Source organism: Mustela erminea, chromosome 15, assembly GCF_009829155.1.
Source record: "Mustela erminea isolate mMusErm1 chromosome 15, mMusErm1.Pri, whole genome shotgun sequence".
In the NCBI taxonomy this organism is placed as follows: Eukaryota; Metazoa; Chordata; class Mammalia; order Carnivora; family Mustelidae; genus Mustela; species Mustela erminea.
In genome coordinates, this window is record NC_045628.1 from 20,001 (window position 1) to 133,778 (window position 113,778).

At 45.8% G+C, this 113,778-nt stretch overlaps 4 protein-coding genes and 1 long non-coding RNA gene across 15 annotated transcripts; 2 read left to right on the plus strand and 3 right to left on the minus strand.

The window, feature by feature from the left end:
* The first annotated feature begins 24,309 nt into the window (after positions 1–24,309).
* LOC116574567 (translation initiation factor IF-2-like) lies at positions 24,310–32,712 on the plus strand. The gene is made up of 5 exons (XM_032315366.1): positions 24,310–24,336; positions 25,315–25,325; positions 29,561–29,641; positions 29,836–31,095; positions 32,670–32,712. The coding sequence occupies exons 1-5, from the start codon at positions 24,310–24,312 to the stop codon at positions 32,698–32,700; spliced, it is 1,410 nt and encodes a 469-aa protein (XP_032171257.1). The 3' UTR covers positions 32,701–32,712.
* A 1,750-nt stretch (positions 32,713–34,462) lies between these two features.
* On the plus strand, positions 34,463–44,019 carry CHAMP1 (chromosome alignment maintaining phosphoprotein 1). Its single transcript, XM_032314225.1, has 2 exons — positions 34,463–35,392; positions 40,499–44,019. The coding sequence occupies exon 2, from the start codon at positions 40,553–40,555 to the stop codon at positions 42,995–42,997; it is 2,445 nt and encodes an 814-aa protein (XP_032170116.1). The 5' UTR covers positions 34,463–35,392; positions 40,499–40,552; the 3' UTR covers positions 42,998–44,019.
* LOC116573902 lies at positions 36,492–40,501 on the minus strand. 3 transcript variants are annotated; one of them, XR_004279054.1, is made up of 4 exons: positions 40,128–40,501; positions 39,054–39,538; positions 38,316–38,467; positions 36,492–36,530 (listed from the first exon to the last, which is right to left on the minus strand). It is a non-coding gene; the product is annotated as an uncharacterized LOC116573902 (long non-coding RNA). The 3 variants fall into 3 exon arrangements; XR_004279055.1 differs by having other exon boundaries at positions 39,054–39,115; positions 39,441–40,501; XR_004279053.1 differs by having other exon boundaries at positions 39,054–40,501.
* A 7,567-nt stretch (positions 44,020–51,586) lies between the features above and the next one.
* On the minus strand, positions 51,587–71,111 carry UPF3A (UPF3A regulator of nonsense mediated mRNA decay). 4 transcript variants are annotated; one of them, XM_032314254.1, is made up of 10 exons: positions 70,843–71,108; positions 70,136–70,242; positions 68,888–68,994; positions 64,799–64,897; positions 64,564–64,674; positions 61,334–61,389; positions 61,098–61,244; positions 56,622–56,770; positions 55,157–55,454; positions 51,587–52,731 (listed from the first exon to the last, which is right to left on the minus strand). In XM_032314254.1, exons 1-10 carry the CDS (start codon positions 71,047–71,049, stop codon positions 52,579–52,581), a joined length of 1,434 nt encoding a protein of 477 aa, XP_032170145.1. In that variant the 5' UTR covers positions 71,050–71,108; the 3' UTR covers positions 51,587–52,578. The 4 variants fall into 4 exon arrangements, 3 of the variants coding, with proteins under 3 accessions (XP_032170145.1, XP_032170144.1, XP_032170146.1); XM_032314253.1 differs by having other exon boundaries at positions 61,086–61,244; positions 70,843–71,107; XM_032314255.1 differs by having other exon boundaries at positions 52,628–52,731; positions 55,342–55,454; positions 61,086–61,244; positions 70,843–71,109.
* A 434-nt stretch (positions 71,112–71,545) lies between these two features.
* On the minus strand, positions 71,546–109,461 carry CDC16 (cell division cycle 16). 6 transcript variants are annotated; one of them, XM_032314244.1, is made up of 19 exons: positions 109,438–109,461; positions 106,919–106,973; positions 106,711–106,808; positions 105,305–105,343; positions 104,822–104,962; positions 102,949–103,108; positions 101,933–102,024; positions 101,319–101,452; positions 100,153–100,232; positions 98,525–98,574; positions 97,509–97,582; positions 96,743–96,868; positions 90,235–90,387; positions 88,641–88,704; positions 86,170–86,231; positions 85,013–85,148; positions 83,215–83,305; positions 79,580–80,045; positions 71,546–72,086 (listed from the first exon to the last, which is right to left on the minus strand). In XM_032314244.1, the coding sequence occupies exons 1-18, from the start codon at positions 109,438–109,440 to the stop codon at positions 79,786–79,788; spliced, it is 1,818 nt and encodes a 605-aa protein (XP_032170135.1). In that variant the 5' UTR covers positions 109,441–109,461; the 3' UTR covers positions 71,546–72,086; positions 79,580–79,785. The 6 variants fall into 6 exon arrangements, with proteins under 6 accessions (XP_032170135.1, XP_032170134.1, XP_032170133.1 ...); XM_032314243.1 differs by lacking the exon at positions 109,438–109,461 and adding an exon at positions 108,031–108,165 and having other exon boundaries at positions 71,546–71,880; XM_032314242.1 differs by lacking the exon at positions 109,438–109,461 and adding an exon at positions 108,031–108,165.
* Between the last annotated feature and the right edge of the window lie 4,317 nt (positions 109,462–113,778).

Genomic DNA, 113,778 nt, shown 5'->3' on the forward strand with positions numbered 1-113,778 from the left:
AACCCTAACCCTAACCCTAACCCGTACCCTAACCCTAACCCGTACCCTAACCCGTACCCTAACCCTTAACCCTAACCCGTACCCTAACCCGTACCCTAACCCTCTAACCCTAACCCGTACCCTAGCCCGTACCCTAACCCTAACCCTGAAAGAGCTGTTGCTACATAATGTTCCTAAGCCCTACTTGGGAGTATTTACTCTACAATAATTATTCACTCTATGCCTGGAATTCAAATTATATTGAATTCTTATAGTATTTTTTATTTTATGTTTTCAGTGTTCCAAGATTCTTTGTTTATGCACCACACCCAGTGTTCCATGTAATACGTGCCCTCCTTAATACCCATCACCAGGCTCCCCTAAACCCCCACCACTTCCCTTCCAAAACCTTCGGTTTGTTTCTCAGAGTCCACAGTCTCGCATGCTTCATCTCCCCCTCCGTTTTCCCCCAATTCACTTTTCCTTTCCTTCTCCTAAGGGCCACCATGTTATTCCTTATCCTCCACAAGTGAGTGAAACCACATAATTGACTCACTCTTCTTGACTTATTCCACTCAGCTTAATGTCCTCCAGTCCCATCCATGTTGATACAAAAGTTGGGTATTCATCCTTTCTGATGGAGGCATAACATTCCCTTGTATATGTGGACCATATCTTCTTTATCCATCAATCTGTTGAAAGCATCTCAGCTTTTTCCACAGATTCGCGACTGTGGCCATTGTTGCTATGAACATTGGGGTATGGATGGCCCTTCTGTTCACTACATCTGTATCTTTGGGGTAAATACCCAGTAGCACAATTGCAAGGTCACAGGGTAGCTCTATTTTTAATTTCTTAAGGAATCTGAACACTTATTTCCAAAGTGACTGCACAGACTTGCATTCCCACCAACAGTGTAAGAGGGTTCCCCTTTCTCCGCATCCTCTCCAACACTTGTTTACTGTCTTGTTAATTTTGGCCATTCTAATTGGTATAAAGTGGTATCCCAAAGTGGCTTTGATTTGAATCTCCCTGATGGCTAATGTGTCTGTTAGCCATTTGTAGATCTTCTTTGGAGAAGTGTCTGTTCATGTCTTCTGCCCATTTTTTGATGTGATTATCTGTTGAATTCTTCTACTTTGCCTGTTAAACCTAGCCCATGAGAGCCATGGTCCCTTTCTGTCCAGTCTCAGCACCTATGCATTCAAGAGTGTAAGTAGAGACAGATGCCACTTCATATCCAGAAAGATAATACTGTTACTGGTTTAGTATGAGATAGTCACAGAGTGTGAGATAGGCTTCAGAGCAGGTTTGTTATACATCCTGGATATCTAATTCGGTGGTCTTCACCTGGATCCATTTGGCTAATAGTTTCCCTGTGGATGGGTTTGCTTCCAAGCACATACATGGAAGATACAAATGTGGATGGGCTCAGTGCAGGACAGGAAGAAGACCAAGTACAGACCAGGGTACAATCCCTCCCCTGATGGAGTAAATGCCATGAGTGCGGGTACAGGAGGCAGAAGCAATGTGAAACACCAAGGTCGCCAGCTGAAGGCAAGAGCACAGATCAAGGCCTCTCGAGATACGGGGCTTGGAGGCGGCTCTGAGCTAACTCTGGGAAGAAGAGGAGGTAAAGAGTGATAAGGAGAAAGTATCTGCCCCTGCACTGGTCCATGCCAGCTGCCCACCACTCCTGGCCACATCAGTCTACACAGATGGCACAGCCTGGTCTCAGGATGGGCTGGCTCAAGTCCTGCAACCATCAGTGGGACAGCTGGCTTCAGGGCTCAGGGACATGCTGAGGGAATTGAGAAGGAAGGCTTCCCCTCTAAGGTCATCCCCTCCTTGAACAGACAGCCCTACAGGACTGCTAAAAACCCACTAACAGGTTCAAAAGACGTGGCATGGTTGAACCAGGGTGATGAGAAATTGAAAACAATATTCGTTTTTTAACTTCAGAGCTGTAAGCTCAGGAAGTGGGGAGAGCATCCCTGAGGAAGACTGAGGGGAGGGCAGGCCAGGCTGAAAAGGGAGATGGCTCTCTTGATTGGGGACCTGCAGCCCCCTTTCAGGGCAAGGTATTATCCTCACCTCACAGGGGATCCATGGAAGTGTTCCATCAGGGTACTGACAAGGGCTGCCTCTTTAGAAGGCTACCCTGGCATCAGGTTTCACAGAGCAGAAGAGGAGGACCAAATGGAGGGAAAGCAATACCCCGAAGGTCATGGACAAGAGGGCAAGAGTAGAGGCTCATGACCATGAAGATGATGAAAAGTAGGAGGCAACAGCATGGGAGCCCGCCGGCACGAAACTACCATGGGCACAGTGTCCACAGCTACAGTGACTGGGTGTCTTCGGGCCAGGCATGACTGACCTCGTGAGCTCCAGATTAGTCCTGACCACAACCCCGGGAAGTATGCACCACCACATCCGTCCTCTCCCCGTGTTGCTCGTAGGAATCACAGTCCCCAGATCCCAGTCAGCTTTCATGGAAGTCAAATAGTGGCTCTCCCCACACACTGCCCTTCTAGTGGCACTCTAGTGTGACCCTTGTGCCTGGCCAGGGACTGCTGTCTACCTGACTCCACACAACTCAATAGACAGGAGGGTGTCCCTGAATTCCACAGGACATGATGAGACAGATCCACACGCACTGCTACCCCACCCACCACCAACACCCAGTGGGTCACTCAGGACCTCAGCTATTGTCATGAAGCTCACCATGCCCTGTTTCAGTCACTTTCAACAGAAAGCCTAGTTCTAATCCCCCACAATACCATACATCCTGGTTGCTGACCTGGGGCCATGCCATGAACTCACATGGCACCTTTCAGTTAGAGAAGGGCACCCCTGCACCTCATATAAAATGCTTCTAATGAAGTACACATCCATCAGGACTAAATTGTGAACAGTGATGCACAGCCTGCATGGTAGTCAGTACTTCTAATGAGGGTTAACCCCCACCCCGACTCCAGTCTCACAAAACCTCCCTCTGTCCCCACAGAACTCATGCTCTTCCCTCAGAAAAAAAAAAAAAAAAAAAAAAAAACCAGGAAACAAACATTTAATCTGAATGCTCCCTTCACCTTCTAGTTCAGATCTTGTCCAATCACAATGATATGAAACTGGCCATCATTCACAAAAAGAAAATGGGACTGTCAAAAATATGGGGAGATTGAACAACATGCTACTAAACAACCAACTGTCAAAGAAGAAATCAAGAAATTTTAGAGGTACCCTGAGACAAAAAGGAGAACCTACAAAAACTTATGGGATGCAATAAAAGTAGTTCTAAGGGGGAAATTCAGAAATTCAGATCCTTGTCAATCCAGAAGAAGGCTCTCCAATACACATCCATGGGAAAAAAGGAGGGGGGAGAAAAGCAAATCCCCAAATCAGTAGGAATAAGGAAATAACAAAAGGAATGTGGAAATAATTCAATGGAGACTAAAAAGACAAAAGATCAATGAAATAAGAGCTGGGAGCCTGGGTGACTCAGTGGGTTAAGCCTCTGCCTTTGGCTCAGGTCATGATCTCGAGTTCCTGGGATCGAGCCCTGCATAGGGCTCTCTGCTCAGCAGGGAGCCTGCTTCCCTTCCTCCCTCTCTGCCTGCCTCTCTGCCTATTTGTGATCTCTGTCTGTCAAATAAATAAATAAATAAAATCTTTCTAAAAAAAAATAACGATGTATTATACCTTGCCTAATTGAATTTAAATTTTAAAAAATGAGGAACTTTTAAAAAAGGAATGAAAGATGATCCATGATGATGAATTCCACAAAAATACAAAGGATCATCCGAATACTATGAGCAAGTAGAGGCCAACACACGGGAAAACCTAGAAGAAATGCATAAGTCCCTACCAACAACCTAGAATGACAGAACCATGAAAGGGAAAAAATCTGAACAGACTGATCACTAGTAAAAAAAAGATTGATTTGATAATCAAAAACCTCCCAAGAAACAGATGTCCAAGACCGAAAAGTTTCACTGAGGAGTTCAGCCAGACTGTAGAAGAATTAATGCAAATCCTTCCCAAACTCTTTAAAAAATAGGAGAGGAGGGCATCCGTTCAAACTCATTTTAGGAACTAAGCACTATCCTGCTACCAAAACAATTCAAGAAAAGGATTCAATAAACATACAGGAAAAGGAAATGCCAATATCCCTCATGAACATAGATGTCAAAATCCTCAAGAAATTAATCAGCAAACTGAATTCAACAATACATCAGGAGAATCCCACAACATGATCCACTGGGATTTATCCCAGTGATGCAAGGACGATTCCACATCTGCACATCGACCAATGGGATACACCACCTCAACAAAATAAAAGATAAAATCATATGATTGTTACAATAGATGCAGAAAGAACTTCTCACAAATCTGGGTATTGGGGAACATACCTCAACACAATAAAGGCTCTATATGTTGCATGGAGCACTGGGTGTGGTACATAAACAATGAATTCTGGAACACTGAAAAGAAATTTTTAAAATAAATATTTTTTAAAAGGCCCTATATGAAAGGCCCATAGCTGACACCATGCTCAAGAGTGAAAAGCTGAAAACTTTTCCACGAAGACCAAGAACAAGACAAAGATCGCCACTTTCATTCAACACAGCACTGAAAGTCTTAGACAAAACATTTAGACCAAAAAAATATATGAAATCCAAATAGGAAAAGAAAACCGTCACTATTTGCAAATGACACGATACTATAAAAAGAAATCCCTAATGATTCCACCAAAAAAACTGTTAGAGAAAACAAATTCAGTAAAGCTGCAGGATACAAAGTTGACATACAGAGACCTGTTGCATTTCTTCTTTTAAAAGATTTTATTTATTTGACAGAGGAAGTATGAGCACAAACAGGGGGAGCAACAGAGGGAGAGAGAAAAGCAGGCTCCCCACTGAGCAGGGAGCCCAATAAGGGGCTCCATCCCAGGACCCCAGAATCATGCCCTGACCTGAAGGCAATTCTTCAGCAACGGAACCACCCAGGTGCCCCAACTTGTGTTGTTTCTATATACTGAAGACAAACTTTCACAAAGAGAAACTAAGAAAGCAATGCCATTTACTATTGCATGGAGAAAAAATATCTAGGAATAAGAGTAAGCAAGAATAAGAAAGACCTGGTACACTGAACACATGGTGGAAAATAAAGGAAGTGCATGTGTGCGTTGGGATGGGGAGGAATGCATGGGTCAAAGGAATGGAAGAAGATGACACAGATAAACAGAAGCGTATGCCATGCTCATTAACTGGACATTAACATGTTCATCATAGCCAAAGCAATATAGAGATGTGAAGGAATCCCTATCCGAATCCCAATGACATTATACAAAGAAATAGAAGACAGTTCTAAAATTCATATGGATTCACAAAAGATGCCAAATACCCAAAGCAATCTGGGGAAAGAAAGCTGCAGTCGCCGCACTCCCAGATTTCAAACTAGAATACAATGTTATAATCATCAAAACCGTATGGTACTGGCATGAACACACAGACACAGAATAGAATAGAACAAAATAGAAAGCTCAGAAACTAACCCACATGTATATAGTCTTAACTTACTATACAGGAGCAGAAAATGTACAATGCGGAGAGGACTGTCTCTACAGTGAACGATACTGAGAAAACTGGACACTAAATGCAGAAGAATGTAACTAGATCACAACACCGCACACAGAAATTTGGAACGGATGAATGACTTGAACATAAGACCTGAATCCATAAACCTCCAAGAAGAAAACACAGGTAGTAAGTTTCTTCACATTGGTTTTGGCAAAGTCTTCAGATCAGACACCAAAAGCAAAGGCAACAAAGGCAAAAATAAACAAGTGGAACAACATCAAACTGAAATCTTCTTCTTCACGGCAAAAGAAACCATCAAAACCTTAAAAGGCAACCTACCCAATGACAGAATCATCTGTAAATCATACATGTGAGAAGAGGCTAATATCCAAAATACACAAAACACACATACAAATCTAAACAAAAACTAAATTAAAAATGGGAAGAATAGGGGCGCCTGGGTGGCTCAGTGGTTAAGCCGCTGCCTTCGGCTTGGGTCATGATCCCAGGGTCCTGGGATCGAGCCCCGCATCGGGCTCTCTGCTCAGTGGGGAGCCTGCTTCTTCCTCTCTCTCTCTGCCTGCCTCTCTGCCTACTTGTGATCGCTGTCTGTCAAATAAATAAATAAAATCTTTTTTAAAAAATGGGAAGAATATGTGACTAGATACTTTCCAATGATAACGTACATGTGGCCAACAGACACAGAAAAAGTTGTTCAGCATCACTAATCGTCATCAGGGAACTGTAAGTCAAAACAGGAGTCAGCTGTCACAACTTTTGGAACGGCAATTATCCCAGAGACAGATACCAGGTGTGGTCAAGCATGTGTAGATGAGGGACCCAATGGGCTGTTGGTGGAAATGTACATTGGTGCAGCCACAATGGCAAACAGTAGGGAGGTTCCTGAAAATAATAAACGCAACTACCATGAGACCCAGTAATTGCTCTATCAAATATTTTTTGGAGGACACAAAAACACTCCCTCAAAAAGAGAGATGCACTCCCAAGTTCACTGGAGCATCGTTCACAATAACCAGACATGGAAACAAACCTTGAGAGCATTATGCTAAGGAACGTAGATACAGAATGACAAACCAGATGCTCTCATGTCCAGTCCACACGGACACAAAAACATAATGAACACATACATACTAAAAACAAATTGGTGGTTTCCAGATTCAGGGAAGTTGGGGGCAGGAAACAGATGAAGGTGGTCAGAGGCGCAATGTTTGAGTGATAAAATCTGCAAGTCATGGAACGTTCTGTGTCACTGGGAGACTAAAGCTAACCCTGCAGGAGGGGTACAGGTTCCCCTGTTCTTTGAAAGTACATTTTTCCTAGGAGACCTTTCAAAGCAGAAATTGTGTAAAGAAGGAATTACCATTAAATTGTACAGAAAAATTAGTGAGTATGATCGGACTCTAAAAATTTCTTCTCCTTGGCCTTTCTTCGGCCTCAGGACACAAATTCCTAATGGATACCCAAGATAAATGGAGATAAAGCACAATGGATGCTCACAGACACAATTCAAAACAGTGGTGGCTGGATACGGAGAGCAGTGCCCAGGAAGGAGCTGGTTGGGTTCACGCTGCCTCTGTAGGGGTTCCCCACAAAACAGATGCTGAACGCAATGTCCACTCTTTGACCTTTTTCATAAGAGGGAAATCCTCTTCAGATTTCTTCCTGCTACTGAAGCTGGGTGAAAATGTAGATCTTTCAAAAGAGTCAAGTGTCTTACCATGAACTTTGAAAAAGTGGGGGAGACTTGTACTTGAAAGTTGCTGATGGGGTAGAAGTTCAGAGTTCTCCCAGACACGAACATCGGCAGGTCCACTGTGAAAGGCTCCTTCCTCGGCATGTGGAACACAGACTCCCTCCTACTCCCAGAAACCTCCTCCTTCCCCTCACTTGGGGCAACCAACAAGAGCTGGGAGTTCTCTCAATTCTTCCTTTCTCCCATTCCCAATATCCAGGCCATCAGCAAATCCTGTGAACTTCGTCTTCAAAATGTACCCAGAATAGGATTAACTACTCCTTCCAAGGCCACCTGTCTGGTCCACACTAGAACCTATCTCTTGCCTGAGTTCCTAGAAAAGCTTCATTATTGACCTCCCTTGTCTATCCCCAACACTGTGTTATCTATTCTCAACACTGTAGCCAGGATGGCCCAGTGAAACAAGGTCCCATGGGATCAAAGCCCCATAATGGTTTTCTATCACCCTACTGTCACCTCCCGGAGGTCACGTCCTAAGCTGTCTCCTGTGGCCACAGGGCCTTCTTGCTGCTCCTGGACATACCTGGTATGCTCCTGTCCCAGGGCTTTTGCACATGCTTTTCCTTCCATTTAGAAGGCTCTTGATGCGATATCAGTCACCTTCTTTAGATCTTGATTCAAGTATCACCTTCCTAGTGAAATACCACCTTCCCCCATGTGAACATTGACCACCACCCCACCTCCCTTTCATCACCCCGGCCCTGCCTCCTGCTTTGTATTTCCAGAGCAGTTATCACAGTCACCAGTCCATCTTGGCAAGGGAGAAACAGAGGCCTACATGGATGGTTTCACTTCTGACTCACTCCAATTTCCTCCTCCAGAGCCCTGGGGGAAAAGGTGACCAGAGCTCCTGCACAGTCAGGATGCCTGGGCCAAGGAGTCCACCTAACGCACCCTCCACACACCATCAGGGAAATAAGCCATAAGGGGAATCCACTTGCACACGAAACCTGAAAGCAGACACCTTCCTCGATTACAGGTGAGCACACACACTTCCTCCCCTTGCCTGATGAGCTCACCTGAGAAAGCTGAGCAGAAAAGCATCCCAGGGCCCCAATCTCCCTCTGGTCCACGTCCTGGGAAACAGACAGCTCTCCTCCCTACACCGGCTACCTGTGACGGACGTCCGGCGCCCCCCTGTGGTCAGGCAGAACGCTGCACCTATCCCTCTTTCCTGGGATGTCGTCACAAACCAGACTTTGGTGCACAGTTTTCAGGAAGGACCCTGCAGCAGCAGCAGCAGCAGGCTGCCCAGGTTTGGCCTCAGTCTTGCACATCAGGCCCCAAGCGGAACTAGAGTTTCCTGGAGTCTGGTGTGCTGTGTGGCCTTAGAACCTAATAACGGGAGCTGAGATTTCAGTTCCAAATGAAAACTGGCCTCTTCCACATAGCACAGGAAAGTGGAGGATTTCTCAGGGGTGTGGCTTTGGAAGAAGTTCTTCTGCTGGTTGAATTCATAGACACCAGGCAGAGGACACCTGCTGCACCTCGTCCAAGAAAGCAAGGGGTACCCAGGCAGGATCAATAAGGTTACCTGAGGACTACTTCCCACCAACCACCCTGCTGAGCCGAGGGCATGAGAACCAAAGAGAAAGTAGCTTTCGTGGTACATCTGCAGCAGTAGGGCTGGCCAGGAAGCAGAGCCCTGTCCCTGGAGCAGGTTGGCCTGCCCTCAACAGTGATGGTCCACCACCATGGCCTCACAATCTCCCAGATATCTGATCTGACAATGCTTCCAGGCTCAGACCTGCTCACATGATGAGTCATAAGATCCAGAGACTGCGTTTCACCCCGGCTCAATGCTACTCACGAAGAAGCAAACTCCAGCCTCAGGAATGTATTCATCATTAGCTCTGGAATTCCCTGGGTTTGTCTACATTGGCCCACCCAGGTGTCCCATCCGATCATTCCTCAAGTGCCCTAGGGTTTCAAGCCACTTTCAAGCTGCCCTTATAAAGGCAGGAACTGGTCCGAGTAGAAAGACCAGCCAAGTGACTCTGCGTGCTGAAAACTTGGACAACATCCTCCCTGTACATCACCACTTCCAAGTCCAAGCTTCAAACCTTTGTTCACTGTGCACTGAGGACCGTGTCAGCATGAACACTGCTCTGTCAAATCTCTTATCTCCCATTTCTTCAAATCAGAAACCAGGCTCCAGTCACCACTTCCTTTTCCCTTCAGAGAAGTAAGGAAAAGGATAGAATAAAACACTACATGTGGGGGCACCTGGGTGTCCCAGTGGGTTAAGCCTCTGCCTTCAGCTTAGGTCATATCTCAGCATCCTGGGATCGAGCCCCGCATCAGGCTCTCTGCTCAGCAGGGAACCTGCTTCCCCTCTCTCTGCCTACTGCTCTGCCTGCTTGTGATGTCTCTCCCTCTGGGTCAAATAAAATCTTTTAAAAAACACACACGCGCGCAAGATGGCGGAGAAGTAACAGGCTGAGACGACATCAGGTAGCAGGAGACCAGCTGGATACCTTGTCAAACCATTGCGAACACCTACAAACCCAACAGGAGATCAAAGAGAAGAAAAGCAACAATTCTGGAAACAGAAAATCGACCACTTTCTGAAAGGAAGGACCTGCGGAGAAGCGAATCCAAAGCACAGGAAGATAGACCGCGGTGGGAGGGGCCGGCTCCCGGCAAGCGGCGGAACAAGGGAGCACAAAATCGGGACTTTTAAAAGTCCGCTCCACTGAGGGACATCGCTCCAGAGGCTTAACCGGGGTGAAGCCCACGCGGGGTCAGCATGGCCCCAGGTCCCGCGGGGTCACAGAAGGATCGGGATGTCTGAGCGTCACAGAGCTCGCAGGTATTAGAGCGGGGAAGCCGGCTACAGAGACAGAGCCGACAGTGAGCTCTCAACTCGGGGTTACCTTGGACCGGTCGCAGGCTGGGTGAGCTCGGAGCATGGCTGGAGACCAGGGAGACGGGAGTGATTGAGCGCTTTTCTCTGGGGGCGCACTGAGGAGTGGGGCCCCGGGCTCTCGGCTCCTCCAGGCTGGAGACCGGGAGGCCGCCATCTTCGTCCCCGTCCTCTGGAACTCTACGGAAAGCGTTCAGGGAACAAAAGCTCCTGAAAGCGAACCCGAGTGAAAGACTTAGCCTGGCCCTGGCTAAGGGCGGTGCAATTCTGCCTCGGGCAAAGACACTTGAGAATCACTGCAACAGCCCCCCACCCCAGAAGATCAACAAGAAATCCAGCCAAGACCAAGTTCCCTTACCAAGGAGAACAGCAGAATTCCAGAGGAGGAGAAAGCAAAGCACAGAATTCATGGCTTTCTCCCCATGATTCTTTAGTCTTGCAGTTAATTAATATTTTTAATTTTTTTTTCTTCTGCTATTTTTTTAACTTTTACCCTTTCCTCTTTTAACGTTTTTTAACTAGTTTATCTTAACAATACCTTTCATTAAAAAAAGATAATCATAATCTTTTTTTTAAAGATTTTATTTATTTATTTGACAGAGATCACAAGTAGGCAGAGAAAAAGAGGAGGAAGCAGGTTCCCTGCCAAGCAGAGAGCCCAATGCAGGACTCGATCCCAGGACCCTGGGATCATGACCTGAGCCAAAGGCAGAGGCTTTAACCCACTGAGTCACCCAGGCGCCCCAATCATAATCTTTTTGAACCTTTGTTATTATAGTCATATTTTATCCTTCATTGTATCTAACTTTATTTTTTTTTTCACATAGGATTTTTTCTTCTAAAAAAATTTGGGGTACAACTTCTTCTAATAGATCAAAATATACCCTAAATCTAGCTCCAGGCCTGTTCTAGTCTCCAGCCCAAGCAAATTCTCTCCACTTTCTTTTTCTTTATTCTCCCAACCAACTTACTATATCAACTCCTTTTTTAGAAATTAAAAAAAAATTTTTTCACCTTTATGGGCATGTTCCAACCCTTCATTGTGTTTACCCTTAAATATGTTCTTCATTCTTTAAAATTTGGGGAGGTAGTTTCTTCTAAGAGACCAAGATACTCCCAAAATTAAATGGGTGACCCTGTTCTAGTCACCAGTCTAATACATATATATTTTTAATCCAGCTTCCAGGCCCCCAACTGTGGACACTCCTGCAGGATCCTGACCGGCTATGACCACCAACCGCAGGGCATGAGGCACAGTGCTAAAGTTGGGGGACTACTCTGAAGTTTGTTGCCACCACACCTGTGCCTGGGGGAACAGGCCTCTGGGGCTGTTTCCACTACACCGGTGCCTGGGGCGGGAGACAGGAACCTGGAGGACCCACCTGCATGATCCTTAAAGGCATTACCACCATCTCCAAGGGACACAGGACACAATGCTGAAGTTGGGGGATGGCTCTGAGGCTTGGTGCTGCCACACTTGTGCCTGAACAGGGAGATCCTGCTGAGGTGGAGGTGCTGCTCAAGGTCCATTACCTGCACTGTGTCAGGGACCGGGGTGCAACCCACTGACGTGGGGACTGTGTGCCATCCTGACATGCAGTCTTCCAGGGGAACACTGGGAAACCTGAAATGTCCACAACTATCCCACAAAACCAGGGGTGAGTGGGCGTCCTAGAGTTCAAGGATCTGGGGGGTATGGCTAATTAACGGATATAGGGCTGAAGGGACTTTCAAGGGAAAAAGGAGAACTCATCTGAGTTCCCAGGATTAGCTCATTCCATGCCCCCTTCCAGTACCCCCACTTCCCACGTGGAGCTCAACCTACCACCCGGGTGCCCACCCCAGCCCCCAGCGTGTTCTCACCCACCAGGGAACCCCCACAGGCAATCTCGCTTTCTCCTGCCTCACTGCTGTATCCAGGGGCATCTGGGGGCCCACCCACAGAGAGGTAGCTCCACCCCCACACGGTGACTGGTCAGGGAGGGTGGTGCCCCAAGCCCATTGGTGGCTACACCTGCCTGCATCCAAGCACCAGAACTTATACCGGTGCCTCCCTGTAACTGCAGGTGGTCCTGGAGGCCCTTCCCACCTGTACAGCTGGCTGCAGCTGGCTGGGCTGCACAGGCATTGGTGGAGTTTGGGGCGGGGCCCCCACAAACAGGGCCCCTTACCCGGATTCCTCTAGCCTTGCCACTTCCCTTCCTGCGCCAACACTTCCTGAGGAGTTGTGCCTGGCTCCTGACAAGGTCAGCTGTTCTCAGACCTTCTGAGGCTTGGGCTTCAGGAAATGCAGTGGTTTCCCACATTTCCAAGGCAATCTTAAGACCCAAATAGTAATGCTCCAAGTGGGAAGAACTTCATTTTCTGGTCTCACCCATGGAGTGGATAGTGCTTCTTAGACCTTCAAAGCGCCCTTCTAGGATGAGCCCATTTGTGATGGAATATATATTCCCAATTAAGACTCTTCAGAGTGTAGGGATAGAGGAACATTCCTCAATTTCATAAAAAACACCTATGAAAAGTCCATGGCACATGTCATTCTCAATGGGGAAAAGCGGAGAGCTTTTCCCTTAAGCTCAGGAACACAACAAAGATGCCCCATTCTTGCCATTATTTTTCAACATAGTACTAGAAGTTCTAGCATCAGCAATCATAAAACAACAAGAAATAGAAAGCATTCAAACTGACAAAAGAAGTCAAACCCTCTCTCTTCACAGATGACATGACACTATATGTAGAAAACCCAGAAGACTCCACCCCCATATTACTAGAACTCATACAGCATTCAGTCATGTGGCAGAATACAAAATCAATGCACAGAAATCAGTTGCTTTTCTATACACTAACAATGTAACTGTAGAAAGAGAAATTAGGGCATCGATTCCATTTACAACAGCGCCAAAAACCGTAAGATACCTAAGAATAAACCTAACCAAAGAGGTAAAGGCTATATACTCTAGAAACTACAGAACACTTATGAAAGTAATTGAGGAAGACACAAAGAGATGGAAAAATGTTCCATGTTCATGGGATGGAAGAATAAACATTGTTAAAATATCTATGCTGCCCAGGGCAATCTACACGTTCAATGTCATTCCTAGCAAAATACCATTGGCATTTTTCAAAGAGCTGGAACAAACAGGAACCAGAAAAGACTCCACATAACAAGGGAAAGGTTGAAAAAGAAAACCAAATCTGGGATCATCACATCATGAAGCCCGACTTCAAGCTGTATTACAAAGCCGTGAGCATCAAGACAGCATGGTATTGGCACAAAAACAGACATATAAATCTATGGGACAGACTAGAGAACCCAAAAATGGATCCTCAGCTCTATGGTCAACCCATCTTTGGCAAATCAGGAATGAATATCCAGTGGAAAAAGAACAGTCTCTTAAACAAACGGTGTTGGGAAAATTGGACATCCACGTGCAGAAGAATGAAACTGGACCATTCTTTTACACCATACACAAAGATAAACTCAAAATGGATGAAAGACCACAATGTGAGACAGGAATCTATCAAAATCCTAGAGGAGAACATAGGCAGTAACCTCTTTGACCTCAGCCACAGCAACTTCTTTAAAGACACGTCTCTAAGGGCACCTGGGTGGCTCAGTCATTAAACGTCTGCCTTCAGCTCAGGTCATGATCCCAGATTCCTGGGATCAAGCCCCACATCAGATTCCCTGTTCAGCAGGAGGCCTGCTTCTCCCTTTCCCACTCCCCTTGCTTGTGTTCCCTCTCTCCCTGTGTCTTTCTTTGTCTGATAAATAAATAAAAATCTTAAAAAGAAAAAGACATGTCTCTAAAGTCAAGAGAAATAAAAAAAGAAATAAATTTTGGGGACATCATCAAGATGAAAAGCTTCTGCACAACAAAGGAAACAGTCAAAAAAACTAAGAGACAACCCATGGAATGGGAGAAGATATTTGCAAATGGCATTACAGATAAAGGGCTCGTATCCAAGATCTATAAAGAACTTATCAAACTCAACACCCAAAAAAACAAATAATGAAGTCAAGAAATGGACAGAAGACATGAACAGACACTTCTCCAAAGAAGACATACAAATGGCCAAAAGACACATGAAAAAGTGCTCCACATCACTAGCCATCAGGGAAATTCAAGTCAAAACCACAATGAGGTGCCACCACATTCTAACACCAGTTAGAATGGCAAAAATTAACAAGACAGGAAACAACAAATGTTGGCAAGACTGTGGAGAAAGGGGAACCCTCTTACACTCCTGGTGGGAGTGTCAGCTGGTACAGCGACCTTGGAAAACAGTATGGAGGTATCTCAGACATTAAAAATAGAGCTACCCTACAACTGACCAATTGCACTACTGGGTATTTACCTGAAACATACAGATGTAGTGAAAAGAAGGGACATGTGCACCCCAATGTTCATAGCAGCGATGTCCACAACAGCCAAACTGTGGAAGGAGTCGAGATGCCCTTCAACAGACGAACGGATAAAGAATATGTGGTCCATATATACGATGGAATATCACCCCGCCATCAGAAAGGATGAATACCCACCATTTGCATCAACATGGGTAGAACTGGAGGGGATTAAGTCCAGAACTGGAGTGAAGTAAGTCAACCAGAGAAAGACAACTATCATACAGTTTTACTCATACGAGGAACATAAGGAATAACATGGAGGACCATAGGGGAAGGGAGGGAAAACTGAGTGGGAAGAAATCAGAGAGGGAGACAAACATGAGAGACTCTGGATTCTAGAAACCAAACTGAGGCTTACAGAAGGGAGGGGAATGGGGTACCACGGTGATGGGTATTAAGAAGGACACGTGTTGTGATGAGCTCTGGGTGTTATACACAACTAATGAATCATTGAACACTACATTGAAATCTAATGTACTATATGTGGCTAACTGAGCATAATAAATAAATAAATGTGCTTTCTACATGAAAAACAAATAACAATGTGAACAGAAGTTCAGATTGTAAGATGAAATGTTCTCAAGATCTGTTTCACAGCACTGTAAACACACTTAACACTGCCGACTTTATACTGAAAATGCTTAAAATGGCAAAATCAATGTTCAATTCTTTATAATTTTTTAAAAGTACATTCTGTATGATTCCATTTTTATATTTTACTCATTTATTTTAAAGAGAGAGTGTATGGCATGAGAGTGGTGGGACAGGCAGGAGGAGGAAGAGAGAATCATGAGCCCAAACTGCACTGAACACACACCCTACACTGGGCTCGATCCTACATCCTGAGCCAAAATCAAGACTCCGTGGCTTAACTGAGCCACCATCCACCTCCACAGGCACTGGCGTTGTTTACTCCGCTGCTATCTCCACCACCGCTGTGTTGAACTCTGTTGAAAATACATCTATGAGGGGCACCTGCGTGTCTCAGTGGGTTAAAGCCTCTGCCTTCAGCTCAGGTCATGGTCCCAGAGTCCTGGGATCAAGCCCCATATCGGGCTTTCAGCTCAGCAGGGAGCCTAATTCTCCCCCACCTGCCCTGCCCCTCTACCTACTTGTGATCTGTCTATCAAATAAATTAATTAATCTTTTAAAAAATACATCTATGAAAAACTGTGCCAGAGCTTCCAGGGGTGAGTCGGAGTATAAGCACTGCCAGGTGATGGGTGCACCTGTGGCCTAGGAAAGGTGCTGCTCACCATTCTCCCAGACAGGGGTGTCCATCACCCTTCTCTCCAGGGGAACTGCAGGAGACTCCCTGTCCTCAGGCACCTTGAGGTCCACCTAACCCAGGAATTCACCTTCTCTAGCAGAGGACAGATGGGGCTTCCTTCTCTGGCTAAGAATATGAACCTTGATCCTACGAAAGGAGAGCTCTGCTGGGACTCCTGGCCTGGTAAGGAAGCTGTGCCCACTGTGTAAGTGACAGAGCCAGCGCAACTGGACATGGAGGGAATGAGTGCCTTAAATCAGCCTTGTGTGGGGCAGTGTGGGAGCAGCAGCCCCTACTTCTTGGGTAGCAGTGATGCGTGCAAAAGGAGGGAGGCAGGTATGGAGGCTTCTAAGCCACACCACAGTCTCACCCTTAGTCCTGAAACCGGCAGGAAGAGAGCGCTGAAGACAGAGGCTTCAGAGGGATTCCCATCCAGGGTAAAGGGGCCCGCTGGAGGGCACTGAAGCTGCCAGCCCCGCTGACCACAGGCCATTGGCACAGGATCACCCTGGCACTTCCTTAGCATGTTGTCCATGTTCGTGTGTGGATAGTGATTGACCCACTGGTGCACTTCCAGAGTCAGACTAGAAAACTTCCAGTGCCTACTCATGGGTCAGAGGACCCCACGCCCAGAGAAGCAGAAGATATCCCTCTTTCTCCAGAGCTGGAGAAGGCAGCCACCACCCTGGGGCAGGACCCGGTCCAGGCATATGTTCTTTCTGAAGCTCCCACTTTCGGTGGGCATTGCTGCACCTGAGAAAGGCCCCCTCAGCCCCAGAGTCAGGAGCCGTAAGGGGCTGTGTCCCATTCTGGCCCAGGACCATGACTAGAAACAATCCTGTCTTTGAGATGTTCTTCAGGAGCCAGAGAAAGGACTGGTCCCTCCCCCTTCCCAAGTCCAGGACGCCCAGGACCCTGCGAGAGCTCTTCATTCAAGGAGGCATGGAGAGCGTGAGTGTCTTGTCAGCCTAGCAAGTGAAAGAACCAAACCCCAGTTCTCAGGTTCTAACAGAAGCAGAATTTCAATGTACTGCTTGGGAGCAGCCACCTCCCCTCTTACATGGCCTTGAGGAACCCCAGGGAAAGTCTTCCTTGCTCTCCTGCCCTCAGAGTGAGGAGATGACCCATGTTCCAGGGTCCCACCCTGTCCCACTGATGAGGAAGAGCCACACATAGGGACCTGGTGTCAGGAGTGTGGTCTCCAAGGGGCTTGACAGCTGTGTAGAAGGGCTGAATGGCTTTGGGAGGAGGGGTGCTCACTGGCAACACTGTGCACCATCCCCCGCAGCACTCTGCAATCCAGACTCTGTGCCCACAATAGGTCAATCACCAGCATCCCATATGTTCCTGCCACAGGAGTGATTGATCATTCGGGATTACTGCATTACACAGAGGCAGAGAGTGAGGCCCAGAGAGGGGAAGCAAATGACTCCAGTCACAGGGCTGCTCAGCAGAGGGGCTGGAAGGCCAGCCCTCCCGAGCCACCATTAGCCCACCCAGGGATTCCCTGAGCCCAGGGCGAGCTCTCCCCTGCCTGCCCAGCCACACACTGGCCCCTGAGCTGGATGATGGGCTGTTCTTGGCTCTGAGGGTGTTGCTGACCAACTAAGAGAGGGAGTCCAACTGGCAGGACAGGCTGTAGCTATAGGACAGAGTGACAGTCTGAGCTAGCACAAGCCACACTCTGGTTTCCCTCCCAGAGCCTGCCTGGGAGCTGGAGTATGGGTGCCCTAGGGGCCAGCACACAACAGGGTCTGTGCAGACCAGGGAGCCATGGCCCCCAGGGACAGTCCATTCAGCCCTCTCCCTGCTCCTGTGCCACATAACCTCTCCTCACTGTGGGACTCCAGGACCTAAAATCAGGCCCCATAGGGCTGGCGCGGCTCCAACTTGTAATGAGTTTAAAGCCTCCTGGAGCAGCAGGTTTCCTGGGGCTGGAGGGAGGTCTGGCTGCAGACGAGGACTGGGCTGGGGGAAATGCGGGCCTCATGGAAGGTGACAGAGGGGGCAGGGGCCGAGTCCTGGGGCCACGGCTCATGTCTAAAAAGGGCTGAAATCCATGCGCGTCCACAGGGTCCCTCATTACGGTAACAACACCCTCACACTTGGGCATCCTGGTGGTGACCCCTCCTGCCTGCCCTCCTTCCCACCCCTCTGACTCTAGCCGGGGCTGAATCCAGGGACAGGCTAGAGCTCTGTCCCAGGGCACAGCCGGGAAGACAAGCAGAAGGAGGAGAGGAGAACTGGAAGGGGCGGACTGATCTTACCCTGCCCTGACTAGGCCTCCACTGATGTCGCCAAGTCCTCGTGCTCAACCCCGCATTTAGCTGGACCCTGTAATGGAGTCTGAATTCCAGACCAGCTGGGTGGGGGGAATTCAGTGACTTTCGCCTCCCCAGATGTCCATGTGACCTTGCCTTGCACCCTGAGGCTTGCTTCCCAGGGTAGGCACGGTTCCGGTGCTCAGCAGACTTCGGGGCCACAGAGCACCTGGCAGTGATGAGGGAACATGGGGGACCAGTCGGGGACAGCGCCATGGTGGGTCCGCATCCACCACAAGGCTGGGTCAGGGGACAGGTGCTGTGTGCAGGTCTCCTGGGCACACCTGGCCCTCTCGGAATGGAGGTCTGTGTGCCTGGTGCACCTTTCCTCCACCTCCACCTACCCCTGGAGCAACAGCCAGGTTCAAGCATTTCCATGTCCAACCCTCAGGGACAGTTGGGAACCGGGGCTCAAGAGAGGCAGCGACTGGCCCAGGACAAAAATCGGGTACAGAGTCCAAGGAGCAGAGCTTCCCTCCAGTCCTAGGCAATCCCTGACCCTCCCATGAGGTTTGCTTTGAGGGTGAGAGCCCCTCAGATCCTTGGGGAGAGCTACCCACCCCATCCCATGTGGGGACATGATCTTGGGCATCCCCAGACAGCTAGAGACATATGTGTTTGAGCGCGCGCATGCACACACACACACACACACACCACTCTGCCCAGCTAGGGGTCAGAGGGTGAGACACCCTGGGAAAATGGTGGGTAACAAGGGAGAAAGAAGAAACAGTTTGGAGACAGCTGGGCCATGGGGTCGGGGGCATCAGGGCTCCTGGCAAGGACCGAGATCCAAAGCATGGGGAGGGGAGACAGGACAGGCTGATGGCCAAGGGGAGACAGGACAGGCTGATTGCCAGGGCACTGGGTGGGGACAGGGTCTGAGGCCTGGTGTCCATCACCACCCTGGACTACTGGAAGTAGGAAGAGGTACCCCCCAGTGTGGACAGGGCTACAACACCTAAGGCCTCCCCTTCCTCTTCTATCAGTGGGGCCATAGAGACAGGGTGTCCCTAGTCTCCCACAGGCTTGTAGAAGAGCCTGTTGGCCTTGAATCTCTCTCCCTGACCCACTGTGCTCCCCGTCTTGGGAAAATGCTTTCTACTCCCTCGAGGTCCTTCTGAGCAGAAGACAGCCTGGGGGCTCGGGGGGCTGACCTTGTGGGCTTGCAGAATGTGGCAGAGCACTAGACCCCTGGCCCGGGGACCCAGGTCAGGACCTTCCTTGTGGCAGCCTCAGGGTCCCCATTGGGAAGAGGTTCCAGAGTCAGAGCTCTGCTCAGGGTGAGAAGGCCTTACTTAGCAAGGAACCAAGCACCAGCCCAGGAGAGGGAAACAGGGACAAGGGAGACTTCGGAGGTTTCTCCCCTCAGCCCTGGAGCCCACAGATCCTGCTCCTGGGAGACACCCACGAACAGAGACAGACGCAGACACAGAGACAAAGACAAAGACAGAGACAGACACTGAACCCAGGAGAGAGGGAACCAGGAGAAGTCCCAGACTTTCCTCCAACGGCTGGGAAATGGCAGCCAAACATTTTGTCCCCTTCTCAGTCCCACGGGCCATCCACCCTGGGAGGACGGATTCGGGAATGCCCGGGGTCCCCTGTGGGGGCTGGCCAGCACATGGGCACAGACGAGGCCCTTGGACCTCCACCTAATGGGAGCCCCGGGAAGCCTGTGTCACCAAGGTCAGAAGCCATGCACTGCAACCTTGCCACGGGGGATGGGACACAGGCAGGAGGAGGGTGGCTTTGCCTGGATCCAGAGCAGATCCAGGCCCCTCTGGGCCGTGTTCCATGCCCCCGCCCAGCCCCTGGCTCACCCGTGCCCGGCCAAGTGTGTGCACCAGCCTCCTGGGAGAGCGGGGATGGAACGTATGCAGGGGTCCTACCCCTGATGGCATCCCTAGAAGGAGAAGCCAGGACACCCCCAGTGTGCAGACGGGGAGACTGGAGAGGCCCTGACAGCCACAGGGTGTGTGCGGGCTCACAGTCCTGGGCAGGAACAGGAGCCCGGTCTGAACTCAGCTCTGGGCCCTCCCAGTGGGGACAACTGCTGCACCCAGGCCTCCCAGGGGCTGTGGGGAGGCTGTGTGGGGGTCACTGGATGGACAGGGCACGGGGTGGAGGGGGTGCCTTGAGCAGCTGGGGGAGGGGCGCCCTCAGGGAGCTCTGGTGGGAGCAGGAAGTCCGGTAAGGAGCCCCCAGGCAGTGGTGACCTCACTTCCCTGACGACGGAGCCCAACGGACTTGGAACCCACGTATCCAGGTACCCACATTCCAGAGAAAACCCCCCTGCCCAGCTCATTTCTGGGCAGATCCTGAAGGAAGCGCCATGTTCTGCTGCTGCCTACCGAAGCCCAGAGGATGCAGGCAGAGGAGAGCTCGCCCGCCAAACACGTCCCCCCACTGGGCAGGTCGTGTCAGGCTTCCCCGACGACTCTGGCCCTTTGGCAAAAAGAATCAAAAGGTGACACCGGGAGGCTCAGAGTCAGACAGCCCCACACCTTCTGACTGACCCGTGTAGGCCTAGGTCTCCTGCCCGTGTGTGTGTGTGTGTGTGTGTGTGTGTGTGTGTGTGTGTGTGTGTAAAGAGAGCTCATCGGGGGTGGAGACGCGAGCAGGAGCAGGCTGATGAGGTGTCAGATGCCTGGTGGGCAGGTCATGTTCACACCCCAGGTTAAGGCTGGCTAGGTGGGACGGAGTGTGGGGGCTGCACCCTTCTGCCCAGGGCTGATCCTGAGACCCTGCAGGGACGGGTCACTGACCCAGGTGCGGGGCTGTGCACGCACAGGTCTGCGTGGGATCTGGGAGAAGCAGGGGCACTGGGCAGGAGCACGGTGGGTACAGCCGGGCAGGGCTCTGACGCCTCTTGCACACTCCCCGTCTCTGCCTTGGCAGGCCACGGACGAACTAGGAAGGAGGAGGGAAGACACGCACTCCTCCCCGAACCCGGAGTCCCCGGTCCTGGGAACGCCCTCGCTACCTCCCAGACCACTGCCCGCGGTACTCCACTGGATTGTGCTCCTGGACACAGTGCCCACGGAGGCCAAGTCCAAGGGTGAGAAGGCTGGGGTGGGGTGCCTGTGGCTGTGTGGGGAGGGGTCGCTGCTGGGCCCCACAGGGAGAAGCCCCCACAGGCTGGTGTGGGGCCAGGAGCCACGACTTGGCTCGGAGCACCCAGGGGGTGGACTGCAGTCGGGGAGACGTCTCCGGGAGGGTTCCTTCGTGGCTGCGGCTTCTCCGGGAGGCCCTGGGCTCTGCTCTGTCTCTGCAAAGCCACAGGCAGAGGCAGGCCCGCGGGTGACCTTCTCTCCTCTCCCAGCTTCTCCAGCCAAGGAGCTAGACCCACTCCCAACTTCAGCAACTCCGGAGGGGCACATGGTGTCTGGAGTCACTTCGGCGGGAGACCGGGAGCCCACAGGTGCCCGGGCGCCTGCCCACGGAGATGCTGATGCTGTCCGGGGAGAGCTGGCTCCTGCTCCTGCCCCCACCCCTGCTCCTGCCGCTCCCCCTGACCCTGCGCCTGCCCCTGCCCCTGCCCCTGCCCCTGCCCCTGCCCCTGCCAGAGCGACTCCCACTTCCCCTGCCCCTGCCTGTGCTCCTGTTCTGGCCCTTGACCCAGATCCTCCCTTGGGCCCACCCCTTCCCCGACCCCTCCCTGGGCCCCTGTTCCTGCCCCAGACCCAGCTCCAGCCCTTGACCTCGCCCAGGCCATCACCCCTGCCCTTGCCCCAGGTCCTGCCCCTGCCCCTTCCCCTTCCCCCACCCCTATCCCTTCTCCTTTCCCTGCCAGGGCCACTGCCCGGGCACCTGCCCCTGCACCTGCCCCAGACCCAGGTCCTAACCCTGTTCCTGCCCTTTCCCTTGCCCCTTCCCATGCCCCTGCCAGGACGGCCTCCCTTTCCCCTGCCTGTGCCCCTGTTCCTGCCCCAGACCCAGCTCCTGCCCTTGACCCTGCACCGGCCATCACCCCTGCACTTGCCCCAGCTCCTGCCCGTGCCCCTTCCCCTGCTCCTAACCCTTCTCCTTTCCCTGAAAAGGCCACAGCCCCTGCACCTGCCCCGGCACGTGCCCCAGACCCAGGTCCTGCCCCTGCACCTGCCCCTACACCTGCCCCAGACCCAAGTCCTAACCCTGTTCTTGCCCCTGACCCTGACCCTGACCCTGACCCTGACCCTGCCCCTGACCCTGCCCCTGCCAGGAAGGCCTCCACTTTCCCTGCCTGTGCCCCTGTTCCTGCCCCAGACCCACGCCCTGTCCCTGCGTCTTCCCCTTCAACTGCCGCCATCCCTTCCCCTGGCCCTGCCAGGAACACTGCCCCTTCCCCTGGCCCTGCCTAGGCCCCTGTTCCCGCCCCAGACCCAGCCCCTGCCCTTGATCCTGAACCAGTCATCACCAATGCACTTGCCCCAGTTCCTGCCCCTTCCCCTGCCCCTGCCCCTGCGTCTGCCCCTGCCCCGGCCCCTGTCCTTTCTCCTTTCCCTGCCAGGGCCACTTCCCCTGCACCTGCCCCAGACCCAGGTCCTACCCCTGGTCTTGCCCCTGCCCCTGCCCCTGCCAGGAAGGCCTCCACTTTCCCTGCCTGCGCCCCTGTTCCTGCCCCAGACCCAGCCCCTGCGACTTCACCTTCAACTGCCACCATCCCTTCCCCTGCCCCTGCCAGGACCACTGCCCCTTCCCCTGGCCCTGCCTAGGCCCCTGTTCCCGCCCCAGACCCAGTCCCTCTCATTTGCTCCTGCTCCTTTCCCTGACCTTGCCTGTGCTCCTGTTCCTGCCTCTGACCCAGCTCCTGCTCTGGATCCTGCACTGGCCACTACTGCTGACCCTGTCCCCGCCCCTAGCCCAACCCCTGCCCCAACACCTTCTCCTGCGGGACTCCCAGACCCGCATCCAGAGCCCATAACTCTGCGGGGAGATCTCCCCAGAATAATGCCGTCAGTTCCATCCCCTGACCCCGACATCCCCCCAGAATGTTTCATCCCCTCCCCTTGTGTTCTTCCTCTCCTGTACGGAGTCACCGTTCTCGTCGCCGTCCATCTCCTGTATGCCGTGTATTATTTATTTTAAATAAAAGTTCTTGTTTTCCCTTGACCACGTCATGAGCATGAAGTGCATTCCCAACGCTGTGCCACAAAAAAAAAAAAAAAAAAATCAGAAACAAAACAAAACAAAAACAGATAATCATGTCAAAAAATGGGCAGACGACATGAACAGACACTTCTCCAAAGAAGACATACAAATGGCTAACAGACACATGAAAAATAGTTCATCATCATTAGCCATCAGGGAGAGTCAAATCAAAACCACGTTGAGATATCACCCCATCTGCTTTTAAAGCTTTTCCTTCCATGCAGGGCAATGGAGGTCCTTCCTATTTGCTAGATGGGAAGCTGCCCAATTGTTCAATAAAACCAATGTGATCTTTTAAATTATTCAGTTCTATGTTTTTATTAATAGGTTTCACAGTATTTTTTTTTCACAATTGGGTTTGAATAGACCTCTTCTAACAGAATTCCAAATAATAGATGTAGACACTGTCAAGACCTGTGAAGGAGAAGAAGCTAACTCCCCTCTCCTAAAGTGTGTGAGCTCCACACAGTGTCTGCCTGCTCACAAAGACACACCATACACACATGGGAGAGAGTAATTTCATGGTGGGGAAGCATGACCAACACCACCTCAGCCAGATGACCATGTTAACACAGACAGTGACAAGTGTTCCCTTGTTATACAGTGATGACAGAGCACTTCACCTCTATGATCTGCTCCTTCAAAACCTACAACCCCATCTAACCATGAGAAAAACAAGTAAATCCCAATGATATGGACAAACTGCCTGATCAGTCCTCCTCAACATGGCCAAAGTCAGTGAAACAAGACAAGTCTGAGGGACTGTCCCTGCCAAGAAACGCCTAAAGAGACGTGATGTCAAGTGGTGCCCTGCATGGGATCCTGCCTGGGAGCTGGTGTCGTGGCCGGCACGATAAATCGATCAGGAACGTGAGGGTAAGAGGACGGTGAAAAGAAATGAAGAGACAAAGAGACGGGGCAGGAGGAGCACCAAGAAGGACGTCCAACAGCGCCGAGTTCATTCAAGGCAGCAAGGCGCTGTATGGCCAACAGAAACAACTACGAGAAGGTAACTATTCTTAACTGATTACGAAAGAGCTTGCAACACGCACAGAAAATCCTTCAAGCTTTCCCATTATGTATCTCCCAAGCACCAATAGCAGACCTTCTAGAGCCAGATGTACTGACTTCAAGGCCACTCAAGGCATAGTTCATGTAAGCACAGCTCAGTCTTACAACGGTGTAGTTTATGGCCTGTGCAAGGGCAGCAAGGACCAGCCAAGAATGTCTGACCCCGGCCAAACCGTCTCTAGCTGACTAGCAAACGTGTGGGAAGTCACGTGGGCGAGCACCCAACACAGAGCACAAACCCTTTCTCAGTGCTACTCGACTTTATCGACCTTAGCCTTTTGTTCGGCTATTCAGCCTTTAAAGGACGCACAAGTCAGGGCCTGGTTTGGTCCTCGTCTCAAGCCTTATCGTGGCCTCCCACAAGCTGGAAAATGTAGAACAGAAGGAACCTGAGATAAGTATGGACTTTAGTAAATAATAACATACCAATATTTGCTCATTAATTGTGACGATTCTGATGAAAAATAGAGAGGGTGGGAGTGATGGCACGGCCGGGTGACGGACATGGGGAAGGTACATGCTATGGCAGGTGCTGTGAATTGTGGAGCTGATGAATCCCAGACCTGCATCCCTGAAACAAATAATACATTATATGTTAATTTTAAAAAAAGATTCGTCCATGTTAAGAAAATAGAAAGAGAGTAGAAATTAAAGGTCAAGTAAGAGAATCTTATTGCATCGGACAGGGAGCCTAGAAGAAATGGGTAATTTCCTAATAAAAATGCACATTAACAAAATGGACCCTGAAATAAGGAAAAAACAAACAGACCAATTAACCATCCAGGGGCCTCTCCCTCCTGCTGGTTCTCTCCTCACTGTTCTGGGGTTTTCCTCTCCTGGGACAGAGAAGGAACTGGGACAGAACCATTCCAGAGTTCCCCTGAGGCCTGACCCCACTGTCTTGTCTTGCCCCCAGTGGCCTGCCCAGTGAGAGCACAGTGCATGGGGAGTCTCAGATTGTCAATCCTGATGCGTAAGCCTGCACTTTTTGAATGGCAAGGGACTGGACACACTTACCAAAGTAAAATAAATCAGTATTTTTTAATGGTAAAAATACATTAATACTTGCAAGAGACAAGTTAAGAGTGGGTTTGGACCTGGCAGGCCCAGGGGCTCGCAGTCTCAGTGTGAGCTGGACCCCCTCCAGCCCTCCATCCTGCTAAGGGCTCTGGGGAGGCCCCATTCCCAGGCACAGTCTCTCTCACGGCATCTGGGGCCTCCCACAACTCCAGGCTGATATCCACTCACCATCCATTCTACTGGGAAGGGCTTCCCTCTCTTGGGTTCCATGAAAAGTCAGGCTTTAAGTGTTTTGGGCCTGGCTTGAGTCACACTCCATCCTTGAAGCCATCAGAGCCTCCAGAGGAAAGAGCACAAGGTTGGGTAGACTTGGATCATATGTCTATCTTTGAGGTGAGTGGAATGCGGGGTCTGCCCTCTGGAACTGTTTGGATGGGAGGCAGGCAAGAGGTGGCTTCCAAAGCGAAGCTGAGATGCTGCATTTGGACATGAGAACAGATGCTGGGCTAGAAAAGCAGTAGATTCCACATCACTGGTGGGTGACTCCACAGCTGTGGCATCTGAAGCCCAAGGAAGGAAGGGGTGCATTTAGGGTCAGGGGCTGTAGCTGCCCATCCAGTACTCTTCCTGTCCTCCCACAATGGCAAGACACTCTTCCAACTGCTGAAAAAGCAGGTTTGCTGTTGGTGGGAAACTCAAGGCTCCTTCCCTGGGCATTGGGTCCCCGCATCTCAGAGACTGGAAGGCACACAGACCTCATTCATGTCCCTGGGAGGAGGGAGCACAGGAGTCACACCCGCCACCCCCGTCCCGCCAACATTAATCACCCATCCCCAAAGAACACACTGGCTCATTTTCCAGTTTCTTCTCTCTCCTTTACAGAGTAGAGACCAAATGTGAGGATAGTAAGGAAATTATTGCTCAGTGAAGCCATGGAAGACTCAAGATCGTTCCACAGCATGAAATCCACACTTGGCAGGCCTTCTAGGGTCATGCATGTGGCTGTCCAAGACCATGCAGCCTCAGCCAGAAACTGCCCACTGGGAGACACAGATTCTCCTATATCCTTAATTCCCAGCAAACATGCACATCAAATATTTCCATTATAACCAGAGGCCAAAGGACTGCAGGGCCAGTGTGCTGTGTGACTGTTGTAGCCACAGGCCACATTCAAAGTTTGGAGGGTTATTACTCTCTTGGAATGCTGGGAGGCTATGAAGGAGGAGCTGCTGGTCTCAACCACACAGACACTGGGAATGGAAACATCCCTAGGAGCTGTCTACAATGCCCATGGACCTTTTAAACTGTCAAGAGCACAGTCAGCTCAGTGAATGATCATGGGGTTATCAGGACCTAAACTGGAGGACCAGAGATCCTGCCTGGATGGTCACAGGCCAAAGACAGTCTTGAGACCTAACTGCCTACTGCTATTGCTTGGCTGGGACAAAGGATCCAGCTGGCGCCGGGAGGGGACCACCAGCCCACAAGAGGGCTGTGCATGGGGGCGGTAGGCCACTGTAGCCAGTCATATGTAAGCCCGTATGTGTCTACTGAGTGCCCATGTGGGTCAGGGCCATGTTGAAACCTGGGGCTGCCCAGGCAGAGTGGGGCCAGTGGCATCCTTCCCAGGTGAGAGGGTAGAAGAACCTTGTATGACCTCTAAGGCTTTCCACACTCTTGACTGCAGTTGAGTTGGATCTGAAACAGTCAGTGACCAGGCAGACACCTCACACTTCTCCTGTTAATACCCAGGAGTGAGGGGCTGAAGACCCATGCTCCAACTCAATATCTGATGCACATGTGACCCTGGGTGAGTCCTGCCCAACCAGGAGGGCCAGAGAGATGGGGAGAGGGTGGAGAAAGCCAGTTATGCTAACCCTCCCCCTGACTCTCATCTCCAGCCTGGCCCTGACCCTAACCCATAAACCACAAAATCTTAACCCTAAATCTTAACATTTTGTTTACACATTCACCACATAAAGGACATTTGCATAGTTCCTACATTTTGGTTTTTGTTAACATTGCTAGGGGTTAGGGGTTCCAGGTTCAGGGCTTGGGTTTGGATTTGGGCTTCAGGGTTCAGGTTTAGGGTTGGCATTAGGGGTTTCGGTTTGCAGTTCAAAATTCATGGCTAGAGGTTTAGATTGGGGTTTGGGTTCAGAGTTCAGAATTCAGGTTAAGGGTTGGGGTAAAGGTTAGAGGTTACAAATTTTCTTCGGTTTGTCATCACAGATAAAAAATTTCTTCCTAAAGTCTAAATCTGAAATCTATTTCCTCTGGGTGCCATAAGCAGGTTCAGAATTAGGGTCCCATTAAGTCCCTACCAAAAGTGTCCTGATGCTCACCTGCCAGGTGCACAGAGGCTGCCTCTTCTCTCAAACACACCTGTTGCAGAGAGGGATGCGCCAATGCTAAACCCAGGATCACTGTGTGATTCATGGAGGTGTGGAACCCAAACCAGGAATCGTGGAATATGAAACAGGAAACAGATAATTCAGGGACTCTATTCTTCCACAATAACAAAGACCAAGTTTAGCTCCCAAAGAATCTGATAATGTTTCTCAGGAAGGACTATGGTAGTATTGATGAAAAATGAAGAAACCCTTTTAAAAACTTTTAAAAAGAAAGAAAAAGTTTTATTTGACCCCAAGTTAGGACAGCTGCCAAGCATATACAATCTTCACAAAGAAGAGTGTGCTGGGGGGCGGGGGTATTTGGTGTGGGGTTACCTATGTTTTTTACAGTTACAGATCATCATGACCAAGGACATTCCAGACAGTTTTACCTTTACGTTATGCTTTTAGTATATGCCAGATTGTGTGACTTTAATTTTATGGGAACCAGGGAAGTTTCTTTTTCTTATCTTGCGCTCAGAATGCTCCTTTTTGGTTGGTTGTTTTGTTTGTCTGATGAAGCAGATGTACCATGTGTGCTCAGGGTAGAAATAGAGCCCATGCTTTGAAGTTCCACTAGGTCATTGCGACCTTGGTAAATGTAAGTGTAGCTTCTCTGGTAGTCCAAGAACAAGGCCCACAAACATTTAAAAGGAAAATTTCCTTTATCATTAATCACTACTTGTACCAAAAGAGGGTCACCTCCCCCCCCCACACCTCGCCTTAAACTAAGAATCACAGGAGGATACTTCTTTTGTTGTCAAAAATAAAATTTTACTGGGTGCCTGGGTGGCTCAGTGGGTTAAGCAACTGCCTTCAGCTTAGGTCATGATCCTGGACTCCCAGGATCAACCCCATATCGTGCTCTCAGCTCCGTGGGGAGTCTGACCCTCTCATGCTCTCTCTCTCTCGCTCACTCCAATAAAGAACGAGAAAAGAAAAGAAAATAAATAAAATTTTATTACTAATAATTAGATACCAGTATACAGTGTGTGGGGGTGTCACCAACATTTTCAATATGCAAATCCATACAATGCAGGTCATGTTGTAACACAGCCTCACTGGAGTACCAACTACAAGGAGGGCTAAGAGAAGTAATAAAAGTATATTTACCCTTACACTCGGGAAAAGCACGTTTATGGGCATTTTAGGAGGACACCTATCCGTAAGACCTAACATCTCACCATAAGGCATTCGTCCAGGACAACAGCCTGCTGGCCTCTGTAACCATTTACCTACAGGCTTGTAGTACACAGTCCCATCACCAGAGAGAGGCACACTTCTCAGCAACACAGCAGGACGGGCCCACCCCAGGGAACCCACCCTTACAGGTACAGGTACCTTGGAAATTCCAGCCGTCGGAACTAAGTCACAGAAACCATGCCCCAACTTCCTAAGAAAGACCCGCATCCCACCAGCCGGATGCTGCAGATCACGGAGCAACTCCAGAGTGGACCCCAATCTGTCCTGTTCCCAGGGTTCCAGGGGGCACCACATTCTCCCAGGACGCCATCCTTAGGACAAGACTTTTATTCCTCCCGTCAGTCCTGCGTGCAGGCTCCAGGGGAGCCCGACAGCCAACACGGTCTGGAGCGCTCAGTCTCCCGCCGGCCCTGGCAGGCCTCTCCCTCGCTCCTCTACCGACTGCGAAGTATCTGGCCGTACCCGCCCCAAAGGCATCCCCTTCAGCTGTGCGAGGACGCGCGGCGAAACGCAGGAGACCCCAGCCCCTCCCCTTCTCCGTTCCAGGCCGGTTTCCACCCCGTTCCTGCTCAGCGACGGTCGCCGCACAATACGTGACGCTAACCCTGACCCGGACGCCTCCGTTCCGTCAGTCCAGCCTCCGGGGCTGCCCCCTGCTCCCGCCGGCCCCAGGAAAGGGTTGGGGGCGTTCCGGCTCCTCGCCCTGCGATCGCAACCCAGCAGCAGCGGAGTACTGAGCGACCCTGGCGGCCTCCGGGGATTTAAACGGGGTCTCCAGCCGCGGTCTTCCCGGCGGTGGCGCTCGGGCGCGCTCCCCGCAGCCCGGCCGTCCGCGGAGCCACCGCACGGTCACCGGGCTCCGCGGACGGCGCCGCGGGCCACGACGACCCAGGAGCAGCGCCGGTGCCTGCCCCACGCTCCGCCTTCCCCGCGCCTCCAAGTCGGCGCAGCCCCCGTCCCGACGCATCCCGGGACCGCTCCGCCGGACGGAGCCCCGAGGGCACAGCCAGGCAGCCGCCCCTCGCCCGCGGGCCTCGGGGAGCGAGACCGGAGGCCTCCAACGGGAAACGGCCTCCCCGAGCTCACGCCCGCCCGCGGCCAGGTCCCAGGGCCGCTCCCGCCGCCGCCGCCCAGACCTTCGGAACGACGCGTCTCCCCGGCGGCCGCGGCACCCCGGGAGCAGCAAGCGTGCGGCCCGGCGCCCGGACGAGTCCCGCGGCCGGAGGACGACCCGGGGCCCCCGGCGTCGGGACACGCTCCCCCCGCCCCGGCCGGGAAGCCCCGCTTCCCGCGCAGCATCGCCTCAGCGGGCCGAGCCGCACCCGCGCTCCGGTCCCCGCAGGCCTCGGCCCCGCGGCACCTTCCGCCCTTTCCATTCCGAGGACGGCGGCGGCCTCCGCGGGGAGAACGAACACCCCGAGGCCTTCCCGGGACTGCGTCGGCTCACGGACAGCGAGGCCAGGCCGCGGCGCACGGCCGCAGCGGGACGACGCGGGACCCGAGCGGCGGCCCACACGCACGGGCGCCGGCAAGCGGGCGCCACCCGCTCCGCGCACGGAGCCCCGAAGGGCCCAGCGGCCCAGCCTGAAGACGGAGCGGGGCGGCCTCCCCGCTGCGTCGCCGCTCGTTCCCGGAGCCGTCGGGGTCGGGAGCGCTTCCCTCGGCGCGGCCGGACGCGAGCCCTGCGAGCCCCGCGAGCCCTGCGACCCGCGACTCAGCCCCGCTCGGCGCCCAGGTACCTCCGCGTGCGGGGGGGGGGGGAACCGGTCACGTCACTTCCGTAGGCGGGGCGGGCCGCTCGACGCGCGGGCGTCCTTCCGGCAAAGCGGCGCCCGGCGATCAGCAACCGGATTGGGCCGCGCCGGAGGGCGCGGGACGCAAACCCGCTTCCCATCAGCCCCCGCCGGCCCGTCCGGCGGCCGCGCGCACGCCCGCGCGCCCGCTGCCCGCGCCCGCGCCTGCGCCTGCGCCGCGCAGCCATTGGGGAGGCCGCCGTGCCGCCGGGCCTCGCGGAGCAGCCGGGGACCGCGAGCGCGGCTCCCGCCGTCCTTCCCGAGTGTGGACGCCGCCGCGGCCCACCGGTGAGGAGCGGGGCGCGCGGGCGGGCCGGGGCGTCGCGCGGGCCGGGGCGTCCCGCAGGCCCGGGTGTGCGGAGGCCCGCCCCGGGCGCGCACCGAGGAGCAGGCCTGCGCCGGGTCCGCCGCGGGGTGGGCCTCGGGGCGGGGGGCGAGCCGCGCGTCGTCGGCGGGAGGCGGGAAGCGCCGTGCGGGGCGCCGCTGGGAGGTCGGAGCTGGCTGCGCGAGGGAGGCGCTCGTTCCGCCTCCGTCCGGGACGGGGTTCCCGCTGCCCCGCGTCGGCGCGCGCTTTTGTCATTGTTGCTGCTCAGAAACGGGCCGGGCAGCCCGGAGGAGACCCGACCCCCCGGAGCCGGCCCGGGGCTGGCGTCCGGGTTACGGGAAGAGCTGCGGCCGGCTTGCAGACGGGTCTTCTCCGCCGAAGGCCTCCGATGGCCCGTGCGCACCGCGCAGGGCGCGCCCCAGCCGTGGAGCCCGGGAAGTAACGGCGGAGCGGGGCGCGGCGCCCACGGGGGCTGCGAGCGGACGCAGACCGCAGGTGTTGGCGGGGCGCGGGGCTGGCGGCCGCGAAGAACGCTGCAGGAAAGGGGGTCGCGCTTCCTCCGACTTCTGCAGAGTTCGTGGGATCCAGCGGCTCCGCCCCTGGGCTTCGACTGCGGAGGGCTGAGAGCAGGGACTCGGAGCGTTCGTTGTACGCCGGTGTGAGCGGCAGCTGTGTTCGGAAGAGCGAGGGAGGGAGCCCTCCGAATGCGCGTCCACGGATGGGCGGGAAGGAAACTGGTGCACCGTGGGCTGGGGTTCATCCTTAAAAAGGAAAAGGATTCGGGCGCCTGGGTGGTGGCTCCGTTGGCTACTGCCTTCGGCTCAGGTCGTGATCCCAGAGTCCGGGCATCGAGTCTCGCATCGGGCTGCCAGCTCCGCAGCGGGGAAGGACCTTCTCCCCTCTCGTGCTCTCTCTCTCAAATAAATAAAATCATTAAAAAAGGAAAAAAAAAAAAGGAATACAATTCTAATGCATGCTGTGGTATAGACGTTGGACGTGAAGTAAGCCAGAACACAGGACAAGTGTGTGATGCCATTCACTGGCACAGAACGGAATAGAGATTACCAGGGGACAGTGGGAGTACGGGAATGGGGCGTTCTTGTTTAATGGGTACAGAATTTCTGTTTCTGGTGATGAGAAGTTCCGGAAATGGGTAATGGGGTTAGTTGTACAGCATTGTGATGTACTATACCACTCAATTGTGCATTGGAAAATTGTTAGAATGGTAAACTTTGAATTTTACCATAATTTTTTTTTAAGATTTTATTTATTTATTTGACAGAGAGACACACAGTGAGAGAGGGAGCACAAGTCTTAAAAGAGGGACGGGGTCAAAACCAGAGACAATAAGAAGACCTGTGTTTATGAGGATCACAGGGAATTGTTCTGGCTGTGAAATTATTCAGTTCCATTGTGTGATGCTGGCTATGTGACACTGCATTTGTGGAAACCCATAGGCTTGTGCAACAGATAGAATGATCCCCTAACTGAATTCTGCACTGCAGTGAATAGTAATATATCAGTATTTCTTCATCAGTTGTAACAAATGTACTAATACAGGATGTTAATAACGGGAAAAATCATGTGCAGAGGAGGAAAGAAGGTAAATAAAGGTACAGACGTTTCCTTTCAATATTTTCTTTAACCTAAAACTAAAAAATAAAGCTTACTAATTTTTAATTAAGTTTTAGTGGTAAAGAGCAATGCTAGTGGGTATATACTAGTCGAACCCAGTTAGCCTTAAACATGCTATCCATACTGAGTTTTGTTTTTAAAAGCTAGAGCATCAAAGTTTTTAATGAAGACCAGGTGTTAGACTTTAAGGAAGCTACTGAATAGGAGATAGGTGTGATGTGGTGATGGACTGGCAAACCACTTAGAACTTTTTTTAGGGACAGCATATAGTCTGTAGAGGCAGAAGGTAGGATCAGAGAAACTGTTCTTAGTCTGGACTGTGTAGAGTTTACTTTTATATTTAGGCTTAGGAGCTCTGAAATTTAGTTGGGGGTGGGGAATGGTAGGATCTTAAAGCTGGGAGGAATCTCAGTGTCTAGCCTCTACCCAGGAGCCGAATTCTGGACTCATTGTTACAGCGTGTCCATGGGAAAGACCTCATGATGTTTCAGCAGAGATCCAGAATCAGGAAATCAGGATCTTCTGTGGCTTCCTCTGACCTAACTCTTGTGATCTCAGGCCCACTTTTCTCCATCAGCATCAGTTTTCTCAATTGTAAAGTGAAGAGTTTGGACTTGAGTCCCTTGAGGATTCTTTCAGTCCTGTACTGGCCATTGCCTTATAATTACAGAGGGCTCCTACCTGGCAAAGCAGCTCATTCTAGTCCATGATTGAGTAGTTTGTAAAACTTTATCTTGAGCTAGAATCTGTTTTCTTGCTAGTTTCCACTTGTTGCTCCCAGGACACATTACATATTATCCACAATTCTTCCAATTTTGAAGTTGATCAGTTTCTTTACTCACAAAAGACATGTTTTTAAAGACTGGCTGCCATCCTGGCTACTTTCTTTTGCATGTTGCTTAGTGTTATGAACTCAAAGTGTCCTTCCTGCCCAGATCTGGAGACAGTGGATCCGTTGGGACATTCTTTCCCGTGTAGACTGTGGAGTGCAGTTTTCTGTGGATTCATCTTCTTGATTTTGCCCATTATACTGCCTTGTCAAGGTCTTATAGATTCCAGTGCATTAGTTTAGTCAAGATAAAGTAGAAAGAACATAGATAATCTGGTCCTCGGTCAGAAGCTGATTATTTGCTTCACCCTGATCACTCTACTTAATGTCTAGGTCTGCATTTCCTCAGCTATGAATGAAGTTTTGAAGTAGGTGATCCCTGAAGTCTTTCTGCCTCAAATCCCAGTGATTTGAAAACTAGATGGTAGCTCAGGTCTCTCTGAGTTTTAAAATCCTGTGAATTTAAGGTCAGGTCTCCAGTCTTCATGATGGGATGTTTTAGAGGTAATGAGCAGGTACTTTCTGAGCATATACCGTGTGCCAGGGATGTGCAGGGGTTGCAGGGATGAATGGGTAGTCCCTGCCCTCTAAGAGCCGGACTCTTAGAGTACCAAAGAGTGATGGCTGCACGGGGGGGGTGTGCACACAAAGAGGGTTGGGGACAGGGGGGACGGAAGAGGGACGGCACAGAGAGCAGAGCGTGTGGGCCATTTTTTAAGAAGTAATTCTGCCTGAAGGATGGAGAGACTTGCCTGAGGGCTGGGTGGCAAGATGGGGAGCGTAAAGAGGAGGAAATGCCTGTGTGAAGGTCCAGAGGCTTGGTTTGTAGTGGAATTGTAGGTGGATCAGTATTTAGAGAATGTGGTCCGGTCACGGCCAGACAGATGGTGAAGAGCTCCATATGCTGTGATATTGGGGATACTTTGAGGAATTGTGGGTAGGCAAATGCCATCAGGTTTTTGTGTTTGGGACGTGGCTAGAAACTGTGGAGTGGATTGCCAGGAAGGGAGATGGAGGCGGGGAGAGCACAGCTATCAGAATGACCACAGGCTGAGGAATGTGCCGGAACCTACCAGCAGAAGTGTGTTGTGAGCTGTTACCTAGCTTGCTTGTGGCCAGTTTTCTTCCTTTCTCTTCAAATTAAAAACTTACCCAGACCCTGATACTTCTCTTTGAAACCCACGTGTGAAGAGACTTGAGTCCTTGAGTCGTCACTGAAGCACCCGTCTCCTTCCTTGTCGCTCGAAGCCTTTTCCTTTGCCCTTTAGTCCTGTTGGTTCTCTTGTCCCTTCCTCGCTGCCTGGTACTTTGCTGCCCTGCAGTGTGGTGTGGATAATGGACAGAACATGAGCTGTTCCTGTAGTCTGTGGTCACAGCAGCAGTCTGTCAGCTGAAGTGAAATAGTGGGTTTGAGAGTGCTGCGGTTCTAGACAAGGACGTTAATTCCATAGTAGGTTTTAAAGTAGAGTTAGATGTGCTTGGTATCATGGGTAGGATCCGTGGTCATCTTTGGTGGTATTTCATTAAAGCAAGTGGATTGGATCCCTGCCGCTGTCGGGGGGAGCAGAACAATGAGAGAAATAGGCAGAATTCTTCTGCAGGCTACAGATTAGCACGGTGTAGTTTTGGTTACACTTCCTTTATTTATTTATTTATTTATTTATTTATTTTTTCCAGGTCCGACTCATCCTTGTCCTTCATGTACTACAGGCTGTTTTCTGTAGTTCACTCAGAAGCCATGTAGACTTGCCTGCCCTTGGAAGACATACTTTTAAGACTTCTAGGAAGATAAGCTGGTAAGTCTGCCAGAGAAAAGCCTGCAGATCTTTATCTCTTTCCTGCTCTGGATGTACTTGTCCTGGATTTAGTGTTATTCTTTTTTTTTTTTTTTTTTTTTTTAAGATTTTTATTTATTTATTTGACAGAGAGAGATCACAAGTAGGCAGAGAGGCAGCAGAGAGAGAAGGGGAAGCAGGCTCCCTCCTGAGCAGAGACCCCGATGTGGGGCTTGATCCCAGGAACCTGAGACCATGACCTGAGCCAGAGGCAGAGGCCTAACCCACTGAGCCACCCAGGCGCCCCTATAGTGTTACTCTAACAATTTTCCATATGTTTTTGTTTGCCTTTTAACATTTAGGAGAATATTTTTAAGATGTGAACATTTTTTTAAAGTGCTTATACTCAAGGAAGATGCATGCACTCCTACATAGTAGTACGTGAATGTGTACTAGATACGCACATAGATAATAGAGTTTGGGGTTTGAGAAGTGGATTTTGTACAATTCCTGTTTTTGTTTTTGTTTTAAGTAAGAGGTTATTAGGGTATGATAATGAGGCCTGGGAGCAGGCAGGTTTGGGTAGGCCGGCCAGAAGAGGTGATGGTACGAAGAGGAAATAGGCAGGGACAGGTGGAAGAGATGGGAGCACTGAAGTCTGAGGAGTCGTGGGGTTTCACACAGACCAGAGGGAACAGGGTGGTTGAGAACTGACTGAGTGGCACTGGATGAAGGGGTGGGAAAGCTGATGATTCAACAAACAGTAATTAAGAACAAAAGGGGTCCGTCCGATCTGAGAAGCTGGCGTAGCTGGAGGCTGCAGGAGGCAAAAGCAGCAGGAATTAGCCCAAGTGATATTCATCAAAGATAGAGTAATTTACAGGAGCAGCTGTAAAATGTAGGGTTAGTGTAGAATTTCCAGAGAGGCAAGAAGCAGATACAGCCAATGGAAAGTAGAAATAGGGAGAAACGGGGTAGAGCTTTGCCTGTAGAAAGGCACCGGAACACTTGGGCAGCCGTTGGGATAGAGGGTGTGGTGAAGAGGAGACCAGCTCTCGACTTGTTGCACTTCTAGAGAGGTCAACTTTTCATTGGGTAAGTTTGCCAGAAACACTTTTTAAAAACCTTCCTGATGATCGAATAGTGTGCCCAGTAATTTCTGTGGGAATAAAAGAAAATGCTTTACTCTTACAGTTCATAATCTGATTCCTATATTGTGCTTACTGGGCTTATTGATGACCCTCTGTTTTATGAGTTAGTATCGGTAAAAAGTTGATGAGTTAACATACAGGAAATGAAAAAAGTTGTTTTGTTGATGGGACTTTAAATCAGGCAAGGTGAGGAAAGAGGTCACTAAGTAAAAATACTTTCTCCTACTGTACACCAATTTGTTTCTTTCTTTTTAAGATTTTATTTATTTGGCAGAGAGAGAGGACAAACAGGGGGAACAGCAGGGAGAAGCAGACTCCTGCTGAACAGAGAGCCCAACCTGGACCCTGGGATCATGACCTGAGCCGAAGGCAGCCACTTAAGTGGCTCGACTGAGCCACTTAAGTGCCCTTATACCCCACTTTCTTGAGAAGGTGGGGAAAGTCTCCATAATTAGCAGTTCATTTAAGCTTAAGAAACTCAAACCATGAAAGTACAAAGCCTCGCTTCCTGTAGTGAGTAGGCCTTGAGTATATTTCAGATGAGATACTGCGTGTTGGTCAGCCCGAACTTTACCATGGTCATTGTGGAATATTTACTTACCAGAAAGTAAAGTATTTGTTAGATGCTACCCTTGTGGTTTCTAGTTTAATAATCATAGCTGACACTGAGGGCTCACCACCAGATACTGTTCTAAATATGCTACAGAACCATTGGAGAGTCCAGGAAACTGAAGCATAGAAAGATTCAGCAACTTAACAAAGCCATCGAGTGAAACAGGACTCACTCAAACCCAGCAAGCATGAGGTCTTAACCTCTGTGTTATAATATATTTGATGTAGGGCATATTGTAATATAATGATGTGCTTTAATATCTGATGTCCACCTTATTTAATAGGAACATCCCTCGACTGTTCATTATGGCCACTTATGGCTAGATGGGGTTATTGAGATATTGCAGCCTTTTCTTTTAACATTCTTCTAGTTCTATGAGACATTGGGCCTGAGGGGCATCATTAACCTACATGTTCTTTCTACACCTTTTCCTCACTATGTTTGTTAGTTGAAGATTCTTTTCAGAGATTTTTCTTCGGTACTAAGTGATCATGTTCTTTTTTTAGTCTATATAACCCTAAAAACAATCTTCTAAAAGCCAGGATGGTTGCAGGGTAATTCAGAAGGGTCTACTACTTTCTGAAAAGCACTTGTTTCCTCAACTGTCTTCTCACCTTTTTAAATTTAGACCGCACCCCCAAAATGCAAATGAAACACCAGTGATATGGGCGATAGAAAACAGTGTCAATAATAACATTTTAAAAACAAGTTATCGGGCGCCTGGGTGGCTCAGTGGGTTAAGCCTCTGCCTTCGGCTCAGGTCATGATCTCGGGGTCCTGGGATCGAGTCCCGCATCGGGCTCTCTGCTCAGCGGGGAGCCTGTTTCCTCCTCTCTCTCTCTCTGCCTGCCTCTCTGCCTACTTGTGATCTCTCTCTGTCAAATAAATAAATAAAATCTTTAAAAAAAAAAAAACAAGTTATCAAAATTAGAAATGTTAAATTTTTTAAGTTAATATTTTTGAAATTATTAAAGCGGGAGCCGCTGAATATAGATAAGTGTCTCTAGTCTTTACTGTATTTTGAGGAGCAGTAATGTGGAAGGAACACGTTTTAACCTTGTAATTACTATTAGCACAGAAAACAGTGTCTGCTCTTGGTGGTAGCTGATACTTTTGGTAAAGGATAGGACATAATTTAATGAGGAAGGACTTTGTGATTCATTCACTTGGATAAACTCACTGTGTATGTTACAGAATCTCCTTTAGCACTTGTTGAGTTTTCATGTTGAGGGGAGCATACCAGATGGAACCGGTAGAGAATCAAAGGGAGTCCGAGGTGCCTGGCTGGCTCAGTTGGAAGAGTGTGAGCCCCATGTCGGGGATAGAGATTGCCTAAAAAAAATTTAAAAATAGAACAGAGTCCAGAATGGATTCCTAAACACAAAATTTAGTAATGCTAAAGGGAACATTACAGATCAGTGAGAAAAAAAGTTGCAGAGACAACTGAACTATCCATTTGGAGTGGAAAAAAATAGGCTGAATCCCTGTCTCTTTTTACCAGATAGAGTAAAAATACAAATATAAAGAGGTACCTGGGCAGCTCAGTCGGTTAAGCGTCGGACTCTTGGTTTCAGCTCAGGGCATGATCCCAAGGCTGTGAGACTGAGCTCCAAGTGGAGCTCTGCCACCCAGGGCATGGAGCCTGTTTAAGGATCTCTCTCCCTCTGCCCCTCCCCCCAAAAAAGTATAGATATAAAAAGAATGAAATCCTCAAAATCATAGGAAAAAAATATTGACTGCTTTAAAAATGGAGCGGGAAAGCATAATAAATAAGCATAATAAATAACCGTCATAAGGAAAATACCTTTTAAGTTTCTAATTTTTATATAAACTAGCTGTGTGTGGGAAAAAAGCACATATATATGTACACATACATACCATAAAGTCAAGAGACATGATAAACTAGGAAAATACTTACAGTAAAGGGATAATTTCTTTTATGCAGACTATTTACAGATAAGTAAATGGACAAGGCACATCCTACAAAAGAAATACACACGGCTAATAAATAAGGGAAAATGTTCACTCTAATTAAAGAAAAGCACCTTAAAATAATGCTGCAACTCCAGCTTTTACTTAGAAGTTTAATAATGCTCAGTATTGATGAGGGAGTTGGGGAATTGTCCCTGGTATATACACTGTTGCTTGGTATGTACTTCTTGAGAGTTTTATGAAATGTGTCGATTTTAAATTAAATCAATTTGAACCAGGTAATTCACTTCTAGGAATTTTCCTTCAGAAATACCCCCAATTCAAGATACGCAAGGAAATTTAGTGCTTATTCTGTATATAAGTAGAAACATACAAACTTGGCCTACTTTGGTTTCTAGAATCTCTGAGACCTTCTCCTCGCCCTGGAGCCTCAGGAGCCTGGTCTTCTTTCTCCAGAGCCACTTTCTCTTCCTGAAATGAAAGCAGTGTGTTTAATATCTCATTCGTGTAGGATGTGTTTGTGCAAGATTGTGTATGCATAGAACAAGTGATAGTGTGTAAATATGTTGTTCTGCATAAATGACTACATTTTTAACTATGAGCTCCTGTACTTTCCACCACCCTGGAAGACTTGCTAACCCTAACCCTAACTTCTAATACTGGCAGGCAGGCTCCTGCCTCAAGGGTGTCATCCATCCGAATTGCCCTTTGCCAGACAAACTGCCTTTACATCATTCCGGATCTAGGCTTGAGCGTCTTTCCTTGAGAGCCATCTGTGCACATGTGGCTAAGCACCATAGTATAAGACCTCTCTTTAAACCCATGTGCCTAGAAAAACAGGGCACAGAAAATAGTTCATTTATTAAATGAATAAATAAAATACTTGATGTTAGGATGGATAAAACATTACAAAATGTGTTGATATTTTTAAAAAGTCATATTTTCATGTTTTAGTTTTAGTTTAACAAATGCTCTCTGAAGTGGAGCTAGTTCCTTGCTCAGCCTTAAATTGCCTACCGTTAATTTCGGTGTTGGCTAAGCTTTATATGCTGACAGCTACCTTGTTGATTCTGGGGTTCAGAGTCAAGATGTAAGGCACATGGTAGGTGATTCTGGGGTCAGGCTTGGGTCACCGTTACAACCTGGGTGAGGCATCTCTCTGAACCTGTTTCTTCATCTACAAATAAAAATAATACTGAGTCATGGTTTTAGGAGGATTACATGAGGTGATACCTCTAAAAGTCACAGTTCCTGGATCTCAGTTAAAGGTTAGTTCCATGTTTCCTTTCTCTTCAAAATCTTTATTGAGGTATCTGATAAATACACATGCCATTCCAGACTTAAAATTATGCAATTACAGAAGGGATAGAGAACAGCGTTTTTTTTCAAAGTTGTGTTCCCTGAAAATAATTTATTTCTGCTTTATTGCAGTACTGTTGAAAGGTTTTACAGAATATAATCGCGTGTGTTGTGACAGAAAGAGAAATGGAAGTATTCCAGGAAATCCGTAAACCACCATCACGCTTGGAGTGCGACCACTGCAGTTTCCGAGGCGCAGATTATGAAAATGTGCAGATCCACATGGGCACCGCCCATCCAGAATTTTGTGATGAAATGGATGCTGGTGGGTTGGGTAAAATGATATTTTACCAGAAAAGTGCAAAGCTGTTCCACTGCCATAAGTGCTTCTTCACCAGCAAGATGTACTCCAATGTGTACTATCACATCACCTCTAAACATGCAGGCCCAGAGAAGTGGAATGAGAAACCAAAAAATCAGCTAAACAAAGAAACAGATCCTGGGAAAAGCCCTCCTCTTTCGGAACACCAGAAAACACCCTCTAATTCAGAACTCCCAAAACCCATACCTGCCCTTTCCATAGAAACACAGAAACTTGGCCCAATTTTATCTCCAGAATCCCCAAAACCTACACCTCTCACTTCCCTGGAGCCTCAGAAGCCTGGCGCTGTTGTTTCTCCTGAGCCACAGACACCTTCTCTTCCTTCTCCTGAGCCTCCAAAATCTTCCTCTGTTTCTTCTCCTGAACTTCCAAAATCAGTCCCTGTTGTTTCTGAGTCTCAGAAACCAGTCCGTATTCCTTCTCCAGAACCACAGAAACTTGCCCCTATATCTCCTGAGCCAGTAAAGGCCTCTCTTACTAAACCCCAGAAACACTCCCATTTCCCAGAAACACTGGGCCCACCTTCAGGCTCATCTCCAGAGTCACCAGTTTTGGCTGCTTCCCCTGACCCTTGGGGTCCATCCCCAACTGCATCTCCAGAGTCTCGGAAACAAGCCCGGACTATCTCCCCTGAGCCAAGGAAGCCATCCCCATCGGAGTCTCCGGAACCTTGGAAGCCATTCCCTGCTGTCTCTCCAGAACCCAGAAGACCAGCCCCAGCTGTGTCACCAGGTTCTTGGAAGCCAGGGCCACCTGGATCCCCAAGGTCTTGGAAATCCAGTCCTTCAGCATCATCAGGACCTTGGAAGCCAGCTAAACCTGCTCCATCTGTGTCTCCTGGTCCTTGGAAGCCGATTCCTTCTATCTCACCTGGACCATGGAAACCAGCTTCCTCTGTGTCCCCCGCATCCTGGAAGTCTTCGTCAGTCTCGCCGGGCTCCTGGAAGTCTCCCCCTGGGTCTCCTGAGTCGTGGAAATCTGGCCCTCCAGAACTCCGAAAAACAGCTCCCACCCTGTCACCTGAACATTGGAAGGCAGTTCCCTCGGTGTCCCCTGAGCTTCGCAAAGCAGGACCGCCCTTGTCTCCTGAGCTTCGCAAACCAGGCCCACCATTGTCCCCAGAGATCCGCAGTCCAGCGGGATCTCCAGAGCTCAGAAAGCCTTCAGGGTCTCCAGAGCTTTGGAAGCTTTCTCCTGATCAGCGAAAAACCTCCCCTGCTTCACTTGATTTTCCCGAGTCCCAGAAAAGTTCCCGTGGTGGTTCCCCTGACCTCTGGAAGTCTTCCTTCTTTATTGAACCTCGGAAACCTTCTGGACCATCTGAGTCCCCTAAGGCAACCTCCGATATATGGAAACCTGTTCTCTCTCTTGATACCGAACCTAGAAAACCCACCCTGTTTTCTGAGCCCAGCAAAACAGCCCCTCCAGCATCTCCTGAACCACGAAAACGTGCTCTTTTTCCCGAGCCCCGGAAACACACCCTTTTCCCTGAACTTCCCAAATCTGCTCTCTTCTCAGAATCTCAGAAGGGAGTGGAGCTTGGTGATGAACTACAGACGGATGCCATAGATGATCAAAAGTGTGATATTTTGGTTCAGGAAGAACTACTAGCTACACCTAAGAAACTCTTAGATTCTGACACCTTATTTCCTTCCTCAAAGAAGCTCAAGAGGGACAACCAAGAGAACTCAGATGCTGAGCTGAGCAGCAGTGAGTATATAAAAGCAGATTTAGATGTGCTAGACAGCAAGGGCCAAGAATCAAGCAGTGATCAAGAACAGGTTGATGTAGAATCTATTGATTTTAGTAAAGAGAACAAAATGGACATGACTAGTCCAGAGCAGTCCAAAAATGTCTTACAATTTACTGAAGAGAAAGAGGCTTTTATCTCTGAGGAAGAGATTGCAAAGTATATGAAGCGTGGAAAAGGAAAGTATTACTGCAAAATTTGTTGCTGTCGAGCTATGAAAAAAGGTGCAGTTTTGCACCATTTGGTTAATAAGCATAATGTTCATAGCCCTTACAAATGTACAATTTGTGGAAAGGCTTTCCTTTTGGAATCTCTCCTTAAAAATCATGTAGCAGCCCACGGGCAGAGTTTACTTAAATGTCCACGTTGTAATTTTGAATCCAATTTCCCAAGAGGCTTTAAGAAACATTTAACTCACTGTCAAAGCCGGCATAATGAGGAGGCAAATAAAAAGCTGATGGAAGCCCTTGAACAGCCACTGGAGGAGCAGCCGATTTGATTTTTACACATGGTGTGGGTATGTGGTCAACAGTTTTGTTTGTTGAAACTGTGTAAAGCATAGTTAGATAGCATAGTTGGATCAGTAGTTGTTGATGTGTATGCTGTACTGTGTTTAATTGTCTCAGTAGTGCTACAGAGAATGAACATTTTGGGTTTGTTTTTTTTTCATGTCTCTGTGGCTATCTTGTAAGTCAATAAATTTGTAACTTTATTCCAATGGATAAAATTTCTCTAATTTCTTTTGAATATATTTGAATCATATGAAGATGTCGGAGGCCCACTTACCAAAAGCAAGTTGTACTCAATTTAAAACATCTAGTCAAAGTGTATCTTTTTGTGAAACTAACTTCAGACAGTGGAAATTATTAGTTGGAATGTTTGAGAATTAGGCATGAAAAATTTGAGAAATTTTTTTCTCTTCAATATATTTTCAGATCTTAAGTTCCTTTTTGATCATATAAAGTTAGTTTATAAATCTTGAGCAGTTCTAGATGTTTATTAGCTTTTATGTCATGGAAAATTGGAGTCTCAGGGTTGCTGATTTTCTGCTAAAAGAGATATTGAGTAAGTTTAAAAATATTTGTAGCTTTCTCTAGGAAACTGGGAAAGATGAGTGTGACTTAGGTCCTGTCCTTAGTTGTTTTCTTCTGAGTCTTCCATTCTGCACCGCCTTCCCCCGTGCCACCCCACTCCCGGGTCTGTCTCTTTGCTTCCCTGTGAGCTCACACCAACAGATGATCCTTAACTGCCAAACGTGTCGGAACTGCACTTCCTGCTCCTGGGCCTAACACGCCTTCTAGGTGGGGTTCAGACCTAGTAATGAGTAGGACCTGAGAGTCTTCCAGATTCACAGTAGAAACTTTTGTAAGGAGACATTTCTGTTTGAGAGTATGTCGATTGTATGTTTTCCACAGTTGTTGCCGTAAATACCTTGTGCCTGTTTGTGGATCATTTTGTTCTAAAATATTTTGTCAAATGTGTATGAACCAAATTAAAACAAAGGCTTTCATGTCAGCAGCACCCTTATGTGTGTGTTTTCTTTTGTGTAATTTTCCTTGTGTGATACCCAGAGCCCATGATTCTCCCCCTGTTCTCAGCATGCTAATTTTCCCATCTGGAGCAGCAGTTTCTAAGCTGTGTTTTCTCAGCTCTGTGGTCGGGTACATGAGGGAAACACTACATTTTGTGAGAGATCCACATCCTGGCTGACTTGTAAAACCCATGTGAAGCATTCAGTGCCATGAGGGTTCTCCTATGCAGCCAAGGGCTGAGAGACTGCCTTTAATGAAGCTGTTCCCAGACATTTTTGAACAGCAAGCACCTTTTTCATAACATCCAAATTAATATGCCAATTGAGAAGACACTGTGTTTATAGAATCCTGGGAAGATGTTGGTGTTTATAGATTCCTGGGAGGGTGTTACAAGCTCCAGGCCGCACCTCTTTGGTGAGTAGTTGATGTCAGTTTACATTGGGCCCCTTGAGAAAAACCTTCCAGTACTGGAGTTGCCTTCTAGGCCAACAAGAAGGATAAGTAGGATTCCTTGGATAAGACGGTGGTCTTGTTCTCATCTAAACTGACTCAAAATGAGGACTGGAAAAGACAAAGGTGTGCAGCACCCAGAAACCCTTTGGAGGCCTTCGGTCTCAAACCAGCTGTTAAGTGTAACAGATTGTTTTCCTTAGGACTTTGCACTTCTGGTGCAAACTTCTCACAGAATCCTTCCTAGACCTTTGCTCAAGGTGGAGCCAACCAGATCCCAGATGACTTGCCATCTACTGTGGGTTTTTCATAATACAGAAAATACTATGCCAAAGTAGGAGATGGATGAATAGTTTTGGCCTTTGGTTAAGCCAGTGTGTCCTTGGCTCACCTCACTTATGGCTTTCCACTTTTTTCTCATTTTACCTCAGGATCAAGATTACCCCACCCCTTTTTTTTTAACCTTGGCAATTTTGCCTCCTATACAGTAGCTTTAGTCAGTGTGACCCTCTAGTCATTGTGACCCTATCTACATCTTCATTTCTAGTCAATGTGACCCTATTTTCCTCTGTAATTACAACTATTTTAAATGAGCTCAGTCCAGTGAGTTTTATATAATATGAAAGATTACTAGACTTCACTCAACATTCATGGACCTGACACTTATATTTTAGGTGACCTATTGACTTACCTGGGATCTGTCTGTAGCAGATACTGTTTTTGTTTTTTAAGATTTTTTTTTACATTTTTAAGGTCTACACCCAACGTGGGACTTGAATCCTTGATCTAGAGCCTCATGTTTTGCCAACTGAGCCAAACAGGCACCACACTCCTTTTGTTTTTAATATTCGTGTGGATTCTACAGCTTTGTCTTAGATGAAGACAGAAGGATGCTTACTAACTCAGATCTGAATTCATTTGGAATGAGAATGAAAATCTATTTTTGTACATAAATCCTTTTAAAAATTAGAAAACAACTAAAAATCATCTTAACCCTACCTGCATTTACTATTAAATTGTGGTATATTTCCTGTATTTTTCCTAAAAGCTTGAGTATTTTTATGTTTGTACCTCTTAGCCTCCCTTCACCCATTTTGCCCAGCCCCTCCAGCCGCTTCTCCCCTCCAGCAACCACTGGTTTGCTCTCCGTACTTAGGAGACTGTTTCTGTTTGTTTTATTTTCAGATTGTACATAGAAGTGAAATCATTAGTATTGCTTTTGTTCTGATTTATTTCACTTAGCATAAAACCCTCTTAAGTCCATCCATGCTGTCACAAACGGCAAGATCTCATTCCTTTTTTGTGACTGAGTAATCATCGTCTGCATATATACACGCGTGTGCATGCACACACACACATATATATATCTGTAACATCTTTATCCATTTATGGATGGACACAAGCTCCTTCTGTATCTTGGCTATTGTAAATAATGCTAAAATAAACACAGGGGTACATGTATCTTTTCAAATTAGTGTTTTTGTTTTCTCTGGGAAAATAACCAGCAGTGGAATTACTGAATTATATGGTATTTCCATTTGTAGTTTTCTCAGGAACTTCTATGCCATATTCCAGTGGCTGCACCAGTTTACACTCCCACTAGAGCAGTGCACAAGGGTTCCCTCTTCACATCCTCTCCCGCTCTTGTTACCTCTTGTCTTTTTTATTCTACCCACTCTGAATAGAATCTAAATTTAATAGAAGTGTGATCTCGCATTGTGGTCTTAATTTGCATTTCCCTGATGATTGGTGATGGTGATGTGAACCTTTTCATTTTTTTTTTTTTTTTGGAAGATTATTTATTTGTCAGAGAGAGAGAGCGAGCGAGCACACAAGCAGGGGGAGTGGCAGAGGGAGAAGCAGGCTCCCGGCTGAGCAAGGGGCCCAAGGTGTGTGGCTCAATTCAAGGATCCTCGGATCATGAGGTCCCAAAGGCAGATGCTTAACAGACTGAGCCACCCATGTGCCCCCTTTTGACCATCCATGTCTTTGGGAAAATGTCTTCTCAGGTCTTCTGCCCACTTATTAATCAGATTGGTTGTTTTTCTCAGAACTGATATAATCTTTATGTATTTTGGATATTAACCCCTCATCAGATATGTCATTTGCAAGTATCTTCTATTCTGTAGGTTTTTTGTTTTGTTGGTGGTTTCCTTTGCTGTACAGAAGCTTTACATTTTGGTGTCATCCCAAGAGTTTATTTTTGCTTTTGTTTCCCTTACCTGAGATGCAGCACCCACCAGTATGTTGCTAAGGCTGATTTCTACAAGATTAATGCCTATGGTTTAGGAGTTTTACGGTCTCAGGTCTCACATTTATGTCTTTAATCTGTCTGGAGTTTAGTTCTGTGTGTGGTGTAAGTAAGTGGTCTGATTTCATTTTTCTGCCCGCAGCTGTCCAGAACGCAGCACTACTCATTGGGGAGATCTTTTCCCCACTGAGTATTCTTACTTCCTTTGTTGTAGAACAACTGACCCTCTACTTCACATTGGTACACATCTTTTCAGATATTTTCTAGCATACACACAAACATCCAATGTGTTTAACATTAAACATCCAATGTGTGCTTTCTTAAAGCACATCTTGCAATTCTAACTTTGTAACACACTGTGGACATTTCAGTGCCAGTATTCTGCCAGCCAGACATTTCCCATTTCTCCTGTTACAACAGGGTGTGGGGACAGCTGGTGTGCTTACTGTCTGTACTTGTGTGGGTCTGTATGTAGGATGTAGTGTTAGGAGTTCAAATACTAGCTGGAGGACATTTCCATTTTATGTTTTGATGTGGCACTTTTGCCTGAGGAGTTTTCTTTGTAACACAGGAATGACCAAATCTTGTTGGGATGATCCAGGAGAGGGGAGCCACCACTGGGTTCCTTCCTGCACCCTCTCAGTCCTCAGGTTTCCTGGGACAGGCCTGTCTCACTCAGCTCCAGCCACTGTTAAAATACCACGGATGGGCAGCTTCAGACACAGATCCTTATCTCACAGTTCTGGAGGCCAGAAGTCCAAGATCAAGGTGCCAGGTATTTCGGTGAGGACTCCCTGGCTTGCAGATGGCCACCTTCTCGTGTCTCCTCCTACAAGAACACTAATCCTACCAGATCAGGGCCCCATCCTTATGAGCCCATTGAACACTGATGACTTCTTCACTCCAGATACACTCACACGGGGGAGGGAGGAGAGTTAGGGCTTTAATAAGTGAACTCTGCGGGGACAAAGTTCAGTCCATAGCAAGGCTTGAGTCTGGATATCATGGTTTCTACCAGCTGTTAAGACATCCAATAACTGCCAGAGTTTGTTACCCAAACATCTCCTACATTGGCCCTCACACCCTAGAGTGGCACAAGAATCCTTTGTCAAATCAGTTGTTCCACTTTTTAGTTCGGAAAAGTAGAGTCCAAGTGATGTAGGAAATGGCTACCTCAAGCGTGTGTGGCCAGGTAATTATATGTAGGCACACAGCTCTCAGTTTGGCACCTTGACATGACAATAATTTCTACCATGACAATAATTTGAACTGTTTTACTAAAAATGCTATTATTGTTGAAAAATGCCATTCCTCTAAGGGATAGAGTGCTTAAGTCTGCCAGGACATCTTTTGTGATACAAAGTTACTAATGTAATTATTTTTCCTATAGATGTGTAACAGTGAAGAATTTGGGGAGAAATTTAAAACATTACATGATAAACATGCTTTTGATACAAAGGAGAAGCACTTACAAGAAGCTGTTAGCTTTCCACCAAAATGCAGCCCAACAGAAGCTCACACAGAGAAGACAGCATTTTTCTAAACTTCACTGAAGTGACAAAATTTTAAAAATAAAGAATTAAAACTGAATCTTCATATAGCAATTACTATCATTCAAACTTGCTATAGCTGGGACTGGGTTGAAGCAATTAACTGGTGGATTGAAGTAGGCTAATTTGATTTAAAAAAAAAAAAGCAACCCTGTTGACTGAATACTGTTCTGAAAATAAACTTATTTTCTGTCATTTTTCTCTTTTTGCTATTAACACAGATCAAACAAATCAAATATCTAATTCTTCACTTTACTTACTTCTTCACTTTAATCTCTGACATGTCCTGAATTCTAAAGATAGGAAGAACAGAATAGCAAACAAATCCACTTAAAGTGTAGATAATTCTCTCTCCTTTTATCAGAGTTGGGAAAACAGATGCAAATGAGAATTCCATGACAGGCGAACCTAAAAGATCCTTTCTCGTGGTGTGATGTGAAGAAGCCGACGCTCTTCACCAGCTGGGTCCCCTACGTGTGCAGGACACGGCCAGAGGTGCCCCCAGGCCACAGCCACACACCCTGCTTTCCTTGTGGAGATCTGTACAGAGAACCTGTTGCCCATGAGCTGCCTCATCTTACCCCAAGGGTCTCACTGTCACATGACTCAAGAAGTGGGAGATGATGCCTTGGTAAGCACTATTATCAAGCAAGTGAAAACTTGTTTCCAAAGATGTAAATGAGATTCTTCAGAATGCCTAATTCATGTCAGATTTGAGGAATTCCTTCAGTTAGCTGGTGTTTATAATTTACTAGCAACACTGAGATCCATTAAAATACTGATAGTTAATGTTCTGCTTTGCTAGGTTCACATTTGAATATAATTATTAAAACTATTAGATAGCCAAATAATACCAGACTGGAATCTAAAATGAGAAACAATAGGGAAAAAAAAAGAAAATTTTGAAAGGCAAATATAGAAGGCAAACCAAAAGGTGGCCAGCCCCACACCGCCCCTCAGTCACACTGAGCACTGTATCCCCTCCCCGTGATGTAGGCTGCAACTCCCATGGGGTATGTCCATGTGAAGAACATTTCTACCATCTCTTAGACATGTGGCAAACTCAGAAACCTTTTTTTCTGGGTAATTATTAATAAAAACTTTACAGATATGAAAGCAGCTTCTGACTTTGCCAGCAACAGGTGTTAGACATCTCTAAACCTGTTTCCTAGTGTATAAAAGGGAGTTCATCTATGTCCTACCCAACCAATCTTAAAAGTGAGTCTAAGCCAAAACTGGGAAGTGTATATGGAAGTGTTTTATACCAAGGTAACCCATCATACAGATGTATTATTGTTTTAAATCAGTAATCTCAAAGTGACTTTCGGGAAGCCCTGGGGACAGATCTCAGGAAACTCTCAGAGGGAGTACTGCGTTTTTACCTACTTACTTTCCAGCTTTGAGGTATAACTGACAGATCTGTAACAAAGTGTACAACATACTGATTTGTAACATGTATACATTATGAGAGGATTACAATGAGTTTGTGTCACCTCACATATTTGCGCTTTTGATGAGAAAATTCTACTCTTAGCAAATTCCAGTTACACAATACAGTGTTATCAACAGTCATTACGTCATACATAAGATCCCTGACCTTAATCTTATAACTGAATAACCTAGGACTTTCACTAACCTCTCCCTATTTCCCTCACACACTAGTCCTGTCAGCCACCATTTTACTGTTTCTAGGAGTTGGACTTTTTTTTTTCACACTGACCTGTAAGTGACACTATGCAATATTTGTCTTTTTTGTCTGGCTTACTTCACTTAGCATAATGCCTTCCAAGTTCATCCACATTGTTGAAAATGGCAGGGTTTCCTTTTATGAGGCCACATAATATTCCATTTTCTTTATCCACCCATCCATTGTGGACACTAAGGTTATTTCCATACGTTGGCTACTGTGAGTAATGCTGTGATGAACGTGTAAACAGTGCCCACAGTGGCACTGCGGGATCATATGGTAGTTCTATTTTTAATTTCTTGAGGAATCTCCACACTGCCATACTGTAGTGGCTTTACTACTTGGTGTTCCCACTAATGGTGCACAAGGGTTCCCTTTCCTTCACAACCTTGCCAAGACTTGCTCTCTTGTCTGTGCGATTTTAACTACTCTGACAAGTGTGAGGTGATACTTCCTTGGGGTTTTGACTTCTATTTCTCTAATGAGCAATGGTGTTGCACACCTTTTCATGTACCTGTTGGCCATCTGGGATGTCCTCTTTGAAGATCTATTCGGGTCTTTTGCCCCCTTTTTTATTGGGTAATCTGTAGGTTTTTTGCTGTTGAGTTGTATGAATTCCTCACATATTTTGGATATTAACCCCTTATTAGGTATCTTGTGTTAAGATATTTTTCTCTCTCCATGGGCTGCATTTTCATTTTATAAATGGGTTCCTTTCATGTGAAACTTTTTTTAGTCCTAATGTAGTTCCATTGTTTATTTTTATTTTTGTTGTCTTTGCTTTTCATGTCAAATACAGAAAATGATCTCCAAGACTGGTGACAAGGATCGAATCCTCTATGTTTCTTTCCAGGAATTTTATGCTTTCAGGTCTTGTGCTTGAGTCTTCAGTCCATCTTGGCTCCACTTGTGTTTCCAGATCAAAGCCCTATACATGATAAGCACTGAGAACACAGCGGCTCACTCATTGGGAGTTCCACTCTGATCCATACTCTAAGTAGGAGTCAGCAAACTACGGTCCACAGACGGCCTACTGCATGTTTTGTAAAGAAAATTTTATTGGAACACAGCCCTGTCCATTATGTATTGCCTAATGGCAGAGTTTACAACTTGTAACGGAGACCAGAGAGTCTGCAAAGTCTAAAATAGTTACTACCTCTCCCTTTCCCATCGGTGCTGGCTGTGCTGGGTCACATGGATGTCACTACATCACAGCAAGTCCTTCTCACCCCTCCCCCACCAAATTCTTGGGAGTCCCAGAGTCAAGAGCAAGAGCACAGCAATGCCATGGGACAGAGTATATGTCCAAAAGCCAAATGTCTTTAACAATAAATGAGTAAGTCTCAGGTTGTTTTTATTTTATTTATTTATTTATTTATTTTTAAGATTTAATTTACTTATTTGAGAGAGAGAAACAGGGATAGGAAGAGAAAACACAAGCAGGGTGGAGGCAGGGAGAGAAACAGCCTCTCCACCGACCAGGGAGCCTGACACGGGGGTTGATGGCAGGACCCAAAGTTCATGACCTGAGCCATCAGGTGCCCCAAATTCTCAGTTTTTTGATAAACATTTCATATTTAGTTAGGAATAATCAACAAAGTACTCAGGTAATTAAAGCTACATTTTGAAAAGCAATATTTTATTATGTAAAATTCAATGTAGGAAAAGTACTGTAACTGGAATTCAAATCCATAGCAACTAAAATTATTTAATATGTGGTCCAAAGCATAGTACCAAAATACATTAATGTTTAAAAATTTCACAAACATTAAAAAATACTGTGTACACATAATTGCAGAAAGCTCCATTAAGTCCTTTCAAAAATAAAACAGCCTCAGACTGCAAAAAGGAAAACCCCAGATGCTGTACCTAAGTTATTCCTGTCCCCAAATAATGCCCTTATGTTACCTCAGCAGCCCTTACGTAACAGCGGTTATACACCACGAGCCGCACACCCATCAGGAGACTGTGAAAAAAGTCAGTGGCCAGACTGTTGAAGGGGCAATACTTCAAGCTGTGGTTCACATGGTGGCAACGCTCCTGTCCTAGGGGCTATATAGCACGCAGACGTCAGAGAATGCTCCCGGCACGGGGCACAGGTGTCTGGATCACCAGCTTACAATGGCATGAGCGCGGCTCCCTCCCCTTTTTTAAACTACAGTGATGCGCACACACACAAGATCCAGATCCCTAGAGATCACTTACTTACAACTGTGTAGAACTCAAAGTACAGGTTATTCCCACAACATGTTTCAAGTGCTTCAGAGTTCACACTGGTACAATACTAATTTTCGTCCCTGTTTTAATCATACTTTCTACTTTTCAAAACAGATTATCTGTTCTATTTTGGCTAAACAGTATATACTAGTTTAAACTAAAAACGGTAAGATCTATGACAACTCAACTTTCAATTTTTTAACAGATTGCTTCTTTCTTAAGAATGGTTTCTAGATGTTTCTATACCACATTTATATTTCTAGTTTCTGACTTCTTTATAAGGAGTAAATATACCTTGCGAGTTTTACTCGAGGCTAATTGATACATTTCTGGATGCCCTTTCTAACCCATAAAACGCTGAATGGGAGCTTCCGAGCAAGCGTGCGCGCTGACTCACCCTGCCTCTTCACTCTTCTGGGAACCAGCCCACGCCGAATCTTCAGCCTCGCCCCTGCTCCCATCATGGCCCTCCATGGAGACTCCCCCACCAGTTTCTCGTGCTCGGATGCGAGCTCCTGGCTGGTACAGCTGCAAGGCTGGCCGGTCCTGCCGGACAAAGGCGGGGGGGGGGGGGCAGTTACCCTTCCAAAGGCTGGCAATATAGGAGGGAGCAAAATGTCTCTACTTCCAGGATCTAATGATCCTAATTAGCTAAAGCAAATCAGTCTTGCGGCTAAAAATCTGACTTTTTCACATCACTATCTCAGACACCAGGCATTTTGAAGCAAAAAAAAAAAAAGCCATGAAAAGGAAGACAGTTAATATTTAAAATAACCCGAAAGAAGGTAAAGTCAGTATCTGGGAAAATGTCACGCTCAAACCCAGAACACCGCCAGAGCCAGTGGAGTCCTGGCGTTCCCCTCCCGGGTAGAGAGGTGAAGATGTGCACACACATCTCAGCCCCTCCAACTCATCAGGCAGGGTAAACACTCAGCCGGAGACAAAGCAAGGCATGGCCAGAGGTGGCTTTTTAGGGCCATGAGCCGAATTAATAACATCTATAAAGAGCACTTTCCATGTGGCTTATTCCTGAACTGTCTCCACCTGACTGAACTCTGAGGTAGAGGAACACAACAATGCTTGAATAAAGTGTGTAAAAGGGACGTCTGTGTGGCTCAGTCACTAAGCGTCTGCCTTCAGCTCGGGTCATGATCCAGGGTCCCGGGATCGAGTCCCATGTTGGGCTTCCTGCTCCCTACACCCACTATGTTCCCTCTCCTGCTGTGTCTCTGTCAAATAAATCAATAAAATCTTTGAAAGAGAATAAAGTGTGTAAAATACTACTAAACTGTTTCAGGACACCAGGAGGGTGAGGCCAGCGAAGGAACAAGGGACACTGAAGGTTAAGGACCAGAAGCACCAGCGGGAAGCCAGCCAGCTCTGTCCTGTAGGAGAGGGGGACCAACCAACCCCTGGCTCAGGGGAGCCTCCTGCACTGCACCCCTTCCCTTGGCCACCTGGGGGCCCAGGCACATCCCACAAGATGTCGCTCACCAACTCACCTCTACCCACCCGCAGGCCCCCCAGTTACCACCAGGGCATTTACCGGCATGCCCTTTGCCCTTAGTGGAAGCCTGGCCGGTGAAGAGAGCGGAAGAGGTCTGGGCGGGGGCAGCGGGTCTGAATCCCTGTGCACACAGAGGTACAGGGGTCCCATGCTATCTCCTGCCTGTGGCCAACACACACAGTCCTGCTTTTCACCAGGACAACACTGGTTGCACAGACAGAGACCAGCCAGGCCTCATACAAAAGGTGCCATTATGCACAAGGCACCTTATTACCTCCAGAGCCTCACAGTTAATTGAGAGGAGGCCCAGCAGCTAAAGATATGCAAGTACAGACCACTCACTGCCGCATCAGAAGGCAGCTGAGCCACAGTGTTCAAAAACAACTTCCACCCAAAAGACCCATGGCTAGACCTGCTGTTCCTGCACTTCAGGTAACTACAGAAACCTCTGAGTGATACAGATGTGGTTAGTCAAGTCTGCAGATATAGCAGACGGCTCCCCTCAGGGCGCCGGGGGGCTCAGTCGTTGGGCATCTGCCTTCAGCTCAGGTCATGATCCCAGGGAACTGGGATCGAGCCCTGCGTCAGGCTCCCTGCTCTGCGGGAGGCCTGCCTCTCCCTCTCCCACTCCCCCTGCACATCCCCCTGTGTTTCCTCTCTCACTGTCTTTATCAAATATATTTAAAAAAAAAAAAAAAAAAAGGCTCCCCTCTTGCCAGTAGCTCTACCTTGCCTTTACTGGGAACATTTTAAAAAACCACATTACTGACACCAGCAACACCTTGGGTGGATCTGAAGGGAATTCTGCTGAGTGACAAAGCCAATTTCAGGTCACACACTGTGTGCTTCCACTTCTAAAGCACCCCTGAAATGACAAAATCATGCAGACAGAGGACAGCGTGCTTGTTGCGGTCAGGGATGGGGTGGCAGGAGGGTATGGACAGCACCCCGGAGAGCCTCGGAGCCCTCGGTCATCATGCGATCGGGTGGTGGGGGACTGGTCGCACCATGGGGCCTGGCCCTGGAAGGGAGGGGACTCCATTAGTAGTGCTTCTCTGCAACAATGTGATCTGAATAAAAATTAACCTCAAACTCCTGAGGGGAAAGAAAGCCATTTGGTGGACTAAGTGGACAATTCCAACCCTTCGCCACCTACACGCATCTGACGCATATTTATGAGCCACTGACTGTCTCCTGATAACCAGTTTGTTACTAGTAGCATAAGAGAAAGCTCCAGAGTGTCATGAAATGCAAGCCCCTGGGCAATGCACTCCCTGAGAGTGCAGAACCCAGTAGGGGCAGACTTTCCACTGTCTAAGAGTGTGTGATCCGAAATCTCAAGACTCCTAATGTAGATTTCTCTGTTTCGGCTAAAGAGAGGAACTTCTGTTTGGCAAAGCAGGTGTAAGCCTACAGATGTGCAGTTTATACTTTTAAGGCTGATGAATGAACGAACAAAAGAACCTTGTTTCCCAGGCGCTCTGCTTTGGGTGCTGGGCCGCCTTCACTCCTGTGCTCTCTCCCGGGCCACTCTGCTGCCTCCACAGGGACGCCACTGTCCTGGTTCCCCTTCTTCCCTGTGTCTGGGGGGACTCCTTTCCCCCATTTTGGCTCTTCTTCGTTTCTCCTTGATAACTTGTCTAACTCACAGGGAGCTCTGTGTTTTCTGCTGTCGTCCACAGGGCATCTTTGTGTTTCAGGCTCTTTTTCTCGAAATCTTCTCTCCATCTCCCTTTGCTCTTTATCACTGTCATTCTGTGACCTGTGATTCAATACAAATTCTCAGTAACCTTAGTTAGGTATACTGCTTGTCGAGTACCTATCTTCCCATCCAGACTACAAGTTACCAAAGAGGCAGGGAATACCGAAGTCTGCTTGTCAGCGCATCACAGGCATGCGCGTAATGGGCACAGCACAGGCATTCAAGAAAAAATTGTTGAAAGATGAATCAATAATAGTAACCACAGTATCTACTGTTAACCCTAAACGACATACCTAACAGGCATATGTACTTAGTTTTCTAATTCTCAGTAACCCCCTAAAGTAAATATAACTCCCCCCTTTACAGATAAAGTCCAGGAGACCAAACGGCTCAAGTGACTTTCCTAGTGGCCCAAGTCCACGTCCATCAAGACACAGAGCTGATACTGATGGCTTGGTTTCTGCTTCAGGTGTAACTCAAATTAACTGAAATTTACTCCTTTTTATACATATAAAATTACACTGGTAAATGCATAAAATATAAATAAGTGGCTGCTTAGCTCCTTTGGTTCCTAAAGTCTTTCCCTTCACAACCCACGGGTAAAAATCCTCACATGCTATCTGTGGCTTCCCCTCAAAACAAAAGCAGCAGGACTGGTGGGGAGAAACAGATCCATAAGCAAATGTAAATTCATGCCAGAAACATGACAAAAGGCACTGCTACAGTATCATAAGCAATGATACAAACACCTCCAGCAGAAACCACAGTGCTAACAGATCACAGATTTCATAATCATGTATGAATTAATTTTACAAACAAACCAATAAACCAGAACCCCCAAAAAGAAGGAAACTTTTTTCTTTTTTTTAATCACAAGTCTGTGTGGAAGAAAGACAGTAAGAAGTCATTCAGAATCCCAGCACTTGGACAAGAGAGCGCGAAGGAGATCCTCAAGACCTAAAGGGTGATAACGGGAATCCAAAGGAAGAGGCCAGGGCAGGCACAGCTAAGGAACCAGGAGAAGGATGTGTCCCTGCTTCGAAGACTTGAAGCTGCAGATAAAAGGAACTAAGTTCCTAGTATGATCAAGGAGAAATGAAGGTGTGGAGGAGCATATCGTGGTAAAATCCCTGAATTCCATAAGCAGCATGAAATACAAGCACTTGTGCCAAGACAGGACAGTCTGTGATCCTTCACGTGGTCAAAGCAACAGAAGCGTGGGCTTACTTTTCCCTGGGCTCCTCCACCAAGCTCCCAAAGGGCGTGGGCTTCAGGACAGCACAGGGCTCCCGTTTTCCATCTCCGATATCCACTTCCTCTGCTCTTTCTTTTGGCTTTTCAGTTGGTTCCTCCCCCTTTTCTGGTTTCTTAAGAAGCTAAGAAATTATAATGTCAGGAGAATGTCACTTTTGGAGTATTTTATAAATGAGGATGTTTAATAATAATTAAAAATAGAAAACAACATTGAGTGCAAATGTCTGGATAGCAAAAAAATGTAAGCTAAAGGTGCAGCAACCAGGTTTTTGGTTAAATACTGAGGGGAACATTCAGTCAATGAAATACTATAGTTATGAAGAACAATTTAGGACAGCTGATGTGATGAGAAGATGCTCTTATTAACAAATGAATGTCCTGGTCTCTATGTTTACACACACAGAGAAACATCCAATGCTGGCAACACTGTGTTAATAGTGATGATTTTTAGGCGGTGGTGGAACTGCAATGATCTTTCCTTTTGTCACCAAGTTCTAGTTTTTTCTAAAATGAACAAGTGCTGCTTTTGTAATATGTAAAAATATATTGTTTAAAATGTTGCTTCTATACCGATGACTTTTAGAATAACCTTTTTGAAAACACGTCTTATTCTTTCTTTAATCAGCCTGAGCAGGTTGCTGTCTTTGAATCTGGGCCTTCCCCCAATTCTCTGCATACTTTACTCTTTGAAATTCAAGTGCCACAGGTAAGTCAGTTTATAAAACAAAAGTAGAAGGCATACTTCTGAACATTTTTTTCTAACTTATAAAAGTGAGCATATTTTAAATTGTAGTATAGCAAAATTACACACAGATAAATTTCAACTATATGAGTTCATTTAAGAATGAAACAGAAAAGGGAAGACCAAATATGGAAATTTGCTTCTCATCACAGATGTGCACTATGCTAACGTACATGCTCTTCTTCTGCCTGTGGGGTCTGTGAATTTAAACATCTCCTTTCAGATATCTATTGATATTTATGTTTTAAGGTTTTATTTATTTATCCAATAGTGCACGCACATGGAGAGGGAGTGGCAGGCAGAAGGAGACGCAGACTCCCGCTGAGCAGGGAGCCCCTACTTGCAGCTAGATCCCAGGGCCCTGGGATCATGACCGCAGCCAAAGGCAGACACTAAACTGAATGACCCACTCAGGCACCCCTATTGACATATATATATATTTTTAAAGATTTTATTTATTTATTTGACAGAGAGAAACACAGTGAGAGAGGGAACACAGAAGAGGGAGTGGGAGAGGGGGAAGCAGGCTCGCCACAGAACAGGTAGCCCGATGTGGGGCTCGATCCCAAGACCCTGGGATCATGACTTGAGCTGAAGACAGACGCTAAACAACTGAGCTACCCAGGTGCTCCGACATACTTTTTAATTAAGAAGGTGACATATGCCGGTAATAAAAGTGAACCACAGGGAAGTGTAATAGTTTGTTTCCACCCATCCATCCAACAAATAATTTTGTGCACCTGTGAATCGTTTTTACCTCCAACACCTCTGAAACCAAGTGTGTGGTGTCCTTTCCAACACCATTTCTCCAGCCCTCCAACACAGACTTGGGCGTCCTATAATTCTGTTCAGTTTTGACACTAGCTAGCTGGAACTAATGTCGGGTTACACAAACCTGTCCCCACTTCAGACGTCTGAAGGTACCCATGGCCTCAGCCACCTGTCATCTCACTGGCATATGGAAGACACTCCAGAGATGGCAAGGATTTTAAGAGCTATGTGCCAGGAACCGGGGAAAAAGACTATGTCGGGTACTAGGAATATAGTTGTGAATAAGAGACAAGTGCCCACCATGAAGGAACTCACAGGACGTTCTAGCTGAGTCCGTGGTCGCCATGGGGGGAGGGGAGTATGCAGTAACAAAATAGAAAAAGTGAACCAGATATTCTTAGGTGTCATGCTACAAACATCTACCAAAAAGAAAAAAAGGACAGAGAGATGTAGGGTGAGGAGTGATGGCTTCTCAAGGGGTTCAGCGAGGGTCTCTCTATGGAGACAGGATGAGGAAACACTTTTAAGAACACTTAAGTGCTGGGAGAAAGCTCCCGGTGGAAGGGAGCAAGCAGAAGCCTAGCGTGAAATCAGACCGGCAAAGGGAGGAGGGACGAGGGAGGGAGGGGAAGTGGGGGAAGGAGGGATGAGGGAGGGGGCGGAGCCAGGCACCGGGAGGTAGAAGCAGATGCCATGTTTTCTGTGCGTCCACCCAGCCCACATCTGTTTTTAATAAGTTTTGTGAAAAAGATCACACAAGGGGCACCTGGATGGCTCAGTGGGTTAAGCTGCTGCCTTCAGCTCAGGTCATGATCTCAGGTTCCTGGGATCGAGCCCCACATCGGGCTCTCTGCTCAGCAGGGAGCCTGCTTCCTCCTCTCTCTCTGCCTGCCTCTGCCTACTTGTGATCTCTGTCAAATAAATAAATAAAATCTTAAAAAAAAAAATCACACAACTTTGTTAATATTGTAATCTATTTCCTATATGATGTGTATATTCAGGAATTTTTTTTGTAACTTTGGTAAACTAACTTCCTACTTCAACTTAAGCTCGTTACTTAGTTTTAGAGTCCTCAGAGGAAAATAAAAACAGCTGGGTTGCTTATATAATAGTTTTCTTTATTGTTAAAAATAGCCATGAGGCTCTCTCTCTGCAGCTGTCATTTTTATGATATTAACACAAACTCTTTTAGCATTTCTTCACTGATTTTATTTTTCAGGTTAAAAAAATTTTAATTCTCAAAATGATTTGTATATCAGACATCCCTCCAGCTAGTGAGCCCCATGTGACCAACTATAAGGAGAAACTGATTTAGAAGCAAAGGCCTAGAAAAAAGCTTCACCTCCCTTGAAGAAATGGCATGTTGTTCCTCACAGATAATGAAACTGTTTCCCATCAAGCACATCAGAAACTAATCTATGATGGATAAAGATGTAAAACAAATATATATACACGTATGTATGTATATACACACACATATATACAAGTATACATGTTTATATACACGTATACATTATATGAATATATGCACACATATATAATCATATTCATATATACATTCAATATACATGTACACATGTTTATACACACATGTGTATGTTATATATACATGTATATATACATTAATATATGTATATGTGTATTTATATATTCATATATATTCATACATACATTCAATATATGTATACATGAATACATGTTTATATATACATGTATATATGCATGAAAATATCTATCTCCAATGGAATACTATGCAGCCATCAAAAAGAATGAGATTTTTGCCATCTGCAACAATGTGGATGGAACTAGAGGGTATTATGCTGAGTGAAATAAGTGAATCAGAGAAAGACAATGATCATATGATTATACAGTATCACGCATATGCGGAATTTAAGAAATAAAACAAGATCACGGGGAAGAGAGGAAAAAATAAAACAAGATGAAATCAGAGAGGCAGACAAACCATAAGAGAATATCATAGGAAACAAACTGAGGGCTGCTGGAGGGGAGGCGGTGGGGGAGGGCTAACCGGGGGATGGGCAGTGAGGAGGGCACCAGATGCAACGAGCACTGGGTGTAATTTAAGACGCATGAACCACCGACCTCGACCTCTGAAACAAAATACACTATATGTTAACTGATTAAAATATACATACATAAAAAAGAAACTAAACTGTAGCCCAGTTATGCCGACTCTGACCTCTTCCCCATCCTCTCCCTTTCTACTCTATCTTCCCTCAAGTCCTGATCTGTTATTTTCTTTCTAAGATACAATTTTAATAAACCCCTAAAAGTACTTCAAAGCCTTCTTGAAATGAAGGAAAATATGTATTAGGTTGAAATCTAGGTTTGTTAAGGTCACCTGAGCAGATACTAACAAGGAGGGGGGACTCACACTGGAGCACCCTATGTTACATGGGGAAGAACTACTTCTGTGCACTAACCCACCCTTCTAAATGAACACATTAGTCAAAGGAGAAGTTGGGTAAGAGAAACCACTGCTGGTACTGTAAAAAAAAATGGTAAAACCCAATCCCAAGAGTGAACCTTCACGTAGAAAGGCCAGTATACACTGAGCCAGCAGTTTCCAAATGTGTGCATTTTAGGCAGGGAGTCTTTTCTCTAAAAGAAAATGTAAGCAGAAGCCCAATCTGTGACAAGTAAGTGTGGGGTTCCTTTGGATGAAGTGCTGCCATCACACCCAAGAGGCCGGGCCTCCTCCCCAACAGTATGTCCAAAGAACCCCCAGGGCTCAGGGAATACAGTTTGAGAACCACTGCTGTACTGCAGAGAAATGGAACCATAATAGCAAACGAGGCTAACTGAAAATGTCCATACAAGCTGGAAGAGCTAAATACCTGAAAAGCACAACTGTAGCAGAACTAGCTTTGGAACAAAGAAACGAGCGGTTTCCTCAAAATTACCTTAATCCTTACTTCTCTCTCAGCAGCTCTCCTCTGTCTGTCTGCCTCTTTCCTCCTACACCTCTCCTCTTCTCGCTTTTTTCTCTTTTCCTCTTCCCGTAAACGCTTCTTCTCCAGCTCCCTTCTCCTTCGCTCTTCTCGCTTCTCTTCCCGAATCCTCTAGAGATGTGGAAAAGCGTGTGTATCAATTATCTCTGGGGACACGGCAGGGACAGGAAGGGTCCTCATCAGGTGAAGGGTGGACCTACCTGCTTCTCTAATTTTCTATTTCTAATATATTCCAAAAGAGGTGTGGTTCTTCTAGCTAAAACACAAAAATTATAATATAGTATTGAACTTTAAAATAAGATTTCTTTTCTTCATCTTAAATACTTGTTTCCAATTTAATCTTTAGTCAGCCTGGCTATTTCAGAAGAGCATGTGACTCTTGATCTCGAGGTGGTAAATTCAAGCCCCATGTTGGGTGCAGAGACTACTTAAAAATATAATCTTATAAACCAATAAATAAAATTTAGATGAGCATACATTGTATTGGGGGGAGTTCCTACTTCATCACTATAAAGTCAAGTCATTTGGAGGCACTGACAACTCTACAAATAGTAGGCAACGAATTCCTGATTCTCAAGGGAGTCTCCATATTACTTACAAAGATGCTATAAAAGCAAAAAAGAAGAATGAGTACCACACATTAGACTTCCCAAACACTATGAGCATCTTCCCATTTTTGCAGATATTTTAAAGCATTACATAACATGGTTATAGATTCACTTTGATTCAACACATATTCTGGAAATTTCTTCCTTTTCTGCTTTCCAGACAATGATGTTAAACAATGTAGATTCTTGTCATCTCTTGTATACACTCCACAAACCAAAATAACCAGATGTAAAAGTTTAGACAGTGACCCCACAGGGTACTTCATCTAAGCAACACTAACCACCCAGGAATAATCTCTCTGTAAACTCAAACTCAAGGCTCAGCTTTCATGCCCCGGATGTGTCTGATCTGCCCTGGAATTTGGTGCCCAAATACCAAATATGGTGGGCCTCAAGGCAGTCTCTTGGGGAGAGTGGTTTTGAGAAACATGTATTCTCCATGGCAGTGGCTCACAATGCAGGTGGGAAGGTAGAAGATGGTGTAGGTCTCTTCCACAGCTCTTTCAAGACCTTAGATTAAATGAGGGAAAGAAGAATCCCTGGATGCACTTGAAGACTGGCCATGACATTTCTCGAATTCTGAGGATCAGGAATTAATCAGGAATTCTATAAAAGAGCCCTGGGCAGGGATTCTTAACTTGGAATTAAGGACTCCTAAACACCTTGACATAATGTGTCATATGGCTTCTGCCAGGAAAGCTCTGCCCCAGATTTAGGGCTGTGTAAATGTCCACATTTCATCACAGGTGCAGAGGCCAAGAAGAGCCCATTACCTCCCTGGATGTCTCCTATGCTAATCACGAACTCTGGTTCAGGATGAGCACAGCTTATGCCCTCTGGAACAGGCAGTTGCCTCAAATTAGGGAGGACTCTTGCTCTGCACCATGGGAGTTTGGGACTTGTCGGCAAAGAGCAGGAACAAGACCTCGCCGGGTGACTGGAGGAGCTGACAAGACGCCACCCATCTACTCCCTTCGCCAATGAACTACCTGCCTTGTACCCCAAAGGATGAATAGGAGAAGGGTAAATGAGACCCTGTATTAGAAAGTGCTTTACAAACCATAAAAGTGTATCATTTGTTAAAGAGAAGGTACCTGTCCATGTAATACAATGCTAATTTAACTAACAACCTAACTGTTACCACTTACAGACAGCTGCTGCATCCTGGGCACTGTCACGATGACCTAGGAGGACACGGGGATGCTAAGTCTCAGGGCAGGAAGCTGAGCCCAGGTCTGTCTGCTCTACAGACCCTGCTATGCCACTGCATTAACCTGCAGCTTCAGAGGGAACTAATATTTCCATTTATTAAATTAATAAAAGGAAATTATGGAATTTCAATTATGGAAGTTAGTATTTCCAACCCTCATTGCTCTGACTAGATCACTTACTGGATTCTAAGGCCAAAATTTAAGAAAAGGGCAATTTGCCTTGAATTGCCGGATTAAGATCCAAACTTTGATGGGCAAACAGGATCACAGAAACAAAGCTCCACAGCCTCATTCTGGGCTACTAATTGTGAATAACACTTACTTATCCCATAAAACACTACAATGCACCTACTGTGCACCAGGCACTGGGAAAGGGAGAAGATATCCCTCCAGTGTGGGGGGTGTCTAGCCACCAAGGACTATCTCAAAACTGCCCAGAAGTGGAAGACCCTGGTCCTTTTCTGTGGTTATCCTGTACAAGAGAATTTACAGCAAGGTGCAGGGTGATGGGGGGGGCGGGGAGTACTATAAATAATTTCTAAGCTGCTTTTTTTTTTTTTTTGCTCTTCTTAAATTTAACATGTTCTACAGTGATCTCTTGATTCACTTCCAGTAGTGTTTCCTCCCTCCCCAGTCTGCCCTGCCAGTAATGGTGCCTCCACCCACTGATCCGTTCAAGTCAAGCTCCTGGAGGCCTGAATTCTTTCTGTTTCCTTTCTTCCCACACCTAATCTGCCAGAGCATATGCAGACTCTGCCAGCTAGTGTAAGAAACCCTCCCTGGACTGGAGCAAAGTCTCCCCACACTCCCCAAAGCCTGGTGTTTCCTCAGGCCTGGAGTGCCTGGAGTGATGCCCGGAGTGAAGCCTGGAGTGATGCAGGAAAACTAATCAGGCTCCCTTAGCAGTCTCGGCTATCTCCCAAACTCCAAATCTCTTCCCCACCTGCCCCCGCCCCTGCTCCTGTTCCTACAGGCCCGCAGCTCAGCTTCCAGCAGTTTCTAGTCCCTTCTCCTTCCATGTCTTAGCAGGGCTTCTCTCAGAGGGCCTTTCCCTCCCAGGACTGTTTCATCACACCGTGGCACTGATCACACGGACATGCCCTGGCTTAAAGCCTGATTACTGCTGCAGGTGTTTACTTCAGTTTTCCCCATGAGCAGGGCAGATACCTGACAGCACAGGCCTCATGTGTCCCATTCATGCTCACTCTGCACACCTAGGCTGAGTCGGTATCCACTCAACATGTGCTGACCAAAAATGGTCACATGCATGCTAAGCAGATCTTTATAAATATTAACTTTAGCGATTAAAAGATCCTTTGCACTACACACGCAGTAAACCAGCTGCTACAAAATGTAAAACTCCATTCTCCACTCCTCACCTGGGAGCATCATAACTGTGAACAAATAAATGGAACTAAAACCTCTGGTGCTCTCCCTTAGTGGACTGGACAGATGCTCAGAAATATTTTTCCAGGTTGCCATAATTTTTTACAACTGGAAAACACTCTACATCCCTGCTAAGCCTGTCACAAGTGTGAATTTTTAAATAATTCTGAAAAGGAAGTAAATATATAGCTCAGTCAAGTAAAGAGAAGAAATGAGCAAACAGACCAATAAGTTCTCTAGTCTTTGCCTCTATGTCTCCCAGGAGAGTTTCAGGATTGGCATTAGGTTTCTCTTCCTCCACACAGTAAGTTTCCAAAAACTTCTTATATTCTGGATCTGTAAATTAAAAAACAAAAAAAGAAAAGAAACATGTTCCTTCCCACATATGGGAGAGGAATTCTATTTGATAGGTGTATTTACTCTGGCGGTTTCATAATGCAGCCTTTGTAAAGGGACTCACCGTCTTCAATGCTTCCAGTTTTGGCATCTTTTTTCTTTATTTTCTTTTTGGCTATCTTCTGGAATGGGGCAAACTCTACCACCGCAGGATATTCTAGGCCTTTAACAGAAAACAAATTGCAAAAACCAATCTAAAATTCCACTATATTCATTTTGGAAAATAACGATTTAGCTTTCTTTCTTTTTTGGGGGGAGATGGGGAGGCAGAGGGAGAGAGAATTTTAAGCAGGCTCCATACCCAGCAGAGCCCAACATGGGGCTCAATCCCATGACCCTGAGACCAGAGCCAAAACCAAGAGTCAGATGCTTACCTGACCGAGTCACCCAGGTGCCCCGTGATCTAGCTTTTTTAAAGATTGACCATAACAACATTACATTTAAACTATTATTTTCAAGTACCTGCAAACTTAGCATATCCAACTCCAAATATGAACAAAGGACGAGTACTTACTTATTAAAGAAAATGATTTCTCATGTTGCAGTAGTAGGTTACATAACTGAGTGCATTCAAAATTCATCAAGCTGCATACCTTAAAATGTCAATAAACCCTCTCTCCATTCCTGAAGAGTTTATCATAGCATTCCTTTAACTAGGTTCCTTAGTCACATTTTTTAAAAAATTTTAAAAGGTTAATTCAAATCATCAATCTGTTATAGGAGTTCAAGGGAATTATTATGCTTAGAAGAGATACTTGGCTAAAAGAGGGGCCTCAGAGGGGACACCCAATACTCAGACAAGGTTTGCTTCAAACAGAAAAGTTCAGAACAAAAGCCAAGAGAAACTGATTTGGTTATTACATGTGGATGCATGGGAGTGGAGTTCAGGAACATAACGAGAAACATTCACTATTTACTTAACTGATGGAACACTTTATGTCGGTACTGAATCCTTTATCCTTGTCAGGAATGGTCAGGTGACGATGATATTGCAACTCTTATTTATCTGGACAATAATTTTGTGTTAACCTTAACTATTCAGAATAAAGTCAAGGACCAGCAGGAGAGCAGGGCTTTGGACAGACAGGAACAATGTCTGATCCCCTGCTGCACCCACACGACTAGTACATAGATATTTACTAAGTAGGAGTTGACACACTTCCTGACTTCAAAACTTCTTACAAAGCTATGGTAATCAAAACAGTATGGTACAGGCATAAAAGAAGAAACAGATCGATGGATTAGAACAGAGAGCCCAGAAATAAACCCTCACATACATGATCAAATGGTTTTCCATGAGGGTGCCAAGACTATTCAATAGGGAAAGGACAGTCTTCTTTAACAAATAACTGCTGGAGGGCACCTGGGTGGCTCAGTCAGTTAAGTGTCTGCCTTCTGCTCAGGTCATGGTCCCAGAGTCTAGGGATCAAACCTTGTGTCAGGCTCCCTGCTCGCTATGGAGTCTGCTTCTCCCTCTGCCCTTCATATTGCTCATGTTATCTCTCTCTCTCGCTTGCGTGCATGCTCTCTCTAGTAAATAGAATCGTTAAAAAAAAAAAATACTGCTCGAGAAACTGGATATCCATATGCAAAAGAATGAAGCTGGACTCTTACCAGATACCACAGACAAAAGCTGACTCAAAATGGGTCAAACACCTAAACATGAGACCTAAAACTATAAAACTCTTGGAAGAAAACATGGAGGAAAAGCTTGACATTGAATTTGGCAAAGATATCTTAGATGTAACATCAAAAGTGCAGGCAACTAAAGTAAAAACAGAAAAACTGGACCACATCACATTAAAACCATCTGTCACAGAATACAATCAACAGAATATAAAGGCTACCTACGGAGTGGGAAAAAAAATCATACATCTGATGAGGGGTTACGATCTCTAATATATACTAAAAAAAAAACACTACAACTTAACAAGAAACAAATAACTCAATTTAAACATGGGCTTTCCTCCAAAGACATACAAACGACCAAAAAGCACACAAAGATACTCAAAACCACTAAGCATTAGGAAAACACAAGTCAAAATCCCAGTGACACGCTATCTCATACTTATTATGAGGTCTGCTATCGAAGAAACAGCAAACAGCAGTAGTGGGAGGAGAAACTGGAGGCCTCATGCCCAGACGGCGAGGGTACAAAATGAAGTAGCCTCTAAGGAAAACAGTATGGCAGTTCCTCAAAACATTAAAAACATACTTACTATATGGTCTAACAATTCCACTATGGTTATACCCAAAAAACCTGAAAGCAGAGTCTCAAAGAGATACTTGTACACCATGTTCACAGCAGCACTATTCCTAACAGCAAAGAGCTGGAAGCAACCAACGTGTCCACTGACAGAAACAACATGTGGCATATACCCCCAGTAAAGTATTATTCAGCCTTAAAAAGGAAATTCTGAGACATGCTACAGTATGGGTGAACATAGAAGACACCATGTGATATCAACTAAGCCAGTCACATGAAGAGAAATGCTATTTGATTCCACTTATATGAGGTATGTAGACTAGGAAATTCATTAAAAAAAAGAAAGAAAGAAGAATGCCAAGGGCTAGGGGTCGGGGAGAGGTGGGGAATTATTTAAAAAGAGTCCAGAGTTTTAGTTTTGTAAGATGAAGAGAGTTCTGAGATGGGCTGCACAACAGTGTGAATGTACTTAACACGACTGAACTGTGAGGAATGCCTGGGTGGCTCCGTCAGCTGAGCACATAGAGCATCTGACTCTTGGTTTGGGCTCAGGTCATGATCTCAGGATCGTGGGATTGAGGCACTGGCCTCTGCACTCGGGCGCAGAGTCTGCTTGTCTCTCTCCCTCCGCTTCTGCTCCTCCCTTCACACGTGTGTGCTCTCTCTCAAATAAATGAAATCTTAAAAAAAAAAAAACTAAGATGATAAATTTATGTTATCTTTACCATAACTTTTTGAAAAATAAAGGAAAAAGGCACTTGAATAAAGAAGGATTCAACACAAACATTGACTATTTCAAGATTAGATCTACTTCTCCTTATAGGAAAGACTCCCTTGGCCTCAGCCTAGTCACTCTTCAAGGGTATTTTGTTGGCTCTCAGTGAGGAAGAAAACGCTTATCACCAGTGGGGCTGGGTGCAGTGGGAGGAGTGTGGTTGGTGAGGCAGATACAGAGAATACGCTCTTACAGGTGTAGAGGCTTGGTCACAACGGACAACAACAGGTGACAGTCTGACGGGAAGGAAGACAAAGGCAAGATCCAAAAACCACAGAGAACCAGAACCATTTAGAGTAGAGGGAAATGTCCCTGTCTCAGCAGGCAATGCTGTTCAAGAGTCAGAAACTTAAGTTCGTTATTACAGTCCCCTCCCCCATGACATTGTCCAGTAATGGTATAATTATGAGAAGTACTCTGTTTAACATTCTTATTTTTTAAATTTTTTTCAAGATGTAAGTTTACTTATTTTACGGGTGCTGGACTGCTCAGTTGGTTAAGCCTCTGCCTTCACCATAGGTCGGTCCTGGGATTGAGCCCTGCATGGGGCTCTCTGCTCAGTGGGGAGCCTGCTTCTCGCTCTCCCTCTGCCTACTAATTCCCTTGCTCATGCTCTTTCTCTATCAAATAAATAAAATCTTAAATGAAATGATTATTTACTTATTTTAGTGCGGGAGGTAGGGCAGAGAGAGAGAATCTTAAGAAGCCTCCTCATTAAATGCAGAAGCTGATGACCTGAGCCAAAATTAAGAATCACATGCTTAACTTACTGAGCCACCCAGGTGCCCCAAAATGACTCTGTTTAAAAAGACAGAAATGTAAGTGAATAATATACTTTAGAAAATTTCTGTTGCACAAGAGTAAAGTGACTTGGTTTTGGAACATAAGAAAGTGAAGTTCACGTACCCAGAAGACTCACTTATATGAAAATCTTAATATATATAAAATATATCTATATAGCTTGTCTCTGATACAAGGAATTGAAGGGAGTTCTTTGGTTTATGAACCTTAACTTTCAACGTAAGCACAGAACCACAGCAATACAATTGACATTAATGAGCTTATTTTACACTGGTTTCTGAGAACTATTATAACTCACAAACATTTCCAGCAAAACTTAATTAACGTACTCGGAGATCATACTAAAGAGTTTAGAAAGCCAAAGACCCAACCTTTACTGTCGATGAAGACATAGCCATCGAAACGATCTCTAAAAAGAAGGATGTCATCAGGATTTCTAAAATTGATGTATGCTCTTGAGTAAAGATGAGGGTAAAGACTGAAATAAGAGAACGGTGAGAACAGTTAGTAAAAATGTAAGACTTCTTAATGTTGCTTCTGTCTCTTTCAGATACAACAAACTGAAACCGATGTCACAGAACCCCTCAGCTAATGATGATCTGGGTCATCTTTAGCAAAAAAACAAAACAAAATAAAGCAAAACCCACACAAAAATAAGGAAAACATTACCCGAGATCTTTTCAGTGACTTGGGAAAGACGCTTAAGGTCAGTATCTTGCCTACAAAGCAGCAGCCGAAAATACTGGTTGGCAAGGTCATTCCAAGGTCACTCCTCATCGCACGTGCGGACCGGGGACAACCGCGCCGGGTCACTCCTAGAGGAGTCCCCGCCGACCCCGCGGACCCCGTGAGGCGCTCGAGCGGGACCTGCACGGCGGCGCACGACACGGCGGCGCACGACACGGCGGCGGCGCACGAACGAAGCTTCCCCGACCTCACACCCCACCTCCTTCGTCGGCAGGAACTTCACCCACTCCACGGAGGAGGGCACTGGGGCTCAGACAAGCACGTGCAGAGGGCGCAGCCAGGGAAACGCTGGGGCTGGGGCCGCCACCGCCTGCTCTTCGGCCGCACCAGGTTTCCCAAACTTCGGCCCCGCAAGTGCCCCCGTGGCTCCTTCACACCAGACCCGCCTTCCCCGTCCGTGCCGCGTCTCTCCGACGGGACGCGCGAGGCCCCTTGGGGTCAGCCGGGCCCCCGCGGCTCCGGGGGTAACAAGGTACCGCGACGGCCCGGGGCGCGGGGACACCGCGAACCGCACCGCGTGCCGCACCGCGTGCCGCCCGACGGCCCCTGCGCGACGCCCGGCCCGAGGTCTGCTGCTCTGCTCGGGAGAGAAGCGGCGGGCGGCGGCGCGTCCCCGGCGTGACGGGCAGCCCGAGAAGCCGGAGGTGCGCGGCGGGCGGCGGCGGCGGGTCCGAGCCGGGACACGGGCGCCCGCTCCGCAGCCGCACGCTCTGCCGCGGGAACCGAGCGAGCGCGCCCAGGTCGGGCCGGCGCGGGCGGGCAGACGCGGACACGGCTTCCGCCCCCCGCCGCCGCCCCGCAGCCGCCCCCCGCAGCCGCCCCGCCGCCGCCCCGCGTCTCCCTCAGGCGCGTCTCCCTCAAGCGCGTCTCACCTCAGGTCGGCCGTGAAGAACTCGAAGTAGTCGTGCGCGGGCAGCGGGTGCAGCTGCGCCTCCAGCTGCTCCTTGGTGAGGCCGGGAGGCAGCCGCCGGATCACCACCTGAGGAGACGACGGACGCGGGGCTCGGCGGCCGTCCCCGCGCGTCCGCCCCGCAGCGCCGCCTGCGCTCGGGCCCCGCGGGGCGCAGCCGGCCCCCGTCGGGAAGGCCCACAGGTCCGCGCGCGGCCGCGGCCACGGCCACGGCCGGCAGGCAGGGCTGCGCCTCACAGAGCCCGTGTCTCCGGAACCGCGACGACGGTGCGCAGGACCGGGCCGGACCACCGCGCGGACCTGCCCGCCCCGGGCGCCGCTCCTCCTCCGCACGCCAGGAAAGGCCGCGTCAGTCCGCTGTCCGCGGTACTGAAGCCGCAGGCACAGCCTCACCCCCTCGGCTCCTCCCCTACCCCGAGTCCTCCACGCCTTCGCGCAGGACCGTCCCTCTTCTCGCGAGGTTTGCGCGCTCACCCGCCTCCGGAACACACCACCCTTAGCTCCGCCTCCCGCAGCATCCCGCCTCCCCTTGGCCCCGCCCCACCCCGCTCAAGATCACCCCTCTTCTCGCGAGGTTTGCACGCACCTCTCCGTTTTTGCTTCGACCCACCCTGTTGAAGACCCTCCTCCTATCGCGAGGCTTGCCTGCCCCGCCCCTTGCCCCCCCACCTTGCTCAGAACTGTCTTCTTCTCCTCGCGAGGTTTGCTTGTACCGCCCCCACAGCCGAAGGACGAGGCTGGCGGCACCTCTGGTTCCCGCCGCGGCGACTCCCGGCGGAACTGGACTTCCACAGCAGACACCTTTTCCCTCCCGCTCGGGCCCCGCGCGGCGACGGCCGCCCCGGAGCCTCCCACCCCCTCCTTCTCTGAGCGCATCTTGCACCCGCTGCGGAGTCAACGCTGCCTCCCACCCGGAGCCGAAACGTCGCGAGAACTGGGCCACCGCCCCTCCCCCCGACCCATGATGCTCCACGACCAGCACCCACCCCCCCACCCCCGCCCCACCAACGCCCCAGAGCCTCGGGCGTGCCGCGGACCCGAACTTCCAGACCCGGAGTGCACGGAGTCAGAGCGCCGCGAGGGGCGCGGGCACGCGGGTCTCGGGACGGTCTGGGAGCGGCTCGGTGTGGGAAGGCCTCCCCAGTAGCCGGCCAGCGGGAAATCAGTGACCAACAAGGGGGGGGACTCGATCCCAGGACCCCAAGATCAAGACCCCCGCCGAAGGCACACGTCCGACTGACTGGGCCACCCAGGTGCCCCTCATTAACCAGGTTCTAAGAAATGCTTTCACAAAAATCACAGAATTTGAGAATCCGGTTTGACGAAATTATTCTGAAAATTAAAACTAATACAGATTTCAAGATCTAGTGAATGAAATATACTTGTACCGTAGCTTAAGATTTTATGTAAGAAATAAGTACATCACAAAATCTGGCTTCCTAGACGTCATCGCCAAGCCTGTTAAAATGTTTCACATACACTTAGAACAACAGACAAAATAAAGCCAAAAAATCTCCAAATGTCAGGAGAATAAAGTGAACGAATAAAGCAGGTTAACTCTGCCACACGTGAATGTGGTCCTGGAGTAAATGCTGGTCACATTTCCTCGGGAGCACATCGAACTGGTAGGGCAGTGGGTACCATATTCCTCTGGAAGCAGCAGTACAGTCACGTTGAGGTTGGCAAGAAGGATGCCTGTTTAGGAAGCTACCATTGTAAGAGTACAAAATTGGACAGTAATAAAAAACTACGTGACAGTACAACTACACATTACCTTCCTCTGACACTCTCTGAAGCCTAAACATTGGCATTAACTGCTCATCTGAAAAACAGCTTGGCTCCTGCCTTTTATTTCTTAAAGCACTGACAATATGGTAATGGCTCCTTTATCAGGACTGTGGTTTTTCAGACACCTAAAAAAAATCATACCATATGATCAGTGAGGAAATTACACAAAGAAATATTTTGGTCTGGAAGGCAAAATAAATGTGAAAACAGTATTAATAAATACCTTAATTTTTATCTATTTTAAAAACTACTATTTTAAATTCATTTGATTTTCTAGCCCTAGTTAAAGAGGAGAAGCCTAACAATAAGCACATGTGATCTCTGACAAAGAAACCAAAAAGTCATTAAATAAAGATGAAAACTCAAAATCTCCGTATTTGAGTCTAAAGTGCAAGTGCATTATCACCGCATTAAATCGACATTCACTGTGGTAAGCTGAAACAGAACAGCCTGGATGCTGGGCTCCAGAATCATTAACAGCTGCATTCGGACTCATCAAATGTACAAAGCCTTACTGAAAGACCTCCTGGAGTCAGCCGTTCGAAATCTCAAGGACACAAGCCATTATCTTTCTGCCTTGGCTTAAGTTACATGTATACAGAATACATTTTAGGTGAAGATAAAAGTTGTGGTGCCTAAGGGAACATTTCAGATGCCAGGAAAAAAAAAATTAAGTGGGCTCCACTCCCAGCATGGAGCCCTATATGGGGTTTGAACTCATGACCCTGAGGTCAAGACCTGAATTGAGATCAAGAGTTGGTTGCTTATCCAACCAACTAAGCCACCCAAGCACCCCAGAAAATTCATTTCTGTACAATACTTTGTTAATCATGCTCTGAGTAAATGTCTCAGAATCCATTAAAAAATAGATACTGTAGATGCTGAAGTCAGAATGAGGGCTTGCAAGATTTCGACAAATGAACCATACAATCCTATCTCTATTGGATGACATATTAGATGAATGAGAAACACTGTCAACCAAAAACTTCATATCTGGCAAAAGTGTTCAAGAAAGAAGGAGAAATTGAGACATCCCCAATAAACAGAAGTTAAGGGAGTTTATCACTGGTAGACAAGTCAAAGTGCCCTTCAGAAAAAGCTAAAGGGAGCCCTTCGGGCTGAAATGAAAGAATGTTAAACAAGAATTTGAAATCCTATCAGGAAATTAAGAACAAGGTAATGAAAACTACACAGGTAAATACAAAAGCCAGTATTAATGTATTCTTGGTTGGTAATTCTTTTTTTCCTGTATGATTTAAAAGGCAAATGAATAAAGCAAAAATCATAAATCAATGTTAACTGGAACAATGAATAAAGATGTAATCTGTGACAATAGCACTATTAAGAAAGGGGGAAAGCAGGGCGCATAGCAGCAGTGTGTGGATGCTATTAACACTAAATTGGGATTACTCAAACGAGGTGGTTATAAATTTAAGATAGAAAACGTAATCCCCAAGGTAGCCATGAAGAACAAAAATACAGAAATACACAGAATACATTAAAAAAAAAAACTATAAAATAAGGCAATGAAAGAGGAACTGAGGAACCAGAAATACACAACACACATCAAAAACAGCTGCGTGACAGCTCAGTTCCTTATCAGCAACAACTTCAAATGTAATGATCAAACTCTCCAATTAAACCCCCAAATAGATTTTATAAATATGATCCATTTGTATGCTGTCTGTAGGAGACTTGCTTAGATACAAAGATACAAAAGGGTGAGGATAAAAGGATGAAAAAAATTTCCCATGTAAATATTAACGGAGAGAGCTGGGCTGGCAAAACTGTTTTAAGAGATGAAAAGGACATTATATACTGATAAAAAGGTCGATCCATCAAGAAGCAGAAAGTACAACAAAAATGCATCCAGTAAGAGAGCCCCAAAATACATGAAGCCAAAATTGGCACAATGGAAGGGAGAAAGACACAGCTCTACACTCAACAATTTCAGACTTCAACACTCCATTTCAGTAACAGAGTAAGGAGGCAGAAGATCAAGAAGGAAATAGAAGACTTGAAAAGTACTATAAACCAAACCACGCCACCCAATAAAAGCAGAATACACAATCTTCTCCAGTGAACACTGTATGTTCTCCAGGAAGGACAATAAATTAGGCCATAAGAAAAGTCTTATATGCTGGGGCGCCTGGGTGGCTCAGTGGGTTAAGCCGCTGCCTTCGGCTCAGGTCATGATCTCAGAGTCCTGGGATCGAGCCCCACATCGGGCTCTCTGCTCAGCAGGGAGCCTGCTTCCTCCTCTCTCTCTGCCTGCCTCTCTGCCTGCTTGTGATCTCTGTCTGTCAAATAAATAAATAAAAAATCTTAAAAAAAAAAAAAAAGTCTTATATGCTTAGAAAGACTGAACTTATACAAAGTATCCTTTCCCATTACAATGGAATAAAACTGGAAATTCATAAGAGAGGGGTCACCAAAAAACTCACAAATATGTGGGAAATTAAACAGCCAACGGATCAAAAAAGAAATCACAAGGAAAACTGGAAAATACCTAAACACAAATGAAAACAAAAATACAATATAACATGGAAGGCAGCAAAAACAGTGCTCAGAGAGAAATTTATAGCTCTAAATGTTTATCTTCTTTTTTTTTTTTAAAGATCTTATTTATTTGACAGAGAGAGAGAAATCACAAGCAGGCAGAGAGGCAGGCAGAGAGAGAGAGGAGAGGAAGCAGGCTCCCCGCGCAACAGAGAGTCCAACACGGGGCTCGATCCCAGGACCCTGGGATCATGACCTGAGCCGAAGGCAGAGGCTCAACCCACTGAGCCACCCAGGCGCCCCTCTAAATGTTTATCTTAAAAAAAAAATAATCTTAATTCAATAATAAAACCTTAACGAACCAGAAAAGAACAGCAAACTAAACTCAAAGCTAGCACAAGGAAGGAAATAAATATTCAAGTGGAAATGAAATACAAACTAGGAAAATAGAGAAAGTTACTAAGTACAAAAGCTGACTCCTTGAAACAATCTACAAAACTGCTGAAACTTTAGCCAGATGGACTGAGGAGAAAAAAACCCTCCTATTACTAAAATCATAAAATGGAGGAAGAGAAATTGTCACAGATAACAGGATACCATGAACCAACAAACTGAATAACCGAGATGAAACAAATTCTTAGAAACATACAAACTACCTAAATTGACTCAAAAGAAAACAGCTGTAACAAATAAGGAGACGGAATCAGTAATCAAAAATCTCCCAACACAGAAAAGCCTAGCACCAGATGGCTCTACCCATAAATTCCACCAAATTTCTTTAATTTAAAGAATTAACACCAATTATTTTTTTTAAACTTCCCCCAAAAAAATGAAGAAGAGAGAATACTACTTACCTCATTTTATGAGGTCAGCATTACCCCAATACAAGATCCAAAAGCACTACAGACCAATAAATACCTCTACGAATGTATATATAAATTTAACAAAAAATATTTAAACTGAATTTAGCATTATACTAGAAGGGCCATACAACATGACCAACTAGGATTTATCTCTGGATCTCAAGGCTGGTTCAACATAAAAAAACCAATCAGGCTAGTATATCACGATAACAAAATGAAGAAAAAAACCTCCATGATGTTATAGAAATGAATCCGATGTCCCCCATATATCGACCTCTGTGTTGTTTACTTCTTCACAACAGGCGGAGACGGTTAGCTGAAGCCCAACGATACCAAATCCAGTTTTCACACGTGCAGTTGTTTTAAACATAGCTTAAACAAGCATATCTTTAGCCATCTAGAGCCTGCTTGGTTTGCATACCAGGCAAATCTACACCCAGCATCTGCTACCTGTAAATACCAGGACTGTGAGAGACCACACTGCCACTGCACTTTAGACTGCTCTAATCCGAGACTTCCTGTCTGGCTGCTACCACACTGCCTGCAAAGAGCTGCTCAAACACAGCTGCCCAAATGAAATGGGCTACTGCCACTTTATGGTCATGTTTTTCCCTCAACAGCCCCCAAATCCTAGAACTCATTACCCCTCACCATCACAACTGATGCACACACACACACACACACACACACACACACAAAAGCATCTGACAAAATCTGCAGCCGTTCCTGATAAAAAGCAGTAACAAAGCATTTAATAGGCTACGAATAGAAGGGAACTTCTCCAGCACTGTGAAGGGCATCAGTGAGGACCTGCAATTAGCACCTCTCAATGGTGAAAGACTAAACCTTCCCCTAAGATCAGGAGTAGGACAAGGAGCCTGCTTCTGTTACTTCTGTTCAACATAATCCTGGAATTCTAGCCAGAGCAGTTAGTTATGCAAGGATAAGAAATAAAGGGAATCCAAATTTGGAAAAAGAAGCAGACCTATCTCTACATGCAGATGACACGATCCTATTATGTAGAAAACTCTAAATAAATACATGTATGTAAACACACACACAAACTCTGTTAAAACTAATAAACATATTCAGGATATAAAGTCAACACCCAAGAACTGGTTGTATTTCTATACACTAGGCATGAACAATCCAAAAAGGAAACTAAGAGCACAATTCCATTTACAATAGTATCCAAAAGAAAAAATACTTGGGAATAAATTTAACCAAAGATGTGAAAGACTTCCACAATGAAAGTACAAAACATTGCTGGAAGAAATTAAAGACGGCATAATGAAATGGAAAGACAGCCTGTGTTCGTGGATTAGATGACATGATACTAAGAAGATCTACAAATCCAATGAAATCTCCATGACAATTCCAATGCTTTTTTTTTTCTTTTACAGAAATGGAAGAAAAAAAAAAAAGTAAATGCATATGGAACTGAAGGAAACCACAAAACACCAAAGCAATTCTGAAAAAGAACACAGTTGGAAGGGTGCCTGGATGCCCTCAGATAGTTAGACGTCTGCCTTCAGCTCAGGTCATGATCCTGATCAGGGTGCTGGGATAGAGCCCCACATCGAGCTCCCTGCTCAGTGGGGAGCCTGCTTCCCCCTCACTCTCTCCTTGCTGCTCTGCCGACTTGTGCTCTCTCTCCCTCTGTCAAATAAATAAATAAAATCTTTAAAAAAATAGAAAAAAGAAGAACTAAAATTATAGAAATCTTAGAGGAAAACCTAAGTGAAAATCTGCATAACCTTGGATTTGGCAGTAGTTTTGTTAATATAATACCAAAAGCATAGTAAACAAAATGAGAGAAATTAAACTTCATTAAATTAAAAATTTGTGTATCAAAGGACACTATCAAGAGAGTGAAAAGACAGTGGAAAGAATGGAAAAAGATATGTGCAAATCTCATATCTGAGAGTATCCAGAACTGGTAAAGGACTCCAAGAGCTCAACAACAAAAAGATAAACAGCCCAATTTAAAAGTGGGCACAAGATCTGAATAGACATTTCTCCAAAGACATACAAATGGCCAATAAGTACAGGATAAGATGCTAACATCACCAGCTATTACAGAAACACAAATCAACTAAAAGAGCTACTACTTCCCACCCACTAGAATGATTATAGTAACAAAGAAAGAATAAAAAGCCCTGGTAAGGATGCAGAGAAACTGGAACCTCATGCACTGGTCATGGGAATGTAAAATGGGCAGTTGCTAAAGAAAGTTGGCCAGTTCCTCAAAAAGTTAGGCACCAAATTAGCACATGAGCCAACAATTCCACTCCTAGGTACACAATCAAAGGAACCAAAAACAGGGCTCAGATATTTATACACTCCTGTTCACAGCAACATTATTCACATAGTTGAAAGGTAGAAACCACCCAGGTGTCCATCCACTGATGAACATGATATAGGTGGTATATGTTATGAAATATTACTCGGCCATAAAAAAGAACAAAGTTCTCGTCAAAGAACCTTAAAAATATGCTAGGTAAAGTCCGACACAGAAGGACAAATACTGTAAGATTCCACTCATATGGACCGGTCTAGATAGGCAAAGTCAGACACACAGTAGATGAAAGGTTATCAGGGGGCACCTGGGTGGTTCCATGTTTAAGCCTCTGCCTTCAGCTCAGGTTATGATCCCAGAGCCCTGGGATTGAGTCCCACATCAGGCTCTGTGCTCAGTGGGGAGTCTTCTTCTCCCTCTGGCCCCCACCCCACTTGTGCTCATTCTCTCTTGCTCTCAAATAAATAAAATCTTAAAAAAAAAAAGAAAAAGATTTGAGGTTATCAGGAGCTGGCAGGAAGGATGAATATGGAGTTAATGCTTAACAGGTACAAAATTTGTTTGGGATGATGAAAAAATTGGAAATAAATGCCACCATACAGTTAAAAATGGTTAAGATGGGGGCGCCTGGGTGGCTCAGTGGGTTAAAGCCTCTACCTTTGGCTCAGGTCATGATAGGGTCCTGGGATCAAGCCCCGCATCGGGCTCTCTGCTCAGCAGGGAATCTGCTTCCTCCTCTCTCTCTGCCTGCTTCTCTGCCTACTTGTGATCTGTCAAATAAATAAAAATTTTAAAAAAAATTTTTTAAAAATGGTTAAGATGGCTATCCATCTCCATAAGCAACACTCACACACTTAATTTCTTAGAGCAGTTTAGATTTACAGGAAAATGGAACAGAAAGCACAAGCTCCCACGGACTCCCCGCCCATACCCGTATCCATACCTCGCACTGGTTTATTTGTGTCAATAATGACGCATTATTACTACCTTAAGTCCTTAGTTCATGTTATGCTTATTTTACCAGAATAAAGACAAAAAACAAAACAACAAAAAAACAAACGGATGGGGGTATGTCACAGGGACAGAGGAGCCAAGCTGAAGGAGCTCCCAATGGCCAATGTTGAAAAAACTGAAGCCCTAAAATAATACTGTGTAGGATTAGAACCTAAAGTGAAAGTCCACACTAATGGTTGAATAAATAGGAGGAGAAACAAATTTTCATTACAGAAGAATTCCAAATAATATATGCAGATATTCACCCTTCCGGAGGTGGAGCTTAAATCCCTTGGTTCTAAAAACAAACTAACTCCCAAAAAAAAAAAAACCCTTGGTCCTACTGAGGACAGGCTGAACTTCATGACTTGCTTCTAAAGCATGCATTACAGACAGGGAAAAACAGTAACCTCACAGTGGAAAAACCTGGTAGACACCATCGAGATTAACACCATCCGTTGTAAGTCATGTTGATACTGTGTACCCCTGATGAGAATAGTACGTCATCCACATCGGTGGTATTTTCTTCCCAAAACCAAGAACTCTAGTCCAATATGAGAAATACATCAAACAAACTCAAATCGAGGGACAATCTACAGCCGACCAGTCCTCCTCAAACCCATCTAGGTCATGAAAGACCAGAGAAGCCTGAGACATGGTCACAGCGGAGAGGTGCCCAAGTGCAGTGTGGCTCCTAAAGAGGGCACTGGGGCAGCATGAGGGCACTGATGGAAAAACGGTGAAATCCCAGTAAAGCCTGCAGTTACGTTACTTGTAGTGTACCGGCGTGCACTTCTTTATGACAAGGTTCCTTGGTCACTTAAGATGTGAATGGGGAGAAACCCGGTGAGGTCTCTGTGGGAGCTCTCTCTGCTACCTCTGCAGCTTTTTTTCATAAACCTAAAATCAGTCCAAAAGAAAAGCTGATTGAAAAAGGGAAAAATAGACATAATATGCAATTTACCTCTTTATTTCTCTACACAGAACTGTTTTGTAGGATCAGAAAACATGCGCTGCAAAGGTGTCTGCTGCGGTCTCTTCCTGCAGGTCTCCATTCCTAAATGGAGCGGGGAGTCTGTATTCGTGCCAAGAAATGGGGAATTCTGAAGACGGCACAAGGATGTGAGAAACCCCGACCTCCCGCAGGAAGGGAGCTGAGAACTGTCTGCGTCATGTGCTGTGGTCTGACATAGAGGTCTCCAGCATCATGTCACTTTCATTCATTTCAATTTCGAAGGTTTCTTCCAATGAAGGTCTGGGATCTGGAGTTTTCCTTGAGGTTTCTAGTGGTGCAAGCCCTGTTTCTTCTGTAGTCTGTTTCTCTACTTCAAATTCCCTGAAATCCCACGGAGGTGAAATAATGTTTTTTAGTGTCTTCATTGTATGCACATCAAAGTCATAACATTTTAACTTGTCTTTAATGTCTGCTCCTAGAAGGAAACAACACAAGGAGAATAAAATAAACTCTGTCATTTATCCGTCATTTCCATGGTTACACAGCACTACCTCCATCATTTAGTCGAATGGTACTTTTTTTTTAGTATATGTGCTGCCGAAGCGAGCACTCGAATGGTACTTTTAAGAGGATGAATTTAGCTCAGAAGAAAAAAATAGGCCAATCACTCTCCTCTTCCTTTTCCCTTGATTCTCAAGAGGGCTTGCTAGAAGCACATGTGGTTTCAGCTCCCAGTGGCTCAGCAATGCCTGCCCCTAAAGTCCTCACACAGGAGTGGAGCCAGCCAGCAGGCACCTGCCCTCGCCTGCTACGAACCAAGAACCGCTGGCCGGCATTCTGGCACAACTACAGTCTCAAGCCTTATGCACAAAGGAACCACAGTGAAAGGAAAAACCCTCTCCATACATCAAAATCGTAAGACGAATGGACAAGAGCCTTCCAACAGAGAAGGTCAACAAGGGTCAATCATTTCGGACATAAACAATATGTTTATGTTTGAACTGTGTAAGATTACACAGTTTTCAAACTAACAGCTTTCAATAGTAGGTGTTTCGACAGATGACGACATGCAAGTTTTCTAAAAATAAAAATAGTGCAGCATGGTGATTATTCATACTGTACTGTGTATTTGAAAGTTGTTAAGAGAGACTTTAGAAGTTCTCAACAAAAGAAAACATTTTCTAATCTAGCGTGCACAGTGAAGCACGCTAACCAGACTTTAGGTGATCATGTCACAGTATATACAAATACTGAACCATTATGTCATACACCTGAAACTAATATGCAATATGACAATTTCACCTGAATAAAAAAAATAAAAATAGTACATGATGACTGATATACTCGGGAATGTCCTCTGCAAGGCCATTAGCTTCAAGAGAACAGGCAAAATGTCTGTCTCACTCAATACTCTACCTCCAGACTCTCCCTAGCTTTATGGGAATTTTGCATTTAGCCTCACAATCCTCTTTGAATAAAAGAACCTGAGGCTCAGACTTGCCCAAAGCCACATGGCTGAGTGGCAGAGCTGCGATTTTAACCCAGGGTCTTTAGGATGCTTTAAGCTTAGGGTGTTCAGGCTTTATGCTTTAGCTTTAAGGAAGTGAGTTTAACATACACACTAAAAAGTGTGCATTACTGGGCTAATCTTCATATATGCATATACCCACATAACCACCAGCCCAAAAGAGAACACACTTCCAGCTCCCAGAAAACCACCCCGTGCCCTTTCCAGTGAATACCTTCCCTTCCCAAGTCAGAAGTAATCACTGCTCAAATTTTTCTATCGCCACTGATTAGTTTTGCTTATTACTAATCTTCACATAAATGGAATTAATCAGTGTATATTCTTTTTGTCAAAATGAGATTCATCTATGTTACAGGATGACTTAATAGTCCTTTCAAGCGTGTAGTACTCTACTGCATGAGCTCGCCGCAATTTCCTTCTCCATTCTCCTATGCACGGCCATTCAGTAATTTCCAGTTGGTGTAATTCCAAACGTAGCTGCTGAAAAGAATCCTCTGTGTGACCACTGGCCTCCTGAGGCCCTTGAACACTGGGAACACACCTGGGAGCAGTATTCCTACACCCTAAGAGCAACATGGCAGATCACCACCCTAACACCCCAAAGAATCACACCTCTTTAGCCCCCCACTCAGGATGACATGCACTGAGTCCTGGAACTTGTGCTGAACAGAATGTGATCAAAGTGATTTGTGACACTTCCAGCTTTCAAGGTCTTGAGGCTTTAATTCTCTTCCTTAGAACCTGAGACCTCCATGCTACGAAGAAGCTTGAGATAAGAGACCCATAGGCAACCTGGCTGTGTCAGCTAAGGTCCCCATCTATGCATGAGGCCATCTTAGGCTTGTCAGTCTGTTAAGTGTCAAGTGTCTGATGACCACGGCGGCCATTAGTGAATGAGACCAGCAAACGGGCCACCAATCAACCTAGAGAACGCTGAGAAATAATACGGCCTAGTGGGTTGGAGCAGTCTGTGAGGCAGCAACAGATAACGGACTGAACAGGCCCGTTTAACCGTAGCAGACACGCTCAACAGTGTTCCAAAGTGTAGTACACTAACAGGCAGCAATACACCAGAGTATCGGCTACTCCGTGTCACCACCGACGCTCGGCACTACTGGTGTTCTCCACCTGCAGCCAGTGTGGCAGGTGCGCAGTGACATCCCAGTGTGGTTTTAGTCTCACGTCCATGATGCGTACTGACACTGAGCCCACCCATTTGCAACATCAGTGGATCTCCTCTTTGCTGAAGCTCCTGTTCAAGTGTTTTGCCCGCTAGAGGCTTACCTTTTTTTTTTCCTTTTCAAATTTTTATTTAAATTCTAGTAAATATATAGTGCAACATGGACCCATTTTTAACTGAACTTTTTCTTAATGATTTATAGATTTTTTGTATTCCAGACAAGTTCTTTGACCAGTTTACAAGTTGTAACTTCTCCTGGTCTATGACTTGCCTTTTCTTACTCTGTTAACAGTGTTTTTGATTAACAGAAGTTCTTCATTTTATTGAAGCCTAATTTAATGAACCCTTTTCTCCTCTCATGGTTTTATGTCTCGGTCTCAAGGTTTAACCTCACTATACCCTCGTTACCTTAAAAAGTTTGTAACTAAGTAAGTGCCCAAATACAGCATTTCCATCCAGATTTATCTTAACTTGCTTATTATTACAAAAAAATTATTTAAAGAATTACAGAGCACTGTAATGTGAATGTAAGCCAGCTTAATCAATGAAATATAAAAGTTAATATGCTATTAATAGCCTATAAACCCCATTTTATGAAGAATTAAGGCCAGAAATTTTCATTCATTAGGAATTAGAAATTATTAGAAACTAAAAGTCTTTAAGATTTTTTCCATCAATTAAATTGATTCTCCTATATCACAGCACTTTACACATCTGTATAATAGTATTTTGCATTTACAAAGTGCTCAATTTTAAAATGCATGAATACTTAGTAAGTCCTTAATTCCCACAGCCTTGTTTCAACAAAATAAATGGGGTTTCTTGATCGAGTTAAATGGTTAGAAAGATAACTTAGAACCTTACAGGAGATTTACAGAGATACACAACAATCCAAAGAATGGAATACAATGTCAGTCAAAGTAATTATAATCTTACCAATGTAGGCTTCAGAATCACCAATGTACATCTCAATGCAATGACCAAGCATCGTGACAGAAAATGTATCATCTCGCCTAAGACCAAGGGCCTGTCAGAAAAGATTCAGCATGGTTATTAGAAGAAAATGTATTTCCTTCTCTTTCTTTTAAAAATATTCCTGCAGGACTCAATTCAAAACACTCCAGGGAATCAGGAGTGGGGAAGGGCGGGCTACAAGAACAGCCACGAATTGCTGTCTGCTGAGGTTGGGTGATGACCACATGGAGGGTCATTACAGCATTCTGTTTTATGTTTGAAATCCCACTTGTCCAGAAAGATTTTCAAAACCGTATCTCCACATAGAGACTTCTAAGCCTTCTGTGTTAATTATATAAGAGAGGCAAATTATCCCATCTCCACACACATTTGAAAGATCACACAAACCGGAAAAGCTGTTAGTCCACACTTCTGAGTAGCTCAGAATTCTGGTTATCAGAGTGGCACTTACAGGACTTGATCTCACCTGAACATTTTAACCAATCCTGTGTGTTTTCTCCTATTTTATCTTTCTCTCCAGATACCATGATTTCATTGATTCTAAGACCCATATATTTTTTTCAAATTGTAACCTTTCTGAACCTGGGAAGTCGTAAACAACCAACAACTGGTGGTTTCTTAATACCGCTGTCAGCTGCCCACAGCCGTAATGAGTGCCCTGCGACGTGGCAGTGAGCAGCTGGACCTGGCGGCCATAGAGACGGAGACTAGACCACAAACCACGTGAACACTCTCAAACACAGGAACTGCCATTGTTGTGGACACTTCCTGGCAGCCTAAGACCTGCAGAGCCAATGTCTTTGTTTGGGAGAAACCTAGTCAAGAGTGGAGTCTACGTACCGGCACCGAGAGCAGACACATTGCTCTGCAATGTCGTACGCAAGTGACTTTGAAGAACCAAAGTCTGATAGAGTACCATAATATCTATTTCACTTACATTTTCTTTTTTATGTAGATAACCACAGTGATCCCCGATGAAAATCTGTATGTCCCAGTATGGCCAAAAAGAGCACTTTTTCCACGTACCAAAAAACAGGGAGATAAGAAAAAATCATGTAGGGGCACCTGGGTGGCTCAGGTGGGTTAAGCCTCTGCCTTCGGCTCAGGTCATGATCCCAGGGTCCTGGGATCGAGCCCTGCATCAGGCTCTCTGCTCAGTGGGGAGCCTCTCCCCCTCTGCCTGCCTATGATCTCTGTCAAATAAATAAAATCTTTTAAAAAAAAAAGAAAGAAAAGAAAAGAAAAAGAATCATGTAAAGTTTCAAGGTTTATTTGTGTGTGTCTGTGTTGAGTGTGTGTGTGCATGTGTGTAGTCCACTGGCTTATTAATGGTGTCTTAGATTTGGCAAAATACGGCATGTGGATTTAGGAGAAATTCTTTCCTTGTGATGAACATAGATTGTTTTGTTCACTGACCAAAGTGACCTAAGGGCATTAATTACAACTCCTAAAAAGAGAGACTGGAACTTCTTTTTTTCTGTTTAAACGGGGCCAATAAATATCACAGATACATGTATGTCTCATTGTACATTTAAGACAAGTCTCATATTGATCTCTCATTTGATGAGACTGCAAAATGCACACAATGCTTTTCTCTGCAAAGGAAAGAAGAAAGCACAAGGTCACCTGAAGAATTTTTAAATGGCAAAATAAACATTACCCAGAAAAACAAACAAATACCCCAACACTGCCTAGAAAAGATCTTTTTTTAAAAAAAAGATCATTTTTAAAAAGAGTGGTAAATGTTAACTAGACATACCGTGTGGAAATAGTCAACAGCATTTTCAAAGTTGCCCATCAGACTGTGGATATACCCTATGGCAGAATAGGTGGACGCATTCTGGGGAATTAACACCAGTGCCTGACGGTGGTAATCCAAGGCCTCGGCATACTTTCTGTGCGAGGATGAGAGAGGGAGTTGGGAGTGGGAAGAGCGGGAAGAAAGAGAGGAACGGTGAGTAGGCGCAGTGAAAGCACTGACTTGCTAGGTCTAAGATGAGCACTCATCCATATAAAAACATCAGAAACACTTCGGGAAATCAGAGTAACAGTTCTGGCTGGTTCCACCACCGTCTACCTGGACACCTCCCTGAAAGAGACCTTCCAGCTGAGGGCACTCCCACAGGGACCCAGGGCCGGAGCTGGAGCCCCACGACACTGCAAGGCCTCCTCTATGGCAAGACAAACCCCCCACACCACCACCGGTTAAAAGAACCAAAGGTCCACAGAAGTTACTTGGGACAGCATTTCCCAAAGCTCTCTGGAATACCTGCCCTGTAGATCTTTTGTGAAAAAAAGGTTCACTAAAGTTTGGGAAATGCTGCAGCTCAAAATCAATAGTAAAGACTCCAAGATATCCTGAAACAGAAAAACCTGTTATATTTTGAGTAGCCTAGAGTTTCCCAAATTTATTTAACCAAAAAAATCTATTTCTCAAAGGCTGCTGTTTAGCACACCGTAAAACTCATACCTACAGAAAATGAGTGAGTTAGAATATGGACATGGTTTTAACTAAACCCTACTATCCTAATTCTTCCAAATTAATTCTGAATACCAATTTTTTTAATCTAAGAAAATAAAAGTATAATTCTTTAAACTTCTAGAATTATACCATGAGAATATAAAAATAAGGAAGTAATAAAAACCACTAGAGATAATTATTTTGACGCTTGCTATATCTGAACGGCAAAGGACCCAGTTGGAAGATCTCAAAATCAAAGTACGGAAAAGAGCACTCGCAGGCCCAGTCAGTGAAGCGTGCAGCTCCCGAACTGGGGGTTCTGGTTTGAGCCCCACACTGGGTGTAGAGATTATTACAAATAAAAAATCTTTTAAAAAAGGATGGAGAAGGCTATACAAAATTACGTAAACTTTCAGTCACAGAGAACATTTTTGAAAATGTCCTACTTTACTTACTTAAGCTTCCTGCAGACGTGCCCCAAGTTGTTCAACAAAGGTTCCCATTTGTCAACCGTAACCTGAAACACAGCAGCATCAAACCCATGACTCGGGAATGCCACCTTTCAGATGGACCCATTCAGCCACACCATCCCACGAACCCACGAAGGCTGCCCTCTCTCCCAGTGCCTACGCAGCATGAAGGAGGTATTCATTGGATTCTCCATCTTTCTTTCCTATTAGGAGAGACTTCATGAGGACACTATTATTATTAACACAACTTTGTTAATGAGCCACACCATGAAGAAGTTCAACTTCTGTATCTCCAGCTCAGAGCTTTCCATCTCCCTACTAAATATTCCTACTTAGAAGGCTCACAAACACTGCAAATCCAGTACACCGCCCACTAAACTCTTATCCTGCCAGCCCAGCTCCCCAACCTCAGGCCCTTCTGAGCGCCTGCCTCTCCTCTCGTGCCTGTTGCCCTCATCATCCCTAACCCCTAGGAACCACCAAAGACTCGCTCATCAGCTGCCTCATTGTAACACCAGCCCCCATGTAACAAGTCTTGTCTGGGCCCCACCACCTCAGGATAAGGTACAAGGTCCTTAATGATCAACACTTAACCCTCTTGACACATTTCTTGAAGTAAATCCTGTGAACTTAAACTCTATGAACTTAAAATCCAAGCTGTAATGGATTCACTCCAAGCCGGCACATACCGTTCTCTAACCTTCTATAACCTTTTCCTCACTTGTATCTGGCTGACGTCTGCGCCTGCATTAGGATGGAGGAGTAAGATGCCATACCCAAGAGGCCTTCTTGGCCCCCCTCAAGTCTGGGTTAACTGCCCCCGGTGGGTTCCGTTATTTGCTCAATCACAGCTGTTTTTGTGCACTGTTTAATTACTGCCAATTTAATCTACAATCCCCAACAGGTCTAAGGGTAGGAACTATCACGCCAGTTTCCTATTGGCTCCCAACACCTTGCTCAGAGCTTAGCACACTGTGGACACACGATCAGTCTAAGCTAACAGGACGACAGACCTGAGCCACAATCTCCAGCCCCCAAGCCTGGCTCCAGAAGCCAGAGCCCATGGGAACAAAAAAACACCCTTCATGATCCTTAAGGCACCACTGCTTCCCTACGGCTACTCTGACCTTTGCTACAGTTAACCACTAAAGTCAACAGTACTTCCCCATCTTCATTTCACTTTTTAATGGGCATTTTATCAATTTCATAGTATTGTGCATTTGTACTTAAACCCATTACTATAAATTTCTGTAAGACTCCACAGTACCCTCAGATCATCCAAAAATATAGTTTTCATATATACTAGACCACTCTCAGTGTGGTTTGTGATAGTGTGTCTTAAAGCTTTCTGTGCCTGAGAATCATCTTGGGATTTTGCCTAAACCACAGACTATGATTCAGTGCATCTAGGATTGTGCACTTCTAGCCAGTTTCCAGGTGATGCTAAGGCAGTTGGTCTAGTTAGAGCAGCAAAGCTCTAAGCTATTCAACTCTGAAGACTGGCAAGGTGACATGTGGCAACCCCGTATGAACAAAAACACATTCATTATATACATACTGTATCAACATACAGAAATACAGTGTTTTTAAGTTCCTGGGACAAATAAAAGACCAAAACAGATAAAGCTATGTGTTTGGGGACAAGTGGACTGCCGCTTGGCAGGGCTCCAGAGGGAGCTGGGTCTGTCAGTAGAGGAAGCAACAGCCAAGGAAGATGTGGGCTACAAGAAAGGCTGCCCCAAAAGGAACAAGGTAAAAATGGGACGTGGTAGTCAGAAAGGAATAAAACAAAATAGAGGGAAATGAGAAGAATCAAGAACCAGAAGAGTAGGAATATGCAAATCCCTTACCTACAGAAGCTGACAGCATCTAAAATTGTTAATTTCAAAATAATACCCAGGTTTATACATCCAAGCTAGCTGGAAAGTTAGTTCGTGAGCACACATCTTTCACATGGTAAAACCTAGTTAAATATTTCAAACGCTGAGAGATCTAAATCTATTTTTAAGTACAAGGGAAGAAAGAGCCATGACAGGTCTGACTAAAAGGATGCCAGGCCTTACTCCTACAGCACTGGGCACCGTCCATCTACACATTAATCAACGAGGGGGCACTTCAGCTCCAGAGAAGGGTATCGTATGTTAGAGGATACAGTGCCCACCAGTGTCCACGATCACAACACTCCCCACATCAAATAATCAACAAATATATTCTAATTACTCCCACATATCAAAACTACAGTCTCTTAGGAAGCAAACAATTGACACCTACCCTCTCAATTAGAAACAGACCCAATTTATTCCATGTAGCAAGATAAATGCCTGAAATCTCAACATTAACAAGCTATTTGCCAGGGTGAGTATTAGCCCATTGTCTTGGGCAAGAGAGACTGTCCTTATTATTGTTCTCATTCAACAGCAAACACACTTAAGAGTAACAGATATTACACAGAATACCTCATTTCCAATTGCTTTAATTTTTTCCAAAGCATCAAGAAACCATTTTTCTGCTGTTTTCCATCTAAAATAGAGGGGAAAAGTTTGCAGATTATTCAGAATTAGCAAGTATACACATAGTAAGAAAAATGAGGTAAATTTCTGTAAATAGTTTATTAAAATTCAAATTCAAATCAGATACATGATTAATTTTATAGCATTAACATCACAGGTCATCAGATTTTAGAAGATACGGTTAATTCTCTTTATTCTTGGTAGTTATATTCCATTAAGTCACAGTGAACACTTTTAGCAAATACTAAACTATGGCTCCAGGCAGAATATAGGGTCAAGTTCCTACAAACCTGTGGTCAACTACTGAACATATAACCTGTTTCCCATGTGCTTCTGTTGACTGATACCTTATCTAACATACATGCTGATCCACTGACACTGAACACAGCCAGCAACAGAACTCATCTGTAGCCCTGTTGTGTGGAGGGTCACAAACAGCACATACCAGGCTTGGGATCATTTTAAACAGTTACACCATCAAGAGAAAGCACAAAAATGTGACAAATGTGACACAAAATAGACTGCAAAAAACCAAAACGCTCAGGTGCCTGGGTGGCTCAGTGGGTTAAAGTCTCTGCCTTCGGCTCAGGTCATGATCCCAGGGTCCTGGGATTGAGCCCCGCATCAGGCCCTCCTCCTCTCTCCCTGCCTGCTTCTCTGCCTACTTGTGATCTCTGTCTGTCAAACAAATAAATAAAATCTTAAAAAAAAAAAAAAAAACCACAAAAACAAAAACAACGCTCATTTACAGTATGAGAGCACTAATAGGAAAGCAGAATGTCACCTCTGCGTCGTCTGGGAATGTGCACCTCTCTGCAAACAGGAAAGTGCTGACTGTGGCTTACAAAACCAATAGATTGTCTATTAAATCATCACTGTATATTATATTAAAACAGCTCCAAACATGCTTTCATATATACTAGATCATCCAATTTTTAGAAGATACACACACACACCATAAAAAACACTACAGTAGTACTGATTCGCTGTCTTTAAATTAACGTATAATTTAGTGCAAAGGACTATAAATATTTTCCTCTTTACAGTAGGACACTGATTATTCTACAAATATCCAAGGATACAGTAATGTCTCAAGTGACCAGGAAACTCAGACTGAGCCATTCTAATTAGTTTACTTTTTGGTTTAACTGCCAACTAAATGAACAACAACAGTTTTGTTTCACAACTGTGAGAAATCTTCCTCAAATGTACAAGTCCAGCTCCTAATCAAGGAGAGGAAGAAGGGCTCCATGATGCCTCCGAGCCACCCTGTGGGGTACGGTCACTTCACCACGGGCAACAACTGTCCGGTTTTGGAACTATGTGCCTGTGCAGCCCGTGTCCAAAGGGACCAAACTGTTAGCAAATTTAAAGAAATCCAAGAAAACACTTTGTATTTTCTTCTTTTTTTTCAAACTGTCTGTCTCCATCTCCTAAAATGGTACGTATTTAAAAACAAAAATCTAATAAATAGTGACTAAGGTCTTACTTCATTTACGGAAAAGAAAAAAGGAAGGATTTGGGGCCTCTCGGTACTTACTCTCCATTCTGAAATGCAACCACGCCAACCTCATGCATAACAAATGGGTCTTCTGGTGCAATGCTGAGCGCTTGGCCAAAGAATCTTTCAGCCAATTTTGAGTTATTGGTCAATCCATATTCTAATCCGATGTACAGCATTGGCAAATGACACCTAAAAATAATGGAAAATTTCACATATTCAACACCTAAAACTTTATAATTTGGCAGAAATTAATTTATCAAGTTTAAATCCTGTCTGCAAAATAACTCGATCACAGCCGAAAAACAAGGTGCTTTTTTTCCTAACACTTTATTTATTGATATTTAATCAAGGTCTAACAGGTTTTTTACTGCTTAGCTGCTACTACTACAATCTATCAGCAACCTATTCAGCTTTTACATCATTCTACAGTAAAGACAAAAAAATCAAAAACCCTCTGAAGCAGAAGGGCATGTGTGCTTCCTGTTTTCTTCCATGATGCTAAGGTCAGACCCTTAGCCCGGACTGGCTTCCCTCCTCTCCTCTTCTGATTCGGTACTGTGTGTCCTTTGTGACGTGTTCAAGTTCCACTCCTCTTTGTTAAATGCTTCTGCCTTTCTAACCTAAATGGCTCTCCCTTGCGTGGATTCCTATTATCTCAATTCCTATCAGTTCTACGCCAGGGAGTTCAGAAGTATGTCGTGTATACCCCATTTTCACATCCTCTGCAACAGTTCTAGGCACAGACTAAGTACTAATCCCTTAACTGAATCTCCGTCTTCTGTCAGACCAGTAATTACATTAAAAGGAACAGAATAATATTTCTTTGAAGATGGGTCTAAGAAAGTCTATAAATAGTAACCAACTGGATGGTATGTTCTCTGGTTTTAATAAAGAATCATGACTCAGATAAAGACTGTATCACCTACAGAAGAGTCATGAAGAACTTTTTGTTTTTTAATTTCTTTTCAGCGTAACAGAATTCATTGTTTATGCACCACACCCAGTGCTCCATGCAATACGTGCCCTCCATAATACCCACCACCTGGCCACCACCCGCCCCCCCCCCCGCCCCTTCAAAACCCTCAAATTGTTTTTCGGAGCCCACAGTCTCTCATGGTTCGTCTCCCCTTCCAATTTCCCTCAACTCCCTTCTTTTTATTTTTTTTTTTAAAGAGCTCACAAGGATGCAGAGAGACAGGCAGAGAGAGACAAAGGGAAGCAGGCTCCCCGCTGAGCAGAGAGCTTGATGCGGGGCCGGATCCCAGGACCCTGAGATCATGACCTGAGCTGAAGGCAGAGGCTTCTGAGCCACTCAGGCGCCCCATGAACTCTTTAAAAGGATTTACCTGGAGAAAGTATTTCCAAAATGGCCAAGTAAGGACCTCTTAAAAACTCTCCTCCATTAAAGAAACAAGAACACTGCCTAATTATCAAAATAAACTTTTTCAAAACTCTGGAAGTTAACCAAGGGGTTACAACAATCAGAGGGGTGTTTGTTCTAGAAAAATAGCTGACGTGTACAAAAGACACACAGAACAATTAGCAATCTGAGGGTCAGAGGTGAGGGGTGAAATCAGTCAATAGAAACTGTCTGAGACAAAGACCAGATGTTGGATGTACTAGACAAACATTTTAAATAACCTATTTTAAATATGAAAATAGAAATAAACAGAAAATCTTGAGTTGAAAAATAAAATAAATCACTAGAAGGGCTTGACAGCAGTTTGAAAAAGCTGAAAAGCCAGTGAACATGAAAACAGATCAACTGCAGATTACCCAATCTAAGGAACAGAAAGATAAAACGATGAAGAAAAACGAACAGAGCTTCAGAGACCTGGGGGATGCCACTAAGCACACCAAAATATGCACGATGATGCATTTGCCCCAGAAAGCAAAAGGAAACAGTAAGGAGCAGAAAGAATGTTTGAAACCAAAGAATATTTGGGCCAAAACACCTCAAAGCAAAAAAAAAAAAAAAAAAAAAAAAAACTCTTCCAAGTAGGCTACTCAGAGGTCCACACCTAGACAAATCACAGACCACTGAAAAGGCGACCCTCCCATCTTTAAAGCATTGAGAATCCTCAACTAATAGCACACAAGAGGCCCAGTGAGATTAACATCTGACTTCTAATCAAATATGTGGAGGCCAAGAAGGCAGATGGACAGTGTTTAAACTGCTGAAAGAAACAGAGCGCCAACCAAGATTTCATACCCAATAAAACGATCCTTTGAAAATGAATGCAAAATCAAGAATTTATCAGGGCAGGGGTGCCTGGGTGGCTCAGTGGGTTAAAACCTCTGCCTTTGGCTCGGGTCACGGTCTCCAGGTCCTGGGATCAAGCCCCGCATGGGGCTCTCTGTTTAGCGGGGAGCCTGCTTCCTCCTCTCTCTGCCTGCCTCTCTGCCTGCTTGTGATCTCTGTCAAATAAATAAATAAAATCTTAAAAAAAAAAAAAAAGTAACCACATAGACAAACATAAGATAATATAAAATGTATTTTTGTTTGCAACTCCTTTCTTCTATCTGATTTAAAAGATAACTGAATACAACAATTATAAATTTGTGTTGAGGGACTTACAATGTTTAAGATGTAATGTGTATGGTCATAGTACAAGGGAGAAAGGAGGTAGGAGGGAACAGAGCTGCACAGGGAGAAGTTTTTACGTACTACTGGAAGGAAGTTGCTATGGTAGAATAATACAATCGTCTTCTCCCTTGTTCTCGATACAGAGCACCTAAAATCCTCACAATTTCCTGAGTGATGGGAATTTCTTTTGTTATTCATGACTCCTTTTGATCATACCTGTTTATGCTAATGAAAGTGACTCCAGGTATGGCTCTGCCTTGTGATGGGACCAGTTACAAAAGGACCAAGTGATGAGAGGGCTGCAACTTTTGTTCCTCACCACTGACCTCCCAGGAAGGGAAGCGCTGGCAATTGAGCCCCATAAAACCTTTAGAACAATGAGCCTCAGACCTTCTGGGTTGGCAAGAACAAAGCAGTGCTGGGAGGGTGGCATGCCTGGAAAGGGACAGACGGCTGTAGGCTCCCCTGCCCACACACTGCCCTGTGCATCTCTTCCATCTGGCTATTCCTTAGTGTATCCTTTATAATAAGCCAGAAAATGTAAGTAAGATGTTCTCCTGACTTTGGTGGGCCATTCTAGCAAATCATCAAATCTCAGGAGAGAGTCATGGGAAGCTCTGATTCATAGCCAGTCAGAAGTAAAAGTGGCCTAGGACTTACCACTGGCATCTGAAAGGGGGGGGGCAGTCTTGTGGCACTGCGAGCTCACCCTGTGAAAGGTCTCCACTAAGTCTGGGTAATATCAGAACTGAATTGACTTTTAGGGACCCAGCTGGTGTCCAGAGAATCAGAGAACTGGTTGTTGGTGTTGTAAACCCCTTTGTTGGTATGAATCCAAACTAGACTGTTTTAAGATGTTAACTGTAATCTCCAAAGTAACCACTAAAAACAACAACAAGAACAAAAAAACACAACTCAAAGAACATAGTATAAGGAAAAATCAAGGAATTAAAATGTTTGTTATAAAATATCTAATACAAAGGGCAGTAATAAGGAAGAACAAAAAAAATATAATATAAAACAGAGCAAAATGGCTAATTTAAATTCTAGCTTCTCAGTAATTATCTAACACATAACTGGATAAAACTCCATCAAAAGGCAAGACATTGGCAGAATGGATAATAAAACCACGAACCAACTACATGCTGTCTAGAAAAGACATTCTTGAGATTCAAAGACACGAAGCTGAAAGTAAAAGATGGAAAAAGACCACGCAAACAGTAACAAAGAACTGGTGAGATTATACTAGTATCAGACTAATCAGCCTTATGACAAAATCTGTTACAGAGACAACGAAGGACCTTCTATACTAATAAAAGCTTCAATCCATCAAGAACCAAAAAATGGAGACCCAAAATACATGTAGCAAAAACAGCCAGAAGTGGAGGGGAAAAGAGACAATTCATAAAGTAATCGTTGGTGGGGTGCCTGGGTGGCTCAGTGGGTTAAGCCGCTGCCTTCGGCTCAGGTCATGATCTCAGGTCCTGCTCGGCGGGGAGCCTGCTTCCCTCTCTCTCTCTCTGCCTGCCTCTCCATCTACTTGTGATTTCTCTCTGTCAAGTAAATAAATAAAATCTTTAAAAAATAAATAAATAAAAAATAAAGTAATCGTTGGGAGGCTTCAATGCCCCGCCCTGCCTTAGTGGACAGAATAATGGGCAGAAGACAAACAAGAAAACAGAAGGTAAGAACCACACATCACCCAACCAGACCCGAGGGATTACAACAACAACACTGTACCCAAAAAGAGCAGAATTCTTAAGTGTACCCGGAACGTTCTCTACGACACACCATGTTAGGTCATAAAACAAGCCTGAATAAATTTGAAAGGACTATGTTCTCCAACCACAATGGAATCAAACTAGAAAGTCTAACAGAAGAAAATTTGGGATATTCACATATATGTGGAAATTAAACAACATACTCTTACATAACCAGTGGCTCAAAGAAAAAATCATAAAGGAAACTTTAAAATATTTACACAATTTCAAACACAGGGCAAGTTAAAAGAATGCAAAATTGTTCTGAGGGAGAAGAACAGAAAAGAATAATGCTTACTTTGATGAGCTGATTTGAAATTTTAATTGGATAAAGTCTGTTAGATTGGGAAACATTGTCATTGGTTTTGATTCTTAGGCAGGAATTAACTACCAACCAATAGTAACTGAGTCTGTGAACATGGGGGGGGGGGCGCAGGGAGGGAAACCACCCTAGCCTGTGCTGGTAAGGAACCACCCACGGTCATTACAGAGACTTTTTCCCTGCTGATTTACCAGATTGACAGATTAGGGGTTAGTAGACATGGGAACCAAGCTTCGGCAAAGCACTGGACGAGGCCTCACACATCCCGGTGGATAAACTGGAGAACCCTGGACGGGGTTATCAAGGACCATTTAGGTAAATCATTAACGGGATGAACAATTTTAACCTGGAGGGTTTTGTAGTTTGGTTTTTTTTTTAAGATTTTGTTTATTTGAGGTGGGAGGGGCAGAGGAAAAGGGAGGAGCACACTCCCCAGTGAGTAGGGAGCCTCAAGGTGGGGCTCAATCCTGTAACCCTGAGATCATGACCTGAGCCAAAGGCAGACACTTAACCGACTGAGCCACCCAGGCATCTCTGGAGGACTGTTTGTAACATGTTGGCATTAGGACTGAATTTATATGCCCCTGCCTTGACCAAATCCATGTTAAACCCTACCCCAATGTGATCACATTTGGAGAAGGCCTGTGAGGAAATAATAAAGGTTAAATGAGGTCAGAAGGGTGGGAACGTGACACATAAGGGCCGGTGCCCCTGTGAAAGAAGAGACCAGAGCTCTCTCCCCGCCACATCAGGACACAGTGAGAAGGTGGCCATGTGCAAGTCCGGAAGGACGCCCCCATTCAGGGACCGACGGGCCAGCACTTTGACCAGGGACTTCCCAGTCTCTGGAGCTATGAGAAAATACATTTTCATTCTTCCAAGCACCCAGTCTAAGGCACTTTGGTAAGGCGGTCTGAAGAGACTGACGCAGCGAGGAAGCTACTTCCTTTACAGAATGCGCACAGGTGACAAGTTAGATATAGAAGTCATACATACCAAATAGAACAAAACTGAAAAAAATCTGGGAATCATTAATAATTTAGATGTAAAACTGGGCACCAAAAATAAGTCTGATAGTCTGAAAAGGGTCAAACCTAACAAGGAAACATTCAGTGCAAATGAATGTATGACCCCACTCCTGAATACCACCAGCAAACCAATCAAGGTAGCTAACTTGTACGAGGGCTTTCTGCACATCAGGTGTTGCCGAAAGTCTGGAACTGGTATTGTCAGTTACCAGCAGGAGGTTCTGCGATTACATCTGTCTTTCCAGAGGGGGCATCACTGGGCAAGATCAGCAGTCTGAGCTACTGCACTCCTGCCACCTCCCCAGAGACAGAGACAGCCCACATAAAAGAACACTGCATGGCAGGCCTAGGGCTGGGGCCACATGAGTCCAAAGAGAGTAGACAGGAACAATAGCAACACTTCACGTCCCAAAGTAAGATACTCTTAGGGCACATTTACGTCACTGAGTATTGATATCCTTAATATTGATATCAATCTAGAACACTGGCAAATACAGTCCTCTAAGCCCACAGCAAATCCCTTTTGGACTTAAATAGGACATAAATAACAACTGGCATATGAATGCTTTCATTCCTGCATAAGCAGGAGAAGGGTCGCATCTCTTCCCTCAGCTTAATTTCCTAGTGCCCTTCTGCACTGGTCAAGGTGAACTGCTAGACAAAATCACTACACCAGCCTCTCTTCCCCTCAATTTCCAGTTATTTTACAATTATAAGCTACGAACAACACACAGGTAAGGTACTTTTGTTTAGTTCAGGAACCCAATGGCGTGGCAGAAATCATGGAAATGTCCATTCTGTGGGCAAAAGCAATCCTTCGTGGATTTTACCACGTGCTCTGCAGTACCCTTTCATCAGCTGTGCGGCCGTGAAGTAGGCAGCCATGGCCTGGTCATGCTCACTCTCCACCGCAAACGAGTGCCCGTACGCTACCCACGCAGGCCCGTAAGTCTTCTCAAGTGTTGTTGCTTTGCTGAAACAAGAGATGTCATCCTAGTCATACAGTCATTCTTAAAATTTTTTCTCCAAAGTTTATACACTTTCCCTTAGAGCCATTTTCTATTTTGCTCACATGGAAGAAGTCAGTTATTAGAAAACCTTAAATCCACAGTTATTCTTCCCACACTGGACATTCTTCTGCACTTCAGTAATTGAGTAATACTGGTTCAGGAGCTAGACTGGGTTGCATGGAGTTCCTAAAGCTAAGACGCAGCAGATACTTCTATAAACTAGCTCACTATGCCAAGAATTCTGTTCTATAGTCACATTTAGTGATCCCAATCTCACGTGGTTTCACGTAATTTCACAACTGTTAACAGTATCTCTGTAAATAAAAAACAGGCTTCAAATCACATTATTCTTTCATATTTCTTCTCATTTATAAACAATTCAAATATATCATAAGTTACTGAGAACAAGGTCCACACCACTGACTGATCTCCCCTCATGACATCTTATAAAAGGTACATAATTGATATAACTGAACTGAATATGCTAAAGAAATCATTCTTTCATACTGCTTTTAAATTAGTTAACTAATTACTGTATTAAAAAGGATGAACAAAAAATCAGTTCCTATAGGCTTATTACAGAGGAACACAACAGATTCATACCTGAGATATCTTCTGGCATGTTCATTTTTATGACCAACCATAAGATAATAGCATCCCACTGCAAACCAAGACACCTACAAAATTCAGAATTTACTGTGACCATAGATGCTTAACTTGGAACTGGAAATCTCTAACATTTAGGCCAGAGATGGGACTAGATGTCCCATCACATGTTCAAGCTCAAGTTATTCTAGGTTCAAGTTGGAAACTTCTCTAAGACAGGCTATCTATCAAGTCCTAGATGAAAAAGAATAGATTCTTCCTCAAAGTGCCTTCAATGATGTTCCTGCAGCATTCAAGATGAGGCTCCTAAACACTTAGTTCAAACACCAGTCCACATCATGTCTGCCCTGGCTTGACCCTGGCTCTAGCAGGCACTCACCAGGATCGACCTCATTAGCTAACTTCTCTTGCACTGGTTTTGCCTCTTTCTTAATTATTTTCATGCTGGCCTAAGGTACAGATTGTGCACCTTATGTGGGCCTTAGGCCTTGATCCCTGACTTCTGTCTCTAAAGACATAGTTCCTGATTCCAGTTTCAATTTCTGGGTCCTGGCTGTGACCCACAGCAAAGTGGGAGACACAAAGATTCAATCACTACACAGTTCAGTTAGGTATCTTACACGTGCAACATGAAAGAGCATTACTTGCGAGAGGTGATATGACTTTCACTTTCAATGTCTTATTTTTCTTACATCAAGTATTCTAAAAGAAGTATATATAATTTCCATAACCAGAAAAAAAAAGGATTTTTGTCTTATTTGTGTCTTTTGTTATTGTCTGAAGATATCTAAAAAAAGAAAAAAAACCTTCATGGACTGAAAAATGTAATGCTGCTTCTAATTATCATAGCACTAGGAGGTTCTTCAACACCTTGAAATGAAACATTATTCGCTTGAACTTAAATGTAAGTTACTACTTAAACACGAATTAAGTATTTTTTTAAGGTTCAGGTAACAAAGAAAACAAACAAACAAAAACCATCAAAAAAAGGTATACATTATACATGTACTTACAGGATTACTAGGATATAGATCCACCAACTTATGAGAAAGATAGAAAAGTTCTACATTAGAGAAAAAGAAAAAAATTACATCCAATGAATTTTAAAATACAACTTTCCTCTAGTTACACAGAACAAAATCACATAGATTTTGTTCTCACGGCAATAACTTCATACTTTTCTTTCTTTCTACCTAATGAGATACAGGAACCGCACAGGGCAGCTGCTACAGCTGCTTCGTTCACCTCCGCCGCCCCCACTCCTGCCCCCGTAAGTGAGCGGGGATGAACCGGATGAACAGCACAGGACACAGCCCGTCATGTTGCTTAAAAAGGTCTCAGCTCTTCACCTGTCTTAAAAACTGGGGGCGCCTGGGGGGCTCAGTTGGCTAAGCAATTGCCTTCAGCTCAGGTCATGATCCCAGGGTCCCAGGATCGAGTTCCACATCAGGCTCCCAGCTCCACAGGGAGTCTGCTTCTCCCTCTGACCTTCTCCCCTCTCAGGCTCTCTCTCAAATAAATAAATAAAAAACTTAAAAACAAAAACTCATGTCTCTGACTTCATGGCCTTATTATGGACCATCTTAATCACCCACAACCAATCTGCATAACCAAACTTTCTTCAGTTTACCAACTCAGCAAGATGACTTCTTGATAAATAAGTCCAAGTCCTAAAACACCCTGGTGACATTTCCCACACGCAGACTTGGACTCATTAGACCAGGAGAGGCAGCATCTGCAGACATCTGCAGAGAGCTCCAGAAGACGGGACGCTGCTGGCCCACAGGCTGTAAGCAGCAGGGTTTGGGGCTGGAGTGTCTGGCTCTTTAAACTCCTGGCAGAGTTCACTACTCAGTTTAAAAGGTTTAAGGGCAAATAGCATCTAAATGTAACTGAATGTTCCTGAAATGTTAAAATATGGAAAACACAAGCAAAACAATCTATCCCCCTCCAGTTTCTAAACAGTTACTGCCTGCTGTCTTACCGATTTCCTTCCGGATTTTACAAAAGGAAAAACAGAAAAACTGCCCCCCAGTACTCTAAAGCTTATGTGACCTCAACCAGAAACTACACTGGAGAGAACGAGGCAAGGGTAAAGGAGAGTGTCCTGGCTGACCCTCAGTCATCTCGATAAGCCTGTCTTACCCTCATTCCTCACCCTCACTGAAGAACTCCACTATGTTGTCAACTGCAGTCTCAATTATCCAGGATTTATGAGAGAAAAACTTCCAGTTACAGAATTTTTTTGTGTTAACGATTATTTTCTTTTTAAGGATTTTATTTATTTGCCAGAGAGAGTGTGCGTGCGCGCACAAATGGGAGAGCAGCAAGAAGAGGGAGCAGCAGGCTCCCCAACGCACAGCTTGATCCCAGGACCCTGGGATCATGACCCGCACCAAAGGTAGACACCTAACCACTGGGCCACCCAGGAACCCTACACCCAACCATCCCTTAACAATTATCATTTTATTTATTGTTTGGTTTTAGGTACACTCCACACCCAGCACAGAGCCCAACACAGGGCCTGAACTCATTACCCTGAGATCACGAGCTGAGTCAAGAGTTGCACATCAACCACTCTCAACCAAAGGAGCTACCCAGGCACCCCAACAATTATTATTTGAATTAAAAAAACGTTTACCATTTGCTTTATTCAGCTCCACAAGTGTTCCTATATGTACAGGCAAACAGTTTGCATGGAAAGGATCTTTCTCCATTACTCTGAAAGTCAATGCAACACATTTACTACACCAGAAACAGTTCGTAACAGATCGTAACTCATTAAAATTAGCTATGTGTAAATACTCATTACAACATCATGTAGAATACTGTGGGTTACAATAGCTTACTTTTTTTAAGATTTTCATTTATTTATTTGACAAAGAGATCACAAGTAGGCAGAGAGGCAGGCAGAAAGAGAGAGAGGGGGAAGCAGGCTTCCTGCTGAGCAGAGAGCCCGATGCGGGGCTCGATCCCAGGACCCTGAGACCATAACCCAAGCCAAAGGCAGAGGCTTAACCCACTGAGCCACCCAGACGCCCCTCTTTTTTACTTTCTTATTCATCTTCAGGTTGGCACAGTTAAGGTAATGATTATCTTATAGATGAAAGGGAAAATTCTGGTTTATTTGTTAATAATAGAAATAAATACTATCACATGTATTTAGTTCAAGTCAACAGAACTATAACACATAAAACGAGCAATCCAATTATTTAAAAGGATTAAAAATAATATGAGCAGATATAAACAGATCATAAGCATTTGTCAATTAAAATTTTTATGGTATCAAGGATTTTAAGCAACCCCAAAGATCTGTTAAAAATAGCAAATGTGTGTTCACTTCAACAACACACACATTAAAAACAGCATATGTAATTTAGCTAAAAGACAAGCTTGAATCGTGCGCACTTGAAGGCTGGTATGCGGTGGGGGAGATGGACTGGCTACTTAGTGAGCCTGACTCAGCACCCAGTACCCAGAGGAATTCACCTGTCCCTACTTTAACAAAGAATGGATTTTATAAGACTATGTGCCAGAATCATAGTTCCAAACTTGCAAATTGTAAAAGACAGATGAGGGGCATGTCTATTCCCAAGGTAATGGAATAAAGCAATAGTGTGCATAAACCTGTGTCTATAAATTGCTCCTTTAAGACAACAGAAACCCTCTAGTAGTCAGCAAAAGGTAAAGACAACTTAAATTATCATCAATTAGTTCAAGATTACTTGGAAAGCAGTCCTGACCCTTCCTAGGTAGAAATGGGACTGGGCTCTATGCTCCCACACAGAAATGAGTAGATATACTTACACAGAAGTAAGCTTGTAGCACATTTTAAAATCACAGTTATAATAATGTCTTTCAGCTAAAGACACTACCACATCCAGATTCTCTTGCAAACCATCTACAGACTCAGGGAGGACAGTTTCACTAGGTTTATTATACTGCAACAGAGAAGGTAAACATGAACTCAGTGAGCAGTACATATCAAACGGCAGGCTCCATCTGGCCCAAGGGCCTGGGCTTGCACAAGGCAGGTGTGAACCTCTGGAAGCCCTAACTTCTGGTCCCGTCCACCCTCCTCTCAATTAGCTCAACTCTCTTCTCAATTTTGTCATGGAATTCCAGGGCAGGAAGTAATTTACAAATTACAAGTTCAGGAAGCATAAGAAAAAGTTCTCATTTTCATACAACATGGTCCCATTTATATGACAGTTTAATTAGTATAACGAGTCCCTAGGAGAGAGACATGTTTTTGGAAGCTTTTTTATTAATCACATCATATATTTTAAGTAATCTAAATTTATTCTTGCAATTATGCTAAATTAATAAAAATTAACTTTTAAAAATTTAACCAGTAAAAGAACAGAAGCCAAATTCAGTGACATATTTACATAAACCAAAAACAACGTGTTTTTACTTACCTTTTTTAATTTGTTCTCAAAGAGAAAGCGTAGCAATTCCTGTTCTTCGGTACAGAGCTTGCTAAGAGGTAGTGACTCAAGAAGTTCTTTTTCTTAAAAAATGTTAAGAACAAAGAATGTCCTCACAATATTTATGGGGGGAAAACATCAGCAATGAAAAATATTCTATAATTTTTGGTCTAAGCAAATCAAACTCAGAGGAGAAAATAACAAGATCAAATAAGACAATGGTTCCAGACCCAGATGACGAGAAGTACCTGGAGGGCGGAGCCATGGAGCCTTTTAGGCGATGTTGGTCATCACGAGGTGAAGGACCAACAAGCCGGTTTCCCAGCCTCACTCTGTGCAGTCAGAGTCAGCCGTCCTAGCACCACAGGACAGTTAGCAGGATCTCTGATCTCTACCCACTAGATGCCAGTAGCAACCTCACACTCCCAAGCCCAATTTGTAAAAATCAAAAATGGACCCTTAGGGGGCAAAATCAACCTGGCTGAGAACCAAGGCACTAGCCTAAACTATGCTTGAACCTCATTCATACAACACCTCCACCTTCTCTCTGCTTCTTGCATGTCTCCTCCTCCTATTACTGCTCACATACTAAGTCTATGGCTCTCAGCCCTAGTTGCACCTTCAGGTCATCTGAGAGCTTTAAAACATCTGATGCCAAAGCCCCATCACCAAAGATTCTGTTCCACTTGCCTGGAGTTGGGAACTGCACACTGATGTTTTCAAAGCCCTTTGGGGCTTTGAGATATACACAGGTCGGGCACCTCTGAATCAGATACTGAAAACTCAGTTTACACTACCTTAAGTCACTTCTCCAAAAGATGGTCTCATCATAGCAAAACCCCTAAAGATTCTGACAACAATGTGCTCCGCATATGAAGATGCTAAGGAAGTTAATACATCCATTTAAACCTGCACATAGTCTGCTCTTGATTCTACAGATTTCAGAGGAAAAAAAAATTCAACCAATATTAATCACGTTAAACATGAAAACACCTGAGTTTCCAAACCTTCTTGGGCTGTCAACATGTGATGGGATGTTAAAAGATCAAATGCTTCAAAACAGTAGGCATCGAGCTTCAAAGCTTCTTTGTAACTACAGGTAGCCAGGGCTCGGTTGTCCAGGGCATCATAGATCTTCCCTCGTAGAAGACAAATAGAGCTCTTTATCTGTTGGAAAAATGAGTCACGCACTAAATCAATACTTCTAAGCTTAACTTTTGATCAAGAATTATATATTATTTGGGGCACCTGGGTGGCTCAGTGGATTAAGCATCTGCCTTTGGCTCAAGTCATGATCCTGGAGTCCCAGGATCAAGTCCCGTATCGGGCTCCCCACTCAGTGGAGAGTCTGTTTCTCCCTCTGACCCTTCCCACCCTTGTGCTTTCACCCATGTGCAAATAAAAAGAGTTATATATTATCTGAAAACTGAGACTCTTACCCTCTAAAAGGATTTATTCCATCCCAACCATCAGATGGCATAAATTAACAGAAACAGGAAAGCAAAGTAAAACTTTTCTAAGCTGTTTCTCCCAGGCTCTTCACATTTTAACAATTTTTATAGAGCACATGCCACAGCTACTTTGTTCCTTACCTGTTCTGTCTCAAAAAGGGTAATGATTTAGATAGCAAACGGCATACAAATATTAAACTCAGGCAGTTTGACAGGCAGCTCTCAATGAAAGGTTCTTAGTTAATATTGGAAAATGCAGCAACATAGCATCATGGTCATGGATTTGTAGTACTGGATAAATCTAAGTTCAAATCTCAGCTCTGATGCTTACTAGTGACCCCAGACAAGTTTCCTTTCCCCATCTAACTTACAAGGCCTGAGAACTAGAAGGAATCATTCTCTGCACAGCTAGCACATACTACGGTGTTCACAACGTAACCACCGCATTACTACAGTTAACATGAATAATTCAACTTGTATTCCAGACTCTGACCCTCAAGAAACACGTAACTAAACTTATAGATGATCCAGAAATGGTAACCACCGCATTACTACAGTTAACATGAGTAATTCAACTTATATTCCAGACTCTGACCCTCAAGAAACATGTAACTAAACTTATAGATGATCCAGAAATGGGCAGCTGAAAGGGGTGAAAGGCACAGAAAAGTCATCAGGAATTCCAAACCTAAAAATATTAGAAGATATAACAAGCTAAACATAGACCAAGTCAGTACCCTGTGACCTGTTAAAAAAAAAAGTAATTTCATAAAATAATAACACATTACAAGTAAACCATGGATTTCTTAGCAAGAAATTAATGGATAAGCAGTCCAAAATAATAATGGTAACAACAAGGTCCCTCATAAATATCTTTCTTAGTGGAAAAATTAATGCACTTCTTAGCACATAGATATCTCAAGAAGGCTGTTAAAAAAAAAAAGAAAAAGAAAATAGTTCAGATTAAAAAACTGTGAATATTATTTATTATGTTACATCACATAATCTCCACCAACAAGGAATTTACAACTTCAGGCAGATATGAAGTATACAGACTGAAATATATACTAAATAACACAGTAACACCAGACCACTCCCTGCAAAGAAGCAAACTAAGGTAACCAAGGTTTTTTTTTGGGGGGGGGGGGGTTGCAACACAGTAAGATGGGGAGAGGTTTAAGGTATCAAAAATGAGAAGAAAGATCTCAGGTGAGCCTCTTTCAGATTCAAACATATGAGGACATAACTACAGCTTCCAACTAAGGACACAGAAACGTTCGGGGTCTTTTTGTGTTTCAGTTGCAAATAAGTTGGAAACCAAACTGTTTTAATGTGTTATACTGAAATAAAAGAAAGTGATTTACGTTTGCCACGTCATGTGAGTAATTCTCACTGATGTTAACGGCAGCATGCTAACTGCATGACTTACCGAAGACTGTGACATTTCCCAGTCACTGGAGGGGTCTTTCAAGCCACTTTCGTCCTTCAAGTATTTTTCAAATAACCTTTTGTTGATCGGCTCCTCCATGTCGAGAATGTCAAGAGCCTGCTGATGTTCTCTCGCAGCATACTGTGTAAAACCAGAAATCCTGTCCATCACCCATGACTGCTAACAGTACACACACAAGTACTGTAGACTTTAAAAGGGCAATATAATATCATACCCATTACCTGAATTTAAAACGTAGAGTTTAAAATTTAAAATTCTAAAGCAGAATCTTCTTCATGCATGTCAGATTCCAGCAAATGGAGAATCAATATTTTATAGCAAACAATACTAGAGAAAACATTTCCTCATGAACTACTTTACTGTCAAGCTTGATCATCAGAATCCTTACACATCCGTAGGGATGTGTAACATTCACATAATTAAATTTTTACCAAAGAAAACTGCAACTGAGAGCATACTTACATGGCATCTAGCTGCAAGGTAGCGACAAGCTTCATATAACTAAGAAAGAAATCAATCTATTAAAAAAGAGATCAAGATAATATACACCCGCATTCTAAGAGAAAACTATAAACATAAAATGAAGTTACTTTCATAATGTCCTTTTACTCTAGCAGAAAATCCAAATACAGTCTTTTTAACTCATATTCATCTGTTTATCAGGTACTAATGATTCAAAAAGGAGTAAGGAGGGATACCCAAGTGGCTCAGTTGATTAAGTGTTGGCCTTCACCTCAGGCCATGATCCCAGGGTCCTGGGACAGAGTCCTGCATCAGGCTCCCTGCTCAGCTGGGAGCCAGCTTCTCTCTTTGCCCCGCACTCCCCCCATGCTTGTGTGTGCTCACTCTCTCTCTCTGAAGTAAATAAAATCTTTTTTTAAAAAAAGGCAAGGGCGCCTGGGTGGCTTAGTGGGTTAAGCCGCTGCCTTCGGCTCAGGTCATGATCTCAGGGTCCTGGGATCGAGTCCCGCATCGGGCTCTCTGCTCAGCAGGGAGCCTGCTTCCTCCTCTCTCTCTCTCTGCCTGCCTCTCAGTGTACTTGTAATTTCTCTCTGTCAAATAAATAAATAAATAAATCTTTTAAAAAAAATAAAAAAAAATAAAATAAAAAAAGGCAAAATAAAACAATAAGATGGTTGAGAATAAAAAGGAGTTGGGATCTGCCCTCAAGGAGGTTTTGGCAGGAAGACATAAACACAGCACTATGTAAGACATAAACAACAAAAAGTCTGAAAGAAGAGCATGAGAAATACTAGCCAGTTAAAGAAAACATGTGCAAGGGAGAGGAGTGAGAGGTTGGCCAGCATTCCGGGCACTGAGCATGAACAGCCGTCACATGTCCCGGGGACTGCAAGTAGTCAGCAAGACTGGGCTGCATGTTACATGTGGTGGTCATGGTGGTGGGTTCCACAGAGACTGCAGAGAAATCCTAAGGGACCTTTGGTGCCTACTGACGCATCTGATTTTTACCCTGTAAGTGATGAGAGATCACTGAGTGATATTGTGAGTGCTACAGCCAGGCCTGGGGTTCTGTATTTTGTGACAGTTTAAAAGACAGTTAAAAAGAGAGGGAAAGTAGAATGGATAGATGTTTCTAGAGAAAGCAGACAAATTAAAGACCCAACGTGTATAAGCAGTAATGAGAGTGAAGGGAATGTCCATAATTCCAGGGTTATTTAGAAAAAAGAATTTTCAAAACTTAGAGATTAGATTGGGGGGGGGGGGCAAAAGTGACTGAAATTAGGAATAAGAAAATTTCTCTTCACATTCAGTGAGAAAAACTGAATCTTTTTAAATAATTTTGAAATTTAATCTAATGACAATTTTGAAAAGCTTTGGGAAGCTTTAACATTCACACCAACACTTACTTTATCCAGTTTTCGTGACCGAAGTGCATGAGCCGCTCTATGATATTGCGCTGTTAGGTAAAGACACTGAGCCAACCAATAAATGTCCTGGGGTTCCTCTGAAAGGAAAAAAAAAAATCACATAAAGTAGTAATAGGTACAAGGAAAAATAGAAAGATTTTTTAAATACAAAAATCAGAAAAAAAAAAAATTAGAAGTTGTCACTTACCATGAGAGAGTGAAGCTACTTTATCTGCCCAAAATAGAGCACTTTGATACTGTTGCTGTATTAAAAAAAAATTACTGTTATTTCAATAGTTTTAAACAAATATCTAATATTATTAGAATATTATATAGTAAATCAACATCTTAATACAGTAACTGTTTGCATGTTGCAGGGGTCCACCAATCCTATCTCATTTTACATCTCAGCTGAGCTTGGTTCAGGTACAATTAAAACATTGTTGTAAGATCTCTGACAATATACAGCTCAAGAAGGTAGATTTTCTTTTTAAACGTATACATTGGAAAAATGTTATCAGCAGGCCCCTAAAACACAAGACCGTTAAACAATTCTCTTACAGTATCTCCTCATCTGCAACGTTCTCCGTTCTCGAACGCAAACTGCAACTCTGTTGCCAGTCAGTCGGCCAAGAGGAATGCTCGGGGAAGGGTTCAAATTTGCAGACTTTAAGCGCCGCAAGGGTGGACACCAGGCCCGTCTCATCGCTCACCAGTCCCCGGGGCCAGAGAGAAGTGCTCGGGGCGCTCCGTGCCGTTCTGCGGACCGACCGCGGTACCGGCTCGGGCGGACCGACCGACGTACCGGCTCCGGCGGACCGCGGCGTCGGCATCCGGCATCCCGCGGCCACGCGGAACCTCACCCGAGCGCGGCCCCCTCCCTGCTCGACCTCGCGGGCTCCGGAGTCGCCCCCGGACGCCGCGGTTCTCGCGCCCGGCGCGCGCCACTCGTCGACAGCCGGACGCTCAGAACACCGGCCCCCGCTCCGCGTCCAGCCCGACCCGCCGAGCGCGAACCGCCTCCCCACCCAGCGGCTCCAGCCCGAGGCCTGCGCCGCCCCCGCGGCAGCGTCGCGCCCGCAGCAGGCACCGGCCCAGCGGGCTGCGCGCACGTGTGGGGCCGGCGTCCGCCGCGGCGTCCCTCGTCCTTCCCGCTGCACCGCGGGCCGGCGGGGCCGGACCCGTCCCTTCGGGGCTTTAGCCCAGGGCGAAGGCCCAGGCCCGGCCGGACCAAGCGCCCCCAAGGCCGCGGCCAGTCTGCCCTGCGGCCCGGGCTCCGAGCCGCCTCGCCTCCCGCGCGCCCCGCGTCAGGCCGCCCACCTGGTCCAGGTACTGCCGCACTCGCTTCCGCAGCCGCTCCAGGTTCATGGCCGCGGGGCCGGGGAGTCCGACCGAGCGCCGTCCACCGCCGCGGCGCGCGCCCGCCTTCCGCCGCCCGCCGGGCCCGCCCGGAGCCCGCGCCTGCTCCGACCCCGCCCGGCCCCGCGCCAGAGCTTCCGCTCCCGGCCAGACCCCGCCCCGGAAGCCGCTCGCGAACGCGTCCCGTGTGGCGCCAGAAGCCGGGGTCGCGCCTTCGGTTCCGAGGCGCTTCTTTGAGCCTCGGGTGGCCGGCGGATTGGGGGCCCTGGACGCCTTTCCTTTGCCCTCAGGGTCCCTGGTGGCGGGGCGCGTCGTGCCGTCCGTGCGCCGTTCACTCATGGGCTCGCTCTGCGGCCGGCGGGGGCGACCGCGGACGGGCTGGGGGTGTAGGCGGCGGCGCCGGCCCGGAGGCCCCACGTGTCCCCGTCCCGCCGCGGAGGCAGAAGCCCCGGGTCGAGGAGGCCGCGACCGAAGCCCGGGGAGGAGCCCGGAGGCTGCCCGCGGAGACCGATTCCGGGCGGGGGGAGGGTGCTACGGAGCCGCCGTGGGCGCCCCGAGCCCCGCGGTCCGGCCCAGCCGACCTTGGGGCGCCCGCGGTCCGAGCCGGAGGCCCCTCTTGAGCGACCCTCCCGCACCCGAAGCCTGAGCTCCGCCGCGCGCGGTCCGGGGAGCCCAGCGAGCGGGGTTCGGGCGGGCCCCCGCCCGCCCCGCCGTGACCCCCCCGTCCCGCCCCGCCGTGACCCCCCCGTCCCGCCCCGCCGTGACCCCCTCGCCCTACCGTGACCCGTCCGGCCCCGCCGTGACCCCCGCCCCGCCCCTCGTCCGCCCGCGGCGGCCCCTCCCCTGCCGGACGGCCTCCGTCTCGCGGACGCGCCCCCCGCCGGCGCGAGCGTCCCCGGTGCTCTGTGTCTCCGACCGCGCGTGGGAGCCGCGCAGACCAGGCCGGCCCGCGAGACGCGGTAGACGTGGCTGTGCGGCTGCCGGGAGCGGGGCTTGGGCGGGCGGTCACCGGGGAGGGGACGGGAGGCCACGAGGACCCCCAACGGGCCGCAGCGGTTCCCGGACCCGCGGTTTCCCGGCGCGTGCGGCGCGGCCGGCGGCCCCTGCGGAACGGGGTGGACAGTGTGTGCGAGAGTCGCGCAGCGGCCCGTGGAGGGTCCCGGACGGGCGCGGGGACCGCGACCACGTGAGTGAGGACCCTGAGCCTTTCCTCCTCTGCCTTTGACTTAGGTCATGATCTCAGAGTCCTCCTCTTGATGAAGTTAGTTCTTTAAGCAAAGCCGACGCACTTCGTTACCAAGGACAAAAGGATGTAGACGGGCGGACCGCGAATGAAGTCAAAAGCCAAGAAATCACGGGGAAACCTACCATAACATGCCGGGTCCTTCAGAGGTAAAGCCACTGTCGGAAGACCAGTGATTCGGGGGGCCCGGGTGGCTCAGTCTTCTGAGGACCTGCCTCTGGCTCCCAGGTCTGGGTTGGGGTCTGCGGATGGAGCCCCACATGGCGCTCTCTGCTGCGCGGGGCGCCTGCTCCTCCCCCAGCCCCCTCCCCATGGTCTTTCTCTCACTCTCTCAAAAAAATAAACAAAATCTTAAAAAAAAAAAAAAAGACCAGTGGCTCAAGAATTAAAATGAGCAAATTACTGAAAATACACTTCATCAGGAAAGAAATACAAATAGAGTCTAGACATATGAAAGAAAACTCAACTTCATTCATAATAAAAATTAAAATGATAGTGGGGTGCCACTTTTCATACATCAGCAAAGGTCAAAAAAATTGGTGATGCTTTTTTGACAAGACTATGGGGAGGGGTGCCTGAGGGGGCTCAGTTGATAAGCGCCTGCCTTTGGCTCAGGTCATGATCCCAGGGTCTTAGGATCAAGCCCTGCAGATCAAGCCCTGCCCAGCAGGAAGCCTGCTTCTCCCTCTCCCACTCCCTCTGCTTGTGTTCCCTCTCTCACTGTGTCTTTCTCTGTCAAACAAATAAATTAAATCTTAAAAAAAAAAAAATGGGGGGAAACGAGCTCATATGTTATTTTTGTGGGTGATGTTGGTATACTGTCTATGGTGAACAAGTTGGAAAGTCTCCAAAACTAAATATGATGTACTCTGCCTTAATGTTTCCACTTCTAGAGATACATGTTGCACATGTGCTGAATGACCTGCTTCATAAGGACAGTCATTATAGCACTGTCTGTCAGAGCAGAAAGTTAGGGACACTTTAATAACCTGACAGATATGGAGCGCCTGGGTGGCTCAGTGGGTTAAAGCCTCTGCCTTCGCCTCCTGTCATGATTCCAGGGTCCTGGGATCGAGCTCCGCGTCGGGCTCTCTGCCCAGCAGGGAACCTGCTTCCCTTCCTCTCTCTTTGCCTGTCTCTCGGCCTACTTGTGGTCTCTGTCTGTCAAATAAATAAAATATTTTTTTAAAAAATAACCCAACAGATAGGAAACCGATTCAAGAATTCCCAGTGTATTCACATAGTGGAATACCATGCAGCTGTTTAAAAGAAGGCAAGGGTGCCTGACTGGCTCAGTCAGAAGAGCATGCAAATCTTGATCTCAGGGTCATGAGTTCGAGTCCCATGTTGGGTGTACAGATTACTTAAAAATAAGTAAATACATAAACTTCAAAATGTATAAATGAAATTAAGAAATAGAAGAACAAGGCAGTTCTGTGTATGGATATAAAACAATCTCCAACATACATTAAGGCGGAGGAAGCAAGATACAGGAAAGTGTTTCTCACATGCATCCATTCGGGTTAAACAGGAAACTAACTAACGAATAGATAAGAAGATCTTTAAACTACCCCCCTGGAAGACAAATCAAAAACTGGCCACAGTGCAATGCCTTCTAGGATGAGCACTGGAAGCTATGAGAGGACTTTCCCTGGGTGTCTTCTTTCACCCCTTGAATTTCAGACCATGTACATGTAGTACCTTTTATAGGTAGATATAACCTTTATAAATATAAAAGCCCAAGAAAGAAAGAAAATGCAGAGAAATGAAAAGAACATAAAACTTGCCATAAAGAATCCTATCCACTCAAAAATTCTTTTCTTAGCACTTTTGTGAATAATCTGCCATCTCCTTCTCTATACACACACACACACACACACACACACAGGTAACATTGAAATTTCTTCTCCTATACCTTTCTCTTCACCTCTTCCCAGAAACAATCACTATCAACTATTGCTGTACACTTCATACTCTCCTTTCTGTACTTTGAATGTACATATACACATTTATAAATATCTTTTTCTTTTCTACAAAGAAGGATGGTGTGATACGTAATTATTTTGAGATTTGCCTGTCTCACTGGTATACATTAACGATCTTTCCCTGTCAGAACCTGCTTTGTTCTTTCCAACAACTGAAAAATGTTTCATGTTATATTCATCAAACCAGGCTCTGGGATGTGATGCTATACAAACTAACACTATAGATCACACCTGAGTGTCCATGATGGTTAATTTTATATGTCAGTTAGACTGGAGCATAGGATACCCATATCTTTGGTGGAACATGATTCTGGGTTTGTTCATGAGCTGTTCTGGATAGAATTAATATTTGAATCAGTAGACTGAGTAAAGCACATTGCCCTCCCCCAGTGTGGGCCTCATCTAATCCATTATATGCATGAATAGAACAAAAAGGTAGAGTAAGAGAGAATTTGCTCTCTGCCTAACTGCTTAAGCTGAGACATTCATTGATCTGCCTTGGGACTCAGACTCAGACTGGAATTCACACTATTGGCCCTCCCAGGTCCCCATCTTGTCAACAGCAAATCTCGGGACTTCTCAGCCTCCATAACTGTATGAACCAGTTCCTTATAATAAATCATGTATGCACACACACACACACACACACACACACACACTCCTCTCTCCTCTTGGTTCAGTTTCTCTGGGAAACAGATTAATACAATGGCCATTTCATTTAGGAGATCTTTGAGCTCCCCAAGTTGAGCTTATGTGTGCCTCATACACTTTTTAGTAACACTGTATTTTCTTCATTGAAACATGATTGTAATTGCCTGTTCATTTTTTCATATCATCTGCCCCGTAGTCTGTGCGTTCCTTGAAGGCCAATACTGTGGGAGAATGTGAGGAGAGGAAATAAATATAATTTCCTCTATTAATCAAACCATACTTCGGCATTCAAACATTTGGCAGAGTTCTAATTTTGTTCCTAACCTTCGATTGGTACCTGAAATGAGTCTCCCCAGACCAGTGTCACAGTTTGACAGGGCTGCTTTCCATCTAGAGGCTCCAGGGAAGAATTCAGTTCCTTGGCTTTTCCCGATTCTAGAGGCTGCCTGCATAGCACATTCACTAGGTCAGGAATTCTGCATCTTTGCAGCTGTTATTCCGCCAACTGAGCCACCCAGGTGCCCCAACAATTGTCTTTCAAATTAACCTCAATGTACATAAGTAATGTCTGATTAATGTTTGTTAACTTGAGGTTTTATGTTGATTCATAAATGTACAGCCTAGGGGTGCCTAGGAAGCTCAGTCAGTTAAGCATTTGCCTTTGGCTCAGGTCAGGATCCTGGGGTCCTGGGATCAAAGGCCCCCAGCCCCCTCCCCTGTGCAGGCCCACTCCAACCAGGCTCTCTGCTCAGCTGTGGGTGGCTTCCTCTGCCCTTCCCCTCCACCATGCTTGTGCTGTCTCTCTGAAATAAATCAATAAAAACTTTTTTAAAAAGTCAATGTACAGCCTGCGACACCGGCTCTCATTGAGACCCTGCAAGGATGATTTTGCTGCTCAAGGTCACAGAGCCAGTCCGCACAAAGCCACAGCTAAAAGCTGGATTCAGGGCAACAATGACTTGTGTTGTCTTATCTGTTAGTGACTGAAGTGTGGCTTTAAGGCAACTACACGTTCTGGAGGAAATAGCTCAGGGTGAGTGACCATCTCGGAATCTTTAGGACATTGCTGATCGCTTGCTGCTGTGACCCTGTGTTCACTTGAGCACAGAAGAATTGATTCGTTCTTTGTTGTGCAGGGCCTCTAACAGTTGAGCGTGTGTGGTGTCGTAATTTGAGCATGTTTCCGTCATGGAATACTGTTGCTTCATTGATTGTTTTATTCAGATGGTCCTAAGGGCACGTGATCTGGGGACATGTCACATATCCGTGTCAGTGGGAGTCAAAGTAACTCATGCCCACAGAAACTTGACTGGAGATTACCATCTCTGCTTGGGAGCCATCCTGCTGGGGAGCTGAGTTTGAGGGTTGGGAAAATGACCATCAGCAGCATCCCCCTTGCAGAGAGAGAAGATCTTAACTGGAGGGTTCCTGGACAATTTGGAAGTGCCCAGTGGTTTGAGCCCACTGCCCCTCTGGGCATCTGGGTTCCGGAGCTGGAGCTGCAGTACCAGGGAGCACCACTAGTGACCGCCACTTCTCCATGAATCCTTGGCTTTGCGCCACGGGCTGTAGGGGACCATGGCTGGCCCAGGACTGGAGACTGGTCAGTCCAGGGATGTCAGAGGGTTGTCATGTCAGAAGCCTGAGAATCATGGAAGGCTCCAGACTAATAGCTCCTAGGGTTCTCTCTGTTTCAGCCACTGTTTTGAGGGTCAGTACTGTGTGTAGTTCACCCTTAGTATACTTGTGGATTATATAAAATTTACTCTGGTCCCAAAATAGATTTGGGAGTTTTTGGCAGTCCCATGTCTCACTATCTTTGAGAAACCA

What these genes read in the sequence shown, in the direction of transcription:
- LOC116574567 (XM_032315366.1), top strand. Translation starts at nt 24,310, where the DNA reads ATGGCCAACAGAAACAACTACGAGAAG. An exon ending in GACCCGGACGCCTCCGTTCC is followed by an intron (nt 29,642 to 29,835) that starts GTCAGTCCAGCC and finishes CGCTCCCCGCAG; the next exon opens with CCCGGCCGTCCGCGGAGCCA. An exon ending in GACGCCGCCGCGGCCCACCG is followed by an intron (nt 31,096 to 32,669) that starts GTGAGGAGCGGG and finishes TTTCTTCATCAG; the next exon opens with TTGTAACAAATGTACTAATA.
- CDC16 (XM_032314243.1), bottom strand. Translation starts at nt 108,078, where the DNA reads ATGAACCTGGAGCGGCTGCGGAAGCGAGTGCGGCAGTACCTGGACCAG. An exon ending in CATGCCAGAAGATATCTCAG is followed by an intron (nt 96,869 to 97,508) that starts GTATGAATCTGT and finishes CTCTTGTTTCAG; the next exon opens with CAAAGCAACAACACTTGAGA. An exon ending in GCCGCACAGCTGATGAAAGG is followed by an intron (nt 90,388 to 96,742) that starts GTACTGCAGAGC and finishes CATTATTTTTAG; the next exon opens with GTGTCATTTGCCAATGCTGT.
- CHAMP1 (XM_032314225.1), top strand. Translation starts at nt 40,553, where the DNA reads ATGGAAGTATTCCAGGAAATCCGTAAACCACCATCACGCTTGGAGTGC.
- UPF3A (XM_032314253.1), bottom strand. Translation starts at nt 71,049, where the DNA reads ATGCGCTCAGAGAAGGAGGGGGTGGGAGGCTCCGGGGCGGCCGTCGCC. An exon ending in AGAAGACAGTTCTGAGCAAG is followed by an intron (nt 70,243 to 70,842) that starts GTGGGGGGGCAA and finishes TCGTCTCCTCAG; the next exon opens with GTGGTGATCCGGCGGCTGCC. An exon ending in AGAGAGAAGTAAGGATTAAG is followed by an intron (nt 56,771 to 61,085) that starts GTAATTTTGAGG and finishes ATAATTTCTTAG; the next exon opens with CTTCTTAAGAAACCAGAAAA.